We start from the raw sequence: 129,601 nt of genomic DNA, 5'->3' as shown, positions 1-129,601 counted from the left end.
GCAAGCTTACATATGTCTACTGTGTGAGTATGTGTCATACGTATGATTACTGTGAATGTATGTGTGTGTGTGTATCTGTTTGTGCACATGTGTGCACATGAAATGGGTTAACATGACCCCTGGAGGCAAACATACGGAAAAAAATGGTCATCCTAGGCCCTGCAGTTCTCAAGATATTCACAGAGAACTGTGTCTGTCCTACCCTCCTTTCGGGGGGTCCAGTCCAGCGGGGGGGCTACAGATCAAAGCGAAAAATGACGGTTCCATGCTATCTATGTGGGGTTACATGCCCACCAAGTTTCGTGTACCCCGGTCTTTCAGTGTCCCGGGAATCATTGACAGAAATTTGGGCATGCGAAAAAGAAAAAAAAAAAGAAAAAAAAATCTGACTAAACCTATATGACCGCCGCTTCGCTGCGCGGTGGTCATAATAATATTTGTGCATGGCAGGAAATGTATTGAAATTCTGTTATTGAAATTCACACCGCACCGCAGATTTGGTCCCCCCCAATGTTGACATCATGGCTACAGCCTTGGTTTTTATATTGTTTTTATGTTGCACATGACATGGGTCTAGTACCTCATTCCTATTTACTCACAGACAAAATGGTGTCAGGACAGTCAGCCCAACATACCCAAAAAGTAATTTCAGTTAAATTACTGTCCCTAATAGAAAACACAACCAGAAAATGACTCAATATGACATTTAAGAGTACGTGAAGAATAGTAAATTAATGCAAAATCTCACAGTCACACCTACAGTATAGACCCTTTCAACAATAAAAACAAAAACAATGCTTGAACGTTCTATTTGGGCCCCAATCTACTTCCTCTGCATTAAGATAACATATGGAATGTTAAAAAGGAAGTCTTGTGGGGCCAACTATGATGCTGATAATGGAACTCTCTTGAAAGGGTCCATACAAATATGAAACCTTTCTCATAGTGTCAATGCACCATCTTCATAGCATTAACTGTATAGCAAAGCATTTTTGCTGAAAAAAAAAAAGCAAAACATTTTCTGGATGATAAGTCTAAGGCAAATGCGCAAGAAAAGGTGAAAACATCCTTTCTATATAAGTCCAATGTTGTTTTAGTTGGTGCATTACTGGGACCCCATAATGTTAATTCCAATTTGAATTCATTAACCTTAGACATCAGCATTGGGAAATGACTGCAGGTTAGAATCAAAGGTCCCCATGGACACTAGGGCCTATTTGTGGTGGGAATACTGCCACCTACACCACTGCTCTCCCTAGATGACAGCCTTGATATTACAGTCCTGTCCATCACAGGTTTGGTTTGTCATCTTTTACTATAGGCCTACCTGAGTTATGATGATTTGGCAGGTTTACAGTGATGGACAGTGAAAGACACTGCATCTGTGTTTACTTTTTGGTCACCTAACTATGCCAGCTGGGTATCTAACAACTGACACTGCACACATTAGTCTAGTTCTTGTTCTTTGATTCACTGAGCTGACACACTCTTCAGAGGCAGAATGGGCATAAGTGTCTCTCTTCATCACGGTTCCCATTAGACTCTGGGATCCCCTGGTGCTTGTAGCTGTCGTGTATGTCTGTTCCATGTCCCTCTGGCAGAGGACCTCCTTAAGTCCTGCCCATCGTTCTCCTTCACGACTGATCACCCACAGTTGGAGGGGTTGACTGAGTGATGGACTGACTGCCTCTGTCTTCACTCTCTTTCTGCAGGCTAACCTTTACTACATTGCACTCTTTTTAGTGTATTCCGTTCTCTGTGCTTTCTCGATTTTGTTGTGCTTGTGAATGTAATTTTATTTCCTCTGATGTTATTATGAATTGCTGCAGAATACTTTGGATGTTATGACCCAGTGGATGTGGTGTTGGGGTAAAGGAGAATGATGTCTAAGCTGCTGTTTCATCTGTGATGGATAAAATGACCAATCCCACACATGACACACACCAGGCAACTCCCTCAGGAAGGTGGCTTCACCGCTGGAAGGTTCTTTTTGCAGGTCCTTTCTTCCTGCTGCTGTCAGACTTTACAATACTGCTCCCAACAGACCGCCAAACACAAGACTGTCCATTCACTCATGTGCTGTATCACTTGATAATATTTAAGCTGTGCTGATGGGATGGGATCTCAAGGAAGCAGTCCCTGCAGTAACAATAAAGAACCTGCAGGGGGAGGCATTCTTTCACAAATTAAAATAGCAATTCTGTCCTTTTGTATGGATTCACTCTCTCTAACAGTGACTTTGACAGTAACATTACCAAGCTTGTGTAAATGACATGTAACAACTGCATATGAGTGAAATACATTACAAAAACGCATCAGGAGGTTGTTGCAGATTATCACCACCAAAATGGATGTCTGATACCTCTTTCAAACCTGAGACCAGGAGCTAGATGACCCGTTTTCAACCCTGCTTTGATCAATTCAGATCAAAACAGTTATCCTGGGTCATTCCCAGGTTGGGGCAATTCAGATAGGACCTGGGTCACTTACTGAGACTGTGAGAGGAGCAACAATTGGCAAAACAATATCACACAATATCGATGCCGTTAGCCACCTGGAACAAGCCATTCACACCAGAATTGACCCTGGCCAGACCTTAGTGTGAAAGAATTAAAGCAGATCTTCTACAGCCTTAACTGAGATTCCCTATTACGTATCTGTGTGTTCAGTTAAAGTTGGATGTCGTAGTAGAATACACACTTTGCCAAGAATGCACTTGTAAAGATGAATGTCCTTGCTAAACTGGTCAATTAAGTTAATGGGGAGAGACCTATTTGTTCAAGCATGGCTCAGATTTCAGAGTAATTGGAAATTACCAGCAGAACGACATCAGAGGGGACACAGAAGGGACACACTATCACTAAACGCCTTACTAAAATGGTGCTTGTAGGAGTGTTTTGTAGATGTTTCTTATTGAACATTGCCATTCATAGAGCCGGGTCAATAGAACTGACTCAACACAGTCTAGGAAAGATACAGCAGCATTTGCCAAATCAAATATAACCAATGCTTAGCTGTTCCTTTTGGTGGACTTCAGTAGCCGGATGGATACATCCATCACTGACAGAGCTGATATTGGGGTTGAAATATATGTTCATTGTTCATCCTGCAGGGATGGGAGATTTTATAGACAATAAATGCATTATCTTAATGGGGGAAAGCTGATAGTGATGCAAATCAAATTCAAGATAAATCTGACAATGAAGTTTAACCTTACCTCAAGTGCACCCAAGAGCCCAGTAACTGTGTGAACTCCTGGGCTGTGCAGTGCTTCTCTATTGTTATATATTATCCGTCTGACTTCCAGTTCACTCAGGAGAGATAGGGTTTCTAAAGGCTGAAACAGCGAAGAGAAAGTTTCAACAGCGAGCTGTGCTGCATTCTAATGGTAACCACTGAACTGGTCAGCACATGAATATTAGGATATATTCCTGACTTGATATTCAACTCAACTCCTGGTCAGTTTTGTATACATATACGTCTAAAAACACATACACATCTAAAAACATAAGCAGCCCACACAATGGATATAAAGCATAGTGAGGGGGATATTGAATAAATATACATATATTTTCACACATGCATACTATTGATATTAAACAACCCCATGAAAATGAAAATAGAAAAATGCCTCTATCTCAAAGGGTGTCTGAATGTCATACTGTGGTATCCAGCTTTAAAGGTTAGGCAAATCCATTCTTTCTTGACACAGAATCAGAGACTTTGGGAGATATGTGTTGAGTCAGCATCATATGGTTGTCGACTTTCATTTATTGACTTAGAAACTTTTCCCCCCCTGGTTGCAGAGCTCATATCCTCTGACACATCTGCTGAGAGTACTATTTTCCATCCATAAATAACCTCCTCTAAAGATGTGGTGTATTGCATGAAAAGTTGTAGTAATAAAACATATTGCACAGCTTTTAAAAGATAAATGTATACAACTTTCAGTTCTACAAGCTGCTAACTTCAACATCACACCAATGTCTTCTTATGGAAAACTGTCATGTAGCTGTCATTTTATTTCTAAGAGCATTTTGACAGGAAAACCCATTTGATAGAATGAATAAGGCTAGCTGTCAAGGCATGACAATGACAGCCTTCTGTGGAAAACAATCCACAGTTGGAAAGTCATCCCGCCATTTTTATTGCTTCGTCAACTAGCAAATCAGCACATGGACTGTCAATGACATGGTGCTGACTGCCAGGCTGTGGCACGGCGATGAGGCAGACAGGTTGAGGGGCGCCAGCACCACACCTCAAAGCACCACATCTCCCCAGTGCCACGGGAAAGATACTGTCTGTCTGACTTACCTCTGCCGCCAGTGCCCTACTTCTTCAAAGCCCCCACACCAACGACTCAATTAATATTTCATCCCCCGTCCACACCTGGCACTCAAATCAAAGTGGCAGTGGCATGTGAACCACATCATTGATCAGTGGTGGTGGTGGTGGAGGGCAGGAGAGGGTGATGGGGAGGGTGGTTGAGGGAGATATATATATAGCATGCTTTAGTGGAGGGGGCACATGCCAATGAGGGGGCATAATGTTGGGCGGTTAGGCACATCTGTTATGCCAGGCTGCCGCTGAGCGCGAGGACAGAAGAGGAGAGGAGAAGGGAGGAGAGGGGAGGTTTTCAGGCTTAGTTTGTGCTCCATTTGTGTCACTCTGCGGATGGCTTTCCAGACACAACAGGGGAGGAGAGAGCAACCACGCTCTCTCTCTCTCTCTCTTTCTCTCTCTCTCTCTATCCCAATTTCTTTCTTTCTCTTTCTCTCTCTCATCTTCCTAGTCTGCTAATATTTCTCCTATGTCTCTCTGTCATCCCCTCCCCTCCCTTCCTGCCCCCTGCCATATCTCGTGCCCCTTTTTCTCTTCATTTATTTCTCTTCAGTCTCTCTCTCGCTCTCTCTAACTCAGACATAAGAGATGCGCCTTTGTCCCCGTACCCTACCCCTGACAACTCCCTCCCACACTTCAAAAGTGCATTCTCATCCGTTCCCATGCCAACCACCGAAAAGCTACTCCTCAATTGAGAGTTGTATGAATATAAATAGTGTGGAGCCCTTTCACGCGGATCACGACCGCCGACCGACCGGCTGCCCGCCAGTCGCGGCTCCAGCCGACCGCAGCCACGTGCATCCACAGCTCCACAGTTGATTACTGAGACGCAGACTTGAAAGGCAACCTCAGGGTCTCCATGCCCAGCTGCAGCCGTGAATCGCTATGTCTAAGCCCAAGTAAAGCAACCCCAGCCTAACACTTCTCTCTTTTCTTGGGGGCCTGGACAGTTTACTGCTTTTACTCATTATGGTATGATGTTCATCATCTAAGAACATGCTTATTGGAAAAGAAAGACACTGTATTGCATAATGTGTGATTTGCATACTCATTAGCAAATGTGAAATATTGAAATTTACAGTTACGTTTATTCATTTAGATGCCACTTTTATCCAAAACGACTTACGAATGAGGACTGGCATTAAAGCTAGAGTGCAACAAAGCGACCTTATAGTAACAATACTACTTTACCACCAGAGCAGGATACATAGAGAATGATAATGCATATACATAGGTGACAACCAGAGAAGTAATCAAGAGCGATAAGGGGTAGAAGCAAGTGTGAGTTAGGCCTGTTAGGTTTAAGAATTCAAGAGATTCTAGAGTTGCCTCTGGCCTGCACTGGTAGTGATTGGTAACTCATCCCACTATCAGGGGAACAACAGTCTGGAGGCTGTAGAGCCAAGCCATGTTCCTTAGAGGAGGGGTAGCATGAGGGCACTTTATGAGGGCATTTAAGTAAGTGGGTTTAAACCCAGAGATAAATTTGTAGGCAGCTTTACTGATTTGAGTTTGATGCGTCCAATAGGTAGCCAGTGGAGCTCAATGAGCAGCGGGGTAATACAGTACAGTGTACTGTATGTGCCCTTTTTGGTTGGTCGAACCATCAACTGACTGGCTGGACTATCTGTAGAGGTTTCACTGAACAAGGCCCATTTGAAGGGCATTAAAGTAGTCGAAACAAGAGATAGCTATGACCTGTACCAAGAATTGGGTGACATATTGAGGTTGGCTCAGCCTAATTGGTATGTTTCATGATGCAAAGTGGCACAACCGGGTGACAACATGGTCAGAGTTGGTCATGAATCATCAAAACTAAGTTTCTTGCAACTTTGGTAGGATTGATGTTGATGTTGTGATGTTGTTTGTTTGGCTTGGAAGATTAACAGTTCAGTCTTTGAGATTTGATATTGTGATTTTGTTTATTGTTCCTTCTTTATAGACACTGAGTTATTTAATTGAACATATTATTTTTAGAACTCCAGTGTCCAAGATATTATAAACATGCTGCAATTGATCCATACATTTTTCCAATAGTAGAACAACACAGGCTATTACGTAACTGCATGGTCACATACTGCTACATCAACATCCATCATTGTTGATAACAACAACAGTGTAGTGCCTACAGATCATGAGTCAGCATAACACCAATACATTCTTGTTGTTCTTAGTAGAAATTAGTAGAAATGTTGTCTAACAGCAAGTTTACATTCACAGACAAGTTATGAAGGGGGGGGGGGGGGGGGGGTGCTGGCTATCAAGGCAAGGCAAGGCAAGCTTGTTTATATAGTGCATTTCATACACAAGGGACATTTAATGTGCCTAAAAAAACAAAAAATGTTTACAAATTATTGTCAGAACACATAAGCTGTGGGCACATCAACTGAATAGTAACTGTCTGACTGAATTCCAATCTGCTATAGAGCATGAACGAAAATGAAAAGGAAGAGGAAATAAATTGAATTTGGTCATTTTTGACCACACAAGGAAAAACAACACCTTGTGGGATTTGGTCACAAAGCACTGCCAAATGAACCTGAAATACTTTCAGGGCAGATATGGGGAGATAGCCAGCATAGGAGAATGAGAGGATGAGGGAAGGGAGAGAGGGAGAGAGAGAGAAAGAAATGAAAGAAATGCCATATGACAAAATTATAAATAGCAATTATTCACAAAATAGATTTATGAAAGTGGTTCATTCTGGCTGTCGGATCCATTTAATCAACAGACCAGTGTCATTACTCCAAATGTTTTTAATAGACAGCTGAAATTATTCAATCATACAAGTTCAACCTAGTGGTGGCTATAAATGCCTCTAAAAGAATATTAAATATAACCAGGGAAATGTATAATTTCAACTCAAATTATTCCGACACATTGGAAATTTGGCCATCAACGACAGTGTATAAAGTCATAGATAAAGGCATAATACAGTCTATTCTCTTCTGGAAATATTTGATGTGATTCGAAAAAGCATGTTAATTGAGGATATGAACTGACAGGTAATATGTAGCTGACAGTTGCCTTGCAATAGTGCTTTGTAATCCATTCAGTAAGGTCAGAAGTTCAGTTTACACTGTCAGTAATGGCATTTGATGCGATTAATCAATTGTTCAATTGTATGAAAGTGTTGCCCTTTGCTTCTTATAATTACAGCTGCACTTAAGGCTCTCGACTCGAGGCTGATGGTGGCATTGTTGATATTTTTTATTTCAATTAAATTTCAATATTAATTTCAACTCATAGAGCGCCAAAACATTACACGTCTCATGGCGCTTTACAGAGTGTTAGACAATCAGAGAAAAGAAAAGAAAAGAAAAGAAGGCCCATGGGTAACAGAGGGGAGGAAAAACTCCCTAGAATTGGAGATACATATAGGAAGAAACCTCGAGCAGATCCACCACTCAAGGGCCTGACCGATCTGCCTAGGGTCAGATACAGGACAGTAAGGTCTATATACATGACAAATGCATACGTTAGTCAGGTGTAGAGAATAGAACATAGTGTTTAAAGCCACCTTTTTATCGCTGAGCAGAAATGAGGTAAAGCTAATCTTTTGTAGGGGATAAACAAACTTGCTGCCCCTCACTAGCCATCCAGGCTGCATATTGTTGTTCTGTTGTGCAGTTGTTGCGTATTCAAAGCTGTTGTAAAATACTCTATGTTGTAATTGATACATTTTGTTGATGTGTTTATCTTACAGGTGAGAGGTGGGGGAACCCCGCTCGGGGTTAGGGTTATGGTTAGGATTAGGGTTTTAAAAAAAGGGTCCTACTGTATGTTCCCCGGTCCCATACAAAGCGGGGAACATAGGACCTGGGAAACATAGGACCCGGGGAGCATAGGTACACTCCCGGTGCAACGGGGAAAAATTACTCACAGTTGGACAACATATTGAGTATCGTGGTGTAGCAATACTTTTTGGACAAGAATTGCTAGCTTCTTGGTCACCTCTCTACACGCGAAAAATTAACTCACCATTTATTTTAACAATATCATCGCTATATCGTTGATATGAAAGAATATATATTAATTTATCTGACGTGGCGGAACTGCGTTCCTCCCCGTTCCCCCCCACTTTAACCCCTGACTGTAAACCATGGCTCCGAAGGTCCTATTGCTTAAAGGTGCTCTAAGCAATGTATTTATACTCTTTTGATCCTGTGAGGGAAATTTGGTATCTGCATGTATCCCAATCCGTGAATTAGTGAAACACACTCAGCACCATACCTGTCAACATTTAGCTTTCCAAAAACGGGAGATTTTTTTTCGGGGGGGGGGGGGGGGGGCGGGCTTGCTGTCAGATTTGGTTCCGAGGGCACAAGTTCAGTGTATCAACAACACTCAATAAAAGTTTATGTGATGTGTTAATCAATTAAATTCCCAACAATTTCACAACAGCTAGTTCTGAAGTAGGCCATTTAACTAGCCCGCTTGCTTACGGCGAGACTCAGGCTGCGCAGTCGGCACCTTCCTTATTTGGGTTTTGGGTTGCCAGGTTTTAGCCTATGACAAAACGGTTGAAATTGAAACTAAGTGATTGTGTATGTGTAGGGTGTATTTCATACACAATCTGGCAACCTGGGAGATGTCAGACGATGTCAGGAAAAAATGAATGGACCAATGATTTTAAAATGAAGTTTGATGGCCATGCAAATTACGGGAGTTTTCCAGGAGAAATAACAAAACGGGAGGGTGCCGGGAGATGACCTTGAAATACGGGAGAACCCGGGAAAAACGGGAGTGTTGGCAGATATGCTCAGCACACTCAGCATGTTCAAACAAAACAGAGAGCAAGCTCACTACTCCCTCCCTCTCCCTCCCGTGCAATTGAAACTCTCCTAAACACGCATCTTGTCTGTGATTGGCTGGAACAGTTTGTTATGTCTTTAAGGTCCAGGCTGGACCAAATTGTTTTTGTTGCCGTTTTTGGAGCCTGGGCTGTCCACAGAGATGGTGTTTTTTTTGTGTAGCAATTTAACAAAAAAAGAGACCATCCAATTGGTTTGCTATCATAAATCACGCAGGCAGAGAATATGTCTCTCCTTGGGCTCATCTGAACATCAAAATTAATTCCCCATTAAAATTCTACCCCCCTGCACTCTCCGGCAAGGTCATGGAGCAAGGCAAAGGCTCCCCAAACATTTGGGACTGCTGCAGCTGCCAAGGCCAAGGAAAAAAGTAAGATCGAAGAGTTTCATTTTACCCAAGGATATAGCAACTATTTGAAATCCATGTTTCCTTCCTTAGAAATCCAGTGTGGCTGGAATGTGGGTATATTGGTAAGTAGCATAAATTGAGCAAATCATGATACAGTCATGATACAAAAGAATTCATTACATGTAATGATGAGCCGTGCTTCCTGTACCTCGTCTATTGGGGCACTGAGGCTGTGTGGTATGGTTTACAGTTTTAATAGTACCCACTACCACCACCACCACCACCACCACCTCAAATATTAGTGGAGAGGAGAGGAGAGCAAAAATCTGTTACAGTGAATCTACTAGATTCAGTATGCATCAGTGTGAATTGTGACGCTGTTTTCCAAAAGTGGCTGAAACCACTTCACTTGAATGGGGTAGGGGGGAAATCACTTAAAACACAAAAAAAAAATATGTTTGCAAAAAATACATATGCCATATGTTTCTCTGATGTTTCAGTAGATGAACCTCCAAGGATGTGTATTGCTAAATTTAGATTGGGAACATCTGTTTTTTCAGAAATGGTTTCTTAGCAACAGAAGCATACAGTACAGCCATGTGTGGTTTACTACGCCTGGTTCTGTTTTCCCTTTAAGCTGAGTGGGGTTGGGCCCTGATGTGTGCTCTAAAACAACTCTGACATTGAATGCTCTTTTTGATGCATCTCTCTAAATCACATGAAGGACTTTGTAGCAAATGATGATATTAATGGTAAAGGCCTAGATAAAAAAAAAAACAACAACAACAACAACAAAAAAGCTCGTCACTGTCGCCACTGTCTTAATGTCTTATTATCGGAGAGTCTAGATTTGGGAAGGTGCTTAGAAAACGAACATGTTCTGATCCGTCACATTTTCCGGCCCTCCAGAAAATCTACACAAGCATAGACAAGGGCTTAGATGGCTCCTATTAAACTGTCACTGTAGTCTCCATTTGAATTCAAATATTCTAAATGCGCTTGTCAGCGTGCAGACAAATGGAACAGGGCACCCTCAGAGAATCTCTGGCATGAAATGGCATTTACCTTGGCTATCAGGCATGAGGAACAAGGCATGGAGAAAACATCCATGCTTCAAAGTAGCTGTTATCAGAAATGTACCATGATAACTATAATCATACATGACTTTCTTAGTGTAGGTCAACCTGCAAGGCTTTGTGAAAACAGATGACACCTAATCAAAGATGAAAAGTGTGCGGTAAATGTTTTGATAATCATGATAGAAGTGGTTGTAGCTTGAAATGTGTAGATATTAATTAATCACCATGAATGTGCTAGTTGGGAAAAACATGCTCTTTCCTTTCTGATGACCTCTTATGGGATTGGTCATTGGTGATTTATGGCCTCTCGAAATGTTGAAGTGCTCTTCTGTGGTGCATTTTATCCTGTCATACTTCAGTACATAGTTTCCCCCCGATGCCCATCCATTTCCTATTTTATATATTTCCTCGACTATGACCTTTTCCTTGTTGTTGTCTGAAATCATTAGGTTGTCTGTTTACGGGTGTGTGAGAAATGGCTGCTTTGTGGTGTGGAATGGTAACTAATAGGGACCTAATGATTGTCCCTCAGCATGGAGCGCCACCTCGTCTCATTTCCCGCCCTTGACAGTCTCGCCATCCTCAAACTCCACAGCTTCTCCCGAGGAATAAATGAGCACTTTGACCCGGACCGACTGCCAGAGGGCTCAACACAGCGGCACATTTTTTATTCATTTCTTTCTCCCGTGATTTATCCCAGAAACAAGCTTGTGTTTAGGGTGCAATTTCATGAAAGATTAGTTTCTCCCCCCTCTCTCTTCCCTGTCAAGGTGGCAGGCTAGGAATCTGTCTTCCTTGTGATGGAGTGTTTGAGAATGCTCCAAAGATTAAAGCGTTCATTCCAGTCCATTATTTAACCACGAGCTGGAGGCACAGCGACGGCCCTGTGGATCGAGAGACGGGATGCTTTTTAACCTTCACTTAGCAGAACCATAGCAGTAGATGCTAAACTCTAAGTCTCCAAGTACAGCAGTAATTAATAGGATAATTAACGGAACTAAACTCAGTCTAAGCTTACGTCATTCCTACGTCACTTCTAGGGTCAGTTCTGTGAATCCAGTGCTGAACGAGAACTTTTCCCTGTTTTTGAGAAATATTAGGAAAACATGTATGTCTTGACATGTGAAGAAATTGACAATAAAGCAGACTTTGACTTTGACTTTGACATGTTTCCAGAAGGCAGACATGTGATTGTAAGTAACCCAGGCCTGAGCTAATGCCAATTTCACAGTATTGTGATAATGTCAGTAATAAAAGGTTGTACCCATTGTCTTAGAAGCAACATGACAAAGAACCAAGACAATTTAAGCAATTTCTCAGAGAGTCTCAACAGTTAGATTAATCATAACATGGTCTCTAAAGAAGCCATTAATTCAATTTTCTTTCTATGTTAGGGCACAGTAATGATGATACATGTGTTTGAATAGAGGCTCTAAAATCATGAAAAATAATGGTTCACTCAATGGAAAATTGCATCTGTCAATTGCAAGTCATTAACATATTTTCTTGGACTTTAAATTGTCCAAACAGCTTTTAATTGCATTTATTTTATATATATTTATCAATGTATCTTAAGCTAGACAGACACTGTGTGTTTTTAATTTTTTAGTCATTTGCCATAGGATATGGTTACTCACAATGCGCATTGCGCTCACACTCTGATCAACTACTCAAACCGAAAGACAAACAGCAAAAAACTCTGACATGCCAGAAATCCGCTTGGATCGGACCGGAGCTAGAACGTTGATTGTGAAGCTGACATTGTGAGTCTGCTGAAACTACGCCAAAGGTCGAACAGGAATTTGGCCGGATTAAAAAATTTGTCAGATTTGACTGATTCAGAGCTAAAATCACGTCAAAATCGCATAGTGTCTACAACCCCTCACCATACTTTCTCTGTAAAAATGTTACCACCACTACTACTAAAGCTACTGTTTCAATGCCAAGTATAAACACTATGCAATTATACACCCCCTTTCTGTCCCCTTGAGGGTGGATAATACATTTTGACAGTATCTATTCATTTTGTCATGGAGGAAGCTCATTATCATTCATGTCCCAGTGTATGCGTGGCAGAGCAGCCTTTCAAGTCAAAGAACACAGCTAGCAAAAAAAAAACAAAAAAAAAAACCTCACACACATAAAGCTGTGTGCCTTTTGCAACTCATTTGTTATACAGTAGAATTTTCGGGGGAGCCGAATAATTATTCTACAGATGCCTTGTGTTGTCTGACAGTATGAAACAGCCCCTGGGGAAACAAACCTGACACAGAATCCTTCGGTGGGTCGGTGTTGGGGCTGCGGTGTGGTGTGGTGCGGTGCGGTGTGGAGGGGGTTTGCGGTCCAAAAGGCAACATTATTGATCCGCCGCCTCACCTCTGTGGGTTTTTCAAAAGTCACATCCCTTCCTCCCTCCCTCCTCCACATCAATAATTTATCATGGAGGATTTGAAAGAGATATCCCCACAAGTCTATGAACGCATATTTATATTCGTCAGAATGGCAGATTTCAGCACTCTTTCCTAGAAATAATATACAGTACAGAGCTCAATTGTGTTTTTCTATCTTCACACACAGAGTGCAGTAAACAGTGTGCCACTTTTGTGACACCAGGGGCTTTGACTGAGGATCATCAAAGCCATTGGGATTTAACAGGAGAAGAAAAAGAAGAGGATCCCATACTTCCAGGCAAAACTCGTAGAAAATTGATCACCCTCTCTGTGTAATATCCTCCCTGTGATTACAATCATTTCCTATTGGACACAGCCACGGAGGGAAGGACAATTCCATTTGTCACAGTTGCTGGACAATGTGTGTTGATGTCTTCTAATCTGTGTCTACAATAAAGACTTTGTATATAATAAATGTTTCTATATATATATATATATATATGAATTTGACAAAGGGGGGGGGGGGGGGGGGGGCGCTGTGGCACAACTGGCTACAGTGCTCCTACCACACATGGGTCCTAAATATAATATAAAAATATAATACAATATAATATAATATAGACACAGAACTGTACCATCAATGTTTATGATATAGCTTTATTGTTCTATATATTGCGCTGAAGGTACTGGTAATCATTATGGTGGTTGCTTACCAGACCATAATGATTATGGAATGTGTCCTCAACTCCATCTTCAAAAGATTGTCTGATCACACAGATCTGACCACATGTTTCAGTGTCCTCTTCCTTGCTTTTCCGAGGGCAAAGGTTACACACTGATAAACACAGAAAAATAAACTGAATAAGAGAAAAGGTTTACCCACACAACAACAGAATGTACCCTGAGTCACTATGTCCTTTCTTTTATATTTGTTCAATCTTTTAAGACATCACATACGTTGATAATACCCTATGAACTGAGTATATTGTTTGATTCACTTAATTGGACTCAGGGGCCCTTGAGTAGCTTTGTGAGTAGTGCATGTCACATACTGATAATCCTGTAAATTTAGAATCAGATGATTAACCCCTTACTTATCAAGTTATTCAGAGATGACGCAAGGAGCTCTCATATAATCACACAAGTGACAGAATTAACACTCAATGTGTAAAAATAAAAATGGCTGAATGACTAACTAACAAGAATGAACTGAGATTATGAAGTCATTCCTTTTTCTTGGGAACTGTATAATGAATTTTTTTTTAATCCAAGTTCCTGACAGGATATTTATTGTGCCACCAAATCACAGATGTTGTCTGGAGTCAAAAATCTTTCGTCTGAGTAAGGTTAAAACCATCACATCAACTGTGCATTTGTGTGACTGAATGCTTAATTTCTATATGGCCTCTGGGGTATGCCTTGGTTTTTCTGGTGCTAAGATGAAAGCATTTACAAACCTTCAAGCAGCCACCTTGTTGCGAACCATTAAAATATAGATATTTGCCCAGTTAGTCCTGGTAGAAACTCAGCAGTACTTCTGCTCTCTGCATATACATCAGCCCCAATGGGATGCCCAAACTGCAAATGCAGGAAGATCACAGCGTAATCTATTTTATGATTACAGCCTACAGTTGAACTGTCAGATGAGGTGCAGCTCCGAATGTAAAAGAGATCTGGCTACCCATCACCACCCACTCCGCCATCACCACCACTTTCCATCTGTCGTCCCTTTGTCAAATTCATTTGAGATTATTGGCTCCCACACAGCGATTTGATATTCAAGCGTCATTCCTGAGAGTATGGCCCACAGCGACTGTTAGCAAAGTGGTGTTTTATGAGAAAACTGGAGATTTATGAAATGGCAATGACAGTCTGTGGTATGATCAAATTACCACCTCTCTTTAGATAGCTAATATTTACATTGACCATGAAGGTGCTGGATATATAATAGCACATGGACATGAACCCTGCTGTTTCTTACCATTTCTTGTTTTACTACATCAGTTCCCACAGTTCTCAAGTGAGGTGAGGTCATACCATACTTGATCATATGGTCATATTTTACTTGAATTGCGAGCATATTCAGGACCATAAAGGTTCTGCTTGCTTCAGGGTACATGAAAACATTCAGTAACGTATGATAAAGGTGCCTTTGAATGTTTATTCAACTCTGAGTGATATCGCTTCTGACTCCACATGGCGACAGTCATTACCATTTGGTTTTGCGTCTGTGGTGTACATTTCTTATGCCTCCTTTGCGTAAGAGATGTCGGTTGAGGAAAGACATAAAGAGAGGAGAGGAAAGGAAGAGGAATGTAAAGAAGACAGAAAGAAAGCAGAAAAAATATGTTAAATGATGATGTCACAACATGTACTGTAGCAGTTCAACAGGTCCTTGAGATGAGAATCACCAAAGATCCTTAATATGGACCCTTTCAAGAGAGTTCCATTATCAGCATCATAGTTGGCCCCACAAGACTTCCTTTTTAACATTCCATATGTTATCTTAATGCAGAGGAAGTAGATTGGGGCCCAAATATAACGTTCAAGCATTGTTTTTGTTTACCTTGTTGAAAGGGTCCATACAAAGATAAAGCAGCACAGGCTTCTACAATGGAATGGAATTGTACACAGTTCCTGCCTCCTAAAAAGGCGTGGTCAGAATGCGCTGACGCTACCTCGTTGATGAAAACGTCAAAGATTTTTCATTTTCGCGCCTCTCTCTTGCCGCTGTGATCAACTGGAGCTGGCCTGGGTGACTGAATTTGGTACATCGCCGTGGCAAGATGCGGTCTGATTTCGAGGTAAGTGGCAGTTTGAAATGTGGCAAGGTATTTGTGATTAGTCTGTGTCTGTGTAACGAGTTATCTATGTAGAAATTTCCCATGTTCATGAAGTCACGACCCATATATATTTTATAGCGTTCAAGACAACAGATTTGGTGAGCTACATGCTAAGAAAGGCGAAGAGCCTGTAGGCCTATTTGTTTGGAACATGCTGTTTGGCATTACATTTGTGAAGTCTCCAACTCCTGATGTCACCTTAAAGTACTTGACAGGTCTGTCTTTGACCGGTGTACTTTATTATGAGGCATTTTCACTCGTGTTCCAGCAATTATGAACATCGCACACTGTGGATTCTGCACCATTTCGTCTCAATTTAATTTAATGGGCGATTTCTTCTTTTTTTTTAACCACAAGCTCCGCGACCCACCCAGAATGGTTCCGCGACCCACTTTTGGGTCCCGACCCACCAGTTAAGAACCACTGCGTTAAATGATGTCACAACATGTACTGTAGCAGTTCAACAGGTCCTTGAGATGAGAATCACATTTCTTTTGGTGCAACTTTGAAGAGCCCTTTCTCACAGAGTAGCTTTGCTACTGTCAAATGTATCTGCCCTTTCTTTACACTTCAGTGTTGAACAATACAAATGTTTTTTTGTAAGCATTTGAGTACACAAAATACCACATTTTTTTTTGAGGTAGAAAACAACCTTTTGAGTTCATGTATGCAACATGTAACTGGTGGCTGATCTTTTTGGTCTCATTGAAGAACCTGGTCCTTTTTTCTCTTTATATGAAACATGAAGCCTAAACCCCTCTTCTCCCCCGATTCTCTGTTTACTTTGTTGTTGCCTTTTCAACCTGTGCCTTTCAGTCTACTCCATAATCTCTTTGAGGGCCAGCTGAACTTTGTCCCCCTCATTTCCTCTCCCCTGTCCTCCCTACTCCTCTCCCCTTCTTACTTTGCTTGCTGCCTCCTAACCCCTCGATCTGCAGCCCTCAAATGCTTCCTTTGATGCCTGCAGTCTTCAAGAGGCTGAGATTACTTTGCTCTCTCTCTCTCCCTCTCTCTCTCTTTCTCTCTCTCTCTCTGTCTCTTTCTTCGTCCTCCATAATCAGTTTGGTCACATCGGTCACATCATTGCTGGCATTTAGACACGGTGCACTGCAAACAAAGTCTCTTTCCATGCCTTGAGGACGGTGATGGTCCCTACCACAATACTCCTATATTAACCAATAGTTACATGAGTTTTGTGTACAATTTGTGATGATGATCTGACAGCTGGAGCTACAATTGTCCTCCTGGTGTGGAAATCAATGGGGGAAAATGTAAACAAAACCACCTGTAGTTGGAATCCCTCAATCTCTCAACAGTTGCATTCATTACATGTTGACAGGAATGATGTGCTGCTGTAATGAGTTGCAACATTTAAAAAATATGGGCTATTACATAGACATAGGAAACACTCTTAATAACACTTTAATAATACATGCAAGACCTGATATACTGCAATGGCCAAATAACATATAATTCTGTTTCCCTGCCTGGCCTTTGTTAGAAATGAAAGTTGCTGTGGCAATCTAACAAGAAAGAGCTGGCTGTGTTAGGGTTTGGATGATTCATCAAATTAATATTAGTGGTGCTGTAATGGAGGCTTTTGATGACAGCTTGTGTAGCTTTTGCCATCCTCGCCACAAATGGAATGGAATAATATATGACCCGCTGCAAGAATAGTGCCATCTAAATAAAAAAATGTTTCATTCTCTTTTGGTTATCATCTGTACTGAGGGCTATTCAAATTCTCTCTTCTCTGAGACATTTTAAAGTAAAAGGCAGGGTAACCAAGATGTGATTATAGACCATTTCTATCACACATTTCTCTACTGGTGCAAACAATAAGTTACTTCTTAGAGTTTCCAGTATTTGGTAAGATATACAGTATATGCCTATGAGGAGAGTATGATATAAAATGTCTATCTATGCCTAATACATATAATATAGATATAATATATAATATAGATATACTGTATACTGTAGGCCTACTGATATACAAATGCCAAATGATGACGATATGACGAAGATAAATCAACACAGGTATGTTTAATCTTTTTTCAGTAAATAAGAGGAAAATGTGAATAATATGTCCCCACACACAACATTAAAAGTTATTATCAAAAATGGAGATTCTTTAATCCTTCTACTGATCATGCACTCCCCAAAAAGGCAACTGTACTTTGTTAGCTTTGTGTCTTCAGCTGTCAGTTATTATGTTGTTTCAGTTCGGCAAACTAGGTACAGTATGCTACAAGATATTTCATATTAATTTAGTTTCCATGCAATACACCACAGGTGATGGAGGACCTCAGACCCCACACTCAATGTAATGTAGCTTGGCAGATTATTTGTATGGCAGACTGTCTCACTGAATCTTGGCAGTCATTCAAGTGTTCCATCATCCTCTTGTCTATTCCAAGAATATCTATAGAAAGAGCTGGAGGAAGTCTAACAAGATATTATATATTGAACAGAATATCTCATGTATGTCTACATGAAAGTTATTTTCATGGATTTCACTGATAATTCATCTTGCTAATATTTGATATATTTGTCAATTTACAAATGTGTATTGGCAATTGGTTTCCCATAGGGATAAGGGATACTTTAATTAATATTAATCATGTGATACTAAGATGGGATAATTGTGTATTGATAACCTGGCTCAGCAAAATGGGGAAAGGTCACAAGATGTGATTTGAACTGCGTTCCCACCCAGATGAAATAAATAAATAAATATCAGCGCTCTGCCGACTCATCTATCAGTCTGGAAATGTGAATGCCAAAATTTCAATTACTTTGCAAATGAGATGTTAGTGTCTAGATGATATTAGCGTAGACATTTATAGAACTCAATTGGTATTCAATCACTATGTCTTAGATTAGGACATAGGAGTGGAAAGTATGCCTTCTTGCTAATAAGAAAGTGAGACACACTCATCCAGAAATCCCTTTGTTATTGTATTTAAATCCCTTTTGATCGAAACATAAATAAGATATGACCATTGTCCAAACAAATCAAGTTTGTTTAACCTAGAGATGGACGTAAGCAACAACCTCAATCACAACTACAAGTCTAAACTGTTCCAAATATTTAAATTGTGGTGATCTAAAAATATTTCAGTCAAAAAATATAGGTTGTTGTCTTATTTGACCTCTTAAAGTGTTTTTCTTTTCATGTTGCAAATGTAAAGCTACTTGTAAAGGTAATTGCTGAAAAGCTGGAACACCTTCACATTCACATGGATAAATAGGAGAGGAACTGAGGTCAATAACCCCTGTGAGTTCAGGGCTGACCTTGTGTTTACCTTAAAGGCCCCCTATGCAACATTTAAAACCGTTATGAAATCATGATGGCTAAATGATCTGTTGTGGCGAAAATCACAGCTTTCCCTGCTCCCTCTACCATCTCCTAGCGGAAAACCAGCCTTGCAAGATCTGCACTGGCGTCCCGGCAGTGTCTGAATCAAAATATAGGTTGTAGTCTTATTTGACCTCTTAAAGTGTTTTTCTTTTCATGTTGCAAATGTAAAGCTACTTGTAAAGGTAGGTTGTAAAGGTTGTAACGGTTTACCACAAAATTGCCTTTGAATCTGTTATATTAGGCTAAGGTAAACATCTTGCATGGTTCTGCTTTATGGTAAAAATAATTAAATGTCCTTATGTTTGTCATAATGTCCTGTAGTGTTAATACCCTTTATTTCACATCTGTAAGAAGTCATGTTCGAACTGGCTAACAGACCCTTAGGGAGCCATCTGAATTAGATATTGACAAAGTTACTTATTTTCTATGAAATTCTGGAGTACACTGCTATATTATCTGCCCCATTTTTGATCTATAATCAACTAACCACCTAGGAAATGATAGCATCAGCCAAATATTCAACATTGCATAAAAGATATACCCCAGGCCCAGGCTTTGTTCCACCAATAATGAAGACTGGTTTGAGATATTGCTACAACCACCTTTAATAATTGGTCCATAACTCTGATCATTACTCTGGGAATGAGGTGGACCGTGATGGAGGAGACCTATCTTGGCCTTAATATAGACCACAAATTATCCAGTAAATAGGGGTGCTGTTTTCAGGAATGCCATAGTGCACATACTTGTATGTTCTTTGAGTCATTTTAGTGCCTCACACACAACAGCCTAAATGACTAAATGCATATTTATATTTGAGACATTAGATTCAACTTTATTGTCATTTAGCAGAGTACAGGTACAAAGCCAATGAAATGCAGTTGACATCCAACCAGAAGTGCAAAAGAAGCATTAAATACTAAAGTGCAGGTTGAGTACAGTATCCGTGCAGTTATGTAGACGATAGAGATACAACAGTGTTTAGATAAATACAGGTTTTCCAGATGATGTCTACATTGACAGATAATGAGTATAGAGGGTTATGTACAGAGAGTATATCTATATATATTGCAGAGGTTTATGGGCAGGTTATGGAATATAAAAATATAAATAAATATTGTGCAGTTTTGGGTGTTAGAAGTGCAAGGGAATTGATGAAACAGTGCAGTGCAGTAAATGTAAACAAGTAAACAGTTCAGAAGTAAAAAGTAAACAGGTAAACAGATTGAGAGGGAAGTAATAAACAGATTGAGAGAGAAGGGAGCAAATTAATGCTCATTTACCCCCTTCTTTCACAATCTGGTAATTCAATTCTTCTAAATCTTTTTCTTTATCTTTATAAATAGACACCTGCACATAAAAGTTGAGCAGCTAAATGCCATTTCACTACATGTTTTACATCAGTATCTCTATGTATATGACAAATAAAAATCCTTGAATCCTTGACTCATTGAATCCTTGAATTTTGGTATAATTAATTCATTAAACTGTTAAAATATCATTGTCCACAATGTAATGTTTCTATAAAGGTGTTATTATCTTTACCATGTCACTTTAAAATACATGATTATTCAATTTATCAGCTTTCAATACCATTCGCTCAGCCCAACTGAGCCCATTGAAAGTCTTGGTTCACACAGCTCAGCAAAGCCTTGCAACACAAAGAGCACACTGAAATATTGGTTCAAAGAGATTACTTGGAAAAAGCTGTAAAGCCTTTTCCTGAGCCAACTTAATAATGACTTTATTCATGTGACCTGGCGTGTTTGTCAAGAATGGCCAGCTTTCAGAAATTAATTAAGAATGACAAAACAGTCATTGATCTCCTCTGAAAAGTAAAAAAGTCTCCAATTTACTTTGATAGTCACATTTTTGTCCTGTCTTTCATTTTGAAAGAATTTGAAAGACACTCTGTTGGTGGTGAGAATGAATTACCGTATGGTTATGAATTATATGCATGGGAGGGTAGGAATTAATTATACAGTATGTGTCATGTCAGGGTTTAGGTTAGGCTCAAGATTTGACAAGTAGTTGACAGGTACACAAAGAGTATTTTGAAAAAGTACTATACAAATGATGTTTTCCCAGACACATTTATTTTAAAATGCAATAAAAATACAATTGTACAAAATTTTAAATAATCCCTGATATAGAAATATGGGGAGAGGATTTGAACGAATAAGAATATAAAGGTGCTATGCCAAGCCGTATCTCCTATAATACCACATTATACAATATGTGACCACTTTATGAAAGACAATGCAAGAGCGCCAAGTGGCTGCTTGAACCCTAACATTACAGAATTATATTTAATATAATAAATAAAAAAAATGACCACCAACTCTCACCATGTAAAGCCAGAACATACCTTGGTTAATTCCACATTCACCACTGTCCACTCTCATATCCATACCTTGCATTAATACAATTCTGAAACTGAATACAAGCTAATTAAATTCATGAATGATTCAGTGAGGTCTCACAAAACAGGGGAAGCTCAAACATTTTTTTCTGCATTGCATAGATGTGGAGTCTGGCTTTTCTCTCTAGACCCTAGTGTCTATCTATGATGTTTCTGATCTAATCTTTTAATGACCTGGCTGACTGTACCCAGAGGTGGACTGTACTCAAGTGCCTAGCACTTGCCCATAGTGCAATGTCTTAAAAGGCAAATATGTATAAAAAAGCTGACATAACCTTCACACTCAGCCTAAAGAAATTGTATAGCAATGCATTTATCATAGTCTCTCATAGGTGTGCCTGTTAAAGTGAGCGGAAAAACCACCCTTGCAACTTTGGGCCGGCGGGCCGTCAGCCCCAGTGTCAGGAAGTAACGAGTGTAACAAATTGCTTTACTGCATTTACACACATACAGACCAGGCACCAGCTAGGACAAGATAGCTATGGAGTTTCTCAGACATTTGTCATGACAGAGCCAGCGAAAAGAAGCAGGAAGTAAGTAAACCGTTGTCAGAGGAACAAGGAAGAGGAAATCGACAGAATGACAGATTGAGGAGTGTCGTAAATCATATCCTCTGAGGCTGTAGGGGGAGCCCTGCAGAGAAACCTGCGAGCAAAAAGTGAAAGGAAAACAGCGAATAAATTGGCAAAACTGCATAGTTTCTCTTTAAGGAAAAGGGTAACATCTGATACTAGCCTACAGTATGTCTCCTTTAAGAAAATCAAGATGTATGTAGGAGATGGAAAATGAAATACAGGTCACCATATTAGAAAGCTAGATACCGCATTGGGCTCCCGAACGTACGTAAATAGCGTCGCCATCTTGGTGGGGGCAACAACAACTGGAGGCCAATGGAGAAACACGTGACTCTGACTGGAAATCAGACAGGTGTCTCTGATTGCGGCAAGTGTTGTTGTCACTCCCCCAATGACAGTAAACGTGCTGCCCCCAACAATATGCCACCTAATAGAACTCGTGCCCAATGCGGTATCTATACTAGCTTTCTAATATCTATGCCATACACAGCCTAGCCTACTTACCAAAGCACTTCACTTGAACAGCTTGAGAAGCACGTGCAGATCAACATTCCATGCAGATGAACAGCTGCATGTCAGGAAAGTGTCACAAAATTTGGTGTCACCAAAAAGGATGCATCATGTGGTGCAAAACGACAACTGAAGTAGCGCTGATGTCTGTTGCTTCCGTTGTTCATGCATATCCTGACCAATCACACATTTGGTTTGGCTTGGTTCATATAATACCCACCAAGCCTCTTTATGTCTCCACAATGATTGTAGACTGCACCTTTTTAGCAGCAATCTGGGTTTTGAGGCAGGAACGATTATTTGCCATCATTTTGGCCTTGTGCTCACTTTTTTGACGGATTGAAGTCCGCTCTAAAATGTTGATATTTTTCTCGGTTAACCATTTCTTACCTTGTTTGGCTGTATGTTTTGGATCATTGTGTGGTTTAATGTTCAAATGCTACCTTTTGGGGCAGCCATGGCCTACTGGTTAGGGCTTTGGCCTTTGGGCTTGCCGGTTCGACTTCACTAATTCACGGATTGGGATAAATGCAGAGACCAAATGTCCCTCACGGGATCAAAAGATATACTTACTTACTAACTTACATACTATTGGGGCAGGTCTCTCGGCACACTGCCTGATCTTTTCCTCCTAGCCTCTTGTTTTAGTGTTACCGTTTACTTTGAGAAAGTCACCAGGTCCCCCTGGTTGAAAAACATCCCAAAATAATAATATTCTCACCCCCACAATTGAAATGGACATGGTGTCATTTGGGTTTAATGCTTCCCTTTTTTATGCCAATCTCAGGCAATGTCCCTGGGTCAAAAAATCCAGTGAAAGCTAAATGGGCAATTCCATGGAAAATTATTTTTTTGTAACATCCATAACGGCAATAAAATGTGATGGTATGGTATGATGTGAATGATTACATGAAATTTGAGTGGGTAAGACTGTCTTTAGTGGCAGGCTAGCACATACCGTTGACTTGCGCTAGCCTAGCACCTGCGAACTCTGCAATTAGAAGGACTGGATGAAACGTGCTGAAAACGGTCTCCACTGATAAATATCACACTTGCTTACTTGGAAATAAGGTCTTATGTCCAAAATCCTGAACCACCCCTTTAAGCTGAGTTGTGCATGTTTGGAGAAGAGTGGAGAAAAATAGAATGAGAATTCTTTCATCAATTCTGTGGTGGTGTCTTTTACTTAATGGGCATATTTATTGAAGTAATCTAAAAGTAATCCTAAAGATTACGTTACATGTTTTTGGTAATCCAACTGATTACGTTACTGATTACAAACATTGCCATGTAATTTGTAGTCAGTAATGGATTACATTCCAAAGTAATCTGACCCAACCCTGGGATTAGGATTAGGGTTAGGGTTAGAGGTTAGAGTTAGGGTTAGGGTTAGGATTAGGGTTAGGGTTAGGGTTAGAGGTTAGGGTTCTTGTGTCATGACAGTGTCATATGTTCATGACAGTGTCATGTCACTCTTATATCGATACTGTCAAGTAAAGTGTTACCCATTTTACTAATGGATCTCAGGTCCTTATGACTTTTCACCTTAGTTCCAAGGGACAACTTGTAGGTTGTATGTGCTTGTTTACTCAAAGGTGTGTCTTAACATGGACATTCATACCTAAATGCTTCTTTAAATCTCTGTCGTTGAGCTACCTGGACAGCATTACAAATGTTTTCACATTGAGCCTCCAACACTCTTAAAACGAATGTGTTGAAAGCAACACAACTTGCGTTGTTTTTAACACATCTCTCTGTCCAGATAGGGACAACATAGTGTTGTTTCCTTTTTTTATTTGTTATACAAAATGTGTTGAAAACAACACAACTTGCGTTGAAAACAACAAAACTTGCATTGAAAACAACACAACTTGCGTTGATTTTTAACACATCTGTGTCCAGATAGGGACAACACATTCGTTTTAAGAGTGAACCAACCTAAAGATGATATTAGATTAAAAGCAGGGCTCAAGAACAGCAGTCGAAAAGGAAAAGAACAGGAGGAGGGCCTGATGGGGCGGGCGGAGACGTTTGTTTTCTCGGTTGATTAACAAGTTTTAAACATTATCATTTTCTCAATCACACGGGCTTGAAGACATGGTCAGTTCAGAACGAACTACAGATCCTGTTCATGGGGCCATGTAGCGTGTATTCCACCCCACAAACTGACACTTTCTTGCTTTACTTGAACTCACTTCAACAAATCCAAAGGGCACTTAACTGGTTGCTTTAATTACAGTCTTTTGATGTTGGTGAACTCCCAGATGGCTTGGTTAACAAGCCTGTAATTGCCACGAGTTACATGTGAATGTGTGAGAAAATAAGGTTGTCTAAATGCTGTCTTGGTTCGGTACATTTCTGGATTATATGCAGATGAAGAGGGAAGTGCCTGGGACCAATAACTGTATCAACAGGTTATATTGTCCAGTTCAAACTATTTCCATAAATTTGCATCATTACATTTTAAATAAGAAAATCATGAATCAACATTCAAGGGCTGAATAGTGACAGAACATATTCTGCCCCCCCCCCCCCCCCCCCCCACACACACACACATTTAAGTGGTTAGACTGAGTATATACAAAGACTTACAGGAGTAGGGGGTGGAGAGAATTTTGGAAGCGCAGGAGTAGGGAGAGGACTTCATTTTTCACTGCAGGTGGCAACACCATGTAGTGATCATACTGTGTACCGCTATGTGGTACACGTATTTACTATTGGTGCAGACCAATGAATATAAAAACATGAATAGAGTAACTAATTAACTAAAACATGGCAATAGATAGAATATAATAAAGACTGGCTTTATTATACGACTGAATTTGGCTCCAATCTTGGCTCCAATTTTGGCTGTCGTCTTTTTAGAATGCAAGGTGCAGGGTGCAATGCTGTCACACCATAGACATGATGAGTGAGTTATTGAAAGGAGTTACAACCATAGGATTATAAAGATACATCAATTTAATCTATACAGCAGATTACACTTTACAATGCGACAACACAAATTTGAAAATATGACTGTGCCCTAGATATTTTATTTATATTTTAAGTCATGCTTTACACATTTCAACGGCATGTTAATATTGTCAAGATATGACTCCCATACTCTGCATCCTTGATAAAAAAAACAATAGTCTAACTAAAGTAAAGCCATAATATGTGGATCAACAGCAAATGATAAATTCACTTTAAAAAACACATCTGCTGAAAAGTCAGAGTTCCGAAAGAAACTACTGTATGTGTGTAGGCCTCAAAAACATATTTAGGTTTAATGAGTAAAGACAATGTTTGCTACCATCACTAGATTAAATAACTCTCATTGCAACAAAAATTGCAACACTAATCATTAGAGATAAAGGCTGAGTCTCCATTTTAATCCATTAACAAACACAAGAGGCAATTTTCTCAATGACAGGGCAATTGCTTATGCCAGTGAATCTGCTTCACATGTAAATTTATTCCCATGCTTTTCACAAGCTGAGTATGGTATTTACAAAATGTTACACAAGGGGATGAAATGTATTGTCTGCCTGAAAGTCTGTCTCAGAATGTCTGTCTGTATTTTCTATTATTTTTGTACACTGCACATAGTTTTGTAAGTGTGCAACACCCACCTGTCTATCCGCAATCTGATTCCTTATGGGGAAGGACTAACATTCAGCTGAAATATACATAATCATATCAGAGTGTAAACTAATTAGTGTTAAAGTGCTACCAAACATAACCACACACATACACACACACACACACACACACACACACACACACACACACACACACACACACACACACACACACACACACACAAATGCATATGCACACACACATACATACACACAGTCATAATTAAATTTTACAGTTAAACATCCAGTAGATTTCAAGTAAAAATTAAGTTAAAATAATTGCTAATTAATTACAATATACAGCTAACGTAAAAGGATTGTCAAATGAAAGCATGCCAGCTATCTGTGAATCATACAAGCCAGATTAAAAAATATGAGCAACACATTGGCCACTGCTATATGAGACCAAACCATGTCTCTGTGTATCTAAGGTGTTGATCTAAGGCTACCCAAGTCATGGGGTATTTAACCATTAACAACCATCAGAAGAAATTAGCTTCTCTTTCTCTTATGTTTCTTTGTTAAGATATCACTCAGCCACTACACACATGGGTGTCTTTGTACATTATGGTCTTCATTTGCTGTAGTTGTAATTTGAATGAAATCAGACAATTGTTGGTTAAAAAGCCAATCTATTATATGACTTACTTGGATCTGTGTCTGGGGAAATTGTCTCCATGTTGTTGTAATGAAAGGCCTCACCAGTGACAGCAACAACATGGTCGTCTCAACCTTGTGCCATCTTCATTCTGTCTCAGAGGGAAAGAGTTAAGCCTTGGGCAAGCTCAGAGACAGGCTTGTACTCTCTCTCTCTCTCTCTCTCTCTCTCTCTCTCTCTCTCTCTCTCTCTCTCTCTCTCTCTCTCTCTCTCTCTCTCTCTCTCTCTCTCTCTCTCTCTCTCTCTCTTTCTCCCTCTCCACATTGATGTCCAAACCACATGAGGCAACTGGGGTTTACATCGCAGTGTTAGTTTTTTTTTTTTTCTTTCAGGAACTGCACAAAATAAAACTGGGCCTTTTCTTATCAATATGTTTTTGGATACATCTGTCCTCCTTTTCTTACTCTAAGTATGTTATGGTACTACTAAAAAATAACCATATTCATACATCTTATATGCACTGAATTGAAATCAAAGCAATGGAAAAGTGTCAAAATTGTATCTCAGGTTCTCTGCTGAGGAAACCTATGAGGCAGCTGGACCTGTGGTCAATTGCAGACAAGACAATGCACTTGAGAAGTTGTTTATATTTGCTAATGAGCACACAGTATCACCATATCAGGATAAATGTCATGTTTCTGGTAGACATGGATAATCAAATTATGACTGAGGGTATGGTGCTGGAAGGACTGTTGCCATGGCAATGCAATGCAACTCTCCCTCTGCCCCCCCCGGGTTTTCCTCACATCAGAATGCATCTATAAAGACTGGGTGCAAAAGGGTGTGATGACCCAGCTGTAGAATGTTCACTTTTTCCTTACATCTTCGAGTTATCAAAAATGCCTTGAAACTCTTTAAAAAAATGAACTTCATCAGCAAACAGTGGAAAAAACTTTCTAGAAACAGGTTACTTAACTCACTCTGTGTTTTATTAAGTTGCACAATAATCCTGAATGTTTGGTTTAGATTCAAAATGATAATCCTGTCTTATTCTTCCTGATGTGTTCCAACCATATCTCTCTACTTGAAATACACAAGCCACAGAGGCAATCAATAATAATTGATTACCTGTTCCACAAAAAAAATGTCTCCTTGACCAGTATCATGCTCTAGAAATTGGTACTCCTACATATAATTTCAGCTCATTCCAAAGGAATTAAAATCTTGTTGTTAAGTGGTCGTTGCATTAGAGGTGGGGTGAGCAAAATTCAAAATCAACTAATAATCATTTTGTAAATTTTGACATCCTTTTTTGGTAGCAGGTATCTGACTATGTTGTCCTCCTGAGAATGTTGACACACAGTCTTTACCACTTTCACAGAATCCTGTTTTCACAAGCTGGGGTGTCGGTGCTATTTTTGGCTGCCATTTCTGGCAGCTTCCCAGCCATGAAATTGAGTGTGAATGAAAAAAGACGACCTCTCCTAAAACATAAGAACACTCTTCACTTTTACGAGCATCTTCCAGCTTTGTATCTGTCACAAAGTAACTACTGCACAGCAAATCAGGCAAAAACACATTCAAACTGCAATTAAACACAGCGGCTGACCTTAATATACACTGAGGAGACACTGACAACAGGTACATAAACTAGCATTTTGAAAAGCAAAAGTTAAACCTGCAAATTCCATATGAATGTCACTGATGTAAGCACTATTTATCTGTAATACATTGAAGTATGTGGCTGATACTGACGGTCAGCAAGAGAGATATACATTCTAGCTACAATCCTTTCCCTAACTATTAAGATTTCAATGTGGACAACACAGCCAATTTAATGTCTAGTTGATAAATAGCTAATAATGAAATCCCTGTTAAATTAGTCCATTCCTTGATTAGATCCAGCACAGTGTGGTTAAACATAATACATTCACAAGTCACACCACCTCCACCATGCTGGCAGAGATTATTCTCTAAACATGCTGGCACCAGTTACTCAAGAACGTAATCATAATATACTTTGAGGGGTACATGTCCTCAAATTATTCAAAAATGCTCAACATGTCACCCCCAATATCAAGACATGACTTGTTAGGCTGCAGTAGTATCACTCACTGTTGTGCAAAATAATCACTTGTTACAAACTGGAAAATTGTATGCTAAATTTAAATATCTGACAGAGAAAGGGAGTGCAGGGGTGAGATGGTCTCTGTTAAAGTGACAAAAGGAGTTAGAAGGAGGGGGGTGGATATCTATGTAAAGTTCATGACAGTTAACAAGGCATTATTCAAACCAATGCACTGATGTACAAAGGTTTACCTGTCAGCTATAATGTCCTATAAATCTACCCTATAATTGTCTTGGTCCTAAAAGATGAAGTAAATGTATGCTACAGAAACAGTAAACCCGGACTATATGATATGACTTCTTTTGTCATGTGATGCGGCGCGTAGCGTAGCCTACTCTACATCTGGACAGTTAAGTTTCGACTGCATTGCCATCAACGATTCCCGCTTGTAGACTGGGACTTTCATCGGCGAACAAGTGAAGACTCATCATTCTCACTCAATCTTTTCATTTTTTATTTTGCCTTTCAGCAAAATAGCTTAATTCCTCGCATTATTGAGATGAATCACCTTTTCGACTGAAGTGGAGTTTAGGATGGAGAGGAAACAGCAGACACAGACAACTTAAAGTGCGAGTGAAGAGCGAGCCAACGGAGAGAGATGCCAATCATATCATGTAGCAGGTGCAACTCGAGAGCCATTGCGGAGTATTTCTTTCTGGCGGTAAGACGAAAGATATGGTAAGGCTAAGTAGCCTACCCTTTGCTGCAAACTGGAGTGATTAAATCAACTGTATCAATAACGTCTGGTCATTCGCTTCGTTGCGCGATTCATTTACGATTAAACTTACAGGTTTACTTTAGAACTGTATGCTGATTTCAATGCGCTCCGTCTGTCCTCGAGACACTGAAGAGTAGGCATACAGTAGCTTACCTATTACGCAGAGTTACTTTCCGGACGCTTTTCTTGTGTTTAGCCGAGATTTGTCGTTTTTTCGAGGTAAGTTAAATTCATACGCATAAATAAACGTTACTAGATAGATAGATACAGGCTGTATCTGAAAGAATAACATTTGCTTTCTCACCAGTGTTTTTTTCTGACACGCGACGATTTCAACAATTGCAATTGACAATACTGGTTATCAAGATTTCCGATCCAATTACTGATTATGTCTGTGTGAAGTTTATTGTTATTTGATTCGGTGAGTTATGATCCATAGCCTACACGCTTGCGGAAAAACAGGTTGTCAATTAGGTGCAATTTGCAGTATTGCTTGGTTGCATGGTTTCATTTCAACAGGTAAAACCATCAACGTTTTTTCCTTAAATGAATGCTCTTAAGTGGAAATGTAGTCTTATTTGTATGTGATCTCTGACAAACTACATCGACAGTTAACATTTGTTTAAACAGAACCTTCAGAAATCTCTTTTTCTCTATCTTTAGTTTGAGCAACTACTGTACTGAAGCCTACTATAGGCTACTATAGTTGGTTTTATTCGCTGTGCTGTGCTAATATGCTTTACCGCCTATGCTCTCTATACAAATACTGCACTACAAAATACACAATGTACTGTGCTCTGCTGCAGTACAGTCCATTGGGGAAAAAATGTATGTAAAACATATGAAGTATTGTCATTTCTGAGGATCATGTGGACACATACAGCTCAACAGTCCCGCCATAGATTGTGGTAGGTACAGCAAAGTCTAGGTAGATACTGTGATCTCCTGTATTGCATTAACACCAGCCGTGTATGAAATATGAGCATACAATTGATAAGAGAATAGCTAAATTAGTAAGTTGTCATTATAATGTTCTCTCTCTTCCTTCAAGAATGACAACTGACTTGAAGGTGAGCTGGTTTTGAGAGTGCCGGACCAGTAACGTCACCGTCAAGTTGGCGACACCATGGCAGCTGGAGTTGCAGCATGGCTCCCCTTTGCCCGGGCAGCCGCCATCGGCTGGATGCCAGTGGCCAACTGCCCCATGCCCATCGCCCCAAGAGACCACAGCAAGAGAAAGGACGAGCTGATCATACTGAATGTGAGTGGACGGCGCTTTCAGACCTGGAGAACCACTCTGGATCGGTACCCTGACACTCTCCTGGGCAGTTCTGAGAAGGAGTTCTTTTACAACGAAGAGGCCAAGGAGTACTTCTTCGACCGTGACCCAGACGCCTTCAGGAGCGTTCTCAACTTCTACCGCACAGGGAAGTTGCACTACCCTCGCTATGAGTGCATCTCGGCCTACGACGAGGAGCTGGCTTTCTTCGGCATCATCCCCGAAATCATTGGTGACTGCTGCTACGAAGAGTACAAGGACCGTAAGCGGGAGAACGCCGAGCGCCTCATGGACGACCAGGAGGAGAACAAGGACTGCAAGATGCCCAACATGACATTCCGCGAGACCATGTGGAGGGCGTTCGAGAACCCGCACACCAGCACCATGGCATTGGTGTTCTACTACGTCACAGGCTTCTTCATCGCCATTTCGGTCATCACCAACGTGGTGGAGACAGTGCCGTGTGGCTACAAGAGCCAGAAGGACGTCCCGTGCGGTGAGCGCTACACGGTGGCCTTCTTCTGCATGGACACGGCCTGCGTGATGATCTTCACTGTGGAGTACCTGCTGCGGCTGTTCGCCGCGCCCAGCCGCTACCGCTTCATGCGTAGCGTCATGAGCATCATCGATGTGGTGGCCATCCTGCCGTACTACATCGGCCTGGTCATGACCGACAACGAGGATGTGAGCGGGGCCTTCGTCACGCTCCGTGTGTTCCGCGTGTTCCGCATCTTCAAGTTCTCGCGCCACTCGCAGGGCCTACGCATCCTGGGCTACACACTCAAGAGCTGCGCCTCAGAGCTCGGCTTCCTACTCTTCTCTCTCACCATGGCCATCATCATCTTCGCCACCGTCATGTTCTATGCCGAGAAGGGCTCCAGCTCGAGCAAGTTCACCAGCATCCCAGCCTCATTTTGGTACACGATCGTCACCATGACTACTTTAGGGTAAGTAACAATTTACTATGTTTACTACAGTATCTCCTGAAATAATGATACATTTCTGCTTTAGGCAGATATTTCCACTTTAAATCTCTCTTAAAATAAATCTTTCTTTAAATCCCTCCATCTCTCTCTCGCTCTCTCTCTCTCTCACACACACACACACACACACACACACACACACACACAGAAACAGATGCAGTTACAAAACTAAAAGAGTGTCACTACCAATAAATACTGTGAATGGGAGCTCTGCAGATCGTCTTTCACTTAAATACAAAACTAAAAGCAGCCTGTTAACTAAAAGAGTAATTAATCAATTGAACATCATCGGGCTATTTGTTAATCAGGAGAACCAGATGATATCAGGGCTTCCAGACTCAGTCAATTTCCGCAGACTACACATTCAATTTGAAAACATATCTCTCCTCTGTATGTTGCAGAAACATCTAATGCAGCCTCAATAGTCTATTCCCTTTCTTGTCCATCGTATCAGTGAGATCCAAGAAAGTATACAGAGTAGTCTTTGTTGTGGGTACGAGACATCACTGTATGCATTTTTAATCTGAATGTAGAGGAGTGGTCCATATATAGCCTCAGGACAGAGGTGTTCATTGCATACTGCATTACCTTGCGCACTGTGGTGTGATGTTTAATATTGCAGTGCGCTTCGAGAGTAGTAAATCAGTGGTTGTCTGGACCATGTTAAACACGATTCATTGTTATGTGGCACAAAAGTGGAAAGTGGATTACAGCCAATGGTGGTTTATTTGATTGAAGGCTTGATGAAAGACAGACGTCTCTGCTTCTCAGTAGGCCGGGTGCAGTGCGCCTCTAAGTGGCTGTCATTGTGACTAATGGTGTGAACCTCCAGATCTGTTAACAAATATAAACTTTAATGTTATCTACTGTTTACTGGAAATACTATACGCCAAATAAGGACGTAAATGCCTTGGGCACATCAGTCAGGGGGGGCTTGTGTGTCTAGGACAGACTGTGGATATGTTTGGTCTCCTTTGTATGGGATAGTGAAGCAAAGATAGACAGGGAGAGAGGGAGTCCAAGACATGGAGAGACTGAGAAAGAGAGAAAGACAGTACTCGTGTGGCTGAAATGCATAGTAAAGACCACATGAAACATTAACAGCTATGTCATGAGACTGGTGAACTCATTTTGCACCCGCACAATCAATCACAATGACACAATACAGTGATTCTTTTCATTTCAGATGGCTTTCATATCTGACGTCTTTACTGCGCCAGTATTGAAACATTGAACATTTTTGCCGGTACACATCCTACATATTTAAACAAAGGAAAAGCTAGCAATGTATTATTGAATCTCAAATCCAGCCATAACTCATACAATATAATACTATAACTTTAAAGAACATAAAATCATGTCTATACAAATTGGCGTCAAAGCAGTGTAGGGTAACAAGTAGGAGGTAGATATATTGCCTTATACTGTCACGGTGCAATGTTTTGGCTTACTGTCTCTGACTCTGAAGGTATTTGACAACCTCTCTTATAATTGCTTTTCACTGGGCTATGTCTCCACTAGTAGAGTTTAGTGTCAAAACACGAGAGCGTTATAAAAAAAAGGTTCTTGTCAGAAACAAAGTTAAGATAACTTGAAGTTTTACTCTATGTTCAGTAGGCTGTATTGACAGTCTTAGCACACAATCACAACACTAAGCACTCTCTGCAATAACAGGTCATCGTGTAACAGGTGGTAGCCGACTTACAACACACATTATGGAATTCACATAGATTTGTGAACTTGTATCAAACAGCATTATCAGATGTACATTCAGTGTAGTCATGTACACTCATGAATTATGAATTTTCATTAAATTACATAAGCCAATATTTACTTACTCTATGCTTACCAATTGACCTTCTAAAACTGTTGTTTTGCCATATGCCAAGCTATTAGTCTACACAGTGCTCACAGATAATTGTTTTAGTAATTACAAGGTAGCTCTGTTAGGTGTCACACAAGTTGTCACATTAGGCGTGTGAGTTCTGTCGACACTGTCATATAGAGGAGGTAATCGGATTTGAATTACCTTAATTAACCACAGGTTGTCTTTTACTGTTATTAATCTGACATGAAGTCTCTACTGGTCTCTACAGTAAACCAGTTGGCTAAATTAGGCAGAACACGCATGGCTTAGCAGATTTTGCATACCTTTCATCATAATTCGGCCACATTCATATCATTACAGTGGTACATCTCAGGAAAAGCTGGGTTTGTGGATTTATACTGTGTACATTGAAAGTTCGGAGTATACAATACAGCTTGATAAGCTACTGTACCAAAGAGCAGAATTGCCATTGATGACCAAATGGCATTGGTTTGACCACTTTGCCACTTTAATGGCCTCTCTTCTGGCATAGAAAGTTTGCATTGTGCAAAGTTTGCATCTCAAACTCACTCACTCTGTTTACGACAGCAGCTAGAGAATTCTTATTTTGTCATTGTCTTCTTTGTAAGAGTTTACCTATTTGATCTGTTTGATCTACTTCATTTGATCTTTCATGCTGCGGTGACAACATAGCTGTGCCATCCACTAATTATTTTCCAAGTGCACCCTGAAACCCAAACCGACAATGTAATGGTTGCCTATTTCGTTAGCTTCTGGACACAATCAGCAAGTTCAGTGAGCTTTCAGTCAGTGTCTGAGGATACTGAAAATGTAGACCACTCAAGCCCTCTTTCAGCGAAGTTGTTTGATGGTGTTTGAAGATGTGTATGTTTCCATGTATGTGCATGTATATATATGTGTGTGAGTGTGTGTGTGTGTGTGTGTGTGTGTGTGTGTGTGTGTGTGCGTGTGTGTGTGTGTGTGTGTTGAAGTTCATCTGTATGAAAGTGAGTATGTTTGTGTGTATGTGTATTGTGTGTGTACAGTATGCTTCTGTTGTATGCATATTGTGTCTGTTTATGTGTATATGCAGTATTTGCATGTGTGTGTGTGTGTGTGTGTGTGTTTGTGTGTGTGAGAGAAAGAGAGTGTGTGGCATGTGGCATGAACTCCCACTTGCTCGCTTGCCTCACCTCGCCTTGTCTTATTCAACTTCTTTCCCGGTGACTTGTTAGCGGCGCGTGACCTGAGCACCAGTGCGCTGCGTGCTGCTCGGGGGGGGGGGGGGGGGTTTGGGGGCTGGAGCGAGCGGCGCCTGCCGGGCCACATTTCCCTCTCTCAGTGTCGGGCCATCTGTCTCAGCCTTGGCCAAACATGGTTATTGACCTAGAGATTTCACACTCCCGCTGACGGACTGCTCCGAGAGCTGGCAGGGTGGTGCAGGGTGCGCGGGCCGCCAGCGCTCAGGGACGAGGAGGGGAGGCTCTGGCCGCAGCTAATCGGAGCATCTGTAGCTCAGCAAACAGAAACAGCGGTGGCGAGAGGCATTTAGGATAAGCATAATTGATCTTAGGTACACATTCACATTCACACACACATACACACACACACACACACACACACGCACACGCACACGCATATCTAAATACACACAGAGAAAGAGTGTCTGCCATTGTTTTCCTAAAGTCTGTTTGTCTTCAAAGCTTACTTAGTTGTGTTGGGGCTCTCTGTTCATTCCAAAGGGGTAGTTTTACAAGTCTGGTGTCAGGAAGCCTTACAAAGTACTTTTTCCTTGCTTTCTCTTGCTTAGTCTACTGGTTTGGTGAAGCCAAATCCTGTATTTAGGTAATCCTTGCTTAAGCATCACTGGTATGCATTGCATGTTCGGTGCAGATGCACAACCCTTCTCTCACTCACTCACTCACTCTCTCTCTCTCTCTCTTTCTCACACACACACACACACACACACACACACACACACACACACACACACACACACACACACATAAACACTGACAAACATTTTACAAGCAAAATGGATATGACAGTTAGCATTCTCCCCTTGAATAATTACTCAAACACATTTTATGTTTTGTTTATCATTAGAATGCACAAACTTTGTTTTACACAAAACCTGCTGGGGCCACATTAGCTGTTAGCTGCGCCGAGTGCACCATTAGCTCAGGATCCCATAGCTCTCAGGATGATATGTCGCCATTTAAGAACTACTTAAGTGGAAGACAGGCTGTGCTGCCTTTGACTCTGCTGGTGAGGTCTGACGTGCCCATGTCTCCCATTAACCTTCTCTTCCCTCCTCTCCATTTCCCTCTTCCATCCTCTTCCATCGGTGTGGGTCATCTCACCCCCCCCCCCCCCCCCCCCCCCCCCTTCACAGAATTACAAGTGTGATGTTCCTTATTGACAAGCACAGTTCGACAGCTGTCTTCAGCGAAAGAGCTGGTGAACATGTTTAAAAAATGAAGAAAGCCACAGTCGCACATGCACAGAAACAGAAGGAAGGTGAACGTGTTGATTTGATTTCTGAATGAAATTGGCTGTGGTAATTGCTACCCCTAAGGGAAGTTGTGTTTTGTCTCCCCATTTGCCTTGTCATCTGAAGAAATTAACAGAAAAAAAGTGCCTCTTGTGAAAATGAATTTTTTAACTATTATTCCGACCGTAATAAATATGTGTTTTATACACTCTAAGAGAGAAATGAACCCCCGTAGACTACACTTAGAACTTTTTTTTTTACCCCCCGGCAGTTTTATAATAGCTCATATTTGCTTGTTTTACAAATACTGAATCCTTTTGTATTCTTTGCTTTAATATTCAAATGTTTTGGTTAACATTCTCCTTCACAGGTTACATGGTGAAATATCTTAACACATCTACAAACACATCTTTCATGAATATTTGTTTGTGAATAGACTCATGCCTGATGATAGGGAGGCTTCCATTTCCTTAGGAACTCTTAGCCACTGCTAGGTAGAGTATCACATTTTCAGTCCATTCCGTGAATTGAAAGCCATTCCCTATGGTGAGCGTTAATGATCCTCCACTGTCAACCCTGCTTCTCTGACCTCCTTGCTCACACCTGCTTTGAAGCCATGTTTGAAGTCACGCTATAACAGCATAAATAGTATGTAAATTTAATGCTTATGTCTGCTGTTTACATTTCAAAGGCTCACTTGTGATACCTGCTGGCTGTGTCTGAAAGAAAGACTGATGGCACTTGAAAGAATGTGTAGGCCAAAGGCATTCAATTACTATATTGGGGGAGTACATTTCTCATACAGTGCCCGTGCAGTTGGACTTCCGAGATTCCTTATGGTCTCTTTTTCATGCATATGGAACAGAGTCCTAAATGTAATCTCTTTGTTGTTCATTTGTAATTTCATATGTTGCTTCAGTACTTGCTGTCCTTCTTTCAGTGTGATGACAGTCATAAGGTTGTATGGTTGTGCAGTTTTTTCAATCATCCTTTCTTGACATTCTTCTTGGTTTTCAAAAAATATCAGTCGGTTATGAGCAAGTACTGGTACCGTAATTTCCCAACTAATAGCCACGGTTTATTGATTTTGCTAAATTTCTTCAGCTATGAGGTTAATACACTGGGGCAGTTATATGGTATTATATAATATGGTATTAATATGGCATAAAACACTGTTCTGCAGTTTATGCACAATGTGGCTAATACACAGAAAATGACTGTAGTATTCATATGCCAGCTAGAACTACTTTAATTTTCAAAAGAAGTGTGATGATTAAACAACCTTTATCCATTGCATTCCAAATATGAATGCAACCTCCCCAAAAAATTAAGCCAAAACAAATGAAACCAAAAAGTTGAAGGCTAACCTGCTATTAGAATTGAGGCATTTTCTTTCAATGCAAATATAAGTCTTTGTTGAAAATAGTTGTGGAGCAGTTTGGTGACCTCTTCTAGGTATCCAATCCTTGGCCCTTTATTGGACCCCATCATCCTGAAGTAGATAAAACACTTGCAGTCCACCTGTTATGCAAGTCCCTCATAATAGCACAGTTTTTTTCCCTCTGGTGGTGACGTGTGTTCCCTTTGTGAGACTCTGTGAAATGAGCTCTCTGAGGGCCCTTGCGAGTCACACCTCCAAATGAAACTGTGATGAGATCCAGTTCAATCCTCCAAAGTCCTCCTTACTCTACCCCCTGCTCCAAAATCTACCTCGACTACCTCTCCCTCCACTCTTGAATACATACATATGTATTTATCTTTGTTCCTACAGTGGCTGGAAGTAGTTTGTTTTGTGGATGCCTGGCTTGAATATGATTTGTTCTGCCTAGGGTAGCAAGTTCTCCAGCTTTTTAAGCTGAATGTACTCTGTCTTCTCCCACAGTGTTAGTAGTACATTGCACCCACAGTGGTGTGCAATGTTGTTATAGAAAGATTGAGAAAGAATGTGTTCAAATAAAGCCAGAGCTAGAGAGAGAGAGATAGAGAGAGAGGTGTGTTCATGAAAGTAGAAAGAGGGAAAGAGAGCACATGTGTGTCTCTGAGGGTTCATGTCTGTGTGAAACCCAGGAGACATAACTCATTAGCTTTGCTTACTCAGTACACTAGAATTGTCCGTGTTATCTTGACAGATTCTGTAAGTGATCCTCTGTTATCTATGTGAATAAAATCAGATGAAAGAGGCCGCAAAAAGGAATTACTTGCTGTCAAGTGCTGGTATTTCTCCTTAAGAGGGAACTGGGCAGAGATCAGATGGGAGTCAAATTAGAGAGCAGATATTAGGCGACTCGGAGTTCAATCTGCCCTCGGTTTGGTATGAATTTTTAAAAAAGAAATTTCCATTACCATTTTAAAATGAGAAAATGTATTGCATAAAAGCCAGAAAATATTAGTATTGCACCCAGCTCAAGGCCCGTCATCCAAGAATTATTGTGTGGCGACAAAAGAATCCCAATAAAATGTCTGTACCCTTCAATCTGCAAGAGCAGCATTAAAATTTCTGTCTGTCTTGAGATTATAAGTTTATCATTTTCAGTCAGTCTGTCACTATGTTTTTTTCCTTAAACCACAAAAAGGGACATGGTAATGTCACCATTTTCACTTTTTTTGTATTTCCTCATTTTTATTGCACAACCCCTGTGCATCCGCTTACAGAAGAAATCTATTCACTGTGTTCTTTATGTGGCAAAAGGCTGCTGAAGCCATGTACCCATTCAGATTTGTGTTGCTTTGTGGTGTAATTAAGGAGGTGATAATGTTATCTTGTAGGAGCGTGGTAACGGTGAGATCTTCCTTGCTAAGTGTGCGATCCTTTATGACAGATTTAATTTACCATGACAAATCTATTTGCCGCTGGATGTGGATTGGCACAAAAAGTGCCGAGAGTGCTAGGCTCAAGAGGAACAGGCATTAAGTGAACGACTAGACATGGATTTGGGGCCTGTTTGACTTTGAGTAGGGACATTTATCCCGGGGATTGGCTTGTATCTCCTCTTTTAACTTTGGGCCCTCAAGGTCCCCCGAGTATTATTTTTTTCTGCCGTGATATTGACGAAAGAGAAGCTCAACAGGGTGCTTGAGCCTGATGAAAATGTCAACATTTTCTTTTTTTCATCAGTCTGAATTGGATTTGGTTTTCCTTTCTTTGAATTCCTTTGAGTTCAGTTTTCTTGCTGGCAAGTTGTCAACTGTGGCTGTATTTCTACACATACTTATGTGAAGATGTGCACATATATGCAAATTATTCAGTAAATAGCCACATTATTTACAATATCAGTCAATTGTTACTTTTCATTTCAGTGAATGACTATGTGACAGCATGTCTCAGCTTTGAGTTTTTTTCTCCAGTCTATCTAGCCTCATACTTCAGTGGTCTTTGGATAAACCAGCCACATTATCTGTCCTCTGCTATAGGAATTTGCTTGACTCCCTGTTTGGCTACAATATGTGAGTCATATTGATTTGTTTATAAAGCTGCCTTTGATTTCTGAGTGAGATTATTGGGTATGCTGATGTGACCCCGAGGCTTGGGAGGAGCATACTGTTAGCCGACATCTGAAACAGGCACCTAATGAACAGCTAATCCCAGTGGGGATGCCTTAGCCTTTGAAGGAAATTGACATGCAAGCAAGCTATTTCACTGGGATTTTGATGGGGATGTTTATTCGGGGCACTCACACTGTTCAGGGACACCTGGAGTAATGCATTTTCAGTTAAAGTGCTTACATCTTTCGGATAGTTTCGCCTAGGCTCTCAGTGTGAAATGCATAGCAATTTCCCAACAGCAATGGAAATGAATTTGCTATTTGGTGTAGCTGCAGAAAGCAAATAAATAGCTATTATTCTCAACATCAGGCTGTAATATAGCACATTATGTATTTACCCATGAGGTTGAAAATTATAGTATGTTGAGGACATCCCTTTTACTCAATAACAATATACTGTATAATAACATCTTCATCTGAGTTTTTAAGATAATCTAAAAACGGGTCTTGACTCCACCATGAACAGTATGGAACATTCTCTCTGTGGAGTTCAGTGTTGTGTAAAGGGAAACATTAAGGTTATCATGGGCAGATAGTTGTACAGGTAGAACATCCATTTCATAAATGATATCCAGTGGCCATTTGAAACTTTTGAGTACACTTATATTAATACTTTGAAGGAAAATTCCGGTATTTAGCACTTTGAGTCCCTTTTCTGATTTGTTTTGGATGAACTAGAGTAATGGACACCGAAATTTTGACGATTGGTCCTGTCTCGACTTTTCTGACTTGTTTTGAATCGCTTTCAAAACTGTGCAACTCACCGAGTGGTCAGTGGTGTTCGTTGATTATTAAAATCAAATATATCGGCGCAATGTATGATTTCCAGCCGTCTTATTTGCTATTGTGGAACTATTTTTTCAGACACCTCACAACCGCGTATAAACTTCCGCTCAATATTTGAACCTGAAGCATAGACGGTGGCGCAGTAATATCAACGTTCAATGAGTCTTCCAACAGAAATCATTGGGATTTTACAAAATGCCAAATAAAGCACGACAGAAACTGTATTTCGCTACGCTACTTGTTTTGGAACATCAACAAACACCACTAACCACTCGGTGAGTTGCACAGTTTTGAAAACGAACGTTAAGGGTTGTTTTAGGACATGTTTGAGTATGCCTGTTGGCAGCCACTCTGAGTAGTCAAAGGCGATTCAAAACGAGTCAGAAAAGTCGAGAGAGGACCAATCGTCAAAATTTCGGTGTCCACCACTCTAGTTCATCCAAAACAAACCAGAAAAGGGACTCAAAGTGCTAAATACCAGAATTTTCCTTTAACTAATACTAATTGCTCACATCACATCAGTGAATGGTCAATGTAATCAGGAAGACAAATGACTGAGATGTTTTAATTTTTTAAGTGTCATTCTCATTCACATGTGTAAAGTGCTAAAATCAGTAATCATGTAATTATGTGCCATAATGAAAGCTCAAAGGGAACTTTCATTAATTGGCGACACAATCTTTGCTTTCTTTGCTTGCTGTAACATTGTAATGGCCACATTGTGCTGTCAGTACAACTCAGAGCATATGGGGTTGCATGGAACATAAAGTTCACGCGAACACAGCCGGTGGCGATATATTTTGCGCTGGTGACGTGGCTCTGTAGCGCCGTGTGTTTATTTGCCGACTGAGCTGAGTATGGACATTTACGAGCCCAGCCCCGGTAGCTAACCTGCTGCAGGGGCATATGTTCAGGTGATGAGGTCACCGGACCCATCTGCCTCCCAATGCACCAAAACTAAAGAGATGTGTGTGGCCTCCACCCAACCCCATCCCGCCCGCCCGCCCGCCCATCAAAACAGGTTTACGGTTACTACCTTCATTGGATTTGGCCGCAAAATGATTTTATTTGACGGATCTGACTAAGCTGTCTCAAATGGGTAGACTGAATGTTACACATTCTGCGTGTCGGGGAGTTTTTTGCCCCTTGCCCTCGTCCATTAATTCCGTATAACAGGACACCTCGGCGGCCGTTATCCCTTACTTACATTCCTACATACATTGTCTCGCAACAATGTGTTGTGAGACAATAGAATAGAAGGGGATAGAAGCTGGATCAACTGAATGCCATTTGGTTATGTTACCAGCTGCTTCACCACGGCCACATCAATATGCATACAGTTATTTATGTTTGTGATACCATAAACATGTACCACATATATAGTTGTTTATATGAGAGAGAAGAAGTGAGGTATGTGGCGTGTCTTATTTAACATGAAGTAGCAATCCAACTCGCCTCACAGCCACAGACACAGAAGCTCAGTTGAGTTCTCAGTCATGTGACTCTTGCTCACATCCATCACACTGATGGCATCGCACTATGCTGTGTGTATTATCTGCTTTTAAATTGCCATCACCCCAAGATGGCATGTCTTCATGGTCAGTATCAGTTATGTTGCTTTTGGTGTTACATGAGGAATGAGGGAATACACAGAAGATATTGTCTTGACTTTGGTCCATGATTGGGTACTAGACTGCCATGTCTTTTGTAGCACATGATTATCCCTGTTACTGTATATGTCTGTTGAATGAATTCAAAGACAACATATTTTGCTATAAAAAATAAATCTGCAGTCCTGGGTAAGGCTTGTGATCTAAAGTCCAGTTGGTGATGTTATGTTCATTTAATGACACCCACTTCTTCTCACGTCTTTGTTCATTCTTTCACAATTGCTATCCATTGCTAAATTAATTTGAAACGGTTGGCAGAAACCATGTGAAAGTGAAAAGTTTCACTCTGTCTTCAAGGTCTTTAAGTATTATAGTTTATGGTTTAGTTCACTATGATAGTAGCAGGCACATCAGGTCACAGAAGTATGAAATTGAGATACTGCAATAATATGTTGTGTCCAGTAAAATCTATTGGGTTTGGCTCAAGGCATTCAGAATTTTAGAATTAGAACATGATTTAAAATGAGAATTTGCCACAATCCATCTATACATGTGATCAGCAGAATCTCTCATCCAAAAAGGTAATTGGTGCTTACAAGTTAGACTAAAGTCCATGTAACATGTCCATATCATCAACTGCCATTTGCAGGACATTAGCTGGGCTAGTGTTTTATAGCCGTATTGCACTGACTTTTGGATTGTCATTTTTGTGGACAGTTGCTTCAGGGCCATGTCAAAAAAGGATACCGGTAATCAATTTAGCTGTCTACTATCTGAGTATTGACATAAAGAAGATGACAGAATTCATGGGGGAGAGTGAAGGTTTGTAGTGTCTCTATTAAATTAGTTTTTCAGCTAGTTCAAAATCTCCAGTTGACACATTGACCAAATTATATCAGGGAGCAAAATGTATCTTACACAATGGCAGGTGACCTTTTTCTGAATTACAACAATTCAGTGCCATAATAGATTGAGCCAAGAATATGACAATGGGTTGGGACTAAAAGACATTAAATTGGCCCAGCGAAGCATTATCCTTGCAATATCTATTAAGAATCTGGACTTGGGCCTTTCAACGATGACTCAGTCTATTCAAACGTCCAACTAAACGTCCACTTTTTTTCTGCTCTTTTTCTCTCTCTCACTCACCCCCCTCTTTCGTGTAATAGTCTGTGAAGGACATGCATTCAGCACATCTAGGGCTTGCAGGAGAACAATGGCGGGGACCTTTTACATTCTGGTGCGATCCTCCAGTTTCTCCGCCAATGCTGTTTCATCTCTCAGCGCCAGCGGTTTTGATCTTGCTCATCAGACTCCTCTTCCACAGCCTGTCCTCCCTCTCTACTGCCCCTCAGAAAGAAAAAACACTGCACAGACACGGGCCTGCACATAGATGAGGGGGGGGGGGGGGTTATGTGATGGAGGAGAGAGAGGGAAGTAGTGGGGTGGGGGGATAGGGTGGGTAGAAAAGTAAGAAAAGGGCATGAAAGATAGATGCATAGAAAGGTAACAGTGAAAATGGAGAAAGAGAGAGAGCGAGAAAAAAAAGACAAGATATGCATGTAAAGGGGCTGAGAGGAGAAGAGAGAGAGAGAATAGAGCAGATGAGGAGAGACAGTAAAAGAGAAAGAGAGGGGCACAGATAGAAATTGAGGGAGATGGAGAGATGATGTGGCGTATTGGGAAGATGGCTGTATAATCACACGTTCGTTCCCAGGAAACAGGGGTGTTAAATCAAGCTCAGGTGGCTGATGAGGGAGGAGAATCTCAATCCTGTCTCTCTCTCCCCTCTCACATACTCTCTCTCTCTTCCTCTCTGCCCCCTCACTCACACTCTGTCTTTCCCCCTCATTCTCTATCCTCTCTCTTTTTGTGTCTTGCCCCCTTTCTTTTTCTCTCTCAGCTACTCTCTCTTCTCTTTCTTTCTCTCGCTCTCTCTCACACACACTCTCTCCATCTCACGTGCACGGCAGGGGCCATTCTGAGCTGCAGGATGCCCAGTCACCATCGTCGGCCGAAACGTTGAGATTGATGAGCAAGGGAACAGAAGGAAAAAAGGGGCCTCTTTCATTCCCCCATCCCACAGAATATTACGCTCAGGGGGGGTCGAGGGGGTGGCAAGCTATTTTTGGTCCATCAGCTGTGTCATTTTTATGTTTTATTTTCTTGGTTTTCCAAAAGGCCATTCGGACAGATGGGCAGGTTTTTTTTTTTTTTATCACTTCTCGTACCGCAGCACACCTCGGAGGTCCGTTCAACTTTTTTGTCATTGACTCTCTACAAAGCATTAGCCTAATAAAAAAAAACATGGTTGGCAGATATACAGTGAAATATGACACTGCGTTATAATTAGAGCAATTTTCCCAGCTGTAAAGGGCCCTGAATGTATTCCTTTTACCGTGCGTAACAGCAGAGAAATGTTATGCATGTAGGTCATGTTCCCGTCTGCCTTAATCAGTGGCTATATATAATCTGCTTCAGAGCAGCGTTTAGTGTGCTCTCCTGTGCACTAATCTATAATTCGGAGACATAAAAGATGGGAACAAAGGCCAGCGAGTTTGCCAGGAGCTCTCCACTCCGCGTGAATGTGGGCCCTCTACTGTTATTAGGGGTCAAGTAATTACATTGGGAAGAACAGAGTCGGACAGAAATGGTTTAGAGGATGGAGTGCGGGGGTCTTCAATCAGTGGAGGCTGAGTAGGAGGCAGCGCAGACAAGATGCACACACACATACTCACTGGGCAACACACACAGAGACATGCAGTATAAACACAGGAAAAGGTCAGGGCGCACACTCACAGATACGTACGCACGGACATGTAAACGCTCAACAATTCCAGTGCATTCACACAGAAACGCACACAGACTTACATTAATCATATGAGAATACCAGTACACAAAGTCAAATATAGAAATACACCAACACAGTCAAAGAGAACCAGTATGAAACATGTATGCACACAGTCACACACACAGACGGACAAACAACCAGATTTGTCATATATATACACACAGACATACAGCACGCAAACAGCTCAGCTTTCAAACACATGCAGACTTTCACAGAGAAACCCCTTCAGACACACACTCGGAGAAGAACATAGAGAAAAACATCCAAAACAACCGCACTTTTATACACACAAACATGCAGCACACAATAGAACATATAGAATATAACTCACACATAGAGGCAGACTTATAAACACTAAGAGTCACACAAACATAGAGAAACACACAAACACATACCAACATACAGTAGAGGGGACTAGACTTGAATATGTAGTCATGTGCACATGCCAAGAAGCACACACATACAAAGGCAAAAATAATTCGACTCAAGTACAGACTGATGCACAAACATACTACACACACATGCCCAACCAGATTTGCACATACACACCCATAGGCATGCAAACAAGCATACACAATGCATGCACAAACAGATGCAAAGACACACACACACAAGAGCCTCACTTTATTTCTGACTTGCCACAAACTCTAATTCCTAAGCCACATAGGTGTATAGTGATTAGAGCGCTATCTCATCCGAGCAGATAACACCGGCGCGCTGTTTCTACTTCTCTGTGTCCATTCCACGAGTTTTCTGTCTCGCGTGTGGTTTCTGGAGGGGACATGGACAGGGATGGGAGAGAGAGAAAGAGAGAGGGGAGAGAAAAATAAGGGGCAAACATGTAAAGGAGGTTAATTGAATTTGGGCGACCGTTGCTCCCCGTCTCGGGCGCTGATCTGAGCGGGGATGACAGATTGTGGCTGGAGGGAAGAGAGACGCAGCAGACCGCCAGTTGGCCAAGAGGGCAGCCAGGGAGGGAGCAGCAGGCCTGGGGTAGGGGAGATGTGGAGGGGGAGGGGGTGACAAGCAAAGAGAGAGCAGGTATAGGGATGGTGGGAGATGGACGATGTGGAGTTGGGGGGGGGGGAGATGGAGGGATGTGGGGTTGGGGGAGGAGGTGTGCTAGTGACTGGGCAAAAAAGTAGAAAGAGAGAGGGGAGAGAGATGTGGTAAGGGTAAGGAGGGGGTCGGGTGGAGGCGGAGGTGGTGATGGTGCTGGTGGTACTAAAGACAGTAGAGAGAGAGATGATGTTTGGGAGATGAAAGTGGGGTGGGGGGGGGACGGAGGATGGGAAGTAGAAGGGAACCACACAGAGAGGAGGGGGAGCGATGATGGTAGGAGGATGACGGGGGGTGGGATGGAGGGTGGGTGGGGGCAAAGAAAGTTGGAGGGCTGGAGAAGGGAGGAGGAGACAGAGGCGGTGGTGGTGGTGAATCATTCTTTGTGACTCGTCTCTATCTCAGTCCCCCAGTCTCACAGCAGCATGACACTGTCGGTGTGTGTCAAGGTGGCACCGCAGCAGGAAATAATCACATCGAAATCATACAGCTCTGTGTTATTAATGCAGCAGTGGTGCAGATTGCTTCCTGTCAACAGAGTTAAAGAACCTTATGTGCTCTGTTTAGAAGATGCAGGCATTAGGATCCCAATGATGTGAATCAGTATATCATCATTTACTTATTCTACAGTGCTAGACTAAGACTAAGTACTAGACTTAATTTTCCCTATACCCTCTTCCAAAAAAGCCTCATATGTAAATAATTTAGCTTGCACACAAAATTTGAAAGTGCTCGAGCGTTTTATAAGAACAAAGGAGACTTGGTCCGCATCAGTTGGAGGGGGGCTCAAATAAACCAATCCTCTCTGGGAACCTTTGGCTTCAATTGGAATTAATGGCGCATTTTAGCACCCCTACAGGCTTCCGGATCAGAATGAGCAAGCTTGTAGGAAATTAAAAATATCCACCTTATCAGAGTGCGAACTTGGAGCCAATTTCCCAACACAGGCATCTTTAATGGGAACCTTTCTAATGATAGCGGAGGAATTTAATTTAGCTCTGTCAGAGGTTCATTTACCGCCTAAACTCATTTAAAAAGAATTATACTTACAGGGCCGTGCCCATGTCTGAAATGTTAAATGACCTGCACGCTCAGCTAGCTGATTTGGACTCACCTCAGGGGGTGTGTTCTAAGTCAGAGCCGTTACCTTGTAGCCGAGTATAAACAAAACTGAGTTTGTTCACTGTAGATGCCCATTTAGATATTTTAGTGAGTATATGCCCCTTTTAGAAGTAAATAGGGTTCCATTTAACCCTTATTGTAGAGTAGGGGAATCTCATTACCTGGATACATGCATAGTCATTTGATTTGTTCCTGTTGAGGGTACAGAGTTCTTGCCTCAGAGATGTCTCCAACAGATTGTGACAACCTGGAACACTGCAATGTGGAACACTGCAATGTGAGTGAGCTGCTTGTTGGAACAGTGCAAGTAAACATGGAGAGTGCTTCTGCAGAGAAGTTCATTTATCCAGGCTGTAGCCCTCGGTAAACAAAACAGGGATGCAGAAGAGGAGACAGGCAGAATGTACCCAGGCAGCTAAGCTTGGCTGTTTTGTTTGTGCAGGCACACACACACACAGACACACACATGCACCCAAATACACACACACACTCTCACACACACACACACACACACACACACATACACACACACACACACACACACACACACTAAAAGAGAACCACAGAGACACACACATACACAAATAATACTAATAGGTGAAGTGATGACAACCCTAGTGACAAGACAGATTTGGGGTCTCTAATTAAATACACCGGTTTAACACACATACATTAGCATGCACACACACACACACACACTTTGGTGACTATTTGCTTTTGTACAGCTTCAACCACATGTCCCCTGCAGCCAAAATAGCCAATGGGTTTGCACTGTAGGCTAACATAGTTACATCATGTAAGCAGTGTAGTGTAGATCAGTGTTTCCCAACCTTCTTTCTCTCGCGGTACACTATTTACACCCCCATGACAATAAACATATAAAAGTCTAAACATTACAAGTGTTGTTTATTGCCCTCCCATACCTTTGTTGTCTCTCCCTCCACTGCAGCTAAATGTAAACCTTAGCTGAAATTACTTTTCTACAACATCACCGGAACTGCTCTTAGGTGCACTATTGAGGAGGCAGAAGAAAAAAAGAAACAAAAGATAGAAAGAGGTGAAAAAAATGAAAGATAGAAAGAGGTGAAAGAAAGAAAGAATGAAAAGGAAGTAAGAAAAAAAGACAGATAGAAAGAACAAATGAAAGAATGATGTGAAGGACAGAAGTGTAGAAATAATTACATGTTAATTATTAAACAGCTGTTAAAAACAGCTTAGCAAATAAAATGACTTCATCTCATTCATACGTAAATACTGGATTGGAGCCCAATTGAATATTTATGTGGAGATAAAATCAAACAGTAAGCATATGCCCACTCATGTAAGACGTGCATATAAGCCATGGTGACATAAGGAGCTAGCCTTTAAAAAGCATGAATGTGCAATGCATGTATACACTCCTCCATTCTATGTTAAGTCTAAATTAATTCCTCCTTGTTCTTCTGTTTCCTATTGAACCCGACAAATCTAATTTCACTTGTGTATGAATCAGTGATTTTAAAGTGCTCCTTAATGTAGATTCAGGTATTCACTTTATTTTTCGGTGTAGACATCCATACATGTTGACATCTTACATCTGACATTGTCCACAGAAGACAGTCTACATAAAGTTCTTCAACTACAAATGAACATGATCTAGCTTACCCTTCGCACATAGATTAGGGACAGATTTTGCATTGCTTTCCTTCATGTTCAGTAACATCACAAATGCCATCTCATATGCATGATGTTCATTACAAAATCATCTCACCCCTGGAATTGGCACCTTCTATTGAAGTCGGCTTTTTGAGTATGAGAAAGAGAAATGCCTTCAGAAAAGATAGTGAATACACGAACACGTTTACTGAACAAAGGAAAATACACATGCACGCATTCACACGCACATACATACACACACACACACACACACACTTTCTTCAAAGGAGCCTCCAACAACAAATGTGCTGTATCTTCTTGCTGTGCATAATTTCCCTGTTAGTACCAAAGGCAACTGGCAGAGAAATAGTCATGTGATGCTGCCGGGAGCAATAACAATATTTGTGTGCCTCTTGCTCAGTCTTGTTTGTGTGTTTACCACCGACCCTGATTGAACACTGGTACATATGCCTACCTTGTGATATTATAAGCACACATGTTTATTTATTGTTGGCTGATGTGATTCTATTACTGTCATAAATGCAGCTTGGCAAAGTCATAAGTCATCATCTTCAGCCGCATTTGCCGCAAATAGCAATTTGCATTTGTAATACGAATAGTGTGCAAGCGCATTCCATTTTCGGAATGTGACGGCTGCGGTCGTCGGGGCAAGAAAGCAAACTGGCATTGTGAACGTTGCTCCTGATGTTCGCCTGTGCGATTATGTTGTAGAACCTTCTACCCTGCCACGTTAGATGACCGTCTGATTGGATTAGAGAGTGCCAGGCAAATTGCCATTATTTTGCAAGCTGACACACTCAAGGCTCACAGTCACTCATTAAAATTCATAGGCCCGATAATAAATGGCTATCACAAATTATACCCTCTGTCAGCTGGCAGTGTGCGTGTTCTTGAAATTCTTGGAGATGGCAGCACCTAATAATTCTTTTTGGGACCCAACGCCTGCTACCAAATTAACCCATGGCCATTGTGATTTAAGCGTTGGAACTTGCATTGAGTTATGACAGACTACCGCTTTGGTCCACCTCTGGCAGTGGTCTCAAAAATAAAGTGAGGTGAGCAGGTCAGGCTTGAGCTTTGTAGAGGTGTACACTGAAAAATGTCAGTAATTGTTTTAAATTTGGCACACTGTGTGTGTTGAGTCAAAGTGTTAATGCTTCTTTACTTCTTATTAGAGTATTTGTTTTACTTAGAGTAAAGTCACTAAAGTTGTGGGTTCAATTCCCAGCTTCTACCATTGTGCCCTTGAGCAAAGCACTTACAGTAATTTCCTGTGTATTAGCCGCATTGTGTATAAACCGCAGTGTTTTATGCAAGTAAAAAAAACAAAGATATTAATACCATATTAACTGCCCCGTTTATTAACCTCATACTGTAGCTAAAGAAATTTAGCAAAATCAATGTATAAACCTTGGCTAATAGTTGGGAAATTACGGTAACGGTAAGTTATGGTAAGTTGCTCCAGGGACATTGTAATCCCCTGTCATTTAATTGACATAAGTCACTTTGCACACAAAAGTGTCTGCTAAATACTGTAAGTAAATGTAAATGAGTAAATGTAAATGTAATGGAATCGCATGCCAGCTACAGGTACCATTGAAAGTACAGATGTTATCAATATAGTTATCAGCCCACTGCCACACAGGACTTTTGGAAAGTTAAAAGGCCATTAGTCATCAACAATTTAATAAATGACCCAGATGGCTTGTGAACTGTATTATTGAGATTTGGTAGCCTCGTTGACACCAGAATGCATATCTCACTTGAGATTGAGAGTGGATATGGAAAGGTTTCATTGACTTATGACTTCCAGGGGCAGTCAACCAGCAGTGAAATTAAACTCTTACCAACTTGTTTTAGAAGTACAGCTATCAAATATCTCTTGTTATGAAGGTTTTAAATGCAGTTGTCACGTCCATACATGTCCATATCTGTTTAAGCCTGTCGCCATCAGTGCAGCCATTGGTTGTGTTGAATGCATTTCTCTCCGTTATCATATAAAGCAGGGGTCTCAAACACCCGGCCCGCGTCCGGCCTAATTCCGGCCCGCGACGTATGTCAAAATAATAATGTAATCCGGCCGGCCCTTGAGACTATTTTTAATTGCAACAAACAACGATACTGATTAAAATAGACGATAGTTCCAAGTACAGTGACAAATCTCATTTGTACTCTGCTCCACTATGTGCTAGACATCCAGAGTTTTCAGGAAATACTTGTATTACATGTGAGAAACACAAAGACGTGCATTTGTAATGATGCGGAAGTGATGCAGGCCATAGTGTTGCATAAATTGAAGCAGAAATAGGCCTACACCAAATGTTGAAAAACGTTTACGTGTGATGAAGTCTTAGGTAGGCTATGTTATTCACCTATTCTAAATCTGAAGGAGAATATCCCTTTGGAGATTATGATCGATCGTCTATTGAATGGAGGTGCGTCTGCGTGTATAGACTATGTCCACTAAGCATACCATGCTTATTTCGACCCTCTGCCCAACATAGCTTGGAGGTTGCAGTGGTAATCGTGATGATAGAGTCCGTAACGTGACGTGGTACAGACAGCAGGGCTAGTAGAAATAGGGCTCTAAACTACAAAGTCACCCGCAATATGATGCGAACTTCTGAGTACTCAGATTACCCGCTATAGGAACTGATTTGACCAGAATACTTTATTGTAGGCCTTGTGGTTTAAAAACCATATACATCTTAGGTGCTGGTATACATCTTAGGTGTTTTCCTGTTAATTTGTTATGTGGGTAATATGAAAAAAGGAAAGTAAACCTGCTCAAATATGTTCATCCAGTATTTACTGAAAGGTGCATAATTTGAGGTGCTTGCCATCCAGTGGCAAATTAGATGGGTACATTTACAAAGATTTTTACATTTACAGTAGGACTTTATCTCTGACCATTTTAAAGCCATGGCCTTTTGAAATTTTGATATAAAAATGCAATGATGTTGCTTTCTTAACCCTGACGCCTATAGTTTGCCAGGTTTAAAAAAGTTATGAGAGGAAAATATTTTTATTTGGTGTTAAACACACACATACCTGTTTTTATGCTTTTCATTTGTTTTATAATTTGTATTAATATTTATTTTATCATTATTTTATTTATAAGCTAAGGTTGCTAGTACAGGTGTCTAAAACTAGATAAAAACACTTGCACTTTCTGTTTGCAGTTTTGTGTGGTATTTGAAAAAAAGAACATTGCATTTTCAGAAATTGCCGGCTCTCCAATAAGACGTTGGCAGAATTGGCCCCCAGCTCATTTGAGTTTGAGACCCCTGATATAAAGGCTGCCCCATGCCAGATAAGTGATTGTGATTGGTGCCTGGGTTTTTGGAACATTGGAAATGGCCCTTAATGGCCTCCTTGCCAGACTGACCTGCAGAGCGAATTCAAATATAGCGAGCGAATTCGCTAGCAAGTTCGTCTGGGTTCTCCCAGGCTAGAGATGTGTTGCTTCCAGGCTTTATTCTATGTTTTTAATTCCACTGAGTATTGGTTTCAGTCAGACTATATTAGACAAGTATGATTGTGTCAAATTGTCATCATTAAGGTAACACAATGTAATTCTTTTACCTTAAAATAATCACTTCAGACTTATTTTGATGCTACATTGCTACACTATGATATGCAGAATGACATCCATGAAATTGTCAATGCGTACTCGGAACACTTGATATTGCACTATGCAACGTATTGCATTGCAACTATGTAAGGTAGGGCTGCACAATTAATCGAATTTTAATCACGATCACGATTTTGGCTTCCCACGATCAAATTTGCGCGATCGAGCGATATTTCAAATGCGTGCTCTACCCATAGAACCAACATGGCAACCCATAGAACACTCCGCTACAAAACAAATCAAGCGCTGTCTGACCTGTCTGACCATGTGCCTGCATGCAGCCTACCAATGACAGCTGTTCCCTGCACTGCTCAGCCTGATGCACTGTGGACTAGTGACATTATGTTAACTATTAGTAGGCTAGTTAGACTATACAATAAACGACGATCAAAAATCAAATGTGTGGCACAGCAGAAGGCCAAGAGCTTGTCCCTCGAAGTGGATCATCCATTGTTCGAAAATATTTCGGATTTCAGGCAAGTTAAGTTAACCAAAAATATAAGCAAAGCAGGGCTCTCAACTCATGCCGTGAAACACATCACATGACGTAAACCACACATGCCTTTTTTATCATGTTAACTTTTAGTCCTTGTTTGCTTCCTCCGATAGCCTATACTGTAATAAGAGTTGAGCTAACGACGGGATCCGTGAATTTTATTCATGTATTTTATAAGCTACATGTGCAACCTACAATGCATATGCGTTTCAAGACACAGCCTACTCAAAACGAGTGAACAATAATGAAAATGTAGCCTACACGTCAGTGTTTTACATATCAGCGAATGACTAAACCAGGGGTGTCCAAACTGCGGCCAGCCATGCACTTTAATCCGGCCCACCAAGCATTTATTAGTTTATCATAGGCCGCTCGCTATTTTTTTTCCAGCGATAGACGACGTTGTGGTTAACTTTAGGCCACTGCAAACTGCTTTACACTCTTCTTAGAGAGCGTTTACCATGTCAATGTCAAAACAGCTTGTTACATTGAGATACATAGTATCTCCATTGCAGCAGATCTAACTACATTATGCTAGTCCGTTTAATTGGGGACGCATTTGAGCGTGGGAGAGAGGGCGATGGCAACAGTAGTTCCCACTACTGACCATTTATAAACCGTGAGAGGGCACAGCCATAGGCACAGCACTAGCCATAGGCTATATTTGAGTGGAGCTGGCAAAGAGTCTTAAAGTGACAGTGCACCATTTATACATGAATTAAACAGCATCAAATCAACAGTATTTCTTAAGAAATTAATTTTCTACAACAAAATTATTTTGTCATTTAAATAATACAAAACATTATTATTATTATTTGTGTGTGGCCCGCTGGCCAATTTTCAAAACCCAATGTGGCCCTTCAGTCAAAAAGTTTGGACACCCCTGGACTAACGATTACAGTAAACTCATGAACACGAAGCAGAGCTTAAGTGGCTAATGGGGAGCGTTAGGAGGATTCCCGGTGGGCGTTTTCCCAAATATTAACAAAGTAGCACGCACAAAACATTTGTTTGAAAGTTGTTTGGAAGTTTGGAAGTCACAGTCAAATCTATATTTGCAGTAATTTAGTGGAGTAAATGTGAGGGGAAGAATTTGGGTGAGCCAGATAGCAAGTCCAATATGTTTAGGGAAAAAATATTTTTTGTCACTAAAATTAATTAATAATCGTGATAAATAATCGTGATCTCAATATTGATCAAAATAATCGTGGTTATCATTTTGGTCATAATCGTGCAGCCCTAATGTAAGGTTGATTAGGTAGGATCATGACCCATTAACTAAATGACTAAATAAGTATAAAGAAATTCTGGCATACCATCTCTTCAGTCAACCTACTACAACCTACTTGCTTTGACCAATTTGTTTTCCACATGGAAGCTATGCAGACAATGGAGTTATACATAACTGCTCTGAAATGTTAAGGCTAAGTGTGTGTGTATTTCAGGGTCGGGTTAGCTATGAGAGATTAGATGGACCACAATTGCACCTCTAACAGGGAGAGACACACTACTGAAAGCTTAATCCGTGTCTGGGACATCAGCCCATAATGCCCACACTGCTGCGCTGCACCTTTGATCCACTTCCTCCCTGGCATTTCCTGTTGGTCAAGAACGTCTGGTTGTCATGCACTGTGCTCCTGTTGCGTGAGCAAAACACTGGCAGGCTCACACACACCAAAGTGGAGAGTGAACGAAGCAATCAGAATGAGGTTAAAGACTGCGGTCCCATCTGGAGAGAGAGAGAGTGTTGTTTTGTCTGCACTGTTTACTCTTCACAGCGTAGCACGGGTCAGGTGAAGAAAAATTACAATGCTCCGCTCAAGCTCCCAATCGTAATGTTTCCCGAAGACAGTGTAAACTCTCCCTCTCCCTCCAGCTCTTGCTTGTGCGAATAAATGCAAGCTGACAAACTGTTGTGCTGTTTAGTGCCCATGATAGTGTCTAGTGGCTGTGATGTTTCTTGTTATTTAAACCTCAAGCTCATCTCCCTTTTTTACCACAAGTGACCCCCAGGCTCTTTGCCAGTGTGGCAGACTTGGATGGCTTATCTTCTCCTCACGGACCGAATCAATCTTGTGTTGACAGAATTCAACATTTAGCTCCTGTTACAGATTTGACTCTTATTCTCCCTGGCATTTCTTATGACCTAATAAGACTACAAAGCCCAGGGGACATTATTAGCTGCCTGGGAAAACCACATGTGCCACTCATGTTTTCCTTTTTTTTTTTTTGGTTATTGTTGTTCTTCCTCGGCCCCGCTCTTCATCGCTGAAGTGCCCCAGAACTTTTCCTAAAGTTGATTAATGTTTTTTTTAAAAGAGAACGGAACAAATAATAACAGAAAATGCATTATTATGCCAGGCTCTGTTTGCCAGTGCCACCACTGCCAAAAGGGGCTCATTTAAATGATGGAGGAGAAGCTCATAAATGCCACGGGTACAGCACTCCTGGAGACAGCATCAGTCATCTCAAAAATATGGGCCACAGCTATATCTCTGGGATCTCTCCGTATCTTAGGCAGCATTATGCAATATAAGTAATTGCATAGTAAAGTGGATAGTTTTCATTACATTGAAAGTCTAGTGTTATTATGTCAGGTTTACACAGGACATTATATGAACATTTTTGTACTATTGGGTAAGGGGGGGTTTATGCAATGATCAGATCTCTACCTACAGTCGTGGCTGAAAAAAGTAAAAGCCTACATTTTTCTATGAAATAATTCAAAACTGCTAAAAGGTAATCAGCATTCATCATTGTTTATTTTTTGTTTAATGCAATCATTCAATTACATTTTTGACTCTTCATTCATTTTTTAAAAATAAAGTATAATGAAAATGGCATTGATAATAGTGTGTTGCACAATTTTTAATCACACTTTCTGAAGCTCTGAATATGACCCGGGTTCCTACAGGTCATGGAATTTCTGGAATATAATGGAATTTTAGAAAGTCTATTCTAGACATGGAAAGTCAGGGAATTTTAGCATTTTTGGGGCAAAGTCATGGAATAGCAGGGAATTTTGTTGTAGCAGTTTAGCATTTTCTTGCCAAAATACATTAATACAAATATATTTCTACACAGAATTTGTGTATATCTGCTTATTAGCTTAACTGCTTGCTTGAGTAGCCCAACTGTGTTTATTCATTGCCCATTTATTCATCTCCCGCTCTAAACTGACTCGTGACTGCTACACGGGTGCTCTGAAATCATCGGTCGGTATTTTGTACCATTCATTATATCGTAAGTCATGGAAATTCAGGTTTTTGAAAAGTCATGGAATTTTACATTTGACTTAGATCGGGAACCCTGGATGACCCTTCTGGATTTGTCAACAGGTACAGTAGTTTTGCCCACTCTTCCTGAGCAAACTGCTCCAGCCATCTCAGGTTTGAAAGGTGACCTCCGCAGACTGCATGTTTCAGCTCTTTCCAGAAATGCTCAATTTAAGGCTGAACACATAGAAGGCCACTTCTAAATAGTCCATTGTTTGTTCTCAAGTTCAAGTTTGGTTTATTGTCATACATGTATGTATTTAGTAGGCCTACAATGAACTATTCTTGGATGCTTTTAGCTTTGTGTTTTGGATAATTATCTTGTTGGAAGACCCATGATCTGTAACTGAGACTGAGGATGCCTTCTAGTCTTAAGATTTCATTGTGTCCTGTGTAATGGTGCCACTGTGTAAACCTCCCTCCTGACGCCTTGAGTCCTGCCAGTAACAGGTGCTGCTGTCTGTGGGTTTGAGTCCAGGCTAGATCAAGTAATAGATAAATGCATCTATAATACTAATTAAGGTGAAACCGTTGGTTTTAAACTGTAATCCAATCATTTATCTTTCTGTCAGGGGAACCAATACATTTGTCTAGGTCAGAATACTTCCTTTCTTTGCTTTACTCTATTCCATACCAGAGGCATGCAGCTACCTGAGATGATTGCTTTGAAACCAACAAGATCAGCCAGGACTGCACATATTCTGTATATCAAAAACAAACCAGTTGACCTCTCACCTAGCCAGAGATCACACTCTACTGTAGTATGACATGTTTACATGTGAAGTAATGGGTGGTTTTACATATGCAACAACCTGACTGTGCCATGTAAATGCACCGTGTAATGTATGCAGACAGATCAGAGGCTAAAGAGCTCAAAGTATCAGAGGTCTGTGCTGAAACAAGATAAACTGACGTGGCGCTCAGACTCCGGCTTGGCAAGGGTGCAGTGGAATAATAATGTTCACCCAGTCATCCAGATGGCATGGGATAGAGTCACTGTGGTGCGAGCAGCGGGTTCCTCTGACTGTTGCACAGGCGTGGCTTGACCCGCCTAGAAAGCTGCCGAACCGCTCTAGGCTGCTGGCAGCTTCCTCTGTAATGGTAATGCTCATGGTCAGGCTGAGAATTTCAAGTAATGAGCCATTTCTGTGATCTCCCTGAAAAAAGTAATGTTGAAGGGAAGGATATTTCTCGCCAAAGAGCTCTAAGAAGGTCGAATTTGAACACTGTTCCCAGTTTTGACTTATTTGCATCCTCTGGTGTGGGGCATGCTACTGTGCCAGTTTTAATTATGCATTAGCCAGATAACTTCATCAGGTTACACATAGATTTAAAGTACAGTAAGTTAATATTCCAGCAATATGAATTAACAGACACAAGTGGTTTTATATGGATGTGTTAGGATATTAATACGACAAATAAGAACATCATGGCCTCTACATTCTTCACAAACTGAATAATTATGTGTGAATATGTCATCAGTATCTAAATGAGAGCTACCAATTATATAAATACATCACTGGTTTTGAAGCATAGTGATTTCCACCATCATACTGTACTGTTTCTCATCCCATTGAATAAACAGAATAATTCTGATTCTCTAGTTCAAGGTTTCTTACAGTAGGGAGTAATCATTTGGAAGGCTGGAGACTGTCATGGCTGTTAAAGGAAGGCCTGTGTACTGAGGGAGATGGGTGTGGGGGACAAGTTTTGTGAAGATGAGAATGATGATTTCGACAATTGTGCAGCAATACATCTTAGAACTCATACACCTGACGTGAATAGGAGTCTAATAGCCAAACTCCTCTGAATAGCCAAACTCTTCTGAAAACAATTCAGAATGAAAATGTCTCTCCTTAAACCTAATGACACTTTTGAAGCTAAAGTGCCAAAGATGGAATCAATTGTTTGCGAGCCAACCGCCTCATCCTGAGGGCTGGGGAAGAGCCGTCTAGCATGCCCTGCAGATGCTGCTCAGTCACGGGTGCCATGGCTCTTGACAGGGCTGTTGTAATCAGGCTTCGCGGACCCACAAGAGCAAGATTGATGAAAAGGAGTGCTGCAGATGGCACGCTGGTATTTGCAGGCAATTAGGTCTGTTAATCACAGCCCATTTATGCAGATGAGTAAATTCAATCAAACGCCCATCTGTAATGGTTGACACACAACAGTAATGTCAAAATAAGCCACATTAAGTTCTGGCACCTACGTCCCGCTGATGAATGACTCACCACACAAACCCACAAGGAAAACATGCGGTGAGATCTGACATCAGGAGACAAGTGATGGGGAGACATAGATAAAAATAGACTGAGGGTCAGATATACTAACTAACATGCACATTTTAGGCATTCCACTTTCAACACTTCTATGCTAACTTTTCATCCCATTCAATCCTTTGCCTCTGGCCAATGGCACTAGCCAATTAGCCCTTCCCATTTTACCATTAAGAAATGCTTACGCATATGTTGATGAACTTCATTATAGTGATTGGTGTAAATAGTTCATCATCTTTCATAACATTACTGGTTTTCTTGTGCAAAGGTCAAAAAACGCATACTGAGAACATAATGCAAGAATCACAAGGGTACCTGTTATTATGACATCACAACTTCTGGTACATCTATTCAATACTTTCTTTTTCTTCACCTAATTAATGTCCCTGGTGAGTTGTGACATTATTGACAGAGCAGCTCTGTCTGGCACCCTGGCAATATATGAAGAGAGAAAAACTTTACAGTGAGCTTTCTGTGAACTAGCCAATACTTTTTTTGCTGCGTTCTCGCAGATCTGCCCCTGAGTATCTTTTCTTCTGGCAAAATGGGAGGGCTTCTATTAGTGCAGGGATTGAAATAAGGAAAACCAATGAGCAGACATTGTGTGGAAAGTTACTGTTAGAGACAAGTGAAGCATCCCTTGGATGGAATGTTTTAATGACCTAGTATTTGTCTGTTACTCTGATTGACCATTTAAACGGTTGGATTGGACCATACTCATTAAGACAGTGCATGGGCAGTAGTTTTTGCCATACCCAAACTGCACCAGTTGATGTCACTTTGTTCCCAAATTAAAATTTACACTTGTTATTATCCACAAATAGACCCTTACCTGTTACAGTTGTTAGACCAGATTTTCCCTTTAAGTTGTTACGTAAACCCACATGTTCAAAGAAAAGAAAGAAAGACAATTTCCCAATAAGTATTCCAGAGACGAGTGGAAATCAATATTATAAGGAGAAATTCTACCTCAAATTTTCAACCTGACTTTTTTTTTTGGCATGTAGCTCTTCTGACAATTATTCAATTGCATTTTATTTCACTCTGACTGTTTTCTTTTGTTCATTACGCCAGGATCACAAATGTGGCAGTTCTTCTTCAAAATCGATCTGTGATCTGTGATCTGTGATATTTCCTGTTAGACACTTGGCATTTCATACACTTCGTGTTACTCACATTACCCAGAACAATGCAGAAATCTCACTCTGAATGAAGAATGACGCATCAACTACGACCAGACAAAGGTAGCAGCCATAAAACGTCAACCTGACGTAGTTGGGATCCACTGTCACTGACCGTGGGAGCATCTTTTAAAGTGAGAAACTTAATTGAAAGGAGATCATTAGCCATGATGTCCAGGTTGATGTGTTCTAATCACCATTCTGTGAGTAAATGTTTTTAGAGTAATTAAGGCTTACGGTAGTCATTTCCCCAAGTTATGTATGTCTGTTATGAGATTTGGATTAAATTCAAATTCTCAGTTTCTGTCAATTCAGTATTACCGATCGATATCTGGAGACTACACAGTTTGCCCCAGGTATATTAAAGGTGCTCTAAGCGATGCTGGGTAACGTCACTTCTGTTGACTTTCAAACAAAACAGAGAGCTAGCTCGCTACTTACTCCCCCTCCCGTGCAATTGAAACTCTCCTAACGCATCTCGTCTGTGAATTGCTGGAACAGTTTGTTATGTTTTTATGGGCTTTGTGTCTCATGGCATGTTTGGTAAGAGATGTAAGACACAGGGTTTTACAACTCATAATAAATCTTATCATCCAGACAGCATTATAGGTCTTGGACTATACAATTACAATTAATTAATGTTGGCAGAAGCCTCTTGTTGCCTTTGTTTCACTGAAGATGGGCAGATGGTTAGTCTGGCCAATGATGCTGTAGGGGCATACGAATCACTGAAGTTTATTTGATTAACCAATCTTTTATCATTGAAGAAAAGCAATTATGTGAGCAAATTAAAATCTCAATGCAATATACTTATGTCCTGCGTAGGAAATCTATCCTACATTGATTTCTCTTTCATTTGATCCATTACGTATTGTCTATTCATTTCATAGTGTTCCACTTTGAAAAAATCATCAAACAATTTCCATCCGAATGAAAGAATGCTAGTGAGATGAAAAATACATCACTATTTGTCAGAAACAAGAAATGTACAGTACAAGTGGCTAAGTAATGAACAACAAAGAAGTGAGCACTTCTTTTCATTTCGATTTTCGTTGGATGTCACTTGTTCCATGCATACAACTTTTCTTGTTGTTCATAGCTTTGTTCTCATGCCCCCACTGTAGGCTTTAATGCTCCATCCAAAAAGCAACAGGTGAATGTGAATTTATAATGCACATTTATCATGATCAATGCTATCATTGTCCTCATCAGCCTTCGTGCCTATTCACACAGTGGGACGACAAGCAGCATGTTAAGCTGGTGGAGATGGCCGCTGAGCAGTGAGTCATGCTCGCCGCAGACCCCAGTGTGATGTGGCGAGAGCAATCTGTGCAGCCCATGTGCTTCTTCCCTGGCAATCCATGTTAGGCGCCAATCGCACGCTCCTCAGCCTGCATGCCTGCATGCTTCTGAATTGATCTGTGAATGACAATTTTTTCAAGGGAGGGAAGTGGAGAAAACCAATCATTTCTACTCAATACAGCTATAACTGTGTCAATTTGAGGAGCCAGTAGCTGATTTAGTCCCAATCAAGGTTTATATTAGCGCTGTGAATTTCCTTTATCTCTAAGAGAGGCTGTCAGTGATAAAAAAAAAATAAAGCATTTGACCCATAGACAATTGGAATATTGTAATTATTCCGGTTAAAACAAATTAGGTTTCCATTGAAACATAGTCAATGCCACCTCTCAGTTTGGTCTCCATGTCCAAGAATTCCTGAATTCCTGGCTGTGTAGATCTGCTGTTGCTTCCTCCTGCCTTCCTGCTTGCCTGACTCTGCTGCTCTTTTTAGGGATTGTTTGCCTTCCATGAAACGGTGCGCATTCCATTACACTCGTTTATTCTTCTGCTGTATTTAACACACATTTAATTGCGCCTGCATCTGCTGGTTGCCGTAAATAGAAGTGGAAGCATGCATCAGAGGATTTGTGCCTCTGTGTGTGTGTGTGTGTGTGTGTATGTATGTGTATTCGTGTGTGCATGTGTTAAACTGACTCTGTTTCAAGCACTCTTGCGCTAGCTCGCTAATCATACATTCCATTTACAGGGGAGAGCAGCTCCTCAGATTTAAATAAATAGTCTATCCAACAAGCATCTGGAAATGGTCTAGCCACAGAGAAGAAGTGCATGCAGAGATGGATTCTGAGAATCTAGAACATATACTGAACATATTCAGTATAGTGTCTTTGTTATTTTATTTGTAACTTACTATAAATTGTAAAATGTATCTCCATACTTTTATTTAGTAGTCTCTCTAAATCTACTCTTGCCTTCTTCATCCCAAATCAGCACAGAAATGTTGAGCTTTGAAGAGTTTCTCTCAAACTTTTAGATGTTTAACTCATTGAATGCCAAGCTGTTTTCGGGAGCTTTGTCCTAGAGTGCCAGCAATCTAGACCATTGTTGATGATTTTTGTACAGCCACAGCATATTCTGTATTATAGCTATGAACACATACAATGGCTCGTTTAAAAGGTGAGACTTTAAGCTCTCGGTGGGTGCAAACCGTGTATTTCTACACGCCTCTGTTCCTGAGAAATCCCAAGCTAAACAGTGGCTAGTTTTCATCAAAATCACTGTTTTTGAAATGGCCTGGTTTTGACCTGACGTGCATGCGTCACTGATTCGACCCAAAGCGGCAACCGAGTTATGATAAAATGTCCAGATAAAATGTCCAGATTGTGCGTTTTAATGAGTTTTCGATCGTCATATATTTCATTTCCATTCATCACAGAGTTCCCAAAATCACATATAAGTGTGTTAGAGTGTCTAGTTTCGTAATTTAAACGTAATATTACGTTTTTGGCACTCAACGCATTGGAAGGAAAAACGTAATATTACGTTTTTGGCACTCAATGAGTTAAAAATGCATAGAACTCATATCTCCATACCAAAGGCGCCAGTTGAGAGACATTACGATAGATATGCCTTCACTGCACATGAAGGGAGAGGTACAGTAGAACTGTCATTATGTACAGTAAGCATTTTATGGATAAAGCTTTGCCTGGGTCATTGTATGTGTTTATTGGTCTGGCATATAGACTAGTGTTGTCACGAAAACACCATACCAAAATTATGACTGATACAATACCTGCCATAAATATCTCAATACCCGATACTGAAACAGTACGGAGCCCGGGAGGTGACATGAAAAGAAAAAAAAAAAACGAAGGTTAAAAAAAAATAATGAGAAAAGGTATGTACTTGGGACAAACACTGACTAGGTTTGTGAGATCTCAAGGTTTTTTTTTCGAGATCTTGACTTTCTTTTGCGAGATCTCGAGTTTCTTTTGCGAGATCTTGACTTTCTTTTGCGAGTCTTGCAAATCCATCAATGCATATGAGAACCACTAGAAATGTTCCGGAGAGCTTTAGCCACTGGAATTAGGTTGCAGTTTCTTTATTCTGGCATCTGCGTTGGTCTGAGGTTGCGTCCCACACTGACTGACAAGCCAACCTAGTCAATTTGATTTTAGAGGCTCTAAAAATATGAAGTTTTGTTTCCTTTTCTTTAACTTGTTTAGCTGTATTCTCCAGTGCAGTGAACAAGCCGCTGCATTCTGCAGTGAGTCAAGACCAGAAGTTAACGTTACCACACACGCACAGTGATATAGTCTTTTGATTTTAGACAGGGCCGGTACTACGTTATTCTGGGCCGGGGAGCAACACGCCCATGACCGCAACAGCCATATGGCCTAGGTATACGCACGCAGCACAGGTGAGCACAGGCTACCAGGAGAAACATCAACTTATATCAATTAAATTAAATTGATCAATTAATTGATTCAGATCAATTAGTTAAAATAATATTTGGAGTAGGTAAGACTGTTTTTAGTGGCAGGCTAGCACATACCGTTGACTTGCGCTAGCCTAGAACCTGCGAACTCTGCAATTAGAACGACTGGATGAAACGTGTTGAAAACGGTCTCCACTGATAAATATCACACTTGCTTACTTGGAAATGAGGTCCTATGTCCAAAATCCTGAACCACCCCTTTAAAAGTTAACATGTTTACATAGCCTGGTCGTTGTCTCAACTCTCGAGGGCATCACGCAATTAAAGCAGGAACAAGAGGGCTGTCTTTTATAAGTAAATTTATAATTTTATAAATTTTATAAAAGGACGTCGTATAACTCTCCTTCCAATTGGCTTTGGAAAAAGTTTAATTTATCAGATGGTGATAAACGCACAACTGTACATCACTACTTATCATGTTTTCAAGTAAACGTTTGCTGCTCGTTATTCTCCCCCCTACTCTCAAAAACGGTTACCGAGTGGGGCTCAAGGCAAGGCTGCTGTGATTGTGCTTAGGGCTGTGCGATATATCGAATATACTCGATATATTTCCGAAATAGATTTGTGAGATATATAAAATTAGTATATCGTATGTATCGAGTATTTTATTGTCATACATTTTTCAAGCGGCAGCCGAGACTTGCCCTGGTTTCGTGTTTAAAACAATCTCCGGTAGCTTTCTCCCTCTCCCTCAGGCAGTAACGTGAGTGACTGAGGGGTAAAAAAAAAACACTCGTGTCCAGGGTAGGAATTTCACGGCGGCCACGACGGCCATGGCCGTTGCTGCCTCTTGAGTTGGACGTGAGGCCCCTTTGAAAATCAGAGGTTTACAGGCCACCGTGGCCTTGGTGCCCCCTTCTTTCAATATTCTGCTTTGCGTCCTACTAATAGCGATTTTTATTTAGCCTGTGGCCTGTCAAAATAATCTTAGCATTCACAGCGCAAATTAATTTAGTCTTTTACGCAGTGGAGAAAGTGACAGCGCAAGAAATAAAGTCTGTCCAAATTCACCCATTCATGAACTACTATTCATCACACAGACATCACAAGTATCACATGAAAGAGCTTTTTCTCAGCTTTTAAACGATACCCGTTTAAACGTTACCCGATAATTGCTGAGTTGAACGGTTTGAGAGAAAAGTAAATAATATAATTCAATTTAATCATACATTCTACTGAAGGTTTTGCGTCCCATGATCTCCCAACCCATTCATCTCGGTGGAATACTTCACGAACACGACAAACCATATATCAGAATAAACAGCAGACCTTACCGAACACAAAGGTGTAAAGTACAGTTCAGGTACAGGTCCCCTGTACAGTTAGCCGTTCCAGAGTAATCCAGTTTTGAATTTGCAGTAAATTTCGACATGCATGGATGTCTCCAAATTTGGGCTTTAAGTTTTACAATGTGTTTAAATTGTTCCACATGATTTCATAACGGGCCAAATACAAAATAAATGTTACAAATATCGCCTAGATATTGGTAAATCAGAGGACAGCTGACTGAGTTTGTGAAAGTAGCCTTAGCCTAATGATCACAAAATGCTAAGCATGCATCTAGGCTATTTGAGTTTCTTAAAACTGAGCTGTGGTTAAATTGTTCAATACATGATTTTATAACAGGCCAAATATAAAATAAATGTTATATATAGCCTAGATATCTGTAAATATTGATGATCAGATGATTTACAGTTCTATGTAATATGTCATGTTTCATGTTTTTGTAATGTTTCATACAGTGATGCAGGTCTACTGCAGTGAATAGGCTAAATAAAACTTTGATCATTTTTATAGCCTACTACTGTATAGTTAAAGGGACACCAGACAAGCCTGATGCTTTTTCTCTACGAAACTCCCCCCCGCTCGGTCTGAAGCTCTTTTCCTTTTCTTTGCGTCTTCCGTCAAGAGTTTTCGCTGCTTCTTCGCCGGCTCTGCCATTATACACACACACAATCTCTAGCGTTTCGTTAGCCTGCCTCTGTGCTGTAAACTGATCCTGCTTCGGTCGGCGGGTAGGATACACCGAACTTGCAAGTGGAATATTCTTCCTACAGGCAATAGGGGCGGGCGAGAGAGCCTTCATTTGCCCCGTAATGAGTCATTTAACCATATACCGACTTACGAAGATGATTAATTAACACGAAAACGTTGCCTGGTGTCCCTTTAACTTTGGCCTTGGTGCCCTGACATGTGGCTTTTGTGCCCCCCACCAAATATGCCCAACAGAAGGCCAAGTGGCCTTGCCCCCAGAATGGTGAAATTCCAAGCCTGTTCGCGTCACACACTCACAAACCAATCCCGTGTGACCTGTAGTTCTGAATGGGAGGGAACTTCATCGTCTAGTTTCTTTCGATTTGCCGCGTGAACACCGGCGTAGACAGTGCGACCTAAAGTGAACTACGAGTTTAAAATGGACGAACAGCTTGTTCCTAAGAGCCAGTTAGCAATAGGGTGGCCATACGTTCGAATTTAGGCTGACCCGGACATATGGAAGCCCTGTCCAGCGCAGCCTCAAGCCGGACGCTCATTTGTCCTCTTTGGAGTTGCGCTGGGCATCTAGAATCTTTGCTCGGTCGCAGCATCGTTTCACAAACTATGGACGGGAAAACTGCTGGTCAAATTATGCGCAGTGCTTCTGTCACTCGTCTACGGAGCCCCTAAGGGGACATGAGCAAAAAAAAATCTAAAGTTTAGTTTCATGTGGTCACGTGAAACTTTCATGTGCTCACCTGAAACTTTCGTGTGCGCACGCAAAACCTTTTGACGTGAAACTTTCATGTGCGCACATTCATGTGCTCACGTGAAAGTTTCATGTACACACATGAAAGTTTCATGTCAAAAGGTTTTGCGTGCGCACACAAAACTTTCATGTGCTCATGTGAAACTTTCATGTGCGCACATGAAAGTTTCACGTGCGCACATGAAAGTTTCACGTGAGCACATAAAACTAAACTTTAGATTTTTTTTGCTCATGTCCCCTTAGGGGCTCCGAACTCGTCTGATAATTTACTGCGCAATTTATGAAGGAAACACGGACTGAAAGAAAAAGAAAACAAACGTAAATCAGGAGGAAATACATGTTAAATTGATCTGTTTGCATCTTTCCAGCGTGTGTTGCTGGCCTAGCCTATAGGGAAGAAAATATCTAAGTTATAATACCTGTAATATCTGTCAGCAGCTTGCTTGCCAGCGTTTCCCAGTAGGCTTACTTCGCAAAAGTTGTGAAATATAACCGCATGTTTTTTGAATGTCGGCGACTGGCTAGCCAACATTAAAAAAAACGTGCATTCATAATACGTGCGTGCTTAAGATGAAACCAGCAGTTTTCAGCAGGATCATGCGAGGATGACTTGTCTCTTTATTAATTTAAAACAAGTCAATGGTTTTACAATGTTTCAGTCACGCTTTGGTTGGTTTAGATACAACTGGTATGCAAAATGTAAAGTAGTGGATTAACTTTAATTTGCTGTGCTGCATATGGGACAATAGATGCACATAGTAAATTATATAAAGTAGGCCTATTAAAATATTTAAATAGCTTAGTCAAACTTTGAAAAAAATATTAAAGGGAATCCAGTCCAGTGCACATGTCTTTGGCAAGTAGCCTAGGCTACTACAGACACAGGTGAAGAACAGTCAGCCTCAGCCAGTAAGCACAACCAAATATGTACAGCCAGCTTCAAAAGCAAGCAGCCCAGACCCTGAAATTGGGCATTTATAGCTGTGAAGGTAATTCACACACAATTATTTTTCTTTCGCTAAAATATATTTGGTAACTTCCGTAGACATCCAAAATGGGGTGGGGTTAAAATTAGTAGAAAAAACTATTGCATAACACAGTTTTAAGTTGTCGTATGTATCTTTTTGCTGTGGTATAGTCTTAATTTTTCTATTTAGATGTCTTGAAAAGGTCTTTAAATTTGCTCTTGGAAAATGTGCAGATACCCTGTAAGAACATCATGTACACCTGCCAAAACCCCTCCACCAGCAGCCCGTCAAATGACCTTAGCGGCATTTACACGTTTACACTTTATTGCACTTTAGTTTATTGCACTTTGAATTCTGTTCAGTTCTATTTCATATTTGTTGTAATTTTGTTTCTGCTTTGTTTGAATAAAAAAAATAGTCTTATTTCAACTCAATTGTGGTTAATCACTATGAAAATATAAAATGTTTTGGATGGATACCACCTGTGAAGTTAACCAAGAATGGTATATAATCTGCAGGGATTGTAGTGAAAACGCTAAAGGGTAAAAGTGTGATTTCATGGGGTCCTTTAAAGGAGTTTTCAAAATATCGAGATATGCATCGTATATCGTGAAATTGAGAAAATGTATCGAGATATTCATTTTTTCCCATATCGCACAGCTCTAATTGTGCTTGACTGGGACTAGCGGTTACCAAGCTGGGCTTAAGGTAAACCGCTCTGTATTTGTGTTTGACAGACTGAGGCTAGCCTGTGGCCGAGCTGGGCTCCAGACGAGGCTACCGTGCTTGTGGACAGTAACGTTAGCCAGTCACCGAGCGTGGCTCAAGGTGAGGCTGCGTTGTTTTATGCTAGGGCTGCAGCTATCGATTCTTTTTGTAATCGATTAATCTAGCACTTTATCGATCGATTAATTGGATAATTTTTTTTTTGCATTTTTAAACAACCAAAACACATAATGCATAACGAAAATGACATGGCTGTAAAATTATCAAGCAATTGGCACACAGGTATTTATTCTCTCTATAACTCCAAGATTAGGCTACAAAACTAAGCCCATTTATTGCAATTTACCTATTTAGTGTTTTTAAGTGCCAGTGCCATCAATTAAATAATGTTCAAAATGCTCTCTGTAAAATTGCAGCCTCTTGTGCATGACTTAGCTGGGCGAACAAAGCTGTCCATACTATGTTGTGAAGTGCTGGGAGGGAGAAGAGGGAAAGGAATTTAATGTATTAATATGTAGCCTACAACAAGTTTCATGCTGTAATCTAGACCTGACATCAACATAAATATCTGTTTTATGTAGATTTCTACACCTGCAGCATTTACCATTAGGCTACTAACACATAATTTTACCATTAGGCTACTAAAACATAGCCTACCATTAGGCTACTAACAAATAATTTTACCATTAGGCTACTTTGGGGTGAGCCTATTTGCTATGGTAACCTAGCAACCTGTGTGTGTGTGTGTGTGCACGCGTGCGGTGCGTGAGAAAAGATGAGGGTGCATTCATGTGTGTGAGGGGTTCTTTTTTAGGCTTACTGTCTTGCAATTGAACGTGAATAAGTTTACTTACTTAAAAACATCAAAGCTAAACAAGCTATCACGACATCGCTACAAACACAGTACTGTATGTGATTAAAATCAGCCATCATCAATGTACTGTAGGCTACAGGCTACGTAGAGATGATAGATAGGCTAGATAGATTGATAAATAGCCTAGCCTACTTTATTGACGCTTGGTGAAACAGCATGGAGTGGATATTTAGGTTCAGATGCTTGTTCTTTTCCTTTTTGAGTATGTAATGATCCCAAAACTTCACTTGAAAACTTTAGACATTCTCTGCCATTTATGGATATCTTGACTCCGCCATAGCGCCAGCTAAATTCAGAATGTATCACGATTCACGCGCTAGTGGTGTGCTTCCTGAACAACGGTCCGTGTGGAACAATCAGATCCCTGCGAGTATAGTGCGCATCATAGGAATTTAACGAGGCTTCGAGGCAGGGTTTTTGCCTCGAGTAATTTTTATAATCGAGTTATTCGAGTAACTCGATGAATCGTTTCAGCCCTATTTTATGCCGAACAACTGTTAGTTTAACCGAACAAGCTCCAGGTTAAATAACACGTAGGTTGTCAGCACAATCCAACTTATACGAGAGTGTAGTCTGAACAGCCTGTGGAGGACGAAGTAAGCTCCGTAGCTCCGACGAAGTCACCGGGCTGCATAGAACAACAATCGCCTGATAAGCGGCGAGAAGAGATAAGAGGAAAACTGGTGTGTGACAAGAGCTGATATAATCTCGGTGACGTGACACTTTTGGTATACAACTCTCAGTCTGTGGCTGGCGCAACAGAGATATATCCACTACGAAGAGATGCCCTGGCGGTCAGGTAGCCTACAAACTAGCCAGCGGTCTGTTTACTACTGAGAGCAGAAGTGGAAAGCGTAAGAGCCTGAACTCCGGCGCACAGCATACGTCATTACCAAACGTTGCTGATTGGTTAAGGGAACTCCAATGATTTTAAACATCAAAATAAGCATCCGCCCATTACGGAGACAGATTCTTATTACATTGTTCCAGACTGTATGACGAAGAGAAACGTAGTCACAGGCGGTAAGGACCAGGCTACCGTTTTACAGCCCGACATTATTCAAATGTCCGCACGCACGCAGCTCTTTTGCCTTTTGTCAAGAATGAGCAACATTTAACATCATTTATTCATGACTAACGTAGGCTAGGCCACATGGAAGTTAGAACAAAGAAATAAAATAGCCCAAGTCCTCTCAGCATTCTGAAGTTTGCGAGAACCCTCCCATACGCAGCCCCGACATTAATTAGTTCTTGCGCCAGCTTTTCAAACCCCTCGCCATTTACGATATTAAAAGGCCTAATGTATTTACAGCGAAAGCTGACACACTTCTGCTCGGTAACCTTTTTTCTCACCTTTGCAGGGTTTGTTTTTGTTGCTGTAGCCTAACAAACAATGTGATCCTGATGGGCACTGGCAGCTTTGATCAACATGCCTTATCAGCGACAAATTCCCTGTCGTTCTACAGAATGTCGCATCCTTTGGATTTTACATAACACTGGCTCATTATTCTCATTATGCACATGATCAAAACTTTTTCAAACCTCAGATTTTGCTTTCTTTGGCGGTGAAACTAAAACGCCAGTCGCCAGAGGCCAGCCTCTGTTTCACCTCCTAAGCATCCATTTCTGCATCTTTCCCGCAGCTAACCGAAACGCATCACCTGACCGCTCATTTAGCCTACCGCGTAAGCCCGCGTGAAATGATAGAAATGTAGCCCGAACCCAAAGGGGGCAAACATTTTCAGCTCTACGTTGAAGTGGCAAATTTGACCAAATAAAAAAAAAACTGCCAAGACCTTGGTCGTTCCCAAGTGTATGGCGGTCTCCGGCGATGGGAAGCTGCCAACACCCGATTGCGCAATATAAACATTCTCCGCCTTCTCCTTCTAATCGATATTAAACAAAACTTGGTAACACTTTATTTTAATGTGTCGCTGTTACAGTGTACCTACCTTATTAGGTACAGTGGTACAACCTGTGTAACAACATGTACTATCAGGTACTATCATTGTACTTGCATTATGTATTTGTGGGTACCTACATATAGTTGTTACATTGTAATACTGAGTGCTTTTACAAAACTTTGCCAATTTGCCTAAATTTTCATCAGAGGCAAAGAGCTGACCTGAGACCTGCTGGATGGGGTAAATCTGCCCATGATAGATTATATATACAAACCATTCTTGTTACTCTTTGATACAGTGGAATAAACCTATTAAGTGTACCAGTTAATTACTTACATGTGACATACTGTATGTTGTGTCTTCGATGTCTTGGAACAGGTCTACTAATTCACTACATAGTACATATATCAGCTGTGTTGGTACACACTTATTGCTCTTTGATACAGTGGCATAAACCCATTAAAATGAAGTGTACCAGTTAAGTACTTACAATTACATATTACATGTATGTTGTGTCATTGGTGTCTTGGAACATGTCTGCCATTACCCTACATACTGTAGTACATGTATCAACTGTGTTGGTACACATTTATTACTCTTTTGATACAGTGGAATAAACCCATTAAAATAAAGTGTACCAGTTAAGTAGTTACATGTACATATTATATACATCCTGTCAATGATGTCATGCATCCTGTAATTGATGTGTTGAAACGTGTCTGCTGTTACACCACACAGTACATGTGAATTAGTAGACCTGTTCCAAGATGTCGAAGACATAACATACATGTCATATGTACATGTAAGTAATTAACTGGTACACTTAATAGGTTTATTCCACTGTATCAAAGAGTAACAAGGTTGTAGCAGCACAGCTGTTACATGTACACTGAAAATAATGAGGCCTTGACTGAAGCTAAGAATGGTTTGTATATCAAATCTATCATGGCCAGATTTACCCCATCCAGCAGGTCTCAGGTCAGCTCTTTGCCTCTGATGAAAATTTAGGCAAATTGGCAAAGTTTTGTAAAAGCACTCAGTATTACAATGTAACAACTATATGTAGGTACCCACAAATACATAATGCAAGTACAATGACAGTACCTGATAGTACATGTTGTTACACAGGTTGTACCACTGTACCTAATTAGGTAGGTACACTGTAATAGCGACACATTAAAATAAAGTGTTACCTAAACAAAATATTTTCAAAATGAAGGAATGAATTAGGCCTAGGGCCTAGGCTATTCCGACCACATAGTGGAGGGCGTCCATTTCACTCAACGTAGGCAAAGCCTACGGATGCGCATCACTAATTCGCATGAGTTGGAAGGAAACACGCTATATGATAAGGCTTTGAAGTTGTTAAATATGGTCAATCTATTGTCTCAATTGTGTTTCATGTGACGCACCGAAGCTACATTCATGCATTGTTTTGCTCCAGTTGAAAATGTTTCTGCCTAATTTGTCAGCTGTGATCAAATGCCTTCAATAAATTCCACTTTTATGTCTTAAATATAACATGCCTATGATTAATGTTTGTATGGCCACCCATTTTAACATTTCTTGCTACGCTACTGCTACCGAGAACAGAATCTCCCGGTGCGGTTGCTCCCGTTGCTTCCCGTTGCATCTCTTTCAGTGATTTCGCCGACAATGACACTGCAGCCTGGCCTACATTTATGCGCGAAGCCCGTTAGTTTTGCTCTTGTTCGCCGCATGCTGGCAAAATAAGGCACTGCAGTGACTGAAGCTCCCCAGCACATTTGTGGTTGGCATTGATGATGGATTTGCGAAATCTCGCAAAACAAACTCAATATCTCGCAAAACAAACTCAAGATCTCGCAAAAGAAACTCGAGATCTCGCAAAAGAAAGTCAATATCTCGCAAAAGAAACTCGAGATCTTGCAAAAGAAACTCGAGATCTCGCAAAACAAACTCAATATCTCGCAAAAGAAAGTCAAGATTTTGCAAAAGAAACTCGATCTCGCAAAACAAACTCAAGATCTCGCAAAAACAAACTGAAGATCTCACAAACCTAGTCAGTGTTTGTCCCAAGTACATACCTTTTCTCTTTTTTTTTTTTTTTTACCTTCGTTTTTTTTTCATGTCACCTCCCGGGCTCCGTAGTAGCGGTACCACAGCGAAATCCTAAAATATCTGGAAAAGGAAGGACGCAGACCTCCTCCAAGTGTATTGAGTCATTTGTGTTGAATTTGGTGCACTTTTGTAGTGTGCAGGCCACTTATAGTTACAAGGAAGTCTCTGTTTTAGCTAGTATTTCATAGGCTTTATTACGTATATTTGTCTTGAAATATGCACAAAGCATGGATGTCACTTTAAACAGAATGCTTGTTTCTATTTATGGCAGCACTACAAACCCTTTAAATGTCACCAGGGGGGTAATTATATTAGCAGAGGTGTTTGAGAACCAAAGCTGAAGACAGTGTTAAAATTTTAATTTGTCATGTCATTATACTTTGAGATTGCTCAGATGAATTTCACAAGCCACGGAGCAGGTATAAGAGTGCCATATAGAAAGGACATCCAAGAGGCATGAATGCTGATCTGTACCGTTACATCAGAGTGCTTGTATGTGGCTCTGTGTAATCTAATGAATGGGGGATGAGTAATTGTCCAAGTATGACTTGTGGTTTCTTCCTCCATGAAAAACAGATATGTGAGTCTTCGCTGCTAGATATGAAATAGCTGTATTCTATTAGAGCTGTTGCAACATTAAACATGCTTGCATTCATATTAGTTCTGTCAGAATTGTTAACATGCTATTTTTTTTTCATGGATGCATAATAGTATTATACTTGCTGTGAAATTGGATTTCTTGGTTAGCCTTTACGTCCTAGCAACAGGCGTTCCCATAGTAACTTTGGTTGGGACGAACTGCTCCTGGACACAAAAATGAATGAGGGGCAGATGACTGGGAAATGGAATATCCGCTCATGTCTCAGATGAGGCAAAATGCCAGATGGTATCTCCTCCTTCAAGGGGAATTTCATTTCCTAATCGAATGGTGTGAATAGCCCACATGGTGATTGAAGGATCTTTTGTTGATATTCTCCTCGTAATTGAGGGAAATTAGGAAGGGTGCCTTATCGTATGTCACAAGCCCTACTTAAGTACCTCAATAAAAATTTGGGCTTTGAACAGCCCAAACTACTTTTTTCTTTGCTCATTGTTCCAGTTAGTGACAGAGAATTATGAAAATTAATGTTGCCATGATATACACTACTTTAGTTCCTACTTTAATGATGTCATCTCAAAAGCAATAATTAATAGGTTGTAATTTGGCTATTGAAAGTATTAGTACTTATTATGGTGTAAGCAAACACATCTTACCAGCTTGTTACATAAATCATTGTAAACTATACAGTTACACCTTAAAAAGTAAAGCATATGTGGTGTGACAGGGGGCCGTCTTTGGTTGAGTATGCGCTCTGACGACCATATCAACGAACCTGGCTCTTTGGCATTACAGTACATATGATGGTTGGTTTTCTAAGTTTATACATATATTTAATTTAGATGGCAAATTCATTGGTAACAATACACAAGTCAAGTTGTTTTCCCCGTGCCAGTACAATAATGCAGCTGTGCTAGAGTGTATTTCTATTCTGTGAGATGCAGTATTTTATTTATGTTTCAAAGTTCAGCACCACCAACTCATGAGTCAGTTGGTTCCGTTTACTGCAGAGCATCAATGCCAGATGCTTGAAGAGTGAAAAAAGCGCCTCTCAAAGAAACACATGAGGTGGTACATCTGTGGAACAGCACTGGGCGCATACCTGTCCTGCAGGTGTTTAGTGTCCCTAGACAGATGTATTGTCTGGCTGCTCTTGCTGCAGGGCTCAATGGAGAGGGAAGCCTGACAACACTGGGCTTTTGAAAAGAGCAGGACCGGAGGTTATTGTTGGCTTGCCTGTCTACAGTAGCTGATCTCAGTGAGACGTGTCGGTTGCCTGAGATGCATCAGCGAAAATATCATCAATGAGGTGGCTGTTTTGTTGAGTTACGATGCAGTTTTATGAAACTCCCAAACTGTTTTTAAGCATTCCAGAGGAATTAGTATCCAGTTATCTGATTCAAACTCAGAGCTACTTGCGTGTTTTGTTTCTTTGTATAATAGAATCTAGGATTTAGCTTTATTTTTGATTTCATGTGGTTTTATAGTATCACACCATATGACCTGGCTATAGTTTCTTGTGATTAACATATTACACCTGCCATTATAGCATCCAGATCTGGGCTAATTGATGAGTTTCTTCAAGGTTAGCCAGGATTTCTAAATGGCTATCTTGTTGATTGACCTTTTACTTTTGTCAGGAACTCACAGCGCTACTTGATTTATCAAGGCACTGTGTGTGTGTGTGTGTGTACAGTATGTGTGTGTGTGTGTGTAATGTTGAGGCTGCAGCCAGAATATGACTTCAGTCACGGCAGCAAACTTAGCAGACCCTCTGCGAGGTCGCCATGGAGACATCAGACACAGTGCTAAATTGTCTTGCCCTTTTCCCCTCCTCTGACTCGCTTAACTCATGGCTGGTTTTCCTCCCCTAGTCTCTACGTTTTCACATTTAATCTTCACTCACACCATATTGCTTATTACTTTTGTGTTAGTTTATTGTTTTTTCCTTTTTCATCCTTTCTGTATCTTTTCTTTGAATGGAAATATTTGGTTTTCCTTTTCATGTACAGTATATTCAGTTATTCTTACATATATACAGTTATTCTTCTCATGTTGGTTTGTGTTGCAAAATTCATTTAGTTTATCTAGTTGAAAGATAACCTCAAGCAACCAACATTCCCAGAGGGAGTTGAATTCCTAGAAGAATCCCATGTTGTGCACAGAACGTGAATGGTCCATATTGACATGAGGGCCTACAAATAAGCCTCATAACCTTTAGATCTAAGGATGAAGGCAGCAGCACTGCATAAAAAGATTGTACTTGTTGGTGGTGACTCAGAGGTCAACCCTGCTAGGTTTTCTCCTCTCTTTGTTGTTTTATTTTATTAAAATGTCTCCCATCATGAGAATGTGAATGTGCCTTTTGTTTGCCTGTTTCACATGCCATTCGGCAGCTACCAGGAGATATTCTCTGATGAGTTTTTTTTTTTTTGTTTCTTCCAAGGTGACCAGAATTATTCTTGATTTTTTGCCAGGCTCCACAATTTTACAATGTTCTGTATACTAATTGAAATTATGAATGGATGAGGGCAGTGTCTACGGGGAGGCAGGGGGAGGCAGTGCCACCCCAGAGATAAACCCTGCACCCCCCCCCCCCCCAAATAAGCCAAATGCCTCCCCAAAAAAGGACATCCTGGTAACCCCTCTGATGAATGAATGAATGAATGTGAACAGTTAGATTTGAGATGCATGATGCAGAGATGCATGTTTGGTATGTAAATTGACACTTAGGGGTAAGATACAGCAAAAGGAAAGCTAAAACCCAATCATGCATTAGTTGTGCCATTTTTGAATATTGGAAAGGCTGAAGTCCATAGCTTGGGTGTATTGGTGGATAATCAGGAGTTTTGGGAGCATTCTCGATGGGCTGTTAATGTGTTGAGGCAGGTTACTGTTAGCATAAAGATGCTGTTTTATTGAAGTTCTGAAATTTGAAGTTAATTTGCTTCCCCCTTGCAGCCCTTCAGCAGCCTGCGCTGTGTGGTTGCAATCCCTAATAAGTCTGTATTTACAGTAGTTTTTAGGGGAGTAAAACTATACCACATTCATGTTTACGTTATATATTATACTCATATTTCCCGCAGGAACCTGTAATTTTCAGGTAAAATTCTACTCCGGTAGAAGTTGCTTGCTTGTATGTGTTGAAGTCTAACAATCCTCTCCAAACTTAGCTGGGAAACTGAAGCCACACAGTAAGAAACATAAAGCATAAATAGTAAAGCTAATGTGCCATGCACAGCTGAAGAAGGTCACAGAAGACATCCAGCTTTTGATTGTTGTACATGTTTGAAATGCATTGGCCTGAGGTGGCCTGATGTTTCTCATTTGGTTATGGCAATTACAATTACAATTACGTCCATCTTTGTTGACATTTAGTCTCATCAAACCATGAAGGTATCCTATTTTCATCTTCTTAATGTTTTGAATTGTACATGGTGCCTTAAAATCTTTGGGCATTTTCATCTTCTTAATGTTTTGAATCGTACATGGTGCCAGAGGAATAGAAATGCACAAAGTTATCAAAAGGACAATAAAACTTGTTGTTTGTTAATAATTACTGTGCATTTATAGTCTTGTTTCCCGCATCAGTAGCCAGCCTCCTGTAGCATGTCCACATGAGAACCTCAAAGACTCAATCCCATGAAAATGAAAGTCACTTTCCATTTAGACACTGGCAGTACAATTAGAGAAAGTGAAAGTGTAATCATTTAGGCATCCCACAAGGGTTAGTCCCAGGAGATGGAGGAGGAGGGGGTTTGGAGCATATTCAAGTTCAAAAGGCGAATAGCCTCAAAAGTAAAGGTGGCCTTCCTCCTGTTAGTCCTAGCCAGAGGACAGCGCAGATGCCTGCCAGAGGGCAGCCATTCAAAAACTCTGTGTAGGACATGGGTAGAGTCTTCTAGGATGCAGTTGGCTTTCCTTAATGTTGCCTTGTCATGCAGTGATGTCAGAGACTGAAGAGGGTGGCCAATGATTTTAGAACATGTGTTCACAATGCTCTGGAGGTGTTTCTTATTTTTGACTGAGAGGGAGTGAAACCAGCACATGGATGAAAGGTCAGTATACTTTCAATAAAGTAGGTGTAAAAAATGCTGAGAATCTTCCTGTTCACTCCAAAGGAGTAAAGCTTCCTCAAGAAATATTGCCTCTGTTGACATTTTTTAATAATCACCTCTGTATTAGAGTCAAAATGCAGTTTGTCATCAATGACAGTGCCCAGGTATTTATACACCGGGGCGGTGGTAGTGTAGTGGTTAAGGAGCTGGGCTAGCGTGCAGTAGCCTGTGTGTGTGTGTGTGTGTGGACGGGGGGGGGGGGGGGGGGGGTTGGTAGTAAACTGGTATATTTTTATATTTCTTTCTCCATGAAACTCAAAGTGTGCAAGAGGGTGGATTTAAAATGCATGCTTATGCAAAAAGGCTCAGTCGTTAGCTCCTGCGCTGCCATGATATAGGGATAGGACACGGATCTCAAGGTCTGGCAGTGGATTGAATTAAGTGCATGCAGTCCACGTCGCTCCCTGTATTCAGATAGTGCAGGTTAGGGAAATGCAATGCCACTGTTTGTTAAGCAAAATGAGGGTAAACAAATTTGATGTGCTAAGTCTTTAGTGGTCTCGCCAGTGTTTGCCGTAACAACCTGCTCACAAGGGAAATCAACCCAGCATGACACTAAGAGAGCAGATTCAATACCAGATTCTAATTTATTTCACTGAGATTCTCTGACCTTGTTTCCAGTTAAGCCACTGCTGAGAAATCAGTTCCTGTAATGCACCCTCAATGACTTCAGGCACTAAAATAGGATTTCATGGAACGTGCAATTATGCGATAGAGAGAGGTCATACCTGTGATTTTTTTTTTTTTCGGCATTGATATTTTAGACCCCTTTGAACATTGAATTATGTGTCAGGGTGTTACAGAGTGAAGAACCACTGCAGTGAACTAGTACATACATTACATTACATACATACATACGTTTGAAATACAGATATAGAACAGCTTTGCTATAAATGGCCCATACGTGCTCTAGTTTCATACTGACAGCATGATGTTTGCTATTTGACCGAGTGATGCTTTTTGGATAGCACTTCTGGAGAGCATCTTGTGACAGTAATTAATTCAACAACCTCAGGGTGATCAAACAGATCAAACCATTCCCCCGTGATTTGATTTGCTTCCTCCCTGGTTTCCTGCAAATGTTGCAGTGAAAGACAGTGTTCATTTGTTGCCATTCCATGTCTGTGAATAGGACCAAAATTGATGCACTCATACTGTATGGAATATCTTTATGAAACTACCACTTTTCTTATGTAGGCTCATGGCTTTTTGATGTTAACTATTCATCGAAATTATCAAATTTAAATGAGGATAGGTAATCAGTTTTGTAGTTGTGTCCCTTTGGGACTGCCTAGATTCATAATCAACAAGAAGCAACTTTAATTGAAAACTAGTTGCTTGTCTTGTTCTATTTCTTGCTCTGTGTGTGTGTGTGTGTGTGTGTGTGTGTGTGTGTGTGGGTGGGTGGGAGTGTGTGTGTGTGTGTGTACAGTCATTTGCCTCATTGCAGCAGGTGTTAGGACTGCACGCTCGTTCAGCTCTAAGCAAGCATAGCATTCATCTGATGCAATGACTCAACTCAGTCTAGCCAGACTTTATTCTGTCTGCTTGGCACCTGAGATGTTTTATACATTTTTTGACTTTGCAACAGACAAGAAGTCTGCTTCAGTCTCAAAATTGCAGATTGTCGGGTTGCACCACCACAGGAAGTAGTTAAAAAATAAATTGTCACAGGTTTGTCCGAGTGTCAAAGAGCAGAACACATGAGTCATTTTCATATTCAGAATCTTTAAATTAGAGTGAAGGATTGACATTGAATTGCGCTGAAATTGAAAAAATTTAAATAGAAGTTTCTGATGATCACATACCACAGTCTGTCTGCTATTGGTTAAGGTTCTGCAACAGCACATACAGTTTTCCAGTGACTTGGAATGAATTATGAAATGCACCACTGTACACTCCATATGCGGATTTGTGAATGCTTATTTGTGCATATTTGTGTGTGTGTGTGTGTGTGTGTGCGTATTTGTGTGTGTGTATGCCTGTGTGTTTGTGTGTCAGGATGATTTTGAGGAGCATGAACTGAGGGGCAGCTGAATGATTTGTTTCTGGCATGCAAGAGCCTGTCCCTCGAGCAGAACTCACCCAGCCGCCACTCAACAATCCAGGAATCGATACGGCAAAACCCTTCGTGCCCACAACTGCCGCCCGCCGCATCCAGCCGCCCCTGATTATTGTCCCCTCCTCATTTGGCTCTTGTTTGTTCCTCATTTCCCCTGCAGGTGTTGCTTATATTAATCAGCTGCCCATCACAGCCCACTGAAATGAAATATCCGGCCCAACAAGAAATGCTACGGGAGGAACATTGCTCGACTCTGAGTAGATGTCGAAATGAAGAAATGAATGATTATGATGCCTGCTTGCCACAGGCACTGTCTTTGCGGGGAACGGTGTGGATGGCGGGTGTTATTAATTACACAGCTTATTGATGTAATGGTTGTGTGTGTTAAGCTGCATGAAATGCTCCTGCTCCCTTTTAAATCGTTGGTATGGGCTGGTTGGTAGCGTGGTGCACCAAATACCTCAGGCTTTGATCCCAGTGGGTTATCTTGATTAGTTTGTTTCTCTAGCTTGATTTTTTATCTTACTTTCTTTCTTTCTTTCTTTCTTATTTATTTCTTATTTATTTATTTCTCTTTTTGTTTATAATCATCTGTGTATCTCACAGCCTGACAATTACAGACTCCATGGAGACTCTATCGTTCTTTCTCTCTCTCTCTCTCTCTCTCTTTTTCTCTCTCTCTCAGACTTCTTACCTCAACCTGATATCTGTAAACAAATCACTGCGTTTAGGAGTGAACAGCTGGACTCGGCAGGGGAGTGAGACAGGAAAACAAAGGTGACTCACTGGCAGATCACTCTGGCTCAGCTTGCTTGCCTGGCCCACTCTCACAGGTCCAGAGAACACCACAACACAACACAGCACAGCACAGCACACTACACTACAAAACAACAGACTACAACATAACACACCACACTACACTACAAAACAACACAATGCATCTCACCACACCACCACACCACACTACAAAACAACACACTACAACAACACACCACACCACGCTACAAAACAACACATCACACCACGACACGACACTACACTACAAAACAACGCACCACAACACACCACACTAAACAACACATCACACCACACCACACTACAAAACAACACACCACACTACAAAACAACACATCACACCACCACACCACACTAGCACACTTCAACATAACACACCACAACACACCACACTACAAAACAACACATCACACCACACTACAAAACAACACACCACAATACACCACACCACACGACCACATAAGAAAACTGTTGTATTTCACTATTGTAGACGATGGTTAAAAGGTCAATAGACCATTATACATAATTGCATTTACATAGCTCTTTTCTACTCTTTCAAGCACTTTACAATTCCATGCTTCCAGTTTCACCCATTCACACACACACTGGTTAGCGGAGGCACAAACTTGTAAATTGGGAGCAGTTGGGGCTCAAGGAGGAGCCGGGCTCAAACTATTGGTTGTCCAATGACTCTACCTCCTGGGCCACCGCTGCCCCTGCCCCCAAGGATGTCAAACAAACAAAGCAAAGAAGAAAAGTCTCCAGACCAAGACACTCTTTAAATATCTAAAGTGTCTTCATTGAATGGACAGATTGAAAATGTCCCTGTCAGCCTGTTGTATGTCACGGGTTGCTCTTGGCCACAGATGGGTGATTATATTTTGTGAGACTTCTTTCATCAATGAAATGTGCGGTAGGAGCACATTTTGCAGTTGGCCAGAAATCACAGTGCCACTGCCACTTTCACCTCTGCTGCTTTGCGGGTCAAAGACGCGAAGGTTAGAAAGACCTTCACCTGCCAGCCTTAGTTAAAGGTCAGCCTCATGCTTGATTGCTGTTCAGCGTGAAGGCCTCTGAGGGTTGGCTTGATGGCAGCCAGACATGCAACAGACTCCCCTGCTGGGACTGGGGAAAGGGGAGGGGGGAGATGGAGTAAGAAAGAAAACATGCGAGGAGTAGGAGCATAAACTGATTTGCTGATGGTCCGACCTTCGAATCTTTATTTCCTCACTCAGAGTTGCTGCTGTTTGAACAGACTGAGGCGGTACTGAAGGAGCATTCTCTATCTTAAGCTATGCCGAGTTCAGTTCATGGAGCTTCTGTATACATTGCTTCATCCAGCTAACCTTGAAGTTCATTTAAGAGGTTTCTGAAATGGCCAAAGAATCAATTGTGATGGATCAGTAGGCGGACACATTGTTTTGCGTCATCATCCTTCTCTGTGTATTTTTTTTTTAACTGTAACTATGGAGTCTGACTTTTCACATCTGACTAGCCTCAGTTCACTACATACTTAACCCTTTTAAGGTGGTCGGGTCTGTGGGACCCGTTTTCAATGTTTGCTAAAAGAAGAATTATCCTATTTATTATTTCTTCAAACTCAAAGTCATTGGCATTGGCTCATTTTCTGTGAAGAACGTAAGAAAATACTTATTTTCAATGACTGCACACGGTACACCCCCACTACACATAACTATTACATATGTGGTGTTCGGGTCTACTGGACCCAAGTGTAATAATTGTAGGTGCTTGCACCTGTTCTGATTAAGTTCTAAGAAATAAGCATCAATAATGATCAAAAATCTTGTTTCTATTTTTTTACCTTGTTTATAATTGAATTTTCTCATTTTCTCACAAAAACAAAAATAATTTATATGAGAGGACTCTGAGGAAGATGCATGAAGCATCGAAACGCTAGTCCCTTTTGTGCACCTTAATTAAAGTTTATAGCTACTACATCTGTGCTGCTCCGAATTTTTACTTTTAGTATATCTACACGGTCTGATGCACCAGATGTAAATGCCGCAGAAGCGCGGTGGATTCACTTTTTTGTGAAATAATTTATATGATCATAATTGTGATCTCACAGGTGTAAATGGCAAATATGAACCATAAATTATGTCTATATCATTGGTAATTGAGCTAAAGTGAACATCTGATGAGTATTTTTGCATACATTGTTGTGGCTGTATTGATTTAAAAGCCTAATGTGGTGGGTCCACCAAACCCGGGAACATTGGCTGAGTAGCAAAAATATGAACACCTTACAAGGGTTAAAATGTTATCAAATTCATTGTCATCTGTTTTTGCTGCGTTGCAATGCTAAAATCCAAAATGACAAAAATCTTATAGTTTCTACACTCATGACCTCATAAAGATACAGCTAAGAGGTTACCATCCCAAGGTCGTCTCTGGGGACCTTAAAAATAAAGGAGGTTGTATGTTATATGTTCAATTTGTATTCTTTCCTGACCAGGTATCTTTAGGTTCCTGTTTTATACGGATGAGTCTCATGATGAATTTCAAATTTGGAATGAATCAGATACTGTGTGGTAACCAACATATAGCACTGAAGTTCCTCACACTAAACAGACACCCTCATGATGATGTAGTGGTGGTATTGGTGGTGTTGAGGGAGTGCAACAAGACAATGGCCTTCCATCTTCTTCTTGTTCCCACTCTCCTCATTCCTTTCCCCCCTCCTTGTCTTAATCTCCGCTGTTTGTGATGAAGTGCCTCTCTCGCTTTCTCATTCATCAGCCCCTCATCCAAGCATCTTGGGCGACGGCCTCCTCCGTGCTTCGCTCCTCCGCGCTTCGCTCTGAGCGCCCATCTCTCCCATCGTGACCACATGCCGCTCACGATACCGGGGAGGCCATTATGACATCAGAGCTGGCCGCTCCAGGGCCCAAGGACCCATGCAGAGATGCGCCACTGCACCTCTGTGCTGAGGCCGCGGGCACCGTTGCCGTGGTGAATTACAGACAGCCCGGCCACATAGGACCCGTTCTTCCCCCTCCAGTGATAAGCCTGGCCTGACGCATTCTGCAGGAAATGATTTGGTTTCTTTCTTTCTTAACTCCCCCTGAGACACATTGTGAAGTCTCGCGAAGCAAGCTGTTATTGCCATAGTGCTCTGCTCGCTTGGCATGAGGTTGGTAGCAGGTGTGGATTAATGCTTTTCTGTCTGTCGGACTGCAGTGGACTTCATCTTTATCTGTAAGGCATGTCTCAGTTGCATTGTTGTTCTTGTCTGTCTGTTCAATTAATTGCTCATTACGAAGTGTGCTTACTCATGCCGTGTCTACGGCAAACTTTGCTGACTGGACTTTAGGGACCCATTTTTCACCCAAAGCAACTTGAATATTCAACACGGATGTGCCTTGCTCAGTCAAGCTTAGGCTTATTGAGGCTACAGTACTTTTTACTTGCATTTCATTTGGACCTCTGTTCTTCCAAGTCTTCCTAATAGAGTAAACACAGAGAAACATGTACAAATATATAAATATAAAAAAAACCTAATACATCACCCTGCTGATACACCAACATTTCTTTTTTCTCTCATACCGTGTATTACTTGCTTCTGGGAAGTGGCAGAGGTAATTCATTCACTGAACACTGCACAGCTCGCGGAGCCTAATGCCTTAATACTTCAATCCTATCTGTGCTGAGCAGCTGTTTGCTTTGAGGCATAGGGTTGGTAAATTATGCTTGTCTGGAGGCATTTAACATGCTCAGACAATCTGAGGCAGGTTAGAGTAGTAGCACATTGCACAGGACACATCTGGGAGCATGCAGGCATCTCAGATATCTGTGGGCTGTGTTGCGGAATCACTTGTCAGTGTTGTCAGGTTTTATTTTATTTTTTTTTATTAATTGGAAGATGGTTTGGTGATGGCTGCTCCCGTGCCGTCATCAGATCCTGTCTTGTCAGGTCCCGATCACACCTCCACCTCCAGAGTTGGCTCGGATGTTGTGACTGACCTCGCGAAATTGACACAAGCTCCAACAAATTGGTGTGAAAATGAAATCTCCGGACTTACTACCTTCTTTTCTTTCTTTTTTTGTCAAAATATGGTAGGCCAAAATGGTGAGGTGGCATAGGCGTCTCTTGTCTGGTACAATGAGTATGTTTTGATGAAGTTAAAATACAAAGCTTGTACTGCTCAAACACAGGCGGCGGGGCATGCTGTGAAGTTTCTAATGAATGTTCCTAGGGATTTGCCTCATGGGAAGCAAGCTCATTCGCTAGCTGGTGAAGGATACAATTCTACTTGTTGATATACTGCATAGTGTGACTGCTTACTGTCAGTGGCTATTGTGTTGCATCAACTATATGGCACTCACCTTTGACAGGTGTAAGGCTACCTGTCATCCTGCAGTTTTTCAGGCAGAAGGTACAAACTATGAATCAAGTCAAGTCAACCATGACTCACCATACTTCCCTTATCAAATACATCACTCTTAGTCACATTTCTGAAGTGAGCAGTCTGTCCAGAAAGGAACTGCCACTGATCAGGCTGTTTAATCTGTGTGTTGCAACAACCTCTCTTTTAAGGTGGCTTATTATATCACATATTGAGTACTGTTATTCAGAAATTAAATTTATACCGGTAAGTATTATTCATTATTACACAACTCTTCATAATGCTGATTAATGCTCCATTCACTTTAATGGGCCTTTCCAATGTTCGGTGGTCTACTATTTCTCGATAACAGACCGTTGCTAAGTATAACAGACCACTGTCAAGGAAAATGGGTTTTGTGCTTCTAATTCACGTCTTTCATATCACTACGCAAGGACTGGAACTTCATTCAAAAGTGAAAGCAGACGTTGATCAACTGTGTTCTAAAGAATGGTTGATTCAAGTTCAGCGTGTGTTGTTGCGAACTATTTGTTTCTCAGCAAAAGCCACAATGAAATGGTAATAATTAGGCTATATCCTAGGTAGGCTCAAGAGTCATTTTGTGGGGAGTTTGTTGTTTTTTATTTTGGTAAGTAGCCGTGTAATAAGCGGGATAATGTATAGAACGCCGGTCATTATCGGGAAATGGGTCCCTTCAGGGCGGAACAAGACCCCTTCGCTGCATGTCGGGGTCTGGTTCGCCCTGTCGGGATCTATTTCCTGATAATGACTGGCGTTCTATACATTATCCCTTACGTATTGGTATTCACAATTCATGACAATCGTGGTATTCCAATGCAAGAAAATATTTATGATGTTTTCAATTCTTTTGGTCAGTAAACACCTTTTTTCTCTCTGCCTGTCTCAGAGAGACAGCACTCGAGCGATAAAACATGCATACGGGCGTATTATATTATTTCACACTCGTAAATATTCACTGCAAGCGTGCAAATACTCTCTGCGCGCACGCACTCAGAGGAAACTGCTCCCCGAGCGAGGAAAAATATGCTGCGAGCGAGGAGGAATCTGACCAGCGCTCACTCGAAAATCACTCAGCTCTCTCGAAGTTGATTTCTGCTCACGCGAAGTGAATTTCTGCTCTACTTGGGGGCGGTAACCAGGTTTGGTACTAGCTCTGCTGTGATTTGCCGTGTTTGAAGAGTGACATTTGATTGACAGCCCTCCTCAGTCGAAGAAGACAACCAGAGACGAATCTTCGAGACAGACAACAACTGCATCTGGCAGTGGGCAGAGGTTTCTTCAGGTAAGAATCCCGTGGCTGAATTCGGGCATTTGTGATGACCGAAAAACTGTGGCTTGTGTAAAATTTCATCTGAGTATGTTTCTGAGAAATATGTTGGTGTCAAGAACGTTATTACTTAGTCAAGAACGTTATTACTTAGTCTGTAATGTTAACCGCTAGCGACTAGCTAACGTTAACTTTAGTTAAGCTTAGAAGCTAGCTCCATGTCTGGCTGGCTGCTGGCAACAATTAGAAGGTCATTAGGCTAACTGAACTATTGTAAGGTGAACGTGCATATTCTGTTTGTTAAATTAGAGAAAGAAACATTTCTGAGAAATATGTTAGTGTAGCTTAACATCAACATTAGCCGTAGTCTAGAACGTTATTACTTAGTCTGTAATGTTAACCGTAGCTAACGCTAGCGACTATAATGTTAACTTTAGTTAGCTCCTTGTCTGGTTGGATTAGCCTAATATTCGGTTATTAGGATAACTGAACTATTGTAGGGTTAATGTGCATATTCTTAAGCAATATAGCACGAGTGAGAGTGGGGTTGGTCATGGATATTCATGGATTCATGGATATTCGGCCTCTGGCCTCGTGGCTACGGCCGAACAACAGCCGTGGGAATATCCATGACCAATCCCACGATCACGAGTGCTATATTGCTTTTATACAACAATTCTACCACAAACTAAATAATCTGAAAACACTCCATTATTGTTTAAACATGTTAATTTCGATGTCGCTATTACGCATCAAAAATAGTTCTCTTTTCAATAGACAGCGTCTTGGTTGCTAGGTAACCAACATTCCAGATCCCTCGTTACGAGTCTTTGTGGTTTACGTGTCTTCTTGAAAGAAGACACGTAAACCACAAAGAATCACATTCATATCTGAAATCACATTCATATCTAGCTTTGCTGCATGCATGTTACAAGGACACTGGGCCATGTCATGTAAGGGACATGGTACTACAAAAAACGGAAACATAGCCTACATTGCAGAACCACTCAAATTTATTAATTTATGGTGAATAAATGTTACACTACTGTGCACAGCCCCATATGTTTTTCTGACACGATGCTAGCACGTTAGCAGCGGTTAGCTAACTATGCTAACGTTAGTTACAAGTCTCCAAGTGACAATCATATTATATAGGCCCTACACAATGCTGGCAATGCTGAGAACAATTAGCATCCTCGTTTATCTTACTTACATTGAGTCGACTGTGTGACTTAATCCACAGATGTGGTGAAGCACTGTTTCGTTATGGTTTGCTAAGGAGTAACCCATTGCTTAAAATAGTGGAGAGCTGGGATGAGAACATTGTGTCAAATCTTCGCATTGTATCGCAGAGTGATTTATTATTAGCTGTGCAAAGTCTGAGTTGAAATGTCCAGGGATATTCCAACTCATGGAACGTCTCTCGGCCAATCAGAAACAAATAAATAGTTCCATAGAACCCAATTGTTGTATAATGTTTGTTAAATTAGAAAAAACACATTAATTGATTGTAGGTTTGGTTTGTTATATGCAAACAAGTACTATTATGTCAGATGCTTATTCTGGAAGGATAGACTATCAGCCTGTAAAATTCTGCTTCTTCTCTTCTAGGACATTGAGGAACCAGACATCGACTGGGATGTTGCCATGGACCAAAATGGTGAGGCGGGAGTGATGGTGGTTCCTCACATTGACTGTCCGGTGAGCGAAGAACAAAGGGAAGATGTTCAGGCCCTCCTTGACCAGAGTGATCCGGACATGACCGCTAGGGAATTGTACCTCCTATGCCGTGAATGTTTGAGCCCCTCTTAACTCCCACTGCTCTCAATTAGTTAAATCAGCCGTTTTTTCAATCAGTTCAAAGAATCAGTTCTTCCAATCAGTTATTGTTCATTTCAATTATAGAACTTGAACTGATATTTACTGTTTGTTTGTTCAAATGTCTATTGGTGGACTGTTACCTACCCTTTAATTATGCCAAACCCATTTCTGTTCTTTAAATATCAGAAAGCAAACTTACTGTTGATGGCACTGAACTTGCACTTGGAAATGTTTATGGAACTTTTCTGAACTGTGAATTACATTAAAACTCATGCCAAACCAATTTGCCTGTGCTCACAAAAACATTTATACAAATCCGTCAGCTTCAGTCAGTAGGTTGAATTGAAGACCCAGATGCAGAAGTAAAAGTGATTTTTTTTTTACTTGTATATCTTGAGCATTACAGGTAACCACTGAATTTGTGAAACTAAAATAACAACAACTAATATGTACTAAGCTAGTACATAGTCAATACATATTAGATCACTTTAAAGACTGACAGATGCAAATGCTGTAAATAAAGGTAATCATCAAGGGGTCTGCTGGTGAACAAAGTCCTTGAAGTCAGAAGCTGCCACTGCTCAATGACTTGTGCCTCATCTGGTATGATTTCAAAATGTTCCAGATCTGAAAACAGAAATATTGGTATATGTCACATCATTGAACTTACTGCAAACTATGAACAGTGCTCACAAATTAAGCTAAAGAAATGCTCCCAATATTTATAATGAACAAACTCACACAACACTTAGCTGAATGGGGACAGGACAGGCATATTCAACTATTGCACATCTCCGGTTTATGCAGGCAATAAGCAAAACCAAATTTGGTGTATTCAAAGTTCTGTAGAATAACCATTTCTTGTATTTTTGTGTTTTCAGTGGAACAGTGTAAGCTCATATCTACACCCTATTGAGGTAGTTATTAACAGTTAGGCCAAGGTCCAGTCAATCAATAGCCAGTCACTGATGCCATATTCTTTAATTATCCAATCTGTATCCAACCAAAACCTGCTGATTTAAAGGCATACTACAACTACTTTCCATGTGTGACTTATGAAAAGATGTATTGACAAGTATTGCACAGATGTGCCCTGGACTGCTCACAATAAAAGGCCACTCTAAATGTCTGAAATGCATTCATGTTTGATCAGAATGCTAACCATGTCTGGAATAGACAGCTAGGCCTACTGAATCAAGTAGGTTGTTCCATTTAAATGTATGAAAAATGTCAAAGTACCATGGAATCAGGTACACCTTACAACAATAGTTCAGTTAGCCTAAAGACCTGAAAAGTTAACGTTTGTAGAATGCACAAAGACAAATGGTGATTATTAAGTTTACTTTATTTCTCAGAAACATATTTTCATCTATTGCAAATACTTGATTCAATCCAGGTTATCCTACCTGAAAAATGCCTGCTCAGCCGCAGAGTTGAAATGCCTTTCAGGAACTTCCCGGGCCTTCTGAAAGGAGATCTGTCAATCAAATCTCAAAGTTAACATTATAGTCGCTAGCGTTAGCTACGGTTAACATTACAGACTAAGTAATAACGTTCTAGACTACGGCTAATGTTGATGTTAAGCTACACTAACATATTTCTCAGAAATGTTTCTTTCTCTAATTTAACAAACAGAATATGCACGTTCACCTTACAATAGTTCAGTTAGCCTAATGACCTTTTAATTGTTGCCAGCAGCCAGCCAGACATGGAGCTAGCTTCTAAGCTTAACTAAAGTTAACGTTAGCTAGTTGCTAGCGGTTAACATTACAGACTAAGTAATAACGTTCTAGACTATACAAAGAAGACGAATGTTGAAGTTAAGCTACACTAACATATTTCTCAGAAACATACTCAGATGAAATTTTACACAAGCCACAGTTTTTCGGTCATCACAAATGCCCGAATTCAGCCAGGGGATTCTTACCTGAAGAAACCTCTGCCCACTGCCAGATGCAGTTGTTGTCTGTCTCGTTCGTCTCTGGTTGTCTTCTTCGACTGAGGAGGGCTGTCAATCACTCTTCAAACACGGCCAATCACAACAGAGCTAGTACCAAACCTGGTTACCGCCCCCAAGTAGAGCAGAAATTCACTTCGCGCGAGCAGAAATCAACTTCGAGAGAGCTGAGTGATTTTCGAGTGAGCGCTGGTCAGATTCCTCCTCGCTCGCAGCATATTTTTCCTCGCTCGGGGAGCAGTTTCCTCTGAGTGCATGCGCGCAGAGAGTAATTTGCACGCTCGCAGTGAATATTTACGAGTGTGAAATAATATAATACGCCCGTATGCATGTTTTATCGCTCGAGTGCTTTATGGCACTTTTCTATCGCCATAGTGGCCTGCTATTTTACTTTGCTATTTCCCCAACAGACCATGCAAAACAATTCAATTGTGTGGAGCTAACCAAAAGACAATCACAGTCAACAACTGTAAAAAGAGGACACACTCAACATTTGACCAAACTGCCCTTGGGTTATTGTGCTATATTGGTATTTTTTGATTTTCGTTTTTCGTCTGCTTTAGTTTTGTTTATTCCCTTTAGGAGAGTGCACTGACTGATGCCTCCTCTTCGTTCCTCTCCCCTTTCTGTTGTTTATTTGGGCTTTTAGCTCTACCCTGGTCACCTACATTTGAGGGCCAGGGAAGGTGCTTGATATTGCTGTTAGGGTTGAGGGTTTAGTTGTTTGGATGTTAGTTTCTAGCTAAAAGGTTGAAACCACTGCTATGAAACACTTATTTGCTTAATAATCAACCTCTTTGGATTGTACGTATTAGTTTTCTTAATTTCTCCCAAAATCATGCAACGCTCAAGAGGGTGTTAATTTGGAAATTCCTTTATTTTCTCATATTTTCTCTTTATATGGTGCCCATTCCATAATTCTACTTCAACCCATTTACTGGGATAAAGTATGTCAACGTGTGATTTTCTTTACAGACTTCTTGGTGTGTTCTGATGACTTTTTAATCCTAATTAAATTCTCTTCCATCTGAAAGCATTGTAAAGCATTGCAGCGACATTTACCCAGAAATCACAAAGCCCGTCAGAGGCTCTTCAACCACTCTGCTCCAGAGCAGAGGCTGATGGCATTTGGACTAGCTTGTTATGCTGGGGTTGGCAATACGGAGCACATCAGATGTGAATGGTGTCTTTTCTGGGCAATGCAACCTGTTGTATTAACTATTCCAAGTGTCCCTTGCCCTTAGCCCTGCAGGGTTTATGCTCAGAAACCCAGTCAGCAGGTGTGGTGAGGTGGGCCTAACTGGGCATCAGGAAGGATCCAGATTTGGATCCCGGTACTCAGAATCCAGCCAGAATGCAGAGTATCATCCTGTTTGGCAGGGCACCCAACGGAATCCGACGGCATGCCAGGAACCCCTCTCCACTCCATGCTGTGGAGTCCCGCAGCTTAAGGACCAGCTGTCTCAACCACTCCTCTCTCTCTCTTTCTCTCTCTCTTTCTTTCTTTCTCTATCTATCTATTTCTCTCTCTTTATCTAAATATCTGTCTGTCTATCTATCTATCTATCTATCTATTTATCTATCTATCTTTCTAACTATCTATCTGTCTTTCTCTCTTTTGCCAGTGTAGCCTACAATGGGGCACCCCTGCCCAGCGCACAGACACACTGATGAAGCAGGCACAGCTGCTGCGGGTTAAAGTGGGGCAGTGAGGGGGGATGGCTGGTTGGATGGCCGGCCTAGAAGGCGGTGGAGTCTGGCACGCACTCAGCCCAGGGCTGGCACCGATCTGGCCTGCGGATGGGGGGAGGGACACGCAACTGCAGGCCGAGCGCACGCGGCTGGCGCGGGCGGAGGCAGAGTATACGCGAGCGAGCTACAAAATGACTCACCGGCTCCTTTGGCACCTGAGCCCACTGCCCAGTGGTGCCTGTGCCAACCCACAGTTCCCTAGAGGCTGCAGTCTGTGAACTGTGGGTGTGTAATTAGCTGCTTTACAGGTTGACTACAGATGAGCATGAGGGAGTAGAGTAGGACTTTATATACAGTAAAGTTTGACAGCATCTGGTATATGTCACTGGGCTAAACATGAATTAATAGGGAAGTCTATTTATACATGTCCTCTAAATATTCTTGACAAGTTAATTGGACACAACAGCTAGGGAGTAGTGGACGCTTGGTATTTCAAGAAACTCAGTGTGTAAGCTTAATGTTGATGTAAATGATTTCTCAGCACTGACTTTTGCTATGAGGGTAAAATCGTCGTATCCCCAGTTAAGTGCTCCTTTGTGAGAGAAGGATGCCAGAAAAGGATGTCATTGAAGCATGTCCCCTTCCGTTTGGCATGACCACTGTCACTTTTTTAAAAGGATGTTTTAAACTGCTGAATTTCCAGTTCCATCTGTCCGTCAGAAGACACACACGTTGCTTTGCTTCAGAGTGACCTTGGCGTTCTTTGTCATTCTAAACTTTCTTTGACTGTTCTCATTCACATGCTTTTTAAATAAGAATCTAATAATTCAATTCAATTCTTTCTTTTCACTTTTATCTTCTCCAACCCTTTTGTAATGTTTGAATGGGCTCTGTCTTGGGTGTACCTTTGGTGATCGTTCTGCAGTGAACAGCTTCTTTTATGAATGCCTCTTTTTGCAAGAAATGCAGGTGTAGAACAGAAACAGAACAAAAAAACTAGATCATGTCCTCATCTGTTTTATCAAACGGTATCCATAATTTATGATTCTTTGGTGCTGCAAAAGCTGGGCTCCAAAAAAATCCTGTCAGTGAAGACCCACAGGAGGAAAAAAATATGTTTTGTTGTTAAGTTTAAATGTATCCCGCTCCAAGGTAAAGTGAAAAACACAACTGCAGTGGAGTGAATTGGCTGCACTTGAATAGTTCTCTGTGGGCACAGGATTTAATTATCCATTTCAGCGTGTGTCGGGTGGTTTGGGTAATCATACACTTCTCTCTGTCCCTCACACATTCTCTCATTAACACAATTATTACAATTAACAATGATCAGTTCCATCCACCCAAACTAAATCGAATATCATTCATAGGAGTCATCTTTTATGACCGCCGCTAGCGAAGCGGTCATATAGGGATTGTCAAAGGTTTTTTTTTTTTTCGTCATCTATTTCCTGAATTTTTGGTCAACGATACCCGGGACACCGGGGCACATGAAATTTGGTGGGTATGTAGCCCCACTAGACTTTTACGGAAACATTTTGTTTGGTCCCCGGGGGCCACTCCCCCACCGCGCTGGGCCCCCCGAAACCCAAAAAATGCAGTTTTTCCTAAATAACTACCTGAACCGTGGCACCGAGGATGAAGAAATTTGTATGGTATGTTGGTCTCAAGGGCCCACATCAACCTAGCCCATAATCACTCATTTGTGATTTGCACCCCCCCCCCCGGTAAAAAATGAAAATGCAATATCATTCTGCTTTAATCGCCCCTCCCTTCAGTTAAGATGTTCAGAACTGCACCAAATTGTATGTGTATGATTAACCTGACATTCTCTGGGGGTATGTCAAGTTTCGTAGAATTTCATCCATGCGGGGGTCTAAAAAAATTAAGTTATGTGTACATTTAGTGACTGTACACTCATTGGCCTGTAGATGGTGGTGCACACATATACACACGCACACACACACACACACACACACACACAGGTACGCACATACCATCAGTATCGGCAATTGCAACGGCCGATACATAATTACAAATTCAGTAGGATTAATCAATCACAAGTAGGGCAGTTCATCACAGTTCATCCATTGCAACTGGATTGATGAAAGGTCACACACCTGTAGGCTACATTGTATTTGGGAAAAGCAAAAGGTATCAGCATAATTTTATTTATTTATTTATTTATTTATAAACAAAAACATCTCTGTCAGTTCCATGCCGTTTTCTACAGCTATCAAAAACAAAGGTCATTTTTGGATGGATGGATTTTTTGTGAATGTTTCTTCTTCTACATAAGATTTTAGTCATCTTTAGTTCATGTAATACTTTATTGTCAATGCACAAAAAGTAACAGTAGTCTGAAACGAAATGCTGTTTTACATCTAACCAGTGATGCAAATAACTGACATGTCCATATGGGCCTTGATGAAATGCGTCACTAGACTGTTCATACACATTATTATAACGGGCCAGAGTTGAAGAGCTGTTGTCCGTTATTGTTCGTGCAAATATAAGCTGATTCATGTTCCCTTGCATTGTGTAACTGAGGTCCATGGCTAGTCTGGCTTTCACCAGACCAAGCTCAATCTTTTAAGAAATCAAAAAATAAATAGCGGGCAGATCAGGCTGGGTTCACCCAGCCTAGTCCATAGGCACCCGATATTGTTTAATTTTCCGATTGAGATATCCACGCTCTGGCTATTCTAAATGCAAAAATGCATCAGGGAGTTATGACAAAACTGTAACTAACAAACTAGATCCTAAAAGAAAGCTGTTAGCTTTCCTAAGCTACAGGTAGGCTTATAAGGTAGGCCTATTTACAACATAAATTGTCAATAGGCTATGCTGGCGACACAAATAAAATCTCCTTTGGAAACCAATGGCTTACACCTTACAGTATCAAGCGGACTTAAACTGCCATATCGTGGCGAAAAGTTGTAATAAAATTCACGCAGCTCCATGAGTCAAGGAAAGCGCGAATGAAGTAGCCACTTCTAAATGGGACCCACTACACAGTAGCTTAAGGTGTGTTGCTAAAGCAGCCATAATGAAATGAAGGTGTCATTGTTTGGATACTTAGAAACACACACGTGCTTTTTAATTTCACAGACTACAACTTCCAAGCTGGAATCAAAGCACATCGATTCCCCTCTCACACCCTGCACGCACTTAAAACAAAATAAACAGGCGTCTCAGTCTCACGCGTGTACAGGCAAAACTGTATCAGACCGTTGTAACGTTGGTAAATCTTCCATTGCACAGAATGATTTTTGTAGCACGTGCAACAAATGACAGTCAAAAGATACAATTACAGTGCTGCTATCAATTTGCTAGGTATAACCGCATTTATAGTTTTCTACAAATGCAATCAATCAAATTGGCCTCCATCGCTCAACCAACGCTAACGGTAACATTACCTAGGTCCTCATTGATATTATAAGATTAACGTACCTGCAGTAAAAACCAAGCATGTCCGATAAACATCCTCAGATTTATTTCGGCTTCAAGAAGAAATGGGAATTACATTTCATGTGAACATCATCCTATCCTTATTAGACGTTCTCTGCGGTAAACTACAGTCCTTGTAGGAAGCGTCCATTGTTTTTCCAACCCACTTTTAACTTCCAACAAAATTACGTCTCACTGCAACGATGCACCATCTAGTGGGGCTACATACCCACCAAATTTCATGTGGTTCAGTGTCCCGGGTATCGTTGACCAAAAATTCAGGAAGTAGATGACGAAAAAAAAAAAAAACTTTGACAATCCCTATATGACCGCTTCACTAGCTTCGCTAGCGGCGGTCATAATAATAATTTGGCTGCATTTCCAGTATTGGCGTCACGTAGTCGTTTGTCCACCAGATGGCGCATCGTTGTAGTGAGACGTAATTTTGTTGGAAGTTAATCTAAAGTGGGTTGGAAAGACACTACGCTTCCTACAAGGACAAGACTGTAGTTTACCGCTGAGAACGTCTAATAAGGGTAGGGTGATTTCTGCATGACATGTAATTCCCATTTCTTCTTGAAGCCGAAATAAATCTTATATAGCTTATAGTTTGTTAACAGTCACGGTTTTGTCATAACTCCCTCTATGCATTTTTGCATTTAGAATAGCTCTGAAACCGGGGGCGAACACGTCGCAGGGGGGCCGCCAGTGCGTGGATATCTCAATTGCAAAATTAAACAATATTTCTATCAGGCGCCTACAATGGACTAGGCTGGGTGAACTCAGCCTGATCTGCCGGCGATTCCTTTTCGATTTCTTAAAAGATTGAGCTTGGTCTGGCGAAAGCCAGACTAACCATGGACCTTATAGTTGCAAAATGCAAGGGAACATGAATCAGCATATTATTTGCACAAACAATAACAGACAGTAGCTCTTCAACTTGGCCCGTTAAAATGTGTATGAACAGTCTAGCAACACATTTCATGAAGGCCCTTTTGGACATGTCAGTTATTTGCACCACTGGGTAAAACGGCATTTTGTTTTAGACTACTGGTATTTAATTTGTAAAGCTGAATATCATATGAACTAGATGACTAAACTTATGCATATGTAGAAGAAGAAACATTCACAAAAATCCATGACATGACCTCTCTTCTTGATAGCTGTTGAAAACTGCATGGAACTGACAGGGATTGTTTTGTTTAATAATAAATAAATAAATACATTATGCTGCTACCTTCTGCTTATGAACTGCCCTACTTGTGATTGTTTAGATATTTTAAAGGTTTTATAACAATGCTACAAATTTTTTGGCAAGCGCCAGTAGGCTACTTTGTGTGCGGCCCGCAAACACACATTCCAAACAAGCATACACAAAAGTTTCAAGAGTGGGGGATGGAGTAGAAGATGGAGACAAATTCATTTATATGATTTATTTTCGCAGAATGGATGTACAGGACTGAGCGGCGGTCATATTTTGTACCGCTATGCGGTACATCTAGTTGTCAGTAGTGTTTTGAAAAACTGCCGATGAGATGATTGTCTGGCCGCAAATGCCTGCTGCATTAGTCAATGTTAGCCAGCACTAAGAGAGTTGTTGTGAAAAGGTGTATTCATTTCCACAGGCAGCTGTTGCATTCATCTAATCTTCCCCTCCTCTCAGACAACAGGGATATGGGAGACTGATGGCAGCAGCTCTCTGTTTCTCCCCCATATTAATCTAATATGTATTTAAAAAAAAAACATTCGTGTCCTCCTAGTTGCAGTAATACAATATTGACGTGGACATCTTTGTGTGGATGAACGAGTGTTGTTATATATAGACAAATCACATTATTTGTCTTCTAACCTCTCTATTCGTCTGGTAGCTCTCTGCCGGGTTTCGGATTGGTTTGGACTCATGCCATGGAGTGCTCTGAGACATTTTGGGCAAGGTATAGCACTGCAGACTTCTGTGCAGTTCAGAAGTTCAAAAGCTTAATCAGAGACGAAGAAGTTAGGTATAGTGAAGATATGCCCACTGAATTAATAGATTTATAGCTAGATTAAAATAGATACAATTTACTTCAGTGACATATTTGAAGTCAGTAATCCTCAGATGGTGCTGGACATCAGCTCTGGTCAGCTTGACCTCAGCCGATATGTCTCAACATCCTGTCCTTCACACATGGTGGATCATGCACTGTCACAGGATGTCACAATGCCAGAAATGTACTAGTCAATTAGCCTGACGTGCCAGACCCACATTAAAATGTAGGGTCTGGGCACTCACCGTTCGCAGTGCTCAGTCCGAGGAGCGGGATAATCAGTTGTCTTTCAAATTCCCTCTGCACGCAATAGGACAGCGGCAGCGCTATGAGTTCCATGCGTTTCCCACCAGCGGAGCTAGTTGGCTAGTTCAAACGTTTGCCAACTTAATAAAAGCTTAACTCGTGTCACACTGTTTGCCAACAGCAACATCCATCTTATTTGTTTTCAAGTAGCAGGGAATTTAAGCCAAACCGTTGCAACTCTGCCATCAATCATTATGTTAAGCCCACCTAACGACTCTATATACCAGGGCTATTCAATTAGTTTGTAATGGGGGCCAGTTCATGAAAAGCTTCACAACTGAGGGGCCGGAGAAATGTGGCTTGAAATATGAGTAGCCTAATCACATTAACAGCTGTATACAATGAAGTACAACAGCAGCAATATGGGTGTTCAAATGTTGTATTTCCACAGTAACTGTTAGGTCCAAGATTTCCAGTGAGTAGCCTACAAACAGGATTCAAACACTGTTCAGGTGAATTAAATGTGTAATCAGTCGCATATGTAGCTCTTCTGACTTATAGACCTACTTACATTTGACGTTCCCACCATTTAAATGAGATGATCTCTAGATTTTTTTTAGCAGTGCAGGCCAGTCATAATCGCCTAATAATAATAATAACACGGGGGTCCAGGGGTGTCTCCCCCAGGATTTGTTTTCTTTTCTGGTTGCTAATCACACTATTTTAACATGTTTTGAGAGGGACAGGCCCATCTTTTTTCTGACGCACCTCACGTTACCCCATGCATTAAACCTATGTCACTGCTTGAATAAATGAAAAACATAGCCTACTGAACATGGGCATCGTCATAGTTAACGATGACAATGAAAACGTTTAGCCTACTTGGTTTCTGACAGAAATTACGTTTTGTGCCAACATATTGTAGAAACACAACCACGGCCTTTATTTGGTGAACGGAGGTGCAAATCATCTCCTTTACTTTCTTTGGTTATTATATAGTCTACGATTCACTTTAACCACAAAACGTTTTGCCGTCGTCACATTTACAAATATGCAATTTACCTTCGCTATCAGTGATACTTTTTGCTTCGAATCGCAATTGAGTGCGCATTTAATGTAACATGCCACATGATTTCCAAGAGGCCTTTAGACTAGGGATCGACCGATATAGTTTTTTGAGGGCCGATACCGATATCAATTATTACCAAAACAGGAGGCCGATAACCGATGTGTAAAACCGATATGTCAGTTGTCAAAAAGGGGGGTAGATAGTAAAGGTGATATGCTGCAAAAATTTAATTTAAAAGCATTTAAATTATGAAAACTTTTCTTTCTTCTTTTAATACACAATTGTCTATCAACTTGCATCACTTGCAAGTGTAAATCCTGTGTATCATGTTAATCCAAGAGCTGATAGCAATTATTTTCATAGAGTAGGCCTACACAATGGGCTATGTGCTTGTTAAGGGACCTGTCACAAAGAGGATGCTTTGCCATCATATGTATGAGTGCACGAGAGAGGAAGAGGTGCATGCGTGATGGCAAGTTACGGTTGAATAGTTTAACAAAACAGTTTTAAAATAGTTCTTAGGCTATTTAAGCATGCAATTTGTGTTCATATGTAGGCTATAAGCTACACTTTTGAGAGCCTAAAAGGCACGTTAATAGCCAGCTGAGGACGCGATTTATTTCAGGTCGGATTAAATTACGCCTGGCCCTGGGTGCATGTAGTCTTTTCTGACAGTCCATTTCATAAGGAGCAATTAGACTTTTTGACGTTCGCATAATTTAGGACTTGTCTACTATGTACTATGTCCGCTGAAGTGTCCCGTTATTCACAATTAACGGACGAGGCGGAGGCAGAGAACTCCCGACGCACTGCACCCGAGTTTGTAGGCTAACTAGTAAACAGCCTCAGTAACGTGCATCAAATCGGGAATTCGCTAAATGAAGGAAGTGGGTGCTTTACTTATTGAACCGGATCAAAGAGACAATAGCTTACAAAGTGGTGTTTTTGTAACTTCAGTGTAGATTATTGTGATTCATTGCAACTTCAGCAATGTAAGGTAGGCTCTTCCTTACCTTCGAAAAATAGCTCCGTACAGCTGAAGTCCAGTCTACAGTCTGCCTCAGTGAGAAACTTTCTCTATGTTCAGTCTTCGCTCCTGATTGGCTGCATTCGTGCTAACTAACAAATCAGATGGTGTAGTGGGCGGGACAATGCTCTTGACCACAGAGTAGCAAATGCAGGGAGTGAGAGACGCTTTACAGACAAAGTAGCGCGTTTCATTGTTTATCCATTTCAATATCGGCTTATCGGTGGAAAAAATGGCCGATACAGATTATTATAAAAAGGCTAAATATCGGCCCTAATAATCGGCCTGGCCGATAATTGGTCGACCCCTACTTTAGACAGGCTCATTTCTGACTTCACTAGACTATTATTGCATTTGTTTATGTTGTAAGACGTGAAGAAATGAAGGACATCGGCAATAGCCAGGCTACTATATAGAAATACTTTGAAATTCCCTTTGAGTCGGATCTGCTCCACCTCTCCACCAAGTTTTGCAGAAATTGTGCCCGTGTTTTTTGCGATATTGTTGACAGAAACTATGTGTGTGGTGCAACCTGTTAAATATTAGTAGTTCATAAACTCCAACGTGGCAATTTAGGTTGAAACTAAACTATGGCACTTACGTTCAGCTTATGTACAAATGTAATGAATTGTAATGTGGCCTAACTTGTTCAATGGGCTCAGGTGCAGTGGCTGCAGGACTAAAGCGAGCGAGAGATGCAAGAATGGAGAACAGCTCATGCGCTTGCTAGAGATTACATTTTTTTAAAGGGCCAGTACAGATGACCTCACGGGCCGCCAAAAGAGCCCTGCTATACACGATTTCATTGGCCTGATTGAGTTTCGATTTCTGGAGCTCACAAGCCAACGGAGAGTTGCTAGACTGCCACTAGGGGCGCGTCTAGATTTCTAGGCTACTAGTCAATACCAGTACCTGTGAAATTACACAATTCTCGACACCCAAATCAATACGAAAAAGAATCCCATGTTTTTACACATAGGTTTTCAACAAATGTGACTTTATTGTGTACATTTGTAAAAAGTCACAACATTTCTCAATTTTGATTGCTGTCATTTTACCTAAGCCTACAATAATTAGCAGAACTGATTATAATCTACAGTATGCTGTCTTCCATGGTAGCACCAAAACTAAAAGTCTCTATATATATATATATATATAATAACAATATAATAACAATAATATAAGTCACAGGAAATACAGTAGAGAGGAAGAGAGCAAGCATGTGTGTGTGTGCGTGTGTGTGAGAGAGTAAATGGACTACGGCCGCAGACTAGAACACCTTTAAGCATAAACTGCCCCTGTCAGATCCTGAAGAATTGCATTTCCATACGTACGGTTTTAGCCTACCGGTAAAAACCAGGTAGGCTACTGTCATTTCATGAATATTAGCATCGACTTGTTTAGTATCAATTCTCAAGACATCCCTAGTTATAGCATCCTTACTAAGGTCCAGTTATTCTTCCCAGTGCAATTGAAGCCCTTAAAAAGGCCTTAATATTAGATAGATAGATAGATAGATAGATAGATAGATAGATAGACTTTATTGATCCCTAGGGGAAATTCAAGGTCATAGTAGCATACAGACAACAAACACACACACATTCAATAACAGCAGAAAAAGTAATTAAAAGTATATAATATAAAAAAACACAACTAAGCAATACGGACTGTAGAAGTCTTATTGTATAGGAGTCATTCTCCTTTCTTGTGCAACGCCCAGCATCCGGCATTGAGTCTCCAGTGCCTTTTAAATGGGCTGCCTTTGGCCATTTCCCTGCAAGAGAACACCACATCTCTCTCAGAGAGAGAGAGAGAGAGAGAGAGTCCCACAGGTAGCCTACTTCTATGCCTGTAACCTACTTAGAGGCTTTTTTCCTGAGCTACCCTGACTTCGCATAGCTGCTCGCACTCAGTCTCTGATTCTCACTCTCACTGCACTGGAAGAATTCAGAATTGGTTAAGTCCCTTTAAATATTGCTAAATATTGCAATTTGTGCCTCGAGTGGGATAGGCGTGCAAGATGGTACCAATTGAGGATTTTTCTTTAGGGAGGCAGGGGATACAGTTTTGTGCATTAGTGCCCTGCAACACCACTCTTCACTGCAGTGCAAGTGTGACAAAATGATTGAAGTTGTTGTTAGTTCTGACAGATCTCTGGCAACCCTTGTGTGCCCTACAGGTACCTAGCCCATGGCTTATTCAGTTAGATATTCTACACATGCCATTTCATTAAGATACTTCTGTAGATGTGTTTTGCCTTAAGCAACAAAAGGCAACACAACACAAGCTTCGCTGATGTGTTCTTTTGCAGTAACATGATTAGCAGACTTAATTTTGAGCCATTTTCGTTTCCCTTTTTATGTGATTTGCATCCTAAAAAGTGCCTCCCATGTTCTTTGATGCCAGTGGTGGAGCACTCTAAATCTAAATTGCGATCAGCCTTTTTTGGTTGCAGCTTCTCTGTTTTTGATATGAGGCTCTTTGTAAACTACCTTTAAATGAGTAGTCTCCTTGAAAGTCCAAGATGGATGCTGACTCCAGAAATGATCTGGACCCTTTTTAGTCAAAATGCAGGGCCACAGTCCATTTCTATCAGAATGTGTGACTCAGCCATTTCGGTATCGCAGTTAGTCAGATGCCTAATAAATATTCAGATGAGTACCTGCCATAGTCATCAATTAAATGATTGTGTGTTCCAGTACCGCCCTCAAGATACTATCATTATCAGTTCAGGAACAAATGTAGGACATTTTAAAATGAGTGTGTGGTAGAGACTGTTACCTGACGAGAAGCCCCAAACTGAAACTCAGTTCAACTGACATGTGTTTCTGACTGTATTGGTCCTCCGAAATTCATCTTTATGAAAAGGCTATACAGCACACGTATCTGCGCCCAGGACATACTGTAACAAATGCAGGGAAATTGACATTTTCAAAAAGACTTCCTGTATAACAGATTGGAAAGGCTGTTGTCAAAAGAATGTGCATGTCTGTGTGATAGGCATCACTGACGAGGAACCACCGGGCGTGATCGATCAAAGCCAAGAGATTGGCCCTATTCAAGTGGTAGCAAAATGCACTTGCTTAATTGCCTTTTTATACCCCCGCACTCCTCCACGAAGAAACTCTGGGACATGGCTCATAATAGAGTACCGAAGCCATGACGTAACGTTGCCAAGGCAGCAATTTCACTGGATCTAAACAAATCAATCTACCATTAGAAATCACCATAGCGGTGGCTTTCTTAATCTATTTCAATAATTTTACAACGTTTCTAAGACGTTAGTATATATAACGTCGCTCTTAACAGCCGCCAGTCTTTGAGAAGACGTGAAATATCCACTGGAATTTTGTTTCTTTCTATTACACCTGCCAGGGAATCCGTGTTATGTGGCTAAGCTACTGCCTAGCAGGTAAAACACGTTTAAATGGATATATTTTATTTTTATTAGCTAGAAATGATGCCACATGTCTACATTCAATGCTATTTATGCCACTTCGAAAGTTTGTTTAGATCTAGTTATTCTGCCGTCATGGAAACGCTACTTCACACTTCGGGACCCTTTCAAGAGAGTTCCATTATCAGCATCATAGTTGGCCCCACAAGGCTTCCATTTTAACATTCCATATGTTATCTTAATGCAGAGGAAGTAGACTGGGACCCAAATAGAACGTTCAAGCATTGTTTTTGTTTTTATTGTTGAAAGGGTCCATAATTACTAATAGTTCAACGTTCCATCATGTCGCCACAAAAAATGTACACCATCGATTGTGTAGCAATGAATATCTGGCCAATGGAGATTACAGCCAACATCTTACCACTGAGAAGAAGACTAATTGGCCGAAAGTTCAATTATATGGAGCAATTACATCCAATCTTGTCCTGAATTAGTCCCTCTAGACATACCGGTAATTCCCATGGAAAGCCACGAGAGTCAATGTAAGCGAGAATCAGAGAGTGTTTATGCATATGCTGTACCAACTTGACAGATATTAATGTCCTGCAATACCTTGAGAGTTTCCCAGTCGAGCAGATAATAGTTAATAGTTATTCACACCTACTGCATGTAGCCCACATACATATTTATAGTTGCCATTTGGAATGCAGGCCTGCTGTTGTATGGTTGATGAGACATTAACCACGTTTGATGTATTCAACTCCTATGGATGCTTGGCAGAGTCTAATGACTCCTTGTTGAATGGATCTTAATGCCATGGTCTGACAGCTGGTCTGAGGTCTGCACTCAGAAAATCCACTAATAGGATTTATCCTTTCTTATAGTTTTCTCGCCGACCTCACACTAGTCATTTTGTGTGTGTGTGAGTGGGTGTGTGTGTGTGTGTGTGTGTGTGTGTGTGTGTGTATATGTTGCTGTGGATAGAGGCAGGCAGGGTTCAAGGTGAAGCTTTTCTGCTGAGGTTCACTGGGTGAAAGCCTCTGTATATGTTTGTGTCAGCACTGGGCTCCAGACAGTAGACTTGAAACACCACCCTGTAGGCAGTGCTTCAATACCAGGCTCTCAGGCTACATCAGTGGAAGAGGGAGAGTATATAATGACAATGAATCTCACATAGCCTATAGAAATCTAGACATACCCTAGCGGCAGCAAATGTAATTTGCAACCAGGGTAGTCTAGCAACTCTCCGTTCGCTTGCGAGCTTGAAAATCAAACTTCGATCAGGCCAATCACATCATGTATACAGTACAGGGTTCCCGCGGATCCTTAAAAAGTCTTAAATACAACTTTCAGGTTTTTAAGGCCTAAAAAAGTCTTAAATTGTCTGGGATGTCTTGAATTTTCGAAAGAGAGGTATTAAATTTGCGTATGGGACCGCCAGCGAGTGCAAGAGAGCGAGTGAAATGTCTCCATCCCGTTTATTTAAAACGCAATTGTAAGTGACTATAAGGCTACGGGAGGAATACAAAAGAAGTATATACAAATATGCCTGAAATTTTCGTGGTGTAGCCGAGGCCTGAGATACGCAGGTAGCCTACGTGAGTGGGAGAAAGAGTTGGTAAGCCAGTTAGCGATAGGTTGGCCATACGTTCGAATTTAGGCCGGACATATAGATTTTAAAAGCCCTGTCCGGCACAGCCTCAAGCCGGACGCTCATTTGTCCTCCTTTTTGGAGTTGCGCTGGGCATCTAGAATCTTTGCTCGGAAGCAGCATCGTTTCACAAACTATGGATTTGAAGCCTGCTGGTCAAATTATGTGCAGTGCTTCTGTCACTCGTCTGATAATTTGCTGTGCAATTTATGAAGGAACCACGGACTGACAGAAAAAAAAAACAGCAGCAATCAGGAGGAAATACTGTACATGTTAAGTTGATCTGTTTGCATCTTTCCAGCATGTGTTGCTGGCCTATAGGGAAGAAAATATCTGTCCAAGTTATAATACCTGTAATATCTGTCAGCAGCTTGCTTGCCAGCGTTTCCCAGTAGGCCTACTTCGCAAAAGTTGTGAAATATAACTGCATATTTTTTTAATGTCGGCGACTGGCTACATAAAAAAAATGTGCGTTTATAATATGTGCGTGCTTGAGATGAAACCAGCAGTTTTCAGCAGGATCATGCGAGAAGGACCGGTCTCTTAATTAATTTAAAACATGTCAATGGTTTTACGATGTTTCAGACAAGCTTTGGTTGGTTTAGATACAACTGGTATGCAAAATGTAAAGTAGTGGATTAACTTTAATTTGCTATGCTGCATATGGGACAATATATGCACATAATAAATTATATAAAGTAGGCCTATTAAAATATTCAAATAGCTTAGTCTAACTTTTCTAAAATATTGAGGGAAATCCAGTCCAGTGCACATGTCTTTGGCAAGTAGCCTAGGCTACTACAGACACAGGTGAAGAACAGTCAGCCTCAGCCAGTAATCACAACCAAATATGTACAGCCAGCTTCAAAAGCAAGCAGCCCAGACCCTAAAATTGGGCATTTATAGCTGTGAAGGTAATTCACACACAATTATTTTTCTTTTGTCAAAATATATTTGGTAACTTCTGTAGACATCCAAAATGGGCTGGGGGTTAAAATTAGTAGGAAATAAAACAGTTTAAGTTGTCGTATGTATCTTTTTGCCGTGGTATAGTCTTAATTTTTTTAATTTAGAAAGGTCTTAAAAGTCTTTATATTTGCACTTGGAAAATGTGTAGATACCCTGCAGTAGAGTCGGTGGACGGGCTTAACATAATGACGGCACAGTTGTGACAGTTCTGCATGAATTTGTCAGGCTAAATCTCACATACATCTATGATGTAGATTTTTTTTTGTTATTGTCATTATTTTTTAGTTTTAATGAATTTTTGGTTTTAGAAGTGAATGTGAATGTTGCCTGGCAGTGATGGTGGTCATAGTTATGGTGCTGTGCTGAACATACCCTTTTCAGGCAAGATTGAAGTCCTCAGTATTGGAGTTCAGGATTTATTTTCTGTGACAAGTAATTTGGACATACATGTAGACAGTAATTCACACAATACTGTAGCGTTCACCGCTATTATGACTCATGCAAGGAGCCGCTTACTGCTGAATGTGTAGTTTAATTGTTGCTGCTGTTGTCCAAAGCCACGCCTCAAAACTGTTCTCCAAGTGTCAACTTACATTTTAGATAACTCCCTTTTTTCGCCATGATCCCACACCCCACACCACCCCAGAAGGGGTGGCACTCCAGCATTGGTCCAGGACCAGGTAACAAAGCCTGTTGTGAAGATAATAGAACATTACACACATTAACCTGCAAAACACATAATATTCTTGAACTTACATGTAAGACACGCTAAAATACTTTAAGTTGCTCAGACCTATCAAATCAGCTGACCTATGCAGCTTAACATCAATTAAATGATCAGGTGATATACTGTACAATCTCCTTATGGGATGGCTTTGTTAATCTAAGGGGCCGTTTATACGAGAACGATTGCGAAGGAAGACGACAAAATATTTTATCATAAGTGCCTTTCGTTTACACGGCGACCCCGCCATCGGGGCTTGAAGAAGCAAAAATCTGAAGACTCCAGAGTGTAGAGTTTTGAAGACGACCCGGGTTGCGTCTCCGTCTAAACGGCTAAACCAAAGATCCTTGATTACCTCTCTGGCTAAACTGTCAAATTAGAATGTCTGCGCGTGATGTACCGGGGTTCTATCACACCACCACCCAGCGGTCTGGAATGCATATCCAATCGAATATCACATACTCTTGCGTCTTCATATAAACAAAGATTTCCCCCTGAGAATGCTCGTCTAAACGCGAATAAAAAAATGAAGACGAGACGCCACTTCTGCGTCTTCTCTTTTCATCGTCACCGTATAAACATAGCCTAATAAGGCTTTTGAGTCAAAAATGCTTATTCCCAACTAGTTTTTGGGTTAACAGTTTAAGTGCGTTGCACAAACTAATGAGGGCTTTTAAGTTTTTAAGCTTTTGAGTGCACTGGAATAACAAGATCCTGTGTAGAACTCCATTGCAAAGATTTTATAATTACCTGTTTTGTCTCAAAGTGAACTGCTGTGACAGCACATCTGAAACACTGTCACAGAGAGAGAGAGAGAGAAGGAGAGAAAGAGTAAATTTTTCCGTAGCGTTCTCTGTGCACCATGCTTCATTACCCCGACTGATTGCACTGCTAATGTTGTCAGTGAATTTTGGAGTCGCAGTATGTTTGCCAATTTCGTCTGGCTGGTAGAGCCAGTCGTGGATTCAGAGCCACATTGGAGAATGCATCTGAGGGAAATGAGTAATAATCTACCCTGGATTGGCACAATAAGAGTGAGGAATGGAGAGAATTATAAATACATGAGAGGGATGAATGGCTGTTCCATGACTCAAATGAATGGTTCAAAAAGAAATCAGGTTTTTCTGTCTGTATGTCTGCAGGCCAGGTCTCTAAAACAGTGAGGTGGTTAAGTAATGCACTGATGAGGATGTTGCATATTTACTTTACTCTCTCTCAAGGCAAACATTAGTGCGGCATGTGTGTCATGTGTACATACACATAATAACACCCTATGATATATTGGCATAAGTAATGGCAAGCGTTCAGTTATGTAACTGTGTCATGGCACCAATGACACCTTTTCTCAGTTTGATTCTCCAACAGCTTATTAGTAGCTGACATAAGTGTGAAAGCCATTGACATTAAATGACATTTGTGGTTACCTGACATATCAGTGGATTTTGATTGCTATGATGGCTAATAAGAAGATACAGTGTATGCAGTCTGCTGTGACAATTTTATGACATGTTGATGTCTTTAGAATAACTCACAAATGGGTAAATTGATCTGCTTGCATGAAAGGCTGTGCTCTAATTCATTCTGGAACCTAATGAAACCTTACATCTACAGATAAGAGAGGCTTTTCCATCAGACCAGTTCAGCCGTGTTTTATCTGGATGTATTTATCATTTTAGAGTGGCCTTTAATTAATCTAGACTTTTAACCATTGTGCCTTAACTCCATTTCAAAGGATTTGAAGGATGACATTTTCGATTCAAACAACATGGATTTATAATCAGGTAAATCTGGGACTTTTGTCATATGGAGTAAATCAGGCTGTTTCTGTTTGATATATTAAAGTATCTTAATGGTATTTGACAGAAATACCAAAAAATGTCAACATATCCTTGTTTTGGAAAGTTTTAATGTACACATAGCTATCTTAAAACAAGCTTTTAGTTGCTCCATGTGCTGTGGGGGAATTTAAATACAACCAACACAGTCCACCTCAGTGTTCTCTTCACCTCCACCTCCACATCTATGTCTTCTCCTGTGTGCACGTTTAAGGGGGCCATTTTTTCCCTTTTCTATTCTTTCCCTCTGTAACCCTTGATTGTATCAGATGCTACTGTATATGCATAGAGATCCATACATCATATGCAATTCTAGTTCATACAGCATCAGGTAATCAGTTGCAAGGCAGACAATGCCAACACACCTCTGTGTTAAACCCCCTTGATAACAAACAAACACACACACACGAGCACACACACACACACACACACAGACAGACAGATTAGAGGGACCTATGAAATGTCACAGGGTTACACTTATCACACAGGATTTAAAATAAAAACAATCATGATAGAACCCTGTGTTTAATCCTTTTGTGTAGGATTTTTTTGATGGGATAAGTCTAAAACCTATTTGGAATAATTCAAAAATCATGTCACTGTCAATGTGTGAATGATGGGCCTTGCTGGTGCTGGAGAGCCTGAATATTTTTAATGCTGACTTCACATTTGCACGTTAGTACAGTAGTCTGTAGATACAGCCAAACAACCAGAAGTCTTTCATTTCCTCCATGAATATCCACAGACCGCGTGTGAATGGGTCCGAACCGCTGTGAACGAGTGCAGTGCGAAAAATTTGTGTCCATTGGACATCCGGATGCATTGGTGGAGTTTCAAGCAGAAGTCATCGAAAAGAGACGTGTATGATCTGTACACTAGCCCAATATCGTCAGAAAATTAAGTTGGTGTAAAATAAGAAATGATTCCGTAACAAAGTTTTTCTCATGTACTTTTCTTACATGGTTTCCTAACGTTATTAGGAAAGTAAAGACAATTTGTTAAAAATGAAATTTCTATTGTATGTTTTCCACCAAAACTCCAAAACCTCAAAGGGCTTCCAACACTTTCATCAGTATAGTAGGCCTACGACATCCACTTGGGGGAGCATTGCAAATATCGGAGCTGATTTCCAATGTGAATGCATCGTAAAGGTCAATATGTACATTTGGTGTAAAAAAAAAAAAAACAATAGGAAACATTGTCTTTCCACTGTGCCTTGACAGAATTATGGCATGGTCTAAAAACAACAGCAAAAATACATAATACACTTTTAATCTGATTTCACTGGGAAATATGTGAAAAATGGCACAGAGTTAATAAAGGAAAGGTTCTTCAACGATGCCCAACTTGCAAACAGTATAGAAGTTGGGTGGACAGGTCACATCTCCACTTCACTAATGTACGGTATGTTATGTAGGACCTGAGTTACTTCAAAGGCCATTGCCTTAATGGCCTGTACTTAGCCGTGGATGTCCTCTCTCTTTCCTTTCCTCCATCCCTCCCCTTCTCTCTCTCTCTCTCTCCCTCTTTTTCCCTCCCTCTCTCAGCCAGTCTTTTCCCGTCTCTCTCTCTCTCACACTCCCTCGCTCTCAAAAAGAAACACAAGGTCTGTGTGAGTCCCTCAGGCTACAGACAGAAATTAGACTTCTCCCTTGATTCCAGCGTGCTCCATGAATAGATCCACTTTGATTTCACCTCTCTCATTAGCCTTGCCTCTGTGCGCCATGCAGCCCTAGCAAATGCACAGCAGGATTTTTATTTGGTTGACAAAGAGGCACTTAAAGCAAGACAATGCTGTTATTTTACCTTAAAATAACTGGCTTTAAACTCATCCTGATGCTACACTGACTTTTTATATGGATAATGACGTCTTTGACATTGCTAATGCTAATGCTTGATATTGTACTATGTAATGTTGTTGATCGGATAGGATAATGACTCTTTTAGTCAGTTTTTGACTAACTGGTACTGTCTTAGCACTACTGGCATTGAATATTGACACCAAGGGCCATAGATATAAATTTGTCAATTTGCTTGAGTCAAGTTGCTTGAAAGGGGAATAACACACATCTGTCACATATTCATCGAATGGATAACTGCTAAACAAACAAATTATAATGTTTTCAAAATACACATATATATATATATATATATATATATATATATATATGGTATATATATATTATCAAGGACTGGAGGAGTTGAAGTTCTGCCCAGTGCTATTGGTGTTGTTCAGTGGCTCTAAAAGGAAATTGCATTACATTATTATGTAGAACTGCTTTCTGAACTTTTTTGTAAGGATTGTGGCCTGCGATATCTGCATTTGACAGTTACAGTTGACACAGATCCATAATGATGGCACCTATTGGCCTGCAGTCTCTGTTATGGTTGGCGCTGTGTCACCATTTTGCCTCAGGCCGTACACTCCAGCACAACTCGGCTAGTCTATCATGTGTTGGGAAAATCTGAGAGGAAGGATGTGAGAGGAAAAAAATTAATGAGGCTTTATATGAGACTGTTAGATATTCCCTGTGAAGAGTCATTCTAATCTGGCCATCACATTATTCTGAAAATGATATACTGTACAATCTTATGATTCCTGTTTTTAGTTTTGGTATAGAATCATCTCCAGACATTATTATGTACCAGATAGCAGGGCAATGAGTAGACTGATACTGGTATGTGTTTGGTGGAATAAGCACTGGATCTCAAACCACACAACTATACACTGTTCAAGTCACAGCCATAAATCAGATGAAACTCCAACCATGGAGTTAAATGGTTTGTTGTTGTTGTTTTTGATGTTGTTTTTTTTTGCTTCCAGTGCATTTATTGTGACCAATTTTGTTTCGCTTCCCTAGTATGAGTAATTAAGAAGAGGCCGTCTGAAAGGATCACAGGCGTGTTGTGGAAACAATCGCTCAGGTTTTGCTGATGAAATATTTAATGGAACCAGAATTAGATAGATAGACCAGACAGAACAAACAGCCTCAAATGAATTTTTCACATTTTCTCTGCAATCACCCTACCGCCACCCATAAAAAGAGGGACAAATTAAGGATGGACGATAGCCTACAATAATCGTAGATTTGAAAATCCATCGGTGGGATGAAACACTCAATCTAGATCTGGGTCTCTTTTATGGTTTTATGTTGTCTTACAGGGACAGAGAAAGCTCTGTTATTTTTAGTTCACCTTTTGCATCCAGTGTCCATCTACAAGCTATTTTGTGACCTTTTGTGCCATAATGTAAATAAGAACAAATAGCCACTTTTGTAAACAGCACAAGAATAGTACAAGGTGAAAAAATGTGTCAGAATCCAGAGCATCAATTTCCAACCTCAACATCTGACCTATGTCCTTTAAGCAATCAGCACTCTTTTAGCTGAGATGACCCTTCATCTCACCACTGCGTGTCTGAGAGTGTGTCTGCATCAAGCATATATTCAGAACTCTAATTGCCCATTTCTCTGTGATGAGTGATTTGGTGGCTTCTTTATTGATTCTAATTGGCTGGTTGTTATGAGTTCCGTGACATTCAGGTCAGAGACAGACTTTTCATGAATTTTTCAAAGTCATACAAATCACAAGGTGTTCTACTGTTAGTAGGTGTAAACTATGTTTGTTGGAAGGGTGCTAAATTCTACAAGGGATAATATATACTGTAGGCAAAATTAATTGTCATTCTGATTTTCATTCTGATCAACTTAAGATGCCTATTTAGTGCCTTCATAGTTTGAAAATGATATCCATCCCTCAAAGTAGGAGAGGCATCTCTCTAATGGCTATGGGTAACTGCATACATAAAATGCTATTGGACAATTTGCTAATGCCTGCACTTTCCCAAAAGTTAGCATTGATTTCTTTGTTGCTGCTGAAAATTGGTCTCCTTGAGGCAATAAACGTTTCAGTCATTTTTTTTTGTGAACCACAAGAGGAGTAATTTCATTTCCATCACATTAACATTGCACCATGGAACCGAACACCATGTCCAACTGTTGCATAAATACCAGCTGTCTCTGAACCGGACCAGTGCCAAAGCCGGGCCAGACCTGGGCAAGCTCAAGCCCCACATCAGACTTGTACTCCAGGAATACATTTCACTGTCGGAATATCCTGCCCTGCAGGTGCATCCTCTCCTAAGTGACAGTCTCTCTGTTTTGTTTCGGGAGCGGCATGGCCCAACAATTTTTTTTTTTCATTGTTGGAGCGCCACCAGAGACTAGGCACTGCCAGAGACACTTCTTAAAGTATTATTATCAGAAAAACCGCGGGGCGAAGCAGTGGAAAGGAGAAGGAAAGCCCAGCGCACAGAATGGCATCGTTCATATCCCCTCCTCGCCCTGCCTTGGCACGGTGGCGCCCGTCTGAGAGATGGGGGCCGAAGGGATGCCATTATTAATAGTGTGACAGGCGGTAGCGGCTAATAGATGCTTTGTTTGGCAGCTCGCGCAGGCACAATGCACCTGCCTCTGTGCTTTCGAGACAGACGTGAGCACTATACTATCCCTCTCTCCGAGATGGATACAGAGAAGGGCGAATAAGGGGCAGCCATTATCAGAGCCATGTTTGCTGCAGACTAAAGGATCATGCTGGGGCAATGTGCTGTGTTGTGTTGTGCAGGGTTCAGTTGTGTTGTGTTAAACTATTCAGTGTTTTGTTGTGATATGTTAGGTTGAGTTGTTTTAGTTTGTTGTATTGTATCAAGTTGTATATATATATACATATACTTTAATATTATACTATATTATTATATTATATTATATTATATTATATTATATTATATTATATTATAAAATCTTCAGATTATTGAAAAACTGAATATCAAGAGTTCTATACTGATGTCTGATGTTTGAAGGTTGGAAAAAGGGTAAAGGTTTGATGTTTGAAAACCCATTTTGTCCCCGTGTGTGCAGTCATCTTTTTGCTAGAAGGCCATACAGTATGTCTTTATTTCCCTTGGTGTATTTCACTCTGTGTCTATCATCACCTTGCTGGAGATCCCTGCACGGATGATGACAAGAGCATGAGTCACTTGTTTGGAGAAAAAGAAATAAATCAACAGGGTTTATGACTTGCCTTGTGTGTCTGTTGTGAAATTGACACCTGAGCCACTGTTTTCTCTCTCTCTCTCTCTCTCTCTTTGGCAGTGAAAGATGTCTCCATCCAGGTTTTCATGAGTGGGTGATTCAGAGGCAAAGTGTTTTTAGATGTGACTGAACATATGATTTACCTGTAGCGGAGGCGAGAGAATGTTATATACTGAGTGATACGAGGAGAGTACAATTTCTAGTTGTAAAATAGTGAGTGGAGTGAGGTGGCTATATCCAAATCAGCTGACTAAAAGCAATACATTGTTATTATTTTGTAGCCTTGCACAATTTGGGGTTGAGTCCTCCATTATGAGATTGAAGTAACTGTCTTAAACATGTCATGGCTTATTCAGTCATCGCCATGACAGCTTTTAACTATACAGCAATGTCAATATTAACTGTTAGCAGTACTTGCAATATGTAATTAGTAATTATTACATTGTATTAATTAGTAATTAATTATTTCTTGTTGATTAGTAATTATGGTACTCATGATAACTACATTTTTAGATCTTAGAAGTGATTCTGAGTTCTCTGAAAGTGGTCATGACAATTATCAATACCAGATACATGACACTGTCACCACGGATGGATTACCGAACGGGCCCAGGCCCAGGGGTCTCAGGGCTCAGGGGGCCTTGAAGCCCAGGACTCTATGGAGTCACTACTATGTTCTCCACCCACTGATATCTGAATAGGGCCCCTCAGTCAAATAACAGAGGTCATACTATTTGTGATAATCATGGTTTGTAATTGGCCTCATTTTTCAAAGCAAGATGCCTTGAATCTGTTGATGGTTATGTCATATTTGTAAGTCTTGTCTTTTTCCCCCACAAAACTCACAAGAAGTCATCATTTAAGAGATGTCCCATCACCATAGCTGAGGTACCAACTTTCTGAGGTGCAGAGGAGAGCCCTTTTCACATCTGTGCCCAGCGCCTCAGTGGGTCATAATCCGCCCATGACTGTCATGTCATTTGACTTAGTTATAATGACAATTGACAGCACATGCCATCATCCATAATATATTTATGACAAAGTTTACCCTTATGTCACTCAAAGCTGTTGACAGAAGGAGAAAAAGAAAGTAGCCCTAATGGTGGTTTGTGGATGTGCTTAATAGGTAGCGCCCATCTCAGTGTGTGGCCATATTTTCAAAATGACTCGGGAGAGAATTTGTATGAAGCCCACGACAGGCGGCTAGGGAGCTTGCAATCTCGCCTTCTCTCGGGTGTCCCCAGAGCTTTGGAGCCAACAGTGTGTGGCCTACCTGTCAGGTCCTCTCTGCGCCCAAGGCACTGAAAATCAATGGAGAGTAAATTTAAAAGGGGCTGATGGGTATACTGTTTTGGAGTTGTGTGTATGTGAGATAGAGAGTGTGTGTGTTGGGTGGTTAGGAGTGCGACTTTGAAGACGGATCCTCCAGAAGAGAGACACAATGGGTTTTAATTGAACTCAGAGGTGACTCACAGCTCACAGTCTGCTGCATCAGAGATAAATAGTTTTTTGCTTTTGTTCGATTTCTGTGTCATTTGTCTCTTTCATTTTTTGCCTTTCACAGGAACTTTGCCATCTTTTAAAAAAATACGTTTTATAATCCCTGGTAGAAGATGGATGCCATTTTTGGTTCAATAACTGTAGATCAAAACCCATTGAGGGTACAGACACACCTGTCCTTCGGATTTTCTCCTCCACTGTGTGTGTGTGTGTGTGTATGCATGCGTGTGTGTGGTGTGTGTGTGTGTGTGTGTGTGTGTGTGTGTGTGTGTGTGTGTGTGTGTTTCATCATACATGTGTGTTTCTGATTTCCTGTGTGTGTTTTCTTTTCTCAGGGATCAGTGAGGCAAATCCATAATTAATCAGCAGCAGAACTGTCACATCTCTCTGTCCTCTCTTGCAAATAATCGGGAACATTTGGAGATGCTGACAGGCGCTCCTCGCACAGTAATAGGATACCATTACTTTAGTGCAGCCAGCGTGAAGGCTCTGTGGCTTTATCGGAGTAGAGATCGAGCTTATTTTTTTGTTGTTGTTTTCAGTGAATCATATTCTTTGAAATACTTCTGTAAGTTGCAAGTGTGTTAAGGGTGAGCAGGCTCACAATGTCATCATGCATCCATTTTGATTCCCTTGTGAGATGTTTTTAGCTCAGGTGAATAGGCTGAGTGCCACACAACCTTGCTCTTTTTTATTCCCTACACAAACATTGAATTGCTCCAGATTTCATTTACTGGTGGTTTCAAAATATTTATGTGTTCGACCTTTATTTCAAATCACTGTACTGTGTCCTAATATATTGTATTGTTCCTTGTGCACGGTTGCTGAACTGCAAAATCCGGTGGATATGTTTCCCTGCCAAACTGAACCCTGCAAGCTAGTATCTCGAATCAATCTGCACCCCCTCTCCCTGCCCCGCACTCTCGCTCAGTCACTCTCCGTGCCGACACACTGATGAGATGGCCCCTTCGACATGCCATGTGTCTGCGCTCGCCTGTACCCGACAGGCATGCCAATAAAGCCGCTGGCACCTGCCTGCCTACTCCTCCTCCTCCTCCTCATCATCATCCTCCACCTCTGCAGATCACTGGGCAAGGAGCTGGCATGGAGGGACAGAGGGCAGCTTTGTTTCCTCTGCAGTCTGGGCCTGGGCAGTGTAGATAGCCCTCCCTATCACCCAGCAGCCACTCTCCCACCTGTAAGAGACTCTTTCACAGCCACCATCAAGCGCCCCCAATACACACACACACACACACACACACACACACACGCGTGTTCACCCAGCACCATGTAATTGAATTACAGAGCACAATTACTGAGCTGCCTAAACCGCTAACAGGTTATTGTGCCACGGCAAACAAAGGAGGTGAGGAGAGATTGAATGGGATGCTTTTAAAGAGATGCCCCTCAGCAGGGGAATGTATAAGGGCATGTCCTTTAGATTGTATCTAAGGCCTCTTTTTTGTTCCCCTCTTTCTCCTCTCTGTCTCCATTCATCCTCATCTCTTCTCTGTGCCATTTTTTCTCACTTCTTATATCACTCACTATCAATCTCCTGTCCACCTCTCTTTCTCTCTCTCTCTCTCTCTCTCTCGCTCTCTGTTTTTATCCTGTTCTCTGTCCAGTTACGGGGACATGGTGCCCAAGACGATTGCCGGGAAGATCTTCGGCTCGATCTGCTCCCTGAGCGGGGTGCTGGTAATCGCCCTGCCCGTGCCTGTCATCGTGTCCAACTTTAGCCGAATCTATCACCAGAACCAGAGAGCCGACAAGCGGCGTGCTCAGAAGGTACAGGTGAACACCTTTAAACTATTAGATGAGCTCCGTCATCCCCGTGAGGGTTGTCAGGGTGAGGGGTGTGTGTGTGTGTGTGTGTGTGTGTGTGTGTGTGTGTGTGTGTGTGTGTGGCTATCCATGTCTGTCTATGTCTGGATGTCTGGTGTGTGTGTGTGTGTGTGGGAGTGTGTGTGTGTTTGTCTGTGTTATATTATGTTGGAATATGTGCATGTGTGTGTGAGTGTGTGTGTGTGTGTGTGTGTGTGTGTGTGTGTGAATGTCAAGTATGACTGATGTGCATGTGGTGTGGTCTGGACCAGATGGTAAGACTGGTGCCCATCGCCGCCCCTAACCCTGACTGCCTTTTGACCTCAGAGATGCCACTAACCCCTGGCATGCGCTGCAGCGCCGAGACTGGTATGCAAACCCCCCGATCGCTGGCAGCATGCCCTTGTGCCAGCACCACCTTGTCGCGTCTCTCCAATGCCACCCTGTCACATCCCGACTAACCCCTCAGTGCCTAGCCATCATGAACTCTATGGATAAGCACTGAGGCTTCATATGATGAAGGACAGAGAGGATACAGGTATGCTGCAGGACAGGTGGTCACACCTGTCTGACAGGTATGGGGGACGACCGCGGGGATCAGTGTTAGACAGCGTGTACAGTAGGTCAGGTGGGTTGCATGATTGACCTCCATGTGTCATTAGCTGAATTAACATTATCACAGAATGACCTCAATCCCCTGTCCTTGTCTGAAGTGAAAGGGGTACAGTAGATAGCAGGCATTTACCCCTGTTAATACTGTACATACATGTACACTGTACATTTGATTTGCTTTTGTGTTGTAGATGTTGCATGTCTTTATGAGTAATAGCTATTTTTGTAAAATTATAGCATCACATTTTAATGGTCCTTTATGTAATTATTCACTTGCAAAAAGTAGCCATGTAATACATGCGAAGAAATACAAATTTAACAGTGCATCACACATTTTGACAGTTAGAAGCAGGGTCGGCTCTAGGCATAGGCAAGGTTGGGCTAAGCCCAGCCAAAAATTATGCCTTGCCCACCCTAACACCCATTTTGCTATCTGAGACAGTCCTATATTTTTCAGGAGAGATATGAGGCATTTTATGTGATCAGTAGTTGGATTTATGTGTAGAGTTTTGAAAACAAAAAATACACAGAGCTTTGAAATTGTGTGTAAGCAGTTGTAAATAGTGCAACTGTACTAGTAATAGTGTAATATGTTTTATTTGTAATATACTGTAGATGTTTGCATAGTTTTTTGTGTAGCCTTGGTTGAATGCAATGAAAGATAACAAGTAGATCCAATTCGCTTTGCTATATTGCCCACCCAATATTTTTACCAGCCCACCTTAATATAGTAGGCCAGAACCGGCCCTGGCTAGAAGTGTCAAGAAATGATTTCTTAGCTCATGTTAGCTCATCGAATTAAAGTTGCACCCACAAACTTTTTCAAACTAAATACGTACACCTGGAACACAGTACTCTCCATGACTGGCGATCTGCCCTCCTTAGTAATTGTTAAATGTTGCAGTGGGCCCTTACTCCCCAGTGACTGAATACACGCCTGAAGCCGCCCTGGTAAAGGGAATCCAAATTATGTGACAGGGTGTTAAACTAAACACTATATGGCTATATAATATTTTACATCGCACAAGCTTTTTTCCAGACAATTAATATTCTCCTAACAGCCAATTCCCTTTGCCCCACAACAGACTTTAATAATAAAACCGTTACAATGGCAACAGCTTGAGATTCCATTATCTGTTTACTGCCCGTTTTGCTAGGCTCGAATAAAATTAATTAAATTGATTCTATTTGAATAATAACACACCCCATACGCTCCTGTTTGCCAGTCCCAGGTGTCAGCACAGAGCTTTTGATATGAGAAAATCTCATCGCCTTTTTTTGTTGTTGTTGTTGTTGAGTTTTTATATTTTAGAGGGAGCCACTGTGGCTTAAAAATCACCCCTCTCTCCTTGGCTTAAACATCTCCAGAGTAAACCCTTCACTCATAGTGCTTCCTTAAAGCGGGTGGGGCTGACCTTTCCTGCACGACAGATAAGGATGGAGCAGAGGACACAGCACTGATGGGGGAAAAAAGGGGGAGGGAGAAAAATGATAGAAATAAACAGTACTGTTAAAGAGACAGACAGAGGAAGAAAGAGGAAGAGGGATGGAAAGACAGACAGAGAGGAGAGTCAGACAGAGAGACTGGAAGAAGGGATTGCTTAGATTTCTGGAGATAAATGGAGTAACAGAAGAAAATGGGGGGGGGGGGGGGGCCTTGCCACCTTTTAATGGCATCGGCCCCCACAGCATGGCTCAACCAAAAACTCTGTAGTGGGACGCTGTGTAGAAAAGTCATCCACGATCACCTTCCAACACCCAGAGGACCGATGCTGGCTGAATTCTCAGCCTCAATCCACATGAGGTCCAGTAAAGCTTTGGGGGGTTAAGTACTGAAGTACAAGCACACGTATGTGCAAGCAGGTGTGTGTATTTTGTGATTAAACGATGATTGAGCCCACTGAAGTGGAGTGTGTTTGACTTTGTTGTACACCTTCCTTAGGGGTGTGTTAATTACTGGGTTCGCAAACAACTGTGGCACGAGCAACCTTGTTTATTGCAGAGAAGCTGAAATGTCAAATGAATAATCTGCTTAATCATTCACCTCCACTGGGGACCATCTGCTTACACACATATACACACAGTGCCCAGGAAAATAAGTTTCAGTCAATTGAGAGAGAGAGAGAGAGCCTATGTACACTATCATTAGAAAGAGGCTTAGAGAATATCAGATAAAGTGCTTCCAAATGCCAGATCCTCCCAGATTCTTGGTGACCATGTTTGACTGTGGCATTTGAAGAGTCCAAAAATTGATGGTGAAACTATCAGGTGATTATTTCAACCTGTTTTATGCCAGACTTTTGCCCTTGTCCAAACATTTCCCTTAGTTTCGTTTAATGGGTTTTGTCCTCCTGGTTAAATGTCCAGTAGCAACAAAATATGTTGCTTTCCCCTGAACTTCACGCCCAAAAAATCATAAGTATAATTCCTCGCTACGCTATGTCCTCCACACATACAAGCACAGTTTATTAAACTAGAAAGCAGATAATAAATAAAAAGCCCTCACCATTTCCAGCAACCTTCCATCACCTTCTAATGCTTACCTATTGCATCTCCCCACTACTCAGGGTGACCTTTGCTGCATGAGTAAGCTTAAACAGATCCTCTCATTTTAGAAGTATACTGTACAGTAGGTTTCAACATTGACTATAAAGCGCTCTGCATATAGCCGCCAACATCAGTGCGCCAACACCTTCTGTCTCTTGCCCATTCACACTGACAAGTATTCAATAAGGAATGCATTTTGTTGAGCTGCGCCGACAAAAATAGAAGTGTACCGTAATTTATACGGCAGCGACATAAAGGGTTCGGTGGTGGTGTTTCGCGGTTGTATTGAAAACAATGAAATTGAATGTCAATTGAATTTCGAACGCAGAGTTTCCCACACTCATGTCGCCGTCGATGTGCAGAGGCCACCCAGACTTGTGCGGTTCTGGCCTAGACTTGGGGCAAACTCACTGGACCTTCACTGGACTCACTGTGCCATATCAGGGTCAGATCTGTTTGACACACCAACCTCATGTTTTTCTTCACCAAAGCTCTTCATTCTTTTTTTCTCTCTCTCTCTCAATCTACAGTAGAATAGCTCAATTCACAGAACCAATTTAGTGAACCAATGGCGAGGTTGATTGTGGGCGTGCTGCTCGGTGCTTTCACTCCAAGCATTGCACGTCTCTAAATGGTCCAGGGTCACAGCCGGTAATGGCAGCACAAAGTCATGTAGAGCCTCGACGAGACAAAGCTCTGTTGGGGCGCGAGTCACGCGAGACACAAGGAGTGGGAAAGGTCAGCGTGGAGTTTTAAGGTCCACTTCCATTAGAGAGGACCTCCAGAGACACATGTGGCCAAAGCACTACTGTAAAAGGCCAGCCCGACCCGGATACAGCTGGATATCCATTCTACGCAAAAGCAGAATTGCTGCAAGCAAAATTCTATAAGACACAGTTAAATAATTGATCAGTAAAGGCAATACATGCAATACTGTATCATTACGGGGGCCATGTTTGAAATGAATGGGATCAGCATCAAGTCCAGTATCAATAAATGTTATTCTCTGTCACCATCTTATGGTCAAGGTGTTTGGCGTATGCTTTTGTCCAAACCGACTTGCATAACATTTTACAGAAGAACATTAACAACAGACAAAAAATAAAGAATAATGCAGAAGAATACAAGAAGTGAACATAATATGTCGTATCAAATGACAGTAAAAGACGTAATGACTGTAGCACCAGCTCCACATGTTCCCACATCATTTACAAGAGTGAGAGGGAATGTGCTGATCCTGCTGGGACCAGGCTGCTGTAGCGTTGCCAGCAGGCATCATTAGATTTGAGATAACTGGGATTTATCTACTGAACTGCATTCACCGAATAGAGCTTTCTGAAAGAGACTCCCTCAGTTGTGTAATTATTACATTATTAGAAATGCCTAGTCACCGGATTATGAGAGGATATTCCAGAAATCGCATGTACTGTAGTACTGTGAAGTAAACATAAAAATGGTTGTCAGGCAAAATCTTATATTTCTTGGTATAGTGCTAGTCTTAAAGTCCCTTCAAAAAAGTAAGATGCAGCTGTCATTATTACCAGTAACACTAAAAAGAACAGTTGCTCAAATCTTTTTTCCCACTATCATGTCTGTGTAGCCTTTGCATTTACCTTAAATGATGCCATTAAATGTGTCTTTGAGAATGATGCTGACAGTGTTGCAGTGAAATATTTTGACGTTTTTCTTTGTATTGGCTCTTGGAACATGCAGGCATGAATTGCCCCACTATTTCTTTGAAACAATCCACTTCACAATCCACAAATGGCCCCTATTACTTTTCTCTTACACAACCTCAGTGGGTTTCTCCTGAGGAGCCCTGGCAGTAAGTCTCTGAGCAAATTATATGGTATAATGGCCCTATATAGTGGGAGAAGCACATTCAGGGCTTGTCTTCTGCTGTCTAGTGCTAGAAATATCTATATTTCAGTCTATATTTTACTCTGAACTTTGTACAGTCATATCCATTCTAAAACAATTCCCCTGCTCCAATATACTCCCAGTCTCTGAGTTCTATTGAGGGCACTCTTTGGTGGTTAGGATTTGTCAAGGCTAGGCAATTGTACTTATATAGTGCATTTCATGCAGGGTAATTCAATGTTCTGGGTTCAATGCAAAGAATAGTAAATAAAAGCATAAAAAAGGCAGTAAAATAAAAATAGTTTACAAAGTAAAGTACATAAAATAATCCAAAGACATAAAAACACAAAGTGCATTTGATTAACAGGAAGTGTCTTTGATTGACAGGAAGTGCATTTAATCAGTTAGCCAAAAGCATCTGAAACCAGTTTGGTTTAAGTCTAGATTTAAAACTGGCAACAGCTAGGACATTTTTAATGTCATCAGGAAGTTGGTTCCAAAGCTGGACCACCAGCTAAACCAGGTTTTCCAACAAATATTTCTCCTCAGACCTTAGAAGATGTAAAGGTACATCTTTTTGGGTCCAATCATTACATTAAGGGCGCACTAACAACATAAGCTAGTGATTTAAGTTAGATGCTTTATGCTAAAAATAATGATGAGGCTTCAGAGAACCTGGTCAAAGCCCAAAACATTTTTCTTTTGTTTTTATTTTGGTGTTGCACAAATGGTGGGTTCCAATGTCTGAAGCTTTATGACAGTCCTTTACATTATTCTACTACAAAGTGACTTAACTCTAGTATATCATTAGGCAATTCCTCTGTAGGAGAGAGGGTGGGAGGACTGTTTTGTTATTTTGTCTTGTTTTGGAGTTGCATGGATGATGAGCACCCATGTCTAATGCTCTCTGGCACCCCATATGGTTATTCTACTGCAAAGTGACTTGAGTATATCATTAGGCAATTCTGCAGAAGTCCACTGCCTTTCTGCTCTGATATCTGCCTGGCGGTTTTATATTCAACAATGGCCGTGTTCTACCTTATAGTTACTTAGTGCTTTATTCCCCCAATGTTTTATTCAACACCTCTCCACTAGCCTTAAGCATAATTGTCAAAATCCCAATACATATAAAAGCCATTTGTCAGATCCAACTCATAATTTGGTCATGGCCCGGGGCTGGGCTGGGTGGGAGCTGATCAGGCGGAGCACCGTGAGCATTAGGAAACGTGACTCTTCCTACTCCCTGTCTAACACCTTAAAACCTCTCTGCCCACACACAGAAAGCCCGACTCGCCCGGATAAGAATAGCCAAGAAGGGGAGCTCCACCGCCTACCTGCAGACCAAACGCAACGGGCTACTGAACGAGCTGCTGGATCTCACGGTGAGGGCGGTCCCATGGGAGGGCGGCCTGGAGGGAGGGCTGCTGTCTGTTTCCACCTGGGTGAAAAGAACACTGACAGGGCCTCTACTGGAAACAGTCAACGCCTGTTATCTTTGACTGGCCTTCCGTTTCTCTTTTGTCGGTCCGTGTGTGTGTGTGTTTGAATGTGTGTGTGTGTCTTTGTGTGTCTCTGTGTGTTCAAGAGTCTCTCCTATCTGGTCAGCCTTATCAGCATGACTTGTTAAAGGACTGAAACCCCTGTGTGTAACTCAAACTCAGGAATAAAAAAAAAAAAACATAAAATAGTTCAAGATGATTTATAAATTTATCAAACTCTTAACACTGCGGTATCAGAATCATGACAGATTGACCTTGTTCTCTTCCTCCATCAGCTGTTGGTGTTTCTAGTGTGTTTAGATGTAAGCTTTGAGTCATATTGAATACAGCATTATACCTGTGATGACCCACTCTTGAGTACAAAATGGTATCATGCAAGAGTGTGGGCTGAGGCTAACTGGTTAGCATGCTAACTTGTATCTGGGCAACACAGACCATAGGCATTTTTTTCACATTCTTTTGCTATGTCTGGTTAATTTCTGAATGTTTGAAACTATTTTATACATATAGCAGCTTGACATAATACATTCAAGGAAAGCATGGAAAACATTTGACTTAGTGTCTGGTGTTTTTCTACCCTCACCCTGCTCATGAATACAATTCAACATGTATACATTACAATCTAAACTACTTCAAAACCCGTATCCATGCTCAAAGACTGCACATCCAATTCAAATACCACTGAAAGACAGAACACAATGTTAGCTAATTGAAAAATTGAGTTGTGTGAGTTTGGTTGGTTTGGAGCACCCTGCCTCTCTGTCTTTGGCATAAGTGATTAATCCCCATGTGCCAAATTCCAGTGGCAGTGACACCATTTTGTTTGGGCCTTTTCAGTTCTGTGCTCATCTCGGGTGCAGCGTGAGGTATAGATAATGAAATCAGGCCAGAGGACTCTCTCACTAGCTCTGTTTTAATTAGGAGTTATGAGAAATTAAAAAGTCCCTGGTTATCTCATGGAAAAGTACCAACACCCCCATCTCTCCCTCTCTCTCTCTCCCTCTCGCTCTCTCCTTTCACTGTCTCTGTTTTGCCCCATGCTCTGACTCTCTTCCCAGTGAATGTCACACCAGATGAAAGGAATACAGGCTCCAATCAGAGTATGATACAGCCAATTAGCTTTAATTAGCATTTGATGAGAGCTGCCTAACACAAGCAGGGAGGAGAGGAGGGTGCATTGATCTTTCTGCCATAATCATAATGTTTCCTTTGTGGGTGCCATGCAAAGGCTTAGTGTGTATGCTCATCAGCAATGTTAGACATCCACAGAAGTTGCCATGTTTCCGTTATCGAGCCATTAATTCCCCTTTCTGTTCATAATACAGTCAGTCTGAATGAACAGAAAGTAATTATATGAATCTGACTCATGAGGTGTTTGACTTCATACTTTTTTTTTATTTATGGATGGAGCTGTCAGCTGTGTTGTGCTTTGAGATATACGACCTTGCCATGGCCGTGCCATTGTGACATGTGCAGTAGAGTGAGGTGTCACAGGAATAACGTCGTACAGGGCAAGTTTGGCAACAAACAGAATGACTTCGGCAAGAGCTGTCTTTTTCTGTCCGGCTTCCCTCTTTAAAGGCTTCCAAAATACCATCACACAACCTCCGGGATCTTTGATCTCCATCGTTTGTTATACTCCTACACACGTCCAGCCAGAGGCCTTCCTCCTAGGTTAGTGACGCATTGGCTCAATAATGCATTCACTGGACCGAGACTCCTCTCGGATGAGAGAGAGTAGTGTGAGCCAGATATTCAGAGCATAGCGCTGCTCCCTTGAAAGTCTTTGAATCTGAGGGCAGTCTGTCAATATTGATAGACCTCTATGAATCCAATTTTGTAATCTGTGTATGAAAGTGATCCTGGCTTCCAATTCATCAATGCATTACAGTCCAAGATGACAGATTTGTATTATGTTATAATGGCAAAATGGACTAAATGGATAAAACAGCACAGAGCACTGGCTATATAGTTTGGCTACTATGTACTAGTGCCTTTATACAGTATGTCTCATGTATTTAACGTATGTTTATTGGTTGATTCATTGATTTATTCATTGATTTTTCATTTATATATTTGTTTGTTTATTACATTTTTCAATGATGGACTCTAGAGTTCTGTTTGGCAATGCACAGTAAGTGCTTATAAGATTAACCCTTAAAGGTGTAGGTTTTTGAACGTTCTAAGTTCCGCAACAATTGAAGGTTCTAAAATTCTATGTTGAATTCAATGAACCCAGATATTCTTTAGAACGTTCATTTCTCAACATGCATGTGTGAGAACGTCTCTGTGTTTGTGTATCTGTGTTTCCTGGTTGTGTGTGTGTGTGTGTGTGTGTGTGTGTGTGTGTGTGTGTGTGTGTGTGTGTGTGTGTGTAGGCCTCAGAGGTGGAACAACAGCATTTGAACAAGACCTCATCCCTGCTTGAGAGCCAACATCACCACCTATTGCACTGTTTGGAGAAAACTACTGTGAGTCATTCCCTGCTCCAGAAACAAAATGCAGTCCAAATATGCCCAGTCTGTTGCTCTTTAAAGTTATTTGATTTCCAAAATGCTGAATCACCGAGCAGTTTGGGTCTACGCGGTTATTCAGCTGAGTAGAAAAGCTCAGGAGGCAAAATAAAATCAGATAATGGCTGACTGGAGAGTTTCTCAAAAGCCTTTTAAACAGATTTCATGTAGGCCCTTTAGAGCTCACTGTCGGAAGGAGAAAAAACATCAGGCTGTTTTGCAAAATAAGCAGAAGCTCATGGTTAAAACTGTGTTTTTGCTTTTGTCTGACTTATCATTGTTAGTTGCTTTGTTTCTTTATGTATTTCATTTCCTTTTGTCTCTTTCACTTTCTTTTTGTTTTTGCACCTTTCCCCATGTGGTCCACCTCTACTCCTTCCCTCTCTACCTCTCCTCTCTTTCTCCTTATTTCCTCCCTTCCCCTCTCTCTCTCTCTCTCTCTCTCTCCCTCCCCTTATCTCCTCAGGGCCACGACTTTGTGGATGAGCAGCTATTTGAGCAGAACTGTCTGGAAGGGGCCCTGCAACCGTACCGCTCCCACTCCCGAACCCCCTCCGGCTCCAGCCAGGACGGCCTGACGGGCACCTGCTGCTCCCGCAGAAGCAAGAGGGGCTCCACCCCCACCCCGGTGCCCAACGCCAGCCTGCCGGCCCTGCACACCCAGCCACACATGCTCACGCACACGCTGCCAAAGTCGCCGGGCCTGCAGGAGCTCAGCGCCATCAACATCCAGTGTGCTGAGCAGCAGCTCCACAGCAGCAGGTCAGACACTCACATTACGCCTTGATGCAGATGCGTTTATCTGGATGATGTATAGAGTGCCGTGGAGACATAGTGTCTAGTCACATTTCCAGCGTAAAAATTCAACATTTACGTTCATATGGGGATAATAATGTTAATTTCTGGGTAATTTAATAGTCAAGCTGCCAAGATATACATTCTCGGGTGTTGTAACGTTCATAATTAAATTGATTTAAATCGCTCGATCCATCTCTTGCTACAGGTTTCCTGAATATTTAAACACGAGTGTAGATAGGATTCCCAGCTCGCCTCTTGGAATTAGTTTAAAGGTCCTCTGTCTTTCTATTGTGCGTATAAATCTACCTGGAATGATGAGCTGTAAGGCACCACTGGCGACACACCAGGGTGTTTATCAGCCATCTCTAGCCACCAACCACTCAAATTCACTTTCTTTGTAAGTTTAGACATAGGTTACAGTTATACATTTACACAACAGGCTGTAGGGGTAGTTTGGAACTCATGGCTGGACCTATGGACCTTTGCGAAGACAACAGTAGTGAAAAGGTTTGCCTGTCCTCTCTGGTCCAGTGTAATAATACATGGTTCCCTGGCTGCCCTTGTGTTTTACTGTATGTGCACCACCTGGGTAAGAGTGTGGACAGGAGGGACTTTATCTCCTGAAGGGTGGCTAAAGTTCACAGTCGAACAACAGGGGAAAGGGTCAAGCGGGTCGAACGGGTCATCTGGGCCGCGAGAGGAGCAGAAGCAGAGCACTGGTCCATCCATCACTCCCACAAGCGACAACGCTGTGTCAGGTGGCACTGAGCAACAGAAGGACATGCACAAAGACAAAGGCCCACCGCTGACCTGTCCTCACAAAACTGTGCTTCAGTGGCATAGAGGGCTGACTTTTAGCTCTGTGTTACATGCTATGGAAAAAAACAAAACTTAGTATAGTAATCAACACTTTTAATTCTTGCCTCAGTTATTTTGGATACCTCTAAATCACTGAACTGTAATGTTCCATTTGTTGCTTTTTGTGATTTTAATTTGCTTGTTGTAGTCATGATTGTGGAATTTTGCTACATTTATTAGCATTGTTGAGGCTTTGCATATTTAGCAGGTACAGTAGCAACAGCAAGTTGCAGCTGTAGCACTGATATGGAAATGCTAACCTATGTGTATTTGCATATTATACAGCCAATTGGATTGCATTTCATCTGGCCACATCCTGTAGGTCAGAGGTCAGATCATGCAATACTTTTAAGAAACACTAGAGGGCAGTGTATTGCTACCTGAGTCTGTATACACCAGTGAGTAATACGTCAGTGTATATACATTGACATTGAGGGTGTGGTGTCGTGCTACCAATTAAAGCCTCATTGGTCTGAAAATCTTTAGAGTGCAATGGTAAATAAATGCTGTCTAAAATTATTCTGTCTTCCTTACTGCTATTTTCTCTTACCTACTGCTTTGCTTCTTTATTACCAATTTACAAAAAAATATATTGTTTTTTATACTAAAAATCATTCAATGGTAAACATCTTTGAACAGCCACTATTGTTTCTGAAGGCCGATAAAGTGCCTGGGTTGATGAAACAAAAGTGTTCATTCAAACAGGAGTTCTGGCTCAGTGCTTTTGTTCTCCATTCACGTGTTATTCTATTGCATTTGTTTACAGACACATCATGGTTACTGTTGATAAATCCATTGTTTTGGGTGGCATTGAAATCCTCTGTGTGTCCTGTTCTCCCTCTAGTCGCTCTAATCTCAACATGCAGACCAATGAGGTGGACCGTCGCAACACCAGACAGCAGCTGCAGCAGGTCACCACGGCGATCATCAGTGTCCAGACCCCAAGCACGGGGAGCTCCACCGAGGAGGACGACGACAGCCACGGCCTCCCCAACCCCGGAGCCAGCGTTGTGACGACGGCCAGCTCGAACATTGTCAGGGTGTCGGCCCTGTGAGAGCACGACCACCGGCATGACCGAGCGTACAGCACAAAAGCACTGTGGGGTTGCGAGCTTACGCAGACCGCCCGGTCCCCTTCCACATCATGGCACACTGACACTATAGGGGCCACTCTGTTCATGGACAGCGTGTTGTGGGGCAAAGACGACAAGAGAAGGTGATATGGAGAGAGAGGCACAGAGGGGGCCCATGACATTGGTCTTTGCTTTGCACATCGTCCCTCTCTCTCTGTGCAAAGTGACTTTGTGTTCCTGATGACCATGCCAACCATGGGGGGGTTACAAGGTGCATAAGGTTCATCAGGTATAGCTGTGGAAAATAAGTCTGTGAGTAGCAAAGACTCGGGGGGGGGGGGGGGGGGGGGGGGGGGGTTGTTACTGCAAGTTTGATTGTTCTTGTTTGTGTCTCCTTTATCATTGTACAGTACATCACAAAGATTTACTGTGCCCTGCCACCGGTATCCTGCTACTTTATTCTGTGTGTTTTGAAAAGTCTGAGTATAAGTCTGTATGCTGTCGGTGTGAGAACAACATATCAGGTGAACATGAGATTGTGTACATTTTGCCTTTCGTTCAAAGTTATCGATATAGATACTGCCTGTCAGAATCAGTTTAGATGATGGGTTTTTTTTTTCAGATTTAAATGTTTTTCTCTTTCTCTCGCCACTTTCTTTGAAAATCACCGTGTTTGACATTCTCTCATATTGTTAAGGATTGTTACCAGTGGAACATTTTAATTAGCCATACGTATAACACCAACTAACAGCAGTTATCTAAGTTGTTCATCATTATTCTTTAAAAAAAATTGTGAGTTCCATTACTTTAATCTGCTGTAAATCTTTTAGCAGTTCAGTGTTCAGTGCAATGCCTGCAGGAAAACCATAAAGATTTACGGTGTATATCTTTAGCCCTTTCAAATGTGAAAAAAGAATATGCATTTCTCCTGTCTATTTAGCAGTGATGGATGTGCAATGGACACTTTAACAGGTACTTGTGTAGTTTCCACAAGATAAAAGTTTGTTACACTATGGTTTGTTGGTTATGTATTCCTATTACATAACAACTATGGTTGGTTATGTATTCCTGGTCCTTCATATTTCTACAAGGTTCTGAGTGACTGTTGCATTTTGCAGTGATTTTAAATCATGACCTTTGTCCAAAAAAGTAACTTAGTCAACATATTAAGAACATGTTGCCTTTCTCCAAAATATATACTATACGAGTCGTGGGTTGGTTGAAGTCGGTGAATGAAATGTAAAACAGTGGCTAATGTGGTGAAATAGTCTAAATGAATTTTCTCACATTCCTCGTTTGCTTGTTATGGTGTTAATTGCATCAGCTCATTCTCATCATTATTTACTATAAACACACCTGTCACAACAGTTGTTCTCTGACAAAGTGGTATTTGTGTTCAGGTT

At 41.1% G+C, this 129,601-nt stretch overlaps 1 protein-coding gene across 7 annotated transcripts; it reads left to right on the top strand.

Annotated features, from left to right (window-relative positions):
* The first annotated feature begins 29,389 nt into the window (after positions 1-29,389).
* LOC121707582 (potassium voltage-gated channel subfamily D member 3-like) lies at positions 29,390-128,524 on the top strand. Of its 7 annotated transcripts, XM_042090242.1 has the most exons (8): positions 29,722-29,970; positions 30,558-30,659; positions 30,803-31,977; positions 116,240-116,408; positions 122,738-122,839; positions 125,335-125,427; positions 125,936-126,231; positions 127,970-128,524. In XM_042090242.1, exons 3-8 carry the CDS (start codon positions 30,878-30,880, stop codon positions 128,178-128,180), a joined length of 1,971 nt encoding a protein of 656 aa, XP_041946176.1. In that variant the 5' UTR covers positions 29,722-29,970; positions 30,558-30,659; positions 30,803-30,877; the 3' UTR covers positions 128,181-128,524. The 7 variants fall into 7 exon arrangements, with proteins under 7 accessions (XP_041946180.1, XP_041946174.1, XP_041946175.1 ...); XM_042090246.1 differs by lacking the exons at positions 29,722-29,970; positions 30,558-30,659 and adding an exon at positions 29,390-29,694 and having other exon boundaries at positions 116,240-116,402; XM_042090240.1 differs by lacking the exons at positions 29,722-29,970; positions 30,558-30,659 and adding an exon at positions 29,390-29,694.
* Positions 128,525-129,601: the final 1,077 nt, after the last annotated feature.

Source organism: Alosa sapidissima, chromosome 4 (genome assembly GCF_018492685.1).
Source record: "Alosa sapidissima isolate fAloSap1 chromosome 4, fAloSap1.pri, whole genome shotgun sequence".
In the NCBI taxonomy this organism is placed as follows: domain Eukaryota; kingdom Metazoa; phylum Chordata; class Actinopteri; order Clupeiformes; family Clupeidae; genus Alosa; species Alosa sapidissima.
The sequence above is the reverse complement of the archived record's forward strand: the minus strand, read 5'-3'. Positions and strand labels throughout refer to the sequence as shown.

What these genes read in the sequence shown, in the direction of transcription:
- LOC121707582 (XM_042090240.1), top strand. Translation starts at nt 30,878, where the DNA reads ATGGCAGCTGGAGTTGCAGCATGGCTCCCCTTTGCCCGGGCAGCCGCC. An exon ending in GTCACCATGACTACTTTAGG is followed by an intron (nt 31,978 to 116,239) that starts GTAAGTAACAAT and finishes TTCTCTGTCCAG; the next exon opens with TTACGGGGACATGGTGCCCA. An exon ending in ACGAGCTGCTGGATCTCACG is followed by an intron (nt 122,840 to 125,334) that starts GTGAGGGCGGTC and finishes GTGTGTGTGTAG; the next exon opens with GCCTCAGAGGTGGAACAACA.